This window comes from Dryobates pubescens, chromosome 1, assembly GCF_014839835.1.
Source record: "Dryobates pubescens isolate bDryPub1 chromosome 1, bDryPub1.pri, whole genome shotgun sequence".
NCBI classification, from domain to species: Eukaryota; Metazoa; Chordata; class Aves; order Piciformes; family Picidae; genus Dryobates; species Dryobates pubescens.
In genome coordinates this window covers 36411436-36539217 of record NC_071612.1, presented here as the reverse complement: position 1 = coordinate 36539217, position 127782 = coordinate 36411436, and the positions used below count along the sequence as shown (strand labels likewise).

Sequence of the window (127782 nt, the reverse complement as noted above, 5' to 3'; positions counted from 1 at the left end):
TGGCCCCATCTTTCTGAGCGAGCTGTTGGGGATGATGGGCACTGATTGCCAGAGCAGCAATCACAGCTCTCTGCTTCAGTGTTAAGCGGGCACCCAGCAAAGCTGCGCCTCCCTGGTTTGCTTTATGGTGGGGAACAAAACCCCTGCTCTCTCTCCCAGCTCCTCAGGGAACAAAGCAGCTTTGCTCAAAAGGTAGAGAAATGCCCTCTCCCGTTGCCAAAAGCCTTCCTTTTCCCTACAAGTGCCAAGAGCCCTGACTGCATCCCACCCCCACTCTCCAAACTCGCAGCTTCCGCCCGTTGCAAGCTGTGTGACAAGCTGGAATATTTGGGAGACAAAGCTTAGGGACAGATCCTTGTGGAAAGATGGGGCACCTGGTGTTGGTCACTCTTCCGTTTCCAGACTCTTCCTGTTTCTTTTTGTACAGAGTCCATGGGGCCTTGACTATAATTGGTTCAGCAGTATTTATCCGAGCAATTCGGTACTAACACTGTAGGAATGTCTTGGTTTTTTTTCTGTTAATTACCATTGTATTTAACTATTTTCCAAGTAAATTAGTATTGTAACACTGACATAAGGAATACAGGATCTTTTTTTTTTTGGTCTTTCCCCACCCCGGTTGTCTGAAAGGAGGAATTAAATAGCCAGAAAGAAGCTTACCTTGTAAGGCCAAACCTGCGTGACATGGTGTGGGTAACAAACTCAAACTATGCAAATGGAAGCTGAGGAGCTGTGAATCAGAGCATGTGGGTGGCTTACTGGATTGGGGGGAGCTGGGGGGGCAGCAATCAAAACACAGTTCCAAGCAGGAGTTCTTGTTTACTACATTTGGTCATACACTGTGAAGGTGAAGTGTTCCATTCCCAGTGCAGGGGGAAACCTAACTGCACGCCTGTCCCCTCCTGAATGCCAACCTTAGACTTGCAGGCTTGCCCAAGGGGGACAGGTGAAATAATGTAACAGTGAAAGCTGCTTTGACAGAATGTCAGCTGATGAGCACACAGGGAGCAGATGAGGTGTCCTCTCCTGATATGTTTTATTGGTACAGCTGGTGAGGAGCATGGCAGTAGCCTCAACAATAGATGGAAGCACTTCTCATTGTACTGTCTGTTGCATCAGACATAAGGCTGCCTGAAGTGTTTCCTGGGAAGACCATAGAGATGGTCTTTTTCAACATCCCCATCCTTGGAGGTGTTGAAAAGCCACAGAGATGGGGTGCTGAGGGTCATGGTTTAGTTCCAGGATTGACAGAGAATGGTTTGATTCAAAGATCTTTTCCAACCTAAAATGGTTCTGTGATGCTACTATGGCAGGCACAGCTTGCTCCTAGGGCCAGGCAAAAGGGCCTGCCCCTTTCTTGTTAGTGTGCAGCTCTACTCCCAGCCCATGAGTAGCTTGTGGCGCTTGCTCTTCCCATGTAGGCATGGTGCCATCAGGTGATCCATCACTAGACTCACACCACCAGCCATGGCTAAGGCCTTTTGCTCCTTGCTCTGTAGGCAGCCACTCCAGATTGGTTGCTGGACAAGCAAACCCTTGCAAGCCATTTGCACTGTGCTGTGATGTTCCTTCTCTGCTGTTACCTGTATCGTAGGCATCAAAATAGCTAAGCTGGTGGCTTCTGGTGCTGAGCCATTTGTCACTGATGGGAGCTGAGATCCATGACTCAAGCCATGAGGAAATGTACTGTGAAAACGCTGCACTAGTCCAGTTCGGCCCTTTGCAGCAACTGCTGGTGCTCTGTTGTGGTGGCTGAAGGAGGCTGCTGTCATCATGCTGGTGCCAACTGCTGGAGGGCCCTGCCTTGCCATCCTCAAGCCTGACTTTTCTAATCAAATATATTCACCAATTAAAGAAAAAATAATATATATAAAATACTGCAGGAGGTTGGTTCCTGAGCATCAAAGTTCATGTGCAGGAGGCATGGGTGGGCTGAAGTGCAGTGGCAAGGGGGTGGGGAGGGGTTTGGGTTTGATTTATATTTTTTTTTAATTATTTTCCTTCCTTTTTTTTTTTTTTCCTTCCTTTTTTTTTTTTTTCCCCCCCTTGAAAATAAAACCTCCACAAACACTTTTTGTACACAAATGATTTTTTTAAATAAACACCTTTGAAAAGATGTTGATTTTCACTGGGAATGCTTACCGAATAAATGCATGTTTCCCTGAAAGAACAGCTTTTCATCTTCTTTCTGGTGCTGGGGAGTTGTGCTGAGCTTAGAAGGGGTCAGTGATGAGAGAGAGAGAGAGAGAGAGAAAGGGCTGAGAGTGCTTGTGGTGTGCAGCAGGAGTCTGTGAAGAAGGAAAGGGTGGAAGTTGGAGCTGTGTAATGGAAGCAACCTGATATAAGTGTGGGTGAGTCCAGCTAGACCTTGCTGCCTCTGGCAGCCTGAGAGCTCCCAGTCTGTAGGCACTGCATCTTGTGCTACTTTCAGGGGCTGTGGCTGAAGAAACAAAGGTTAGTAACCCCCAGAGAAAGCTATTTTGCTTTGGATTCTGCAGCATGGCTCTTGTTCAGCTCATCTTCTGTCCTTTTTAAACAACAGCTCTTACCTGGGGAGGTTGGCAGCCTGCTGGGTGCTAATGATGCTCTGCTGCTCAGCTGTAGAACCACCTAGTAGAACAGCTGTGGAGTTGTCACCAGGACTTGCTGTTCATTTCTCTGGCATTTGTTGATCTCTGTTCAATGGAGCAGTTTGGAAGAGTCTGACCAGCTGGAGCTGTGCTGTGAAGTTGTGATCTTGGTTCAGCTCTAGATACCATCTGCAAGTCTGTGTTGGTCCCTGTGCAGGTTTTGCAGGTTTTCAAACAGGATCTCCCAGCTGCCACGGTGCTGCATGGCCCTAGTGTTAAAACTGTGGTGTAAGGGTGCTACAGCTGCCTAGAGAGGTTGTGGTGTCTCCTCCTCTGGAGCCTTTCAAGCCATATCTGGATGTGTTCCTGTGCAGCCTGCCCTAGGTGCTCCTGCTTGGTCTTCAGAGGTGCCTTCTCACCTCTAATCTTTTATGATACTATGATAAAAGGGAGTGTGGTGGTGTTTGATTTGCTACCAGTGGGAGCTGTGCTTTATCCTGGTACCTTGGTCATGGAGAGGGGAGAGGGAGAAGGCGCACTCCAGCCCCTCTGCTGCAGGTGGAAGTGTCTTCTTTTTTCCTGCTCATGACTTGAGACATTAAACCCCCAAAACCATATTCTCTTGTTCTTGTAGTCAGACACTGCTGTGACAAGGAACTGGGAGCTGCTCTATACTGAAAGACTTGCAAAACTGCCCAATAGCCTTATAATTTCTTCTAGCACCCCAAAATTTGGAACAGGTTCTCAGCTGAAACAGACTCTGGGTGCTCACAAGCTCACTTCCTCCTGTAGTTTTATTTTCTGTTCAGCAGTTGCACTGCTGCCAGGCTCAGCTCTCGGGCAGGTAACTCTGGTACTGCCCAGACAGCAAAGCCAGGACGGTTAATTGTTTTTAAGGTCAAGTCTGGGTCTGGAGCACCCCTGTCTGGTGTGACATCAAATAAATTACCTTGCTTCACTTGGTAGCTGCTTTGTGCTGAACTATGTGAAGTCCTGAGGGAGGTTTGTGACAGCCTGGAGTAAAACAAAGGGTGATGGGCTGGGAGGGAGAGGAACAAATGAGGCTGATACTGCTTGGGGGGAACGAGGAAGAGAAGCTGTTTTGTGCTGGTAGTATTGGAGCCACCAAGCCCTTTACCAATCCAGTTTATGGTGTACAGCTGCCTTTGCTTACAAGGGTGCTGCAGGGCATGGGCTTGTGGCTCCCTGCCCTGCTCTCTTCCATGCTTCTGTCCCCAAGCTGCTCTTCTCACAGCTGGCCATGTGAGACCATGATAGGTGGTGAGTAGTCAGGGCTCCTGCTGATCCTGTTGGAGAGGTTCTGGTTGTTCCTGCAGCTGAGCCACGTTACTGCAGTGTGGGAGCAGTCAGTACCTGTTGCAGGGCAAAACCACCTGTCCCCATTTTAAATATCTCCCCCCTACCTGGGTGCAGTCAGGTACCAGGGTGGCTCCCTTGCAGCAGAAGCATTTCATACGTCACAGCACACAAAAAAAGGTGCAGGTTACACTCCAAGGTGGATTCAGATTCAAAAGGCAGATCTAGAACTAGCTGGCCCCAGGTCCTGCTGCAGTCAGGGGTAACCTGGCAGAGCAGTGTGGGTGGCTTTTTTATCAAAGAGCAAGCACTGGAAGATGTCATCACAGTGGGTTTAAGCTTTCCTGAATACAAGGCTGAAGAACAAACACCAGAACATGGATCCAGGGTGTTCCTGCACATCTTCACCTCACTGTGAGAAGCTGTATTGGCCATGAGTGGTTCATCTGCAGCCAAGTTGCTCAAAGGACCCAAAGCTGGCAGGTCAGATGGAATGAAACTCCCTCATATTTATGGCTTTTACTGTTCAAGAAGGAACTGAGGAATGAATCCTGTGTGTGAACTTCCCTGAGGACAATGACCCGCTGGGCTGGAGCAAGGGGGAGGGACGCTCTCTCTTTTGCTGGGCATGCACATACCTCATTGCAGCATCTTCCACATGCAAGTGCTACAATGGGCTGAACCACATCAAAAATTCCAGCTGTAAGCTGTTTTCTGGCTTCTCACCACTTGAGCTCTTGAGCTCTGAACAAGGTGGCAAGTCTGGCTTACTAAAGTCAAGAAGGCGACCCCTAGTCCTGAGAGCTTAGCTCTGGGGGTGGAGGTGCCAGGGGGGACACAGGTGCCCTCAAAATGCCCAAAGAGTATCTAATACCTGATGGTTACATGGGAAGGAAAGGGTGGTGCTGTTCAGACACAATATCCTGGGAGGAAGCATAGGAGATGGAGCAAGGTGATGGGGACAAAGTGGCCTCACAGCATTGGTGCTGCTTGTCCTCTTCTGCACAGGCTCATGAAAAACCTCAGGGAGAGGCAGCCTGGGAGGATGGTGACTTTGAGAAGGCACAGACAGGGGCACTGGCCCTCTGCTCCCCTGGAAGGGGCACCTCATTTCTGCTGCAGGGTGGGGGGGTCAGGCCTGTGGCCTCGGCAGCAGGTGGAGGTTCAGGACTGGGGTCTCCAAAGATGCCTGGCTGAGCTTGTGCTAAGAGGATCTGTGGCTTAGGGAATAAGACTTGCTGAGGTGCTACTAGCACACAGGTAGGTGTGGAGCTTCTCTGCCCCAAATCACATCTGAAGGTGGCTCTGGGCCAGTCCTCTGTGCAAGGTGACAAACTGGTCCCAGGCAAGCCCCTGGCAGCTCAGATGCAAGCCAAATGCCTGCCAGGAGGCAGCTGCACAAAGGCTGAGATGTGCTCTACATCCACAGCACCGTCCCGCCGCCTGGTCTGCTACTCCAAAAGCTTCTGCTTGGTGTGCAACCACTTGAACACGAAGAAAACTGCTGCCAGCCTGAGCTCTACTAAAGCAAAGAGATGATTTTTTTTGTTCAGGAGGCCAAGCTTCCTCCATTATCTGCATAGGATTTTGGTAACAGCTGCTGCAGCAGAGCTCTGGGAAGTTCCAGGCTAGTCACAACTGACACATTGAACTCGGTGTTGGAATCACAGCCATGGAAGGGAGGAAAAAAAAAAGATTGGGAGAAGGGGAAGAATGAGAGGGCAAAGCTCCTACTGCAAGGTGAAGCTCCTGACACAACTTTTTATCTAGAAGGCCAGGCTCCAGCACTGCTCAATGGAAAACAAGTCCTGTGCTTGGTGGGAGAAGCAGAGCCTGCTCACCTGTGAATGCACCCCACTGGAAGCACCAGAAATATCACAGCTCCAAGTCCTCTTTCTCCCCAGATACTTTTATGCTAGAAGCTAAGCTCAGGGAGAGGACAAGAAGAAGGTAATGTTGAAAATGCAATATGCAGGTGTGGATGGATATGGCATGGAGAGCCTTGAACAGCTGGGAAGCAATCTACTGCAGCTGGAAGGTTGAGAAAAGGGGGTGGGAAATTTATGCATCAGGGTCAACATGGAATCACAGAGTAGTTTTGGTTGGAAAAGACTTTAAAGATCAAGCTCATCCACTAGCTCTACCAAGTCTGGTGCTAAACCATGGCCCTCAGCACCACATCTCTGTGGCTTTTAAACACCACCAGGGATGGGGATTCCACCACCTCTCTGGGGAGCCTGTTTCAATGTTTGAGAACCCTTTCAGTGAAGTTTCTTCTGAGAGCCAACCTAAACTTCCCCTGGTATAACTCAAGGTCTTTTCTCTTGTCCTGTCCCTTGTTACTAGGGATAAGAGACCAATGCCCACAAATAAAAATGCAAAGTTGAAATAAGAAATTTTGGAACTTCAGCATGGGCTCAAATACAAACCTACCCACCTCCCTCCAACCTCCTTTCAGGCACTTAGAGAGCAAGAAGGTCTCCCCTCAGCTGCCTTTTCTCCAAACAACCCCAGGTCCCTCAGCTGCTCAGCACCAGCCCCGTTCTTCAGACCCTTCACCTGCTCTGTTGCCCTTCTCTGGACCTGGTCCAGCACCTCAGTGTCCTTCTTGTGGTGAGGGGCCCCAAAACTGACCCCAGTATTCAAGGTGTGGCCTCACCAGTGTTGAGTACAGGGGAGCAATCACTTCCCTGCTCCTGCCGGTCACCAATCTCCACTTCCAGGGCAATGACATGAGAATTTAATACCTGAACTTGAAGAGCAGACTGAGTCTGTCTTGTTCTGGAGCAGACCCTCCTCGAGGTGCTCTGAGCACACATCTGAGCTCTGGTGGCTGTTGAAGTGACAACCTTCTGGTGGGAGGGTTGGCAAAGTTCTGTGGTCATGCTCCTTGCCTCAGCTGAGACAGGCAGCTGAGACTACACTGCTGCCAGCACAGCTTCAGCACCTTACAGATCAGCTGGCACCCCAGTGTGCCTCCTGTGGGCTCTGCCCCCTCACCAAGTACCACAGGACTCAACTGTGCTGCCTATGGCTGTCTCAGCTCTGCTGACTGTGGACCTGGTGATGAATCCAACAGGTTCAAGCTTGAAGGGCTTCTTGGATTCACAGAACCACTTCTTGCCAATGCTAAAGGGGTCACTATGAGTCCTAACTCTTCCTCCTGGGGGCTCACACCACGTAGCTGATGCACAGGCAGACACCTCTCTGACAGCAGGCAGGCCGAGCTGGGGGTCACAAAGATCTTTCCATTAGCTTAATAGGAGGACTTGTTCCAGGGCAATGGTAGGATGTTGTAAGCAGTAATTCCAGGCAATCTTCATGTGTAGCTTGTGTCAAACACCTGAGTTACACCAAGGCTTTGAGGAACACTCACATCATCTTCAGGCAGGAATGATGCCAGCTGACTTCAAGTGCAAGGCTGCTTCTGCCAGCTCCTGGAGTTAGCACAGCTGCTCCTTGAGCTTCCACGGCCAGAGTGAGGGGGAAGATATCTGAACCAAACAAGCCTGAGCTGACCTTTTGCTGTGGTCCCACTCAGCTGTAGACAAGCAGCTGCAAATGCCCCAGAGTAGCTCATTTCTGTTCAGACTGCAGGAAGCAAGGCTGGGAACCTGCCTGGAGTGAGAGGCATTTCTATTCTGGAGTTACTCTGCTGAGTCAGATTTGTGAGTAGTCATCCTGTGGGCCACCCCGGGGACGTGGTGCTAAGGAATAATCTCTGATGGGAGCCTTGGGACTGGCCAGTCCAGACCTCCAATTCAGAACAGAACAGAGTGTGGGACTGAAGGAAGAAAACTGGGTTGCTCACCTCCTTTGGTCTCTCATGTGGTAAAACCAGAGGAGGAAGGCATTTTGGATCCATTCTCCTGACCACACAAGGGAGAGAGGCTGTCAGCTACTGCCTATGCTCCTGCACCAGGACTTCCAAGTTCTGCTCCTGAGGAAGTCTGGTCTTGTTTGCTGCCTTCTAGCAACCAAGGAAAATGGATCCAGGGACTGGAAGCTGCTGTTGGCCTCTGAAGTTTAGCAGCATTTTATCTTACAATTTGAGTCCTGGGGTACTTACTCACTGGCAGGATGATTCCCTTCTAGTCAGGAATGTAAGGAGAGGAAGGCTCCAAGGGAGGTAGCAACTGCTGCTGTACAGAAGGGCATTGTTAATTGCTGTTTAACACCTTGCTAGTCCCTGGGCAAACCTGTTCCTGCACAGTTCCATGGGCTGAGACCAGCCTTGCTGTGACTAATGCTTGGCTATCAGCCAGGCTGCCAAGTGGACTTCATAGTCCAGTTTACTGCGTTTGGGCTGTTCCTCCGGGCACTGATTTGGGACTTATTTCCATGCAGAAACCCAACCTATTCCTGCTGGTCACCACAACAGTGGAGCACACCAGCAAGTGAACCAGGAGCCACACTTAAAGTAGCACATTTCATGTGCACTGCGTATGTTTGGCAACCCCAGATCTTTACAGGAGATCATTCAGCTGTGATAGCCCCACTCCAGAGCCAGTCTGGTGTTGAACTTGGTCCAGCAGTGTGTGCTAAGTATCTAGTGGCTGAAAGTGCATTTTAGATAAGGATTTGTTATCTACCAGACATAAAACTTAAATGCTTGTCAGCATGTCCAGATCTAGAAAATATTCTTGTTTAAACCAACTCTTCAGGTTTAATTCTGCTGAGTGGTTGAGGTTTAATTTAGGATGCTAGAAAGCCTTCCTGCCTCACTGCTCTGGAAGCTGTGCAAGTCCAGGCATCAGAGGACACAAAGAAACAGAAATAAATGTGTGTCTGCTAAGAAATAAAGCCACACTTGTATGAAGATGGGAACTTGCAGTTAATGAGAACTTAGCTCCAGCTATATAACTGAAGGTGAAACCTCAGCACCTTTAAACCCTGCACTGGCTAAAAGCCATAAAGAAGGCAGTTTCTTAGGCTTCCTTTGATTCTTTATCACACAAGTGAAAAACCTCTGAGCATCAGTTTTCTTTTCACAAGGAGAGAATCCCCATTTTTATGTAAAATATTCAAAACCCTCCTATGTGGCCCCAAGTGCAAAACCCCCACCCCTCTGTCTTTGCAATAATTTGCCTTCAATTGTACAGTTTCATACTAATTACTCTCGAACAGATTTCAGTTTTAAAGCATCAGAAGAAGTAACAGCAATGTGCAAGTTGGGGATGCATAAAAACTGAGCCTCTGCTTCCCTGCATCTGTGATACAGGCTGATGGTTCCTACTCCTTGCTTTGTTCCCTGGCCTTTGAGGACACTGTCCTTAGAAAGATGTCTGAAGATCACTGAAGCAACTCTGAGCCATGCCACAGGTGCTCTCTGGACTTTGGCAAGCAAGTAGCAGGGGGCAAGCAGAGAAATTCTCTGTGTAGCCTTGTCTGGGGCAAATTCTGGGAAGAAACCAGTGGACCACCAATAGACCTTTGTATGGTTTGTGTGGCTGCCATTTCTGCTCAGCCAGTGATGCCCAGCACAAACTGCTGCATGAATGTACTGAGTGTCTTGGACTGTACTAATAACCAGCATGGAGAAGAAACTCAAATATTCCCTTTAAAAAAATCCTCAATAACTGTTAGCAGAAAGACAACTGAAACCCCTGCCCTGAGCATGGCACTGAACCTCCAGAAACTCCTTCTAACCTAATTTATTCTGTGATGATTCCTTGAGTAACTTGATGTTTGAAGTGATTAAAAACTGACCAAAACAAGTATAAACAAACTAACAAACCAACCCTCAACAATTATCCACTACACACAAAGGAAAAAAAAATAATCAAAGCTTTTGGGAACAGTTTGAGTATTTGCAAGATTTTTCCAGTCCAGGTTTCAAACCATTGCCAGAGGCTCAGGCTGGGGACCAGAGGGTTTCTTGTACAGGTAGGATCTAAAAGCTTCTAACAAGAACATTTTCAAATCACTTGAAACCAAAAGACATAGAAAACCAAAAGACAGCTTTTGCATGAGGGATGTTATTTGACCAGAGCACTAGAAAGAAACTGCCTCATGATCAGTAAATCCATCTTGGGAAACTATCTCAGTCTGAGAAACAGGCCCCCTGATGGCTGTGTAATTACATGCTTATACAACTCTCCCAGTCTCCCTCTGGCAAGTGCGTTTCAAACCCTTCAAGCCAAAGCATGGTGGATTGCTTTAGCACAAGAGCTGCATGTGCTGTTTCATGAGGAGAGCCTGATCTTCCCTCTTACAGAGAAAAAACAAGTGTAGCACCAATTAAACACCAGCTAAGAGAGACTTAAGTCATTGTTTAACAGCACACAACAAATAATTCTTGACTAATGCCCACAGCATCCAGCTCTTCTACAATGAATCAAGGGCTTTTAAGACAATTTGCAACCTCCACACACCAATCCCCTTCCTTCTTCCCTGGCAATGTTACAAGATAAAGCACTGTAACTTCACCTCAAAACCACACAATGCTCTGGGTTGGAAGGGATCTCCAAAGGTCATCCAGTCCAACCCCCTCTGCAGTCAGCAGAATACAGAATTAACCAGGTTGGAAAAGACCCTGGAGATCATTGAGTCCAACCTATCACCCAACACACCATCTAATCAACTAACGCATGGCACCAAGTGCCTCATCCAGGCTCTTTTTAAACACTTCCAATGATGGTGACTCCACCACCTCCCAGGCAGCCCATTTCAATGGCCAGTCCCTCTTTCTGTGCCTAAACCTCCCCTGGCACAGCTTGAGACTGTCCCCTCTTGTTCTGTCAGAGGTTGCCTGGGAGAAGAGACCAACCCCCACCTGTCTACCTTTCAGGTAGCTGTACACAGCAATAAGGTCTCCCCTGAGCCTCCTCTTCTCTAGGCTAAACAACCCCAGCTCCCTCAGCCAGGATGGGACATCCTCAACTACATCAGGTTGCCCAGAGCCCTGTCAAGCCTCACCTTGAATACCTCCAGGGATGGGGCCTCAACCATCTCCCTAAGCAGCCTGTTCCAGTGTTCCACTACCCTCATGGTAAAAAAAAGCCCTCTTTGCCCCTACCATCCAACCGTACCTTTTAAACCACCTCTCTGCATTCCGACTTCTCCACTCAATACAAGATCCATGGCCAGGCAGCAGCACAGATAAGAGCAAGCAGTTTTCTGTGAACTAAAATTCAAATGAAACCAAAAGAAAAAAAAAAAAAAAAAGGGGAGGGGTGGGAAAGGGGGAGGGGGGAAAAAAAAAAAAGGACTGCCAAGGTGACACCTAGAAGCGTTTATTTTATGCAACAAACTTAAATATGATCGCGTGTACATAAAAGTGTACACTGTTATCTATGCTGAACAATGCCAGGAAACAGAATATTGATGCAACAATCATTCTAAAATAAACATTTAAAAAATAAAATAAAATTAAAAAAAAAAAATTAAAATTATGAGCCTGGACAGGGAAGACAAAAATGCAGAACAGACTTACTTCCAATCAGCACGATGCTTAAAATTGAGAGCGACCCTAAAACATTTCCAACTTTCCTTACAAAGCTGCCAAAGTCCAACTATTGTTTAAAAATTGATTAAAACTTCTTTTTTGTGTGGTTTTGCTTTTTTTTTCCTTTTTTTTTTTTCTTTTTTTTCCTCTTTTTTTTTTTCTCCTCTCTTTACATCGATAATAAAAATCTGGTGACAAACATTATAAAATCGAAACGCTGGACTGTCTTTACTCCTTCCACATTTTAGGCTATTCCAACAGAACCGTTAGTTAAGGAGTAAAAAACAAAAACAAAAACAACACTTAAAAGTGATAGATGGGTTTTGTGTTTTGGTTGGGGTTTTTTTTCCTTTTCTTTTTTTTTTTTATATATAAAACAAACATCAATATGTACATTTATTGCAAATTATATTAAACTAAAATGGAGGGGGAAATTAAGGAAAAAAAAGAAGGAAAGAAAAAAAAAAGAAAAAAGAGAATAATGACAGAAAAAGGGAAAAAAGAAAGGAAAAAAATAAAAACAACAAAGGGAAAAAACAACAAAACCCAACAATAAGAGGGGAAAAAAAAAGAAAAAACAATAATTTTAAAAAAACAAAGGAAAAAAAGGAAGAAAAAAACAAAGGTAAAAAGAAAAATGTAAGAAAAACCTAGAGAAAAGTAAAAGAAGAAAAAACCCGAAGAAAAAACCCAAAGAAAAGTAAAAAGAAGAAAAAACCCAAAGAAAAGTAAAAAGAAGAAAAAACCCAAAGAAAAGTAAAAAGAAGAAAAAGAAAAGGAAAAAACAAAGTAAAAAAAGAAAAAAAAACACAAGATAAAAAGAAAAAATATGAAAGAAAACAAAGACAAAAGAAAGAAGAAAAAAACCAAAGCAAAAAAGAAAAAAGAAGATCAAAACAAAGGAAAAAAGAAAAATATAGGAAAAAAACCAAAGAAAAAAAGAAAAAAGAAGGAAAAAAATAAAGAAGAAAAAACAAAGAAAAAGAGAAAAGAAAAATAAAAAGAAAGGGGGGGAAAAAAGGAAAAAAGAAGGAAAAAAGGAAGGAACAAACAACACCACTCCCCTCCCCCCACCCACCCCCCCCCCCAAAAAAAAACCACCAAAGAAAGAACAAACAAAACCCAAATGAAATGTCTACTTGCAAATCCATAATAATTTTTAAGTGATTTACTTTCCCACTCTGATAAAAATCAGAAAGCAACATTTATAAAATTGCCACCACATGACTTTTCATAGCAGGGAACTGGAATCTGTACATCTTATCTTTGCAGAAAAGTAGGCAGGCAGAAAGAATTATACATAAAACAGTCTCCCAAAAGGAAAGCAAAAAAAAAAAAAAAAAACAAAACCCAAAAAACCAAAAAGAAACCCAAACCTTTTTTTTTTTTTTTTGTGATTTTGTTGCTTTTGTCTTTTTTTTTTGGTCTTTTTCTTTTTTTTTTCTTTTTTTTAAAACCTCTAGTCTCGTTTAAAATTCATTCAGTAGACTTCTACTTTTTCATTATTTTTTTTCTCCTGTGAAACATGGGAATTCACCTGGCTCTAGGATCATGGATTTTCAGTGTCAGTGTAAGGACCTCCTCTGGCTTTTCTTTAAAACAAAACGAAAACGAAACGAAACACAAAAACAACAAAACAAACCCAAAACAACTAAAAATGCAGCATGAAAATTAATGGTGTAAATACACTTTTAAACTCCAGAATGCAGGAACTGGAACCAAGTGTTAAGCAATTTGCTTAATTATTGACTTTTCATAAAAAAAGTCTCTGGGGAAAATAAGTACAGATGCTTTTAGCCTCTTTCTCAAGAGTTTCTGCTTTACATTTCCATTGAGAAGGATTAATTTCACGTGAAAGGGAAGCGTTAAGTTTTCCTTCTGGTTTCAGAGCTGAAAGCTGTGTGTTTTGAAGTAATTTCAGTTCCTGTACAGGAAATTTCTGAATCCTAGTTTTTGCAGAAGCTTGGAGCATGCCTTTATTTTGGCCTTCATTTCCTCCCTTTTCGAGCAAGTTTTCTTTTTACCTTGTTTTGGAAAGGGAAAAAACAAAACAAAACAAAGGAAATAGAAGTTAATTGTAAGGACATGGAAATGACCATTGATTCTCAATCAAAATCCTACCTACATCAGTTACATTTTAGCTGTTAAACTCTATTTAGACTGATTCTGCCCAGGCCAGCTTGCACCTTCTCAACAGCTACATAATTAAATGGCATATAACTCAGTTTCCTTACTGTTCAGCACAATGTCCTGATAAACTTCGAAATACAGAAGTTCAATAGTAATGAAGTAATTAAAAATAGGTATCACTATAATAGCAGCAATAGGGGCAGCTGGCGGCAGCAGCAGGGGCAGCTGGCGGCAGCGGCAGCAGCAATAAAGGGGGCAGCAGCAATAGGGGCAACTAGCAGCAGCGACAGCAATAGGGGCAACTGGCGGCAGGGGCAACTGGCGGCAGCAGCAGGGGCAATAAAGGGGGCAGCAGCAGCGGCAATAAAGGGGGCAGCAGCAATAAAGGGGGCAGCAGCAATAGGGGCAACTAGCGGCAGCGGCAGCAATAGGGGCAACTGGTGGCAGCGGCAGCAGCAGGGGCAACTGGCGGCAGTGGCAGCAGCAATAAAGGGGGCAGCAGCAATAGGGGCAACTAGCAGCAGCAGCAGCAATAGGGGCAACTGGCGGCAGTGGCAGCAATAGGGGCAACTAGCAGCAGCAGCAGCAATAGGGGCAACTGGCGGCAGTGGCAGCAATAGGGGCAACTAGCAGCAGCAGCAGCAATAGGGGCAACTGGCGGCAGTGGCAGCAATAGGGGCAACTAGCAGCAGCAGCAGCAATAGGGGCAACTGGTGGCAGTGGCAGCAGCAGGGGCAACTGGCGGCAGTGGCAGCAGCAATAAAGGGGGCAGCAGCAATAGGGGCAACTAGCAGCAGCAGCAGCAATAGGGGCAACTGGTGGCAGCGGCAGCAATAGGGGCAACTGGCGGCAGCGGCAGCAATAGGGGCAACTGGCGGCAGCAATAGGGGCAACTGGCGGCAGCGGCAGCAATAGGGGCAACTGGCGGCAGCAATAGGGGCAACTGGCGGCAGCGGCAGCAGCAGGGGCACTGGCGACAGCGGCAGTAGCAATAAAGGGGGCAGCAGCAATAGCGGCAACTAGCAGCAGCAGCAGCAATAGGGGCAACTGGCGGCAGCGGCAGCAGCAGGGGCACTGGCGGCAGCGGCAGTAGCAATAAAGGGGGCAGCAGCAATAGCGGCAACTAGCAGCAGCAGCAGCAATAGGGGCAACTGGCGGCAGCGGCAGCAGCAGGGGCACTGGCGGCAGCGGCAGTAGCAATAAAGGGGGCAGCAGCAATAGCGGCAACTAGCAGCAGCAGCAGCAATAGGGGCAACTGGCGGCAGCGGCAGCAGCAGGGGCACTGGCGGCAGCGGCAGTAGCAATAAAGGGGGCAGCAGCAATAGCGGCAACTAGCAGCAGCAGCAGCAATAGGGGCAACTGGCGGCAGCGGCAGCAGCAGGGGCACTGGCGGCAGCGGCAGTAGCAATAAAGGGGGCAGCAGCAATAGCGGCAACTAGCAGCAGCAGCAGCAATAGGGGCAACTGGCGGCAGCGGCAGCAGCAGGGGCACTGGCGGCAGCGGCAGTAGCAATAAAGGGGGCAGCAGCAATAGCGGCAACTAGCAGCAGCAGCAGCAATAGGGGCAACTGGCGGCAGCGGCAGCAGCAATAAAGGGGGCAGCAGCAATAGGGGCAACTAGCAGCAGCAGCAATAGGGGCAACTGGCGGCAGCAGCAATAAAGGGGGCAGCAGCAATAGGGGCAACTAGCAGCAGCAGCAGCAATAGGGGCACTAAAATACTCGAAAATAAAGATTATAATAACATTACTAGTATTAATCGCAAGAGTAGTAATAAAATAATTAACACTAAATATTATCATCATAATATTATTACTAATAATAGCACTACTACTACTACTACTAATTCCATAACTGAGTGTTTTTAACTTCAGCAGAATTTTCAATATGCACTAGAAACAGGTCCTGTAAGGATGGTAACTTGCTGTACATAACTGCACTGAGTTACCCAGTGCCTGCTTTTCTGAAGGACAAGCACTACTAGAAAAGTTTGCCAAGTATTTACAGTAATTTGTACAATGCTGACTTAAAACCAAAGAAAAACTCAAACAAACCTATCAGACACAGCTATTTTTACATTTTTCTAGCAGACAGACAAATTATTTCATTCCTTACTGTATAAGCTACAATAAATAGCACAGAATTGTCCTACATAAGATGCCTGCTACACCTTAAGGAAGCCTCCCTCTGCTATCTCTGTATCCTCAGCATCTTCCTGGCTGCTCCCACAGGCCTTAAAAAGATCCATTGCATTTTGGGAGTATTCTGGACTCGAGTCTATCTCCAACAGTGAATCTCCATCACTTCCAAGCACCTGGCTTCTGAAAAATGTTAACAATGTTTTGGTATTTTTTTTTTCCAGCACTGAAGTGTTACACATTTTAAAGCTATCTGACAGAGGTGGCTTATTGAAGGCTGTGGATAGTGCACTTGGTTACGAAGGCTTCAAGAAATATGATGTATAAAACAAGCACCACAAGGCAGCACACAAATATTAACTCTCTTGAAAGACTGAACAATTTACCAGTGTCTGAACCCTGCTGAGAGAGGCAAAGGTAATGCTTTCTGAGCAAGGTTCTCTGCAAGATATTCAACTTACAAAATCTCTAAAGAGAAACCATTCCACTGATTCTTTCTTCCTTCCTATCCATTTGTGATTTCTTCCAGCACATTGTTTTGCTCTCCTTATCTTACTGCTCTACAGCTTTGGACACTTTTGCATTAAAATTATTATTGTATCAGATGTAGCTGAACAAATTTCTCTGGGTGGATGGTTGTGCATTTGTGGTTTGTTTATGCTGGAAGTCAAAATGAACACACTTAAATAGCGGAGTGTAGAACAATTAATTCTCATCCAAGAATTGTTTTGTTGTTTACACAGTTCTGAATTCTGCTGCTGATTAACTGAATACATCCAGAATAGAGTCATAGAATAGTTTGGGTTGGAAAAGACCTTAAAGGTCTTCAAGTCCAACCATTCTCTAACTCTGCCAAGTCTGGTGCTAAACCATGGCCCCAAGCAGCTCTGCAAACACCTCCAGGGACTGCGATTCAACCACCTCCCTGGGGAGCCTGCTGCAGTGTTTGAGAGCCTTTACAGTGAGGAATTTTCTTCTGATATCCAACCTAAACCTCCCGTGGCACAAGCTGAGGCCATTTCATCTTGTCTTGTTACTAGGACAAGTTTATTATTGTTAATTATTGTTAATATTAAACGAGCACTGCCCCAAACTATCAGAAAACAATGACAGTGAGAATCCCAGTTTGTTCTGTTCATTAAAGAGGGTCAGTTTGCAAGCTTTTGTTACCAGTAAAGCAGAGCACCTGAATTCCCATGTACTGTAATTACCCTCAGCCCTTAGTTCTTTCACAAGGGGAACCAAGATGCAACAGGCAAAAAAAGCGTAATTTGGTAAGAACAGGTTAGGTTGTCCTGTTCTGACCAAATAAATTCATTCCTCTAATTCCAGTTACCCTGGAAAAATAGGACATGGCACAATACACGTTTGACCATGGTGTGAATAAATCGTTGTGGTTACGCTGTGCCCTTTAACTATGCTAGATGTGTTACAAACGCAAATTCAGGGTCTCTCCTGAGACAGGAAGGGCCCTCCCCACCCAGGTTATCTTATTAGGTTTTGATTTTTACCTTTGTAGATCGATTTGTCTCTGTGCTGCTGCTGGCTTTTTTGCTGTGTCTTGCTGTTTTGGTGCTTTGGCATTACCTGCCTCTAAACTCCCTGGACTTTCTTGACTGACTGCTGCCCTTTTTCTTCCCCTGACAGGTGGTTTGTTTGTTTCCTCATTTTTTGCAGTGGTACCCTGAGGTTCAGGTTTGGCTGGACGTCCTCTCCTGGTTTTTGCTGCGAGTGATGGTCCTGTTTCGTCTACACTTTTTTCTTCTGTTTTTTGATGAATATTTTCTGTTCCAGATGCTGTTGCTGTTCTTTTTTTCCCACGTTCAGTGCTGTTTCCTTGTGTAGCCTGATCAGAATTTATCTCCTAGAAAATAATAATGAAAATAAAATCATGAATATGAAGGAATAAACCAAACCAACCAACCCCAACAGATTCCCAAAGGCAAACTCAAAACTCAACTCCCTCCAACTGAAATGGTGAGTTTACCAAACACTAAGTGTTCTTGGAAATACCCATCACAAGCTCTTGAACCATTTTACTAAAAGGCATTTTGGGCATTAACCTTGCAAAAGAATTTTTTTGTCCTGTGTATAATGTTAATATTTGCACCCAGTGTATCTTTTAGTTGCTTGAAAGTGAGATTACAGTAAGTTCTCAGCTCCTCCCATGATGGTTCTTCTGGACCATGTCCTCTTTGCCAACTGACAGGAGAGCACTGGGGAGCAAGAGGAAATGCTATGGACTTCAATACATGCACATTTTGAGACCAACCTTCATCAGAGTCCTAAATGCCAGCAGAAGGGGAAAATAAAAACCCCAAGGCTTGCAAGAAATTAGGGGGGTAAGCTCTAGTTACCAATGAAACTTGCTTTCTGTTAATTCGTTGTTGTATCTGAACAGGTATGGCCTACATGCAGGTCCTTCTCAATACTGAACACAGTAATTAAGGTCAATAAATTGAATGTTTCATTTTCATGATTAAATTTCATTTTTTACTCTGTGAAACAGCAAGAGCAGTGGCAATATAGGTCTCTACACATAAAAGCACTCATATAGAAACAAAGAGGAAGCAGCTGGATCCTAGACCTTCATTTCAACACTGGCTTCTGAAACTATTAGGAGGAAAAGGCAGAGAAAAGGATCCTGAAGAAGTATGGCTGGGATGACTTGGCAATTTCCAACAAACCAATCAAGGCTACTCACTGAAGTGCTGTGTCTGAACCAAGGACTTCTGTTGTTAAATATTCTGCTATTAGTTCTTAAATGTTTAAATAAGTCAGGCAGTCTCTGCAATCTTTATTACTGTTCTAACAGCTTCATAGCACACTTCTTTTTTTCCCCCACCTTCTTTGCCTCAAATTTTAATAGCAGGACAGATTGTTTTCCAGACAACTGGCCTCCTGAGCTGGCAGATGGAGGCAGGGAGCAATATAGTTCCCCTGTAAACCAGGAGGAAGTGGTTAGAGATCTCCTTAGCCACTTGGATCCCCACAAGTCCATGGGACCGGATGGGATCCATCCTAGGGTGCTGAGAGAGCTGGCAGATGAGCTGCCAAGCTTCTCTCCATCATTTTTCAGCAGTCCTGGCTCACTGGAGAGGTCCCAGATGACTGGAAGCTGGCCAACGTGGTGGTGCCCACCCACAAGAAGGGCCAGTTGGATGAGCCAGGGAATTACAGACCTGTCAGCCTGACCTCAGTGCCAGGCAAGATTATGGAACAGGTCATCCTGAGTGCAATCACACAGCACTTACAGGATGGCCAAGGGATCAGGCCCAGCCAGCATGGATTCAGGAAGGGCAGGTCCTGCCTGACCAACCTGATCTCCTTCTATGATCAGATGACTGCCTGGTGGATGTGGGGAAGGCTGTGGATGTCAGCAAGGCCTTTGACACGGTCACCCACAGCAAACTCCTGGCCAAGCTGTCAGCCCATGGCTTGGACAGCAGCACTCTGTGTTGGGTTAGGAACTGGCTGGAGGGCCAAGCCCAGAGAGTGGTGGTGAATGGTGCCACATCCAGCTGGCAGCCAGTCACCAGTGGTGTGCCCCAGGGATCAGTGCTGGGCCCTGTGCTCTTTAATATCTTTATTGATGATCTGGATGAAGGCATTGAGTCCATCATCAGTAAATGTGCAGATGACACTAAGCTGGGGGCAACTGTTGATCTGTTAGAGGACCGGAGAGCTCTGCAGAGGGACCTTGCCAGGCTGGACAGGTAGGCAGAGTCCAAGGACATGAAATTTAACACATCCAAGTGCCGGGTTCTACACATTGGCCACAACAACCCCATGCAGTGCTACAGGCTGGGGTCAGAGTGGCTGGAGAGCAGCCAAGCAGAAAGGGACCTGAGGGTACTGGTTGATAGTAGGCTGAACATGAGCCAGCATTGTGCCCAGGTGGTCAAGAAGGTCAATGGCATTCTGGCCTGTATCAGGAACAGCGCGGCCAGCAGGAGCAGGTTGGTCATTGTGCCCTGTACTCAAGCACTGGTTAGGCCACACCTTGAGTCCTGTGTCCAGTTCTGGGCTCCTCAGTTCAGGAAAGATGTTGAGTTGCTGGAAGGTGTCCAGAGAAGGGCAACAAAGCTGGGGAGGGGTTTGGAGCACAGCCCTATTGAGTATCATAATATCAGTCAGGGCTGGAAGGGACTACAAGGATCATCTAGTTCCAACCGCCCTGTCCTTGGGCAGGGACACCGGAGGGGCTGCTTAGCCTGGAGAAGAGGAGGCTCAGAGGAGACCTTATTGCTGTCTACAACTACCTGAAGGGGGTTTGTAGCCAGGAGGGGGTTGGTCTCTTCTCCCAGGCAACCAGCACCAAAACAGTCTCAAGGTGCACCAGGGGAGGTTTAGGCTGGATGTTAAGAAGAAGTTCTTTATAGAAAGAGTTATTGGCCATTGGAATGTGCTGCCCAGGGAGGTGGTGGAGTCACCATCCCTGGAGGTGTTTAGGAAAAGACTGGATGGAATGCTTGGTGCCATGGTTTTGTTGATTAGATAGTGTTGGATGATAGGTTGGACTCGATCTCAGAAAGGTCTCTTCCAACCTGGTTAGTTCTGTTCTATTCTATTCTATTTCCAACTGCTGTTCATAAGAACTTTACTAAAGCCAGGTTTGAAGAGATTAGAAAGCATTTTTGCAGGTTTATTTCATAAATGCTTTGCCCAATTTCTTAAGCTTTTCAGAAGAACCTATTTGGGGAGAAAAGAGGGGAAAAAAAGAACCACATGTTGCATGTTCCTCATTAACTCACTTTTGTGAGTGTCATATGGATGTCATCTTAAAAAAAAAAAATAAGAAGAAAAAATCAACTTCTCTCTGTGATGCTACAAATCCAGAACACCTGCTTGTTACCCTGATTTCATCTAATCAAAAAGAGACTGAGCAGGTAAGTAACTTCTTTAAATGTGTGCAGCATGAACTACCCATGCATCCCTACATTATCCCAGAAACCTGTTTTGATTTTAGAGTCACAGAATTAGCTAGACTGGAAGTGACCTGTGGACATCATCTGGTCAAACTTTCTGTTGAAAGCCAAGTTGTGAGCCCTGACATGCCACCACTTTTCTGGACAACCTATTTTAGCGTTTAATCTTCCTCACAAAGTAAATTTCCTTGTTTTGTTTTTCCTTTTTTCTTCTTGCATCCAGATGGAATATCCCCTGAAGCAACCTCTGCCTGTAGCCCTTTGTCCTGTCACCATACAGCCTTGAGAAGAGAGTACTTCAATCTTCTCTCCATAAATACCTTTTAGGTATTGAAAGATATTAGATCCACCCCACCCACCCCGAGGTGAACAAACTCAACCTTCCTTCATATGACAACTTCTCCAAGCCTTTAATCATCTTAGTATGCAAAACTCTCTCCAGTCTTTCAACATTTGTGTTGAACTGAGGAGAGCCTAGGTGTGGCCTAAGGAATGTCAAATAGGGTGGAATAATCACATCCCTCAATCTGCTGATGAAGCCCAGGACACAGCTTGCCCTCACTGCTACCAAGGCATGCTGATGACCCATGCTCCTTTGATTGTCTGCTGCCACAGTCCCCTAGGATCTTCTTAAACAGCTTACAACCCATCCAGGGAGATCCCAGTGTACTGTATCACTACTTGAGTTTAATCCATCCCAGTTGCAGAGCTTCACATTTACCTTTATTAAACTTCCTGTTTTGTAAGTTAAATCTGCGTTAGGCAAGATCACCTCCCTCGAATGGAAGGAGGGCAAGCAATAAAAATCCTCAAAGTGTCTGTAATATTTTACTTGTGACACAAAAGTTAGATATGTTTATTTCATGCCCAAAGACCACTTGAAATTTTCCTGCCAGTATCTTCAGTTGCAGCTCTAGGTGCAAACCTTCACTCTGAAGCACAGCCTCGATGGAAAACACAGGAAAAAAGGTGGGAATCTTAGAATTTTAAGACAAAGGAGGAAATGTCTCCCCATCTGCCTTTGCTATTTTTGAGAATATGAGTTCTATTAATCACTCTGCATAAAAACAAATAGGATTTTTAAAACTAAGAGGTCTTCCATTGGGCTAGGAAAGTAGATGTAACTACATGAAATGAAATCAGACATCACCAGTTCCTCAGAGACCACCTGCAGTAATGTGCACTGACTAACCCCCCCAATGCCTGGCTCATTACAGAGATCCAGTCCATCCCCAGACATACCTTGTTTTTCACAGGTTCTGTCTTTGCTGGTGTGACTGAAATAATCCTCACAGGATTTTCATCATTTTCACTGACCCCAGTTTCTGATATATCCGAACTTTGTTCCCTGGTAGCATAATTGAAGACAAAATGAACCCAAAATATACAGAACAAAAGAAGGAAAATGTTTGCAGTTACTTCAAAAAAGACCCAAAAAAATTAAAATGACTGCAGACAGGCTACATTAGTTTTAAAAGAGCTGAATTTGCCTGAGTTCACCACATAGATTTTCTTTCCCAGAACTGAAAGCGACTGGCTGGCCACTGAGCCAAATCCCTTATCACAGACACAATGCCAATTTAATTATTTTTGCAAACTTCAGATCAATGCTCTACACCTGGACATTTTCTTTTTCCAGATAGAAAAAGCTGATACTGGCAAATGTAGTGTGGGGGGAAAAAAAGGCCAATCATGCTCTAACTTCAGGTTCATTTACACAAACAGAAAGCAGCTTTAGAAAACAAAACATTTAACAGAATAATCAAGATTAATACAGCATACATCATGCACACTTACAGAACAAATTCTGCAAGTGAGGCCCTTTGGCCTTATGAAATGTAGCACCCAGAGCGGACTTTTTCTGCCTTCTTTAACTCTGCTCATCAATTCCAGAACAAATAAATCTTAAAACTCCAAAGTGTCAGTTGTTCCTCCAGATTTATGGCAAATTAAAAAAACAACCCTGTAGATCAACTTAAAAATACCCTTACTAGAAGAAAGAGTGCATCTTGCAATCATATCTTGCATCTTTCCACAGAGATCCTGGTCCTTTTCAGCAAGATCCTTTTAAAATGTTCTTCATTTTAAATATGCCAGAATATTTAATCCACACCAAGAATGTTGTTTTTTGCTCTTGTTAGCAACCAGAATTAATGCTCATTTAAACATCCAAAATGTGTGAGTTGCAAAATCTTTTTAGGGTTCATTATGGCTGGTGTCTTCTATGTGCTGAATGTTAATCACCGAAATTTCAGACAGTGCAGGGTCTCTCCTGCTGTTTTGTTTGTAATTACAGGCAGGCCACCCCTAAACTGACTTTTTGTATACTAGCAAAACTCCAAAACAAAAAGCAAAGATGGAAACTTTGCTTATACAGAATTATTACATTGTTTTAAACTGGACAAGATAAAGACTTCCTTCAAAGACACAGACACACAGCACCCATCATCATCTCCTGTCCTAAAACATGCAAGCACACTGGAAGAACATGAAGAACTGATGAACGAAATGTCAAACTCCTGTACCTTGATCTGTTTCCTGCAGAAGAGCTCAGCTCAGAGTTCACACTGATGTTGCTTCCAGTCTCTGATCCTGTAGTTCTAATATACGGTCTCCTTCCAGTTGCAGACAGTGGTTTGTTTACTGTACCTAATACACCAGTTGGTTTGGGCTACAAGAAAATGTTTGAATCTTAATAACAAATGGGAACTTCAGATACACATTCAATAGTTAAAGCATTTCCTTGAGGGTTTGAAAGAACTGACTCTGGATTAACAGCCTCAATCATCATGCCATCAGTTTAGAGCTACAGATCTCATCATTACTTAAAACCCATGAGCTAGCCTACTTTTATTTATCCTAATTCACCAACACTTCATCAATTGCTTTGCTCTCTCTCATGCTTTTAAGGGATAGAAGCTGGAGAAGTCTCAGTGAAAGCCAGAATATTAGGTGATACTAGAGGACTGAAAGGATGTGTCCGGATGTGTTTAAAGGTTGTTTAGATGCGGTGCTTGGGGACATGGTTTAGAGGTGAACTTTGTAGAACAGGATTATCAGTTGGACTTGATGATCCTGAGGGTCTTTTCCAACATGAATGTTTCTGTGATCCCATGATTCAACACAGTTAAGAGCCTCAGAGTAAGGATAAAGGAAAAAAAACCAAGTGGTGGGAGACTACTACTGACCACCCAGCCCTCATCACTCTTACAGAGAATTAAGCGAGATCTCTAGACCAACTGTCCTTGATCTTACTGGTGATTTTAAATTCCCAGGCTAGCAACAGGACATGAGGAAATGGTAAGAAGCTGCATCAGGGCAAGTTCAGATTGAACATTAGGAAAAGGTTCTTCATCTGAAAGGGCTGTCACTCACTGGAATGGGCTCCCCAGGGAAGTGGCTGTGACAAAAGTCCTAAGAGTATCTGGATAACACTCTTAGAAGTATGGTTTAGTTTTAGGTAGTCCTGTGAGGAGCGGCAAGGTGGACTTCATGACTCTTATGAGTCCCTTCCAACTTGAGACATTCTATGAGGATTCTAATATCTCATATTTGCAAAGCAAAGCACCTCAGCAAAAGGCTTTCCAAAACATAATGCTGACATAGGTTCATCACACGAGTAGGACATGTGCACACTTTTACAGTACAGAAAGCAGGTACGGAAGTATTCAAAAGTATTCAACACTGGGGTTCCCTGATGCAGTGCTGGTATTTTAGATCTTGCTGCTGTCTGTTGACCAGGCTGGGTAGGCAGCAGGAAGTTTATTATTTTGTCTCTGGAGAAGAAGCCTAACTGGTAAAATTACATGGAGAATGTGGCATACATTTCCTGAGAGACAAAGTTAATAAACTAAGACATTCCCATAAGAAAATAATAATAATAATTCCTGTGGTGTGTAAATTTTGAGGAAGCAGGCAAGAGAAAGATGCCACAGATACTGGAAAACATTTGGTTAGCCAAAAAAGCAACAATCTCTGTAAGAATGGCCTGTTACTGAGCACATTTTCAGTAGCTGCAGTATCCTAGCACTAACACTGCACACCATTTACTTGAACGCGTTTTTCTTGCAATGTTTTATTTGCTCAGTTTACTGAGCATTTTATAAAAAGTAGAAGGCATCTGGCACAGCTAATAGGAGACAGAAAAAAGTTTAAGACAGATAAAGTGTTTCTGCACAGCATTGATTCCTCTGGCAAAAGAGACAAAAAGGAACTGAGGCAGTGGAGGATCCTTAAACATCTGTGTTTTCCAGAATGGAAGCAGAGAGGAGAAGCAGCACATGTTACAGCAGAGGAAAATTGTTTGTTTTCCCAGAGCACCCAAAATCACCTAAAATAATACTGTGGGACATCCCTCCTCCCAGCCCCAAATCTCTGTTTTAATAGAATGCAGGACAGAAGCCTGTCCTCTGCCAGTAGGGATTCTTTTAGTGAAGACACAACTTTAGTCTGCACTGCTGACTGCCTTACAAAAGGGAAATGTACTAAGTTTACACAGCCAACAAAACTTGCTTCAAATGCTTCATGCATTGCATTTCAGTGTTGTCAAAGGTGAAACAATTACAGCAGCAGACAGATACTTTCTTCTGAGGCTATTTAAAGCACCAGTCTGATATTGGTTGCCGCTAAAGAAGGTTGTCATCTGTCTGCCTCCACTCTTCCTAACACAACTCCAACTCAGCTCACTGAGTAGCATCCAGGCTTGTGTCACAGGGTGAACAGGAAGCAAGTGAGAGGCAGGATTCTGCTAGCTGAGCAAACCTCAGCCAAATGAAGTGGTCTGACAGAGGAAACTTTTTGTTCAAATGCAAAGTCACTGAGAGAAGCAGCAATTTCAAATGATAGAGCTATTTACAGAGTGATCATTTGTCTCTACTCCTTCAATGAACAATTATCACAAAGTCCTGCTCTAACTGAAGGCTTTAGAAACTAATGCAGTAACAGTTCATAGAACACAGAACATGAAAATTAATACATTCACATTACATTTATATTAAACCCACGATTTATACTGTTCTCAAGAGTTTTATATTTTACAGGTCACTGTTCTTTCACTAAGCTCAAGAAAGAGAAGCCATTTTTTTCTGAGCTAAAGAGCATTCCAATATAATTTAACCAGAATCTAGGAAAGGTAGTTTTAGAATCCCAAGAAAGGACAGCTTATGGTGAAAAGTATAAAAATATTTTCTTTTGTTTCTTTATGACCCATTTTTCCTTTGTTTTGTGCCTCCCTTGAAACACTCAGTATTACAGGAGTCCCAAATAATTGCACACAAACTCTTAAATAATTTTTTTAAGCTACAGCAGTTCAGGATATGTTAGAAAAAAAATAAAAATAGTAACATTTGAAGAATAACAACTTGTCAAAATACCTTTCCTGTCAAAAGAACAACCCTTGTCTCTTCTGAAATGTAATTCCTGTCATTGCAGAAATCCTGCATAAAAAAATAAAACAAAAATCAGTTTGTGTTTGAGCTCTTACTCTTGCAGTTACATTTTTTTATATCCAAGACTGCCTTCTCATATTAGACACTGCTATGAAGTGCTACAGATATTTCACACCACGCAGCCTGCTGACAAATGAATCCATCTAATAAAGAGAAGACAGACTAGCATTTTGGAGGAGAATTTGTAGAGAGCCTTACTGAAGGCATTCATACTGAGTCATACCTGAAGTTGCGATTAACATTTTTTCTTCTTGAATGACATGAATCATTTCAAATGACATAAACCTGCCCTGCCTATTTCTTCACTTGCATCTTTTTTCATGGGAAGTCCAAAGTTCATGAGAAGTAGTGCTGTTTTCTCTAACAGTTTGAAAGCTGTTCCATTTGTCACCCTGAGTATGGTTTACACAGACCAAAACTCTGACTCTGGATGCAGGTAGCTCTCACAGACACCAAGTCCCTGTTACTCTGCCACATGCCATTTCACAATTAAATAAGCAAACTATGTTTTGCTTAAACAGGCTGTGGACAGGCTGTTACTTGACAGTTTCTGACACTGAAAAATGTATTCTTTAGTACAACCAGAACATCAGGTCTAGTCCAGAAAATTACTTTGATTCCACTTCTGAGGAGTATGCCTCTTAAAGAGCAGCAGTGCTATTGCTGACAGCAGAGCTGTGCTCATCGAGACTATTTCTAAGCAAGAAGAGGAACAACTTGCACAGCAAGCAAAATAGCCAAATGGCTACTGACAGATACAAACACACAAGGGTTATCATAAAAACACTCCCTTTTTTCCTCTGCTTTGCATTCCAATTCAGATACACAGTCAGTACATATATCCTATCTATTCAGATACACTCACAACACACTAATGAAATGATTCAGTATATGTGCTAACATCTCAAGGTTTATTCTAATTAGCTCTCCCCTGGTTACAAACATCTCTGGCACACATTCATAACACAGATAACACAGCATGCAGCTTAGGTTAAAAAATAATTACTTGCTGAGGATAAAATACATGCTTTTTCCCACCCATATTATTATGTTCTGGAGATAAACCAGTTCTCAATCATAAAAGTCAAAAGGATGTCTCTCTATTACTTTGGAAAGGAAATGAACAAATTTACCTTTTCGGGTTGTGTAAAAAACTTGGTTGGCAATACAGGGTCCTTGGGTGAATCCGCATTGCACAAAGCACTTTTGCTGTTGATGACACATAGCGCTACATCACATACTGTGTAAAGTTTCTGAATGAAAGAAGAAAAGTGTGGGTTTACAGTGTACAGAGAATGCAGTCTTCCTCAAAGTTTAATCTGTGTGTTAAAATAACCACCACCAAAGATATGTTTTGTAGTTACATCATTAACCATGCTGTTGGCTCTTTGAAGACACACAGAAGTCTTTATTTATCGCATGATGCTATTTAATAAAAAAGCCTAGCAATACTTTACATGTCTGTGCTGCACAATAGAAGCTCTTGCTCAATCAAACCACCATAAATCACTCTGCTAGAAAGTAATAGGTTTCACAGCAGCCATGTAACATGATATTTCCTCCCCCCACAGTAGATTGTATTTATGTTGGGAAACCAGGTAGCGAGAATTAAAATAAGGCAGGCAGGCAGGAACAGGAATATTTAATAAATTCTCTTTATTAACTTCATTAGGCATTGTACGCTGTGTAAGGTCAGCAAAGTTCTGAAAGAATGAGATTGGCAGCACGCAGACAATGTTCACAATTAACACTCCCTCTGAAAGACCATAAAAATGTCTGACCCTTTCAGATTTCCTGCAAATCCTGTTCATCAGCTGCTTGTGAAACCCTCAGCCCATCACTTAACACTTAGCTGAATTGCATTTCTTACTTCATTGGCCTTTGGCTCATCAGGAGACTGTGCATCTCGGGTGAGCTTGATGTTTTCTGCCATCTTTTTCATGAAGGCATGGCTATTATTCTCATTCTTTGTCATTAAAACTTCAAGCATGAACCACAGGCACCTAAAAATCCATAAACCCACAAGCAATTACATTCCAGCTTTTATACTGCAGCTCCCACACACAGCAATGTCTTAAAATTTTTTTATCAGCTCTACTAGCTTTTTCTTAAGAAACCACAATCCATTTGAGGATATCATAAACAAGTAACAGCATCCAAAAGTGTAAACAGCATCTAGACCTTTAGCACAGTCCTCACTGTACTCTCTGGAATAACCTGCCAAATTAGTGCGGTGCTATTATTATATCTGCAAACACTGCCCAACAAAGTTTTTCCTCACCCAGATAAGATTAGAAGCAAGAATTCGGGTGCTGCAATCATCTAGATGAAATTCTGTACTTACTACCCTGGGCTATATCTGTGTTCCTATCAACAATGCACCATGACACACTCAAAATAGGCTTATACAAATCACACTGCTGATAGACAGTTACCTACACTACATGATTCAATACTGGAATACAACAGGAGAGGACACCCAAAAATGAGGTGGTCAGATTCTTGCTAATGCTCCATTGGGGAGGAAAAGAAATCCTTGCAGACAGACATCATGGAAATAACTTTCCCAGTTTTCTTCCTTGAATCTACTTTATTTATGGGGAGATTCCATTATATTTTGACTAGAAGTTTGGTTTAAGAATTTTCCACTTATGATATACAGCACAACTGGTTTATCCATGCCATAATTCACTGTCAAGTTTCACAGGTGTGTGTGGCTAGAGGGTCACCAACAGTCCTAATATGGTAAAATAATATTTAATTGGGAAAGACAAATGGGTGGGTCTGAGAAATGCAGACTTGGCCACTAATTTACTAATTACTGGCAAACTAATTTAATTCTGAAGCTCTGCAGGAGAGATTACCTTATAGAAAGAGACTAATAAAAAAAACTAGAAAAACAGGATGACTAAATGTTAGGATTTCCTGTGCACAAAAGCCCCAGTCTTCCTAATTGATACAAATTAAAGACTGTAACACAAGAGATGAATGAACAATTCTCTCCCAAAACAAAAAAAAAGGGTTGTGCTCCACCAAAACAAAGTTATCTGATAATCCAACAAAATGCATCCAAAAGCCATAAAGGCATAGTAAATCAGTCTGTTAGGTATCTTTACATCCATCTATTCACTCTTCTCAAGAATTTACATGAGATGAATACAGGACCAGTTACATACCACACTGACCCAGCTTGTCCAAAACCCTGTGTCAGCCAAAGATTACTACTGAGGACAAATTTCATTGTGGTAATTGCAGTTAACATGTCAACTTCAACAGCTTGATTTCCTTAGTAAGTCAACAAATCAAATCAAACAGCACCAACCCCGAACAAGACCTTTGCAGAACAAATGGGAATTTATGCAGAAGAAATCTGCACCTAGAGGGACCCAGTCACATAAAGTAAGTTCGTTCCTTCTGTATATCTATTTCAGTATGTCAGGAATGTCTTAACATAAAAACCAAACCCAAACATACCTCTGTAGGACAAGCTTTAAAAACTTTGTTAAGAATAAATATTACAGATTATGAGTAAGGAACTTGCTAAGCATGTATTTCTTCACATGACTATATTCAGGCCATGCCAAACCAAGAGAGACAACTACAAAACACACTGCCAAGCTGCTTTTCCAACTTTGCAAGCTTCTATGTTAACATTTTAGAGTGAACACTACCACTCTCAGAGCTCCTGAAAAGAACACTGTATTACATTATATGAGAAAAATGTTTTGCATTTATCTCAGAAGACTCTTCAGTGATGTATTCCTGCCAAAATTCCTGTACAGAGCATTTCTTTGTTTGGAGCAGCTCTCTCTGGCTTGTTTGGCCAGCCTGTGACAAACATGAGAGAGGAAATTTGACAACAAAGGAAAGCTGTACAAGGGGTGTCCAAAAAAGCTCTACGCACCAGACAGCACTTCTCAGAGAACGTATTAGCACAATAACTTTGGATTGGAACTTTTCCCATGCATTTTGGATAAAGTACATGCTGGAGGACCCTTTCAGATGTTGCCAGGAACAGGGAGTCCTGGGATGAAATGTTGACTTGATGACTAGGCAAGAAGTCTTCACTGACTTCAGGTTCTGACCAGGTATGAGTCAAGTAACTCAGAACAAATGATTTTTTTCATTTAAAGAAAGAATCAGACTTGAACTCTCACAAGTGAAGGTACAACAAAAAGAATTAAGATGTAAACTGTCCTATTAGTGCCAAGAACAAATTGCTTTTCTGATTATGTGTGCTGTAGTATGCAGTTATACATGCCCTTAACAGAGCTCACAGTTCCAAACATAAATGCAAACCCCCAAATGCTAAAATCTAAGCATGGGGAAGACACTTCAGTTTTTAAAACTGTTAAAATTTATCCTTTTTTAAAATGCATTACAAGACACAAAGAAATATGAAAATTATACTTAGGATATAAAAGATGGAGGGATACAAGAAGGTCTCAAACTGGAAACAGTATAAAATACGCTTCTGTATGGCAGGCTTGTGGGCAACAGTCTTTGCTGAATACTTGAAGAAGCACTAAGCCTGCAGCTGTACAGTGCAAATGAGAAGTCAGCAGCAAACTCAGAGTGAATTCTAGTAAGTTTCCAATGGAAAACTCAAAAGTTTCCAATGGAAAACTGAAAAATCTCCAATGGAACTGGACTTTGACACAGTATCAAGGGCACTGTGCTTTTAAGCCTTGGAGAACATCTTTATTTTACAAGTTCAATGGTATGTGAACTGAGACTACTTGGCACCTCTTATGTGTGCTGGTAAATTCTACATGTATTCCTAGGCCCAAATACAAGAACCTAAAATCATTACCCCACTTTAAAAGAAGCCTAAACAACTCACTAATCTGGTATACTACAGTGTGGTCTACCCTTTGGGCTTTCAGAATACACTGCTCAGCATTTCCTGATGCCTTTCTTCCTTTGGTTTAAATATTACACACTCCCAAGATTACTGTTTTGCAAAACACTGTTGATAAAACAAAGAGTTCCTCTTCCCGATTATTTTCTTTTCCCAAGCACAGAATAATTCTAGACTCAACTAACACTTACTCTTTGACATCACGAAGCTGGTCAACATCCTGAGGTTTTGTGAAATCTGGATCATGTGCCAGTAGGTGAATCATGTATGGTACCACATATTCAGGCAGCAAGGATAGCAATTTTTCTACAGTAACCAAAATAAATCAGAAATAATCTCTGTATTACACATACACATGCATCACACTTTTTCCAAGGATTCATTTTGCAAATATGAAATGCAACATGTCAACTTGCATTTTCTTCCTACACATTTTCTTTCTAATGAATCATTAAAAACAAAGGAACAGGTTTAACTACTACATTAAATACTTGGTCTTACTTCTGAAAGGTCATAAAGCATAAAGTGTCAGAAAACAGCTTTTTTTTTTGAGCAAAACTACCACCACACTAACAGCATTGGATTTTACATGCATGTACCAAGAAGCATTTTATGGATGAAGATAAATCAAGTAAATTTAGATTTGAATGTGTCTAATATAAAGACGAGGAAACATCTTTATATTAGATGTTTGTGTTATATTAGATGTTTGTATTATAAAGATGAGGAAACAAACATATCCAATGCTTCTTTACAAAAGCCATTTGTTTAACTTTTAATGATTACTTCTTTCAGTTTAGTATTTGACCGTTGTGTTCTTCACTTTACTAAAATACTAACCATTAGCCATAGGATTCTGCTTAATATATTCTCTTCGTATACTGATGTTTTTGAGCAAGCACTGCCTGGCATGTGCTCTTCTCTCTTTCACAGGGTCTTTGGCACACAAAGCAAAGATTGCCATATATTCCAAAGGGAGAAGTAATTTCACAAGTGCCTTATGCAGTTTCTGGGCAAATATCTGCCTCACTTGGTAGCACTCATCCTAGAGCAACAAAAAAAGTAAGAATGCAACTTGGTCTTAAAAAACCCCAAAGAAACAAATGAAAAAAACCACCTCTTCCCTCCCCCCCCAACCCCCAAAACAACAAAGCAAACAAACAAAGGGCAAAAACCAAACCCAAAACCAAAGAAACACAACATCAAAAAAACCAACCCCACATGAAACCAAAAACCAACCCAAAGTGGAATTACGAGGAGGCATTTTAAATATATCAACAGGTGCAGCACAATAGATATCTGAAATGTCAAGAACTCTTGACAGCTGCTGAGGAACAGAAAATACTCAGTGTAGCAGCAGCAAAAGCTCAGATGTAAGGACTCTGAACTCAGTTAATTAAGAGTCTCTTCAATTCAAACGCAGTTACTTACATTAATGACAAGTGCACAGAGCTGGAACTGTTCTGGGGTAATTATTTCATGGTAACAGGGTTCCTGTGCAAGCTTCATTATTGCACTACCAGCAGCTAACCGAAGTCGAGACATATCCGATTTACTGTGTAAACAGAAGAGAAAAAACCCAACAAAACACAACTCAGCACAAGTATCCTTAAATTATTTGCATGTCACAATTTCTTATTTTCACAAGATCAATGAGCAGTTAAGGTTTTGCCCTCTCAGATCAGATCTCGTTTCAATAACTTCAGATCGAGACAAATTATCCCAACAAAATCTGTGAAAATTACGTGCTCTGCTTCCCCACAAACACTGAACTCCAGTAAAAGAGTGAACAGCCAAGTATCTTGTTTTCATATCACTGCCTGAATGAAAGCAACTCTTCTGACACAGATTTTGTTTTCCTTTCCTTCATCCTCAGAATAAAGATGAGGTGCAAAGTTATCTCTCTGAATGAAGAAACTCCACCAATCATCACCCAAGTCTCATTTTAGCACTTAACTCCTGCAGGTCTTCTACTTGCAAGAATGTCTTTTACTTATCAAGACACCTACAGAGTTCTAAGTTAGATTATTAGAAAATTACAAGGAGGAGGGAACATTAAGAATATTTTTATACTGTCATTCCACTTCCAATATTAACACTCCAGTCAGATCATAGACTTGTTTTGGTTGGAAAAGACCTTTACGATCATGAAGCCCATCCATTATCTAACTCTACCAAGTACACTACTAAACCATGTCACTCAGCACCACATATCTGTGGCTTTTAAACACCTGTAAGGATGGGGATTCAAGCTCCTCCTTGGGGACCTGCTTCCTATGTTTGAGAACCTTTTCAGTCAAGTAGTTTCTTCTAATATCCAACCTAAACCTCCCCTGGTGCAACTGGAGGCCATTTCCTCTCATCTATCACTTGTAACTAGCTGGAAGAGTCAAACACCCACCTCACACTAACCTCCTTTCAGCGAGTTGTAGAAAGCATTAAGGTCACCCCTCAGCCTCCTCTTCTCCAGGCTAAACAGTCCCAGTTCCCTCAGCTGTTCCTCACAAGACCTGTTCTACAGACTCTACATTGGCTTTGTCACCCTGCTCTGGACCCCATTCAGCACCTCAAAGTCCTCCTTGAAAGGAGGGCCCCATTCACCATCCCATTACCCAACACAAGGCTTACCTTAAAATTCTTAAAAAGCACTAAAAGAATTAAGAAATATCCTTTGAAATTCTAAATCAAAACCAATAGAGGCCTGAAAGGAACAACACCTGACCTGATTCGCTTCTGTTCTGTCAAGTCTCCTTCACTGACCAGCATAGCCGACAATAACCGGAGTGTGGAGTTGGCAGATTTCGACTGGTTGTTCTTCATACCCAACAGCCAGCGTACCAAAAGTTTAATGGCTTGCACCTATCAAGCATCAACAAATCCACAGTGAACTTCCTTCCTAAAGCTGGTACAGCACTTAACCCTGCTGCTGCCAAACTAAAATTGCTACAGCCTCCTAGTTATTAGAGCAGATACATTTGGAAAGGAACAGAACAAAGCAGTAAATATTTACAGAGTGAAGAAGGAAGAAACAGTCTGTGGACATCAGGACATTTCAACTACAGTTCAGTGTCTTCTCACAAGTGCATCTAGAGGATGTAGGATACTTGCTACATGGTTGAAAATAAAAGCAACTAGATCAAACATTTCTAGAAATAGTCATAGTTAGATTCACAGTAAATAGCCTATAAAGATTAATCAAATTCCTCAGGGTCTCAGTTTATTTCCAATCTGCTTACAGTCAGGAAATTCAAATTACCTTTGCTTGTAAGGAAAACTAAAACCTTTGAGTCTCTTTATTTGCTCAGTATTCAGCATAATTAATATTAGTAAGTGAAGACACCATCTTGAACAGCATCTACCAGTTCAGTAACAGTGTGGATACTCCACAAAAAACTCCAGAATGCTGCATATTCTGAGGATACTCATGCAAAAGTATGCAAAGGAATTAATTTGTTCTAATCCTCTCCATTGCACAACTTGGAAAAGGGTAAATCATAAAACTCAAATATGCACATTATTACTCAACTATATGCACATTATTCACCTTTGCTAGTACTTCTGGAGAAACTTCTTCATCTGGAGACCACAATTTTCCATTTTTCTCACCTGTTGACTACAGACATTCATGTAAGTTTAAGAACTGGTTCAAGCCATACAGAAAATACAGAAGTAAAGGTATGGATTACGGTCCCTCTTACGCAAAGATCTTTACAGTGCAATTGTCAATGTCCCAGCCATTTACAGAATGCCCCTTTATTGACTTGTTTAAACAAAGTTTTATTCCCTACAGAGCTCTTAAGAGGCAAACACAATAGCAAGGACTTCGGATAAAAGTAAACCTTACCCTGTCATTCATTAGGAGATCTTTCACAATGAAATTTGCAACAACAGATTTCATTGGAGAAGCAAATTGGTCTGGAGCCAACATGGAAATATGACCCAATGAGACTAATGGAGTTATAAGTTGTTCTGGTACATCAGCATTCAAACTTCTACTAAGAGGCTGAGGAAGAAGAAGAGAAAGAAAAAAAAAACCCAACAGTTAAAAATTCAACTCAAGCTAAGTAAGCCAGCATGCCTAAAAGTCATAGATTTTACTGCTGGATTGCTGATGGGTTTCACAGTTTTTCCATTAAAATTAATAAGGTTAGCAAATTGAAATGAAGAAAGAGTAACCAAAAGCCTCAGAAGAGGTAAGGACAAAACATTATCTATTCTCTTCCTCTTTTAACAGTGGAATACATTCAAACCTGGGAGACATGAGAAAAACTGACTCTGTTCTATCCAGGAGTTGTGAAAATCCAAATGGCAGAAAATAACAGCAGGTCAAAAGAAAGAAAAAAAATCCTTGGAAACCACCAAGGATATTTCTGTTAGCAATCAGCATCTCCCTTCTAGAGAACAGTCACCAGGACAATTCCGTGCTGCTGTATCACCCAGCACCCTGGCATCTTATTTTGGCATTAAGAGAGGGAACATACACTCCCACAGAAGTCTAAGCAAAGATCAAACTCTGAAGCTTAATTCTAAGCTTTTCACACTTCTGAATTATGCATAGGTTCAACGACAGCCAAGATGAAGAACCTAAGGTATTTTACAAGTGCAGATTAATAATGTTATTATTTAAGTGACTGCAGTGAAAAGTAATAACCTCTCTGCTCTGCATGAAGTGACTCTTTGGCTTTACAACTCATCTAAGCAAGCAGTAAGTGAGCAGTAAGCTAATATCTGAGCTGATAGTCAGGTAGTCATTCTGCACTACCTTCCTCAGTGAGAAAAGTGCTGCATGTGCTAAGACCTTAAAGCATGGTAATTGAATATAGCTTCAAAGCAGAGGATGCTATCTCTCCCTTAGTATCTGCTAAATGTGTCCTCGTGGGATTTTGATGTGCAACATTCCAGCCTATTTAGCTTATTTTCCCCTAACTTTTCCCATGTTGACAAAAATTGAGTATCTTATCTATCAGACATCAGAATATTACTAAGCTGTGACTAAGACACAAACATTAATGCCTTACTACTGTAAAATTAATGACTTATCTTGACCACCACCCTGACCTATAAATTTTTATCTCTATTTTAATAAACAGCATGCATTAAATAATGTTAATTACTATTATCAATGAAGAAACACAGAAACAAACCTTAGAAACAAAAAAAAAACCCATGACATACCTCAAAGATCTGTGCAAGTTGCACTTCTTTATTTGAAAATATGGCATGTATACAGTGAACAGCTTGCTTTGCCTGATGAGGAGTGCCTCTTTTTGCTTTCTGATGCAAAATTGGAATTAGTGTTCTGTGAACATTAAAGAAAATGCCTTAAAAAAAAGCAATTTGCAATCTACCAAAAATAAAGCTCTTCACCTACACAAATCTACCTCACGGTCTTATAAATCAAGTATTCCTTTGAAGTCTGTTCAGGAAAGATCATAATCATAAGGTGAAAAGCAGGATGGAATTGCATTTAGTAGTACTTGTTGAGCATCTGACTGTACACATTTAAACAGAATGAAAGCCCACAGGGAAAATTCTAACATGAAAGAAAATAATGATCGAAACAAGGCCATTTAGGAAGTCAAATATAAGGTGGGGGGAACCTGACAGGTTCAGCTAGGGTAAAGCCTAGGGCTTGTTACCCAAGCTTGGAAGTGACAGGGCTGAAGAAAATTTATGAAAGCTAAGAATAACCATTAAATATCAGTGTGTCTACAGGACTTCACTGCTTCAGCTTTGGCCTTTAATCACAAGTACTCAAGTGAACAACTACTTTGTTCTGAGCTTTCGCATTTGGATTCCCTGAACACAAGGCCTTGAAGGAAGCACCAGGGCAGAAGCCACTCCAGAGACCAGGTAGAGGTTGGTCAGACTTTTGAGTTCTATTCCTGAGAGAGCATTGGAAAGGCAGGCCTGTCTTCTAAGAGGTCATCATCTGACACACTAAGTCATGAGATTTACCACGCAACTCACCCAGCAACTGACAGAGAGAACAAAATTGCCTAGAAAGCATCTGACATAAAAACACCTAAAAAAAAAAAAATTCCTTGCTTTCTTGAAAGGCTCAGTAACAATGCATCATTCAGCACATAGATTATTTATCACCCAGTCTTCACTGACACATTCTACAGCATCAAAATTGGCAACAAGAGGTGGAAGAGCAGCTTGCAGAGCAGAAAGAAATCTCAAAGCATTCTCCTCAAAAAAAAAACCTCAAATCTCAAAACTAAAGACACCTAGAATAATGTTACAAGCATCCTGAAGTACAGTAACTCCTCGAACCAGCTAAGATTCTGCAAGTTGGATTAAATAAGAACAGCAGAGAATCCAGTAAAACCTATAACTGATAAGCTTCAGTGCCTGAGCTACAGTTCCCTAGTGTTAAGTATATGCACAAGCACATGCCAAGCATCCAAGTATTGACTACAAATCACACCTCATCACACTCCAACTGACATGTCTGCAAAAGGTGAAACCTGACATGTTTACCTGCACTTTTAAATGTTTACACCCCATCCACAGGCTCACTTTGAGCATGGCCAACCTTTCCATCAGCAGGCCATGAATTAGTGCCTAAACCTATTCATTTTGCATATGAGGAAGAACTTGGGCTGCTGGTGGTGAACACTACTTCAAAGGACAGCAAGCAGCATGCTCACAGGTTACCTGAAACAAATCATCTTGCTAATTATGATAAAGACTTATGAATATACGAGATCTGGAACATCTACTTGTTCTCAGACTTCTTTTTCTTTGTGGCAGAGTAAACACTGACCTGGTTTTGGCTTTCAAAACATTAACCTGACTTGCTTGCAAAACCATGTCAAAGGTGAGGCATCCATTTTGAATAGTTATATTTTTAAGTTGCTTAGGACTGCTGAGGCACGTGGCTGAGGCACGAAGCCAGAAGAAATGTCAGCAAGGCCATCTTCTTTGACAGAAAATTACATAGCCCAGCAATGCAGAGTCTGGACTAAACTCTAGTAGGGGACTATAGACAATTTGGACTATATTGGGACTGACAATGGAGATTACTGGGCTGTTCCTTTTCTTCACCCCTATAAATGTCTTTAAAGTGTCTTATATATGAGTTTGCACCATTTTTCTTTTGAAGCACTGAGAACTAAGGGGTACATTGCCATGCATTTAGCACAGTGGTTGAGATGCTATTTCAATACAGGAGAACTTGAAACCTGTCCTTTATAACCTAGATTAGTTAGTTACTAAAAGGCTTTAGATGCTACCCACATGGTCTGTGAATACTTCATAGAATATGCAGCTTTAATCAGCAGTTAAAGCATGAATTGCATTATGATGACTTATAGACAGCCAATTACTGTTAGAAATTCATGCCTGCTTTTGGATCTTGCTTCCCAACTTGTTTCATAACAAACAGAGCTGTTAACCATCAGAGATTGTATTTCTGTTCCTTACCAAGATAGAAAAATTGTGTGAAGGACAGATATGAGCAGGAACGATGCCAAGGAATTACATCTTCACAGTGTTACTGCTGTTGTTTATTTTGTAACCTGGGAAACACTCTATGTGCTGGTTCTAATGTATCTAAGAAGATTTTTAGGAAGTAACTAACATCTTCAATAAATACACAAAAATCAGGAGAACAATGAACTTAAAAAACATAGAATGGCTTAGGTTGGAAGGGACCTTAGAAATCATCTAAGCCAACCTCCCTGCCATTGGCAGGGACACCTCTCAACTGCTCAAGGCCTCATCCGACCTGGCTTTAAACACCCACAGGAAGGATGCATCCACAGCCTCCTTGGGCAGTCTATTCCAGTGCCCCACCACCCTCATACTGAAGAGCAACTTCTTAAGATCCAGTCTAAACCTACTGTCCCTCAGCTTAAAAAAACCCATTCCCTCTTGTCCTATTGCTAGACACCCTTATGAAAAGTCCCTCTGCAGCCTTCCTGTAGGATCCCTGAAGGTACTGGAAGCCAGCTATAATGCCTGCCTGGAGTCCTATCTTCTCCAGGCTGAACAACCCTAGCTCTCTCAGCCTGTCTTCATAGCAGAGGTTCCTCAGCTCTTGGAACATCTCTGGGGCCCTCCTCTGGACTCACTCCAGCAGCTCTGTGTCTTTCTTATGCTGAGGACACCAGAACTGGACGCAGTATTAGACATAGCAAAAATGAAGAGGCAAAACCAGAAAGGCAGTGAAGGAATACAAAATAATGGTAGGGAAGCTCTTCATATTCCAGAGACTGTCATTTCAGGGGCACCATACTGAATAAATCTCAGACAGGCAGAATTCCAGGTATAGAAGGCAGCATGTAAAGAAATGCACTCACGATCTTATCTGTGGCAAGTCTGTTTCTATTTTGTGACCCGTGTTTCTGAAAATCTGTATGGCTGCCTCAGCTACCTTATCATCTTCCATCCTGAGGCACTGCAGCAGAGACTCATAGGTCTCTGCAGAGTGGAACGAGGTAGGATGTGTAAAGGACAGAACCTGCAGATAAGAGATGAAAACAAAGGTGTACTTATTCACTGCAAAGGAATCATCAGAAAAAACAAAATTATAGCTGTTTATGAGCATTACCATCAACATAAATAGCTATTACATGCTCATAGGAGATTATTACATTCAGTAACTACATTTGAGAATGATATAGATGTTTTCAAATAAATTAACCTATGCTTTGTTCTTCAGGTCCTCCAAGTATTTTATAAGTTGCTGCATTATTTGGATATGTAAGTATACTATTTAAACACACACATATTTGAGAGCATTCATTTATACTCCAGACTACTTAAGAATGCTTTATTTCCACTTAAGTTAGCTGAACTGAAATCTTCATTTCTCCAGAATCTGTAGTCCCTGAGCAGAAAAGAAACCAAGTTCAAGATATCTATTGTCCTATTATTATTGTCCTTTTAATCTAAAGCAAATTAAATATAAATATTAAAATAAATATAAAATATAAATTCTGTTTAATAGAAGAAGCATCAAATAAGTAACTAAGCATACAGACAATCGAGGCAGGTCAAGGGAAAACAAAAGCCTATCCCAAAGCAAAACCACATTAAGAATAGCAAAGTTCAGATAACATAAGGTAGAGAGAACAATGAAAAGTTGCACATTATTTTGTGTATTCCTTGGATTTATCTTATCTTGGGTTCTCTGATCAGTTTTTTACTTGCTGAATATCCATGTGTGAAATGACATTCTCAAAGATACCCACATCAGAGCAATGTCTTCACCCTAGGCAGGCTTCTTTTTTTGAACTACATCAGCAAACAGACATTATTTCCTTGCATACTTGTGTTTCCAGAACTATTTCCAGCATGGCTGCCAGTACCAAATTTGGTGTAGTATGTCCCCATAAACCCTACCTCAGTCATTCCCACTTCTGAAAAGTCTCACTTTAATTATATGACTCTCCCCTTCATTCTCTCCAATATTATACACTGGCCTTTGTAATATATTGAAAATAAAGCCTCATTAGTGAGCTGCTAAATCCATCACAGATGTTTTCCAGATACTTCAAATCCTCCACTTCTCATCCCCATTAACAACACAAGTTCCCCCATCCTCTTTTATTTTTCCTCTGCATAACTTGGCTTTCAAGTTTATTGCTTGCTCTCCTTTCCAGTGTCATACTGTAGGCCCCAAAGAACACGCCTGTTCCATTTTCCCTATTTCTGATCCTCTCCCTTTACCTCTACACCTTCCTCTCCATGACTTCTGTTGCAGAAATCTATTTCTGCTTTCATGTTCGTATTTCAATTCTTGGCACCCTTTTCAAAACATACTTCTTCCAAAAAACCCATCTTTTTTACTCATTCCTTTCTCAGGCACTAATAACTGAGCACTTTAATACAATAAAAATATAACTATCCAAACAACATTAGAACCCTCCTAACATGAATTCAGTCACACCACTTTTGTCCCTTCCAGTACAAACTAGAGCTGCAATACTGTAGGTTACCTTGAGAAGTTCGAGTCCTGCACGAATAGCAGTATCAGGACTTACACCCTCCTCTTCATCATCAGCTGTCCCCTCTATGGATTTATTCATTAGTTTAACTAGTGCACTGAAATAAAAGATACAAAAAGAAAAAACATTGCATGAATGTGACAATGTACAATACTAAATGCATGAGATTAATTGGCTTGGACATTAAGTAAAAGGAAGGCCATAGTTCACTGAGGGGAGGTAGGTGCTGTGGTGTTTTGGTTTTTTGGTTGTAGATTTTGTGCTTTTGCTTGCCCCTTTTTTTTTTTGAAAATCAAGCTATTCTATTATTCCTTTCCCTTCTGACTTCGCTTTCTGCAAAATTAATTCTTCAGGAAAAAAAGCCCAAACAACATCCCCCCCCCCCCCCCCCCCCCCCCCCCCCCCCCCCCCCCGCCACGTTGGCAGCATTCAGATCAACACATAGTTGCACGAATTTTAGAATATAATTAGGTTGCCAGACAAGTCTCAAAAGAAATCCAAATGTTCTCTTACACAATCCCACGGTAGCTAATTAATTCAACTGCTATACAGAAGATTGTGTTGCAGTTAGCTATGTGAAAATTACGATCATCATCTTCACCTTAGGCCCCACAAAGAGCAGTTTTACTCAGAACAGCTACTGTATTTTATCTTTTGCAGGCAGCACAGAACAAAGCATAAAAATAAATAAATAAGGTAAAATGGCATTCTCTAGGCTGCTAGAAATGAAAACAGCTACATTATTTTTTTAAAAGCATATCTACAACTAGTGTCAAGTAATCTAAATCCCAAGAAATTCTGGGGGTTTATTTCTGCCATTCAAATCAACTTCAGAATCATTCATGAGTTAGTATGATATTTCAAGCTTACCTAATGGCTTCTGAGTCAATATGTACAGGGGCAATTCTTTCCAGAAGAAATTTGACCATTTCCAGAAAAGGATTTGTTGGCTGCTTAGGATTTGCAAGTTTCCGGGCTATCTCTCTCTACAAGAATGTTAGATACAAACAAGGATCATAGTCATTCTCCTTACTTCTTGAGCGTGTTGAACAGCTAAACATAGCCACTTCTTTTAACTACAAGGATTGTCTACATAATCAGTGAAACATATTTTAAGGGAAGTGGTTGATACCTCCACATCTTTCTCTATCACATATATTGAAAGCAGACATGCTTTAATAAAATGTTTAAATGTAGGTTTCTAGTGGAAGTTCTTCAGAGTTTCTTAAGGAACTGCAGACCAGATTGAAGACAAAATCAAGGGAAAGCAATGTAGAAAGAATTCAAGTATCTATGCTGACAAGAGTAACCAATAGATCTGTAGGTAATTCTGTTTGTATGTGTGAGATTCCACAAGCAACAATGAAAAAAACTGTTCTGACAGCTGTGCTACTGCAGATGTGCAGAAGCGCTACACTTACGTGGGCTACAACAGATGTTCAGACCCTAGGTACTTGCCTATGAACCTTTTGGATCCAACAATCTCATTTTCCTCTTTGAATGCCCCAAATGGAAAAAGCATTAAATTCACCTGCAAATCCAGCAGGAGGTGGATAAGAAGGTATTTTTTGTTTTGAACTTAAGTCTGAAAATCTCTGAAGAAATGACTTCTTGAACTTCCTTCTCCTATAGTGCTGGATGCTGCAGACTCTACAAACTAGGAAATTTCCTATTATGCTAAATTAGTTTCAGGAAGAAACCTTCCTCTTGAAATTGCATCACTATATTCTCCAAGTGCAAAATTTCCTAGAGTAGGAGGAAACATACTCTCTACATCAAGTAGTCAGGACATAATTCTGGAAGTGATTCTGTTCCCTTCCCTGGATAATTTCAAGGCCATTAATCAAAATCCAAGAAGGTTGTTTGTTGATGCTCTCTGTTGTGATTTCTGATAATGAAATTGTTTACTTGATTTTGAGATCATAATGTAAAAAAAAAGTGATTTAGGACACAAGCTGTAATCTTTGTGAAGTCTGATTTAATATTAGGGTGTGTTTTCATTACAGAGGTTAAATAGATGAGAGGGGAGAGAGAAGACTGATCTAGAAAATAAGGTTCAATGAGGAAAAATACATTAATAATATGCAGGTGGCATAATATTTGGCTTGCTGGTACTCAGAACAGGCTTCATCATTGTCACCTTTTAGGAACCATATGATAAAAGAGCAACTTGAAATGTGTTTAAAAAATATATTGGTTTTTTAGACTTCATGCTTGATGGTCATAATCCCAAGAAATAGTAAAGCTAAAGTTTTCTTGGGAAGCAAGATGATCATAAACTGTATTTTCCATAATCTCTACAGTTAACCAAAAAGGAATTTTATGAAAATCATAAATGCATAAAGATCATTGTAAAGGTATCGAGAAGCCATTAACTCTAACTGTTTTGAACACAAATATTTAAGGTACAAAAGTTTGCTTTTTCATTTCCTTACCACACAGACATCTGCCTGTTTACAAGAGCATGTAGGGCTAATTAATAGTTCAAGCTGGGATCGAAGCTTCTCATCATCACCTAGAACCTGATTGAATTTCTTCACAAAATCTTGTGCTTTTCCAGGATCTGGAAGGTTTTCTGCATGATCAAACAAAATTTAGCATAAGATAAATATGCCAACTTCAGTATGCCAAGACTCCTGAAATAAAGTTTCCAGGAATGCTGTAATAACAATTTATAGAACTTATTAACACTTACTTGCTATGGTCATCAGCTTTCCAAACATGGCAGCACTGTTTGCTTCTGACTGAGAACAACAGCAAAGAAACAAACAAAATCAGTGATAACTCCCGTAAAATAATGTACCTTTTACTGATCTGTTCATTCTTCTGCAGCACTACCTGCTGTTCTGCACTCTTATATTTTATGTTTTTAGGAATAAACTAAAATATGATAACAGTATGATTAGCAGCTGCTACATGCAGGAAAAAAGGGAGGGAAAAAAGTCTTCTTGGAATATCAAGAACTGCAAAACCTAACTAATTCACATAACAGATCACAATTAATTGTTGGAAAAAGATCTTAAAACCCCCTCAAATAATCCCAAACAAACAACTCCCCCAAGCCTACCCCACCCCAAACCCCTCAAAGCAATGCTTTTCTATTTAAACCTTCTGCTAGTTTGAAGATATGCTTGTAAGTAAAATTCCAGTGTTATTGCTTAAAAAACTTGTATTCAAACAAATCTTTGCTTTTTGTTACCACATATTCCATTCTCAAAATACATTCTAAAATGGGAACCAGAAAAAATAGTGGGTTTGGTCAACAAACAAACAAAAAAAGGTCAAAAGCAAACAAAAAACTTGGCATTGTTAATCTTTTTCCAACATTATTGACCAGCAATATAAAATAATGGTAAACATAGGGAGGCATTTAAGCATCACTGAAAGTAGCTTTATTTAATGAGAATGGAACATTGTCTACATATGGAAAAAATAGAATAATAAAGTTCACACTGGACAAATAATATTGGATTAAAAAAAAACAACCCAGTAAATCAGTCTAACAGGTCCACTGGATAAGGTATTAGTATTTCCAAAACCGTACAGTGGGCTGCTTATGCAAGTCTAGTAATTCTCGTACGTGACTCCTTAGCATGTTCTGGCACTTCCACATCTCGTTCAGTGCTCTGCAAAAGTGCAAAACCAGAAAAATACATTTTACCAGTGACAAGAACATGCTGGATGTGTTAGCAAACAAGATTAATTATTTATCTTACAGGTGCAACATCTGCTAAGTACAATCAAAATCTACCATCTATTAAAAACCACCATTCAAACAAGGTGGACTGATTTGGTCTTGTTACAGAGCATCACCTCCTTGTTTTTCTACTAGGAACGATTTCACATAAGCAGGGCAATCACAATATCACAGAAACACAGAACATCAGGGGTTGGAAGGGTCTTCAGAAGATCATCCAGTCCAACCCCCCAATGCCAGGCAGGATCACCCGGAGCAGGACACACAGGAACATGTCCAGGTGGGTTTTGAATGTCTCCAGAGAAGCAGACTTCACCTCCTCTCTGGACAGCCTGTTTCAGTGTTTTATTGTCCAGATGATCTTGAAAATAACACTTTAAAATATAAATTTAGAAAATAATATTAGAATAGACATTAGGAAGAAATTCTTCCTCATGAGAGTGGTGAGGCACTGAACAAGTTGCCCAGAGATGGTGGGAAGGCTCTAAGCCTGGAAGTGTTCAAAGCCAGGTTGGGATGGGGCCTTGAGCAAGCTGGCCAAATAGGAGGTGTCCCGGCCCATGGCAGGGGAATTGGAACTAGATGATATTGAAGGTCCCTTCCAACCCAAACCATTCTACGAGTCTATGAAATACTGTTAGTTTGGCCTTTCTATATTGAAATCCTTTAGTATTTTGTTATCCTAGTTTTAATCTATGATTCTATGACTTTTAACATAAAAACCAGGTCACTCTCAAGCATAATTGAGTTATAGCTATCTTCAACATGGACTCTTAATACAGACCAAACCTGGAAGGCATTACTTGTGCATTTTTAGCTCCATGTTGCTCTCACTGGATGAAACTATTCTCAAATATCAACTTGTCTGTTTCTAATTGATGTGCAGAGTTGGTTATAAAAAGGAAATGTTTTTAAGTACTACTTGCAAATAACACTAATAAGGTTAAGCATCAATTACTTATCTATGTCATTTTACTTGCATTATCAGAATTCAAAATCTGATGGAAAAGTCTGTGAAAGCATTTGCCCTATACTCACTTGACAGCATTTGGATCCAAGCTAGCATACAAATAGTACAAGCACTTCATCCTCTCTTCCGTTTCCAAATTGTGTGGAACAAGATACTGAGCAAAGATTTTCTCTACCAGTAACCTGCAGGAAGAGATAAAAACTGTACATTTCCAAAAGTGGTGGATACCCTCAGATAAGGGAAAAGAAGAACTACTATTAAAAAAAAAAAAAAATCATTAAAAACACCCTTAAACAGAGAAGAAAAACAGAACAACCCCCAAAAGCAGTGCTGTTTATTCTCATCTGTAAAGACCTCCCCCATTGTTGACAGAAAGATTGGTAAGAACTGCTTCATGAGAACTTTTGCATGTTCTTTCATCTTCACCTCTAAGAGGGAGTAATTACTTTATTTGTCACCACCCAAATTCTTTTTTTCTTTAGCTCTGAGAATTTCCTTTTGTTCACCCTTGTGCATAAGAGAATGGGATACGGGCAGTAAATATAAAGGAGACAGTACATGAATATGACTTGAGGAAAAGCAAAAACCTGAAGTATCCTTGAGGGAAAGGTTAAGATAAAACATTAGTATTTGAGGGGAAAAAGCAAAACTACTCATTATGCTAATGCAGAAGTTAAAAATTAGCATTAAAAAGGTGGAAACAAGGGAACAACAAAACATACACAACAAAAGGAGCAGAAGGAAAAGTGAGAGCAAACCAACCCAGCAAAAACATTCTCCAATTATATCTCTTTACGTATATTTTTTTTTAAAGAAGGTTTTCATAAAAGGCAAAACTTGAAACTACAAAGCACAACTGTACAGTTCATCCAGCTATAACCCCCTTTAATGAAAGAACATTCAGACTTTAATTTAATCCACAGCAATGAGAGCTGTGCACAATGTTCAGCTGCACAATTTTATATTTATGGATAAATATTTCATGTGTTTCCATTTACAAGCTTTTTCACTATGATTCCTAGTAAGTACTCATGGAATGCCTTGTAAAAGACCACAGAAGCAGCACAGGACAAGCACCATATTTCTGCTCAAAGAAAATTCCAAGAAACTTGATGGCAAGGCAGAGGAGTAAAAGGATGAAGATGAATACAACTACCTCAAGGCAACCTGTCAGTATTAAAGAAAACTTGGCTTCCTTTAACTTGGCTTCATTTTACTATGATAACTCCAAGCAGTAAATTGATTGGGGAACAGGGTCTTCAGACCTCAGGAGACTCCATCTCTTTTTAACATAGTAGGATACTAGAGACATCAGTTATCTTTAGGAGCACTGCTCTAGCATGTGTCTACAGACACAGATTTTAGAATAGCTGTCAGTCTCAATGGTGAGACTCCATCATGCCTTCCCTAGTCACCATCAGTTAGGGTAAAGATTTACAAACGGGGTAATACCTCTGGGAGATACTTCTCTCCTGTGAGGAATGTCTCTGGCACAGCGCAGGTCAGTGTTTTTAAGATGTGGTTATTTAACTGTATTACCTATGCACTTGCTGTAAAATTAAAAGAAGCTTAGAACAGACAAGCTCTAAGCAGTTCTTACAGTTGCAAGTTCTCAATCTTGAGTAGACATGCACATCAACAGTCCAGTAACATCAAAAAACATTGTCAAGTGATTGAGTAAAGGACATGTGAAGAAAATGGGTTCTATTCCACTGTGATATCATGCTGTTATCTTTTGAAAGAACCACTGTTATCCCAAGCACTCAATGGAAAATGCTTCAAGGCTCAGGCTAATACTTTTTACATTTTTTCCAGTGTTGCTTTTCATCCTCATCTCTCATTATGGAATCGGAACAGCCCAGAGTCGGCTAATTTTGACGTACGCTTCTGCATTTAAAGGACTGGATGGGCTCTGTCTTAAGAACTCAAAGCATTTCTACAGCTCTCTAGGAGTTACAAGTAGTAACTCTCTAATTCTGACAATGCTAACATTGAAATGCATTTACCACTTCACTCCTGAGTTGGGGGAACCAGCCCAATCCAATGGTGTGACTAAGCAAGAATTTCATCGTGAGCCTTCAGCATGGATACACAGAAAACAAACAGCATACAATCTACATCTGCTTGCGAGCATACCAGTTTCAATGGCTTACTTTGACTTCCAGAACAAGTCACATCAGAGAAAAACTCAGCTTTGACGACAACAGTTTTTCCTTAAAACTCCTTGTCTCACTTCACTGACACCGTCCTGCAGCTCCTATGAGCAGGAACATTGAAACCATCTACCATCACCATTTAGCCTTTGGAATGTGCTGCCCAGGGAGGTGGTGGAGTCACCGTCCCTGGAGGTGTTCAAGAGGGGATTGGATGCGGCACTCGGTGCCATGGTTTAGTAGTCATGAGGTGTTGGGTGACAGGTTGGATTCGATGATCTTTGAGGTCTTTTCCAACCTTATTGGTTCTATGATTCTATGAGCTGCTGCATTGCTGTGGAACTTTGATTCATTCTGTGTTGACTATCAAACCTGTGCACTGACTGTGAGATAAGAACATGCTAGAAAAACAACAGAAATTAACCTCTAAATGCATATTAAAGCATATTTGATGCACATACATCTGCAGAAAGCAGCTTTGAATAACCTGAATATTGATGATTTCCTAATTTTTCACTATTTGGTACTTCTGCCTCAGCAGACATTCAGAGTAATTTCTGTGTGTGCTATCTCCTAAAAAAAAAACACTAAAAAGGAATCAACTATTCAAATATCTAACTCTGGCCCACTTATGAACAGCCTTAGATAATCAAAGTGAACCTTCATGACTGCAGCAATAAGAACTCACTATCATGACTGAAAACTGAAGGACCAGGCACGAAGATCACAAACACAGTGAGGCAGCAGACTGGTAGATTACACAGACATTTCTGAGTCTGCTGTATTAAAAATCTAGGCTGAAATTCTATCTTTGTCTGATCTCATAGTTTGGCTCTCCTTGTGAAAGACAAAGAATTAGCAGCGAGAGTTGAAAACTGTCTCCCAAACCCTCGGCCAAAATACTTTTCCCTAAGCCAAAATGGTATTTCAAAAATTAAAGGGACTGAGTGACAAAACAGGGAAGATTAGACAACAGTAGAAGCACCCCTGGTATTTCTTCAGCTTGTGTTCTACCTAAAAAGGAGTAGAAAAAAGGGGTCCATTTTTACACAGCATACCAAAAGATGATGTCTGTGCATAAATGCACTATGCTCACATTATAACATGCCAGCATCTGGAAAGCAATAAGGCAAACAAGAACTGGTCTAGTAAATGCATTATTTGACTTTTTCTTTCTTTTTCTATACAGTAGTTTGTTAATGACCATCTACTATCTTCATAAATCTAGTTCCATCAGTAAATCAAGACAAATACATGAACAGATTATGCAAGCATGGTACCTTAATTATTACATATATCATTCTTAAAGCTACAAAATGTTATGACAGCTTTCTTAGCATAAGCACTACACAATTAAAATTAGGAAGGCTTAGGTTGACTCACTTGTCATCAATGCTATTTTGATAATATATGTGCAAAAGTTTATCCTTTATCCAGCTCACTTTCTCTGCAGCATCTTTTCCAGCCTCGGCGTGAAGACAATACTTCTTGTATAGCTGGGCAAGACCCATCATAGCTTCTTTTCTTACTCGCCACTTGAGGGGGAAGAAACAAAAGAGGCAGGAAGTGGTTTTGGTAAATAAATATCAAGCACATACAAAAATACAGTAAGGATGTATTTGTGTGAAAAGCAGAATGGCCACATTCTGACCTATATTTAGACACTTTAAAAGCTGAAAACTCAGAGCCTCTAAATGAGAATTTGTAAGGTCTACATAAGAAGTTTCTTCCTTGTACTAAGCAGATTAAGTATTGTCTGTGCAGAGGAAACCAGGACTCCTCTCTGCTAAGCAAACTTAAACTGGATGCCACTCAGCATGAAAACATGAAGTACAGCTTAACATGTATGCCTGAGTAAGGGCCTTCCTGAGCCAGGATTTGGAAGACTTACCTATTCAAGACAGGCAACAGTCAGAGATAGCAACCTTCTTTCTCCCCATAGCCTTATGCTGTCCTAAAGCACACCTGTCTAGATACGGGAGGTTTGGAAGCTAGGCCCAGGCAAACCTGTAAGGCCTGAACTCTTAGACCACTTCTAGGAAAGGCCTCATTTCTTGAAGCCTTCAAGTAATCTCTGTAAGACTCCAAGGATCCCAGAAAAAGCCAAACTACAACATGTACAGATGGAGTTCCTGGGTTCTGATCCTTGCCTTTGGTGGTCACTACTTTACCCTTCATGTAAACAGGAAACATCCCATTATTAAACACTTTAACAGACATGACCTGTAAGCTCTCCTACGCTGACTTGTGGAAATAATCACACCAGAATAGACTGAGGACTAATTTAGAGAGAGAAGTGTCTCCCACTGAATGATTTACACAGAAAACCTCAGAAGAAACCCTCACTATTTGCATTAAATTCAAATAGAACCAGAGAAACTTCTTTCAGAACACTCTCAATACCAATTTTGGCCTTGAACTCCAAGGACTAGCAATGCTAAAATCATTTCACTCTATCAAGCATAAATGCAGATACTATTATTCACACTGCATAACTTCTTCAATCTTGTTAAACTGAGGGCTTGTTTTAATAACACTAAGTGAGATATTGCACATTTAATTTCTTAATAGTTTTACTGACTGACTTCCTTTTCTTGAAGGGCAAAGAAAGGAAATGTTTTGACGATAATATGGCTTATGTCAGCAAGACAGCCTTACACACCACTAGCTGCTGAAATAAATTCAATCAAGACAACAGAAAAAATGAAGTTGTACTTCAGTACCTATTTCTTAAATACTAAAACCACAAGTAAAAGTCAAGAGAGTAGTAACTCTGTATATAGTATAACTATTTTCAAAAGAGAGAAGAATTTTGGGTATAAAGAGACGATATTGTTTAATTTCTCTGGAGGTATTTGTTCACACCCAGTGCAATCTGAAGTGCATTTTAAACAAAATAAAGGTCTGAAAAAGAAACCTTTTCAGAAAAGCATTAGTATTTTCCTGGAGTCATAGAATCACAGAATGCACCAGGCTGGAAGGGACCCTTGAAGGGCACCTGGTCCACCACCCTGCTTTGAATATCTTTAACTAAATCAGGTTGCACAGGGCCCCATCATGTTTCACCTTCAGTGTCTTCAAGGATGGAGCCTCCACCACTCCTTTGGTCAGTCTCTTCCAGTATTTCACTACTCTCATTATCAAGAACTTCCTTCTAATTCAGATATACTACTCCCACACAAATGACAGCTTCATCAGACCTCCTATATGAGACAGGAAGGATGGCAAAACTATTGCCAGAAGACAGAAAAGTATTGCAAAGTGATGTTTCTACATAATTGAAGCCTAAAATGAAAGCAGAGCACTTAATGAGGAGTTATAAGGAAAGGAGGTTTGGATTGCAAACAGATTTCTGATCACTGAAACTGCTGTAGAGAGCACAAGTCAGAGCACATGGTAGGGCATCTTCAGGCAGAAGATGGGAGGTACTTGACAGAACCCCTCAGAGAATTCTTTGAGACTCCATGGAAGCAAGTCACTGAACAGGAGATATAGGTAGGGAAGAAAACAAAAACAAAAACACCCAAAAAGAGCAAGTTGCTACCAAGAATTAAAGCTCAAACAGCATATAGTAGGGTAAAAAGTGAATGCAAATGAAAATAAAGGGGAATGTAACAATCAAAAGGAGGGAATTAATAAACACAGCTAACAGAAATACTACCCTGATTTCATTTACGGAACAATTTTCAGTCTTCCTTAGTCAACCAACAGAATTAAACTCCTTCACTGAAGGCTGATCAGCTAAGCTAATCCAAACAACAAACAATTACTGACAGTTCAAGACAATCCCTCACCTGTTGGAATAGTTAACCTAATCTTTTCATACAATTGAGAATATGAACCTCTTTAAAATCTTTCTCCTTGAACTGGAAAAAGCCACAATGTTTTTTAGTATGCCCCGAGAAGGACGAGATAAAACCAACACATGCAGAAAAATGCATAGAGAAACTGAAAAGGAGAGCCTGTTCCTACGGCTCCTCATTCTCTGGCTTTTGACTTCAAGCTGATAATGTGAAAGTCTGTTCTCATGAAGGGATTAAGTCTGTGGACCACAAAGGCTGTTGAGAAAAAAGGGAACAGAAGTCAGCTGTCAAAAACCTCTCCTCTATCTCTTCAGGCTTTTAAGGTAACTCCAGTCTAAAGGAAAAATTCTGGAACCATTTTTAGGAGGTTACTTTTAAAAAGTTGTTTTGTTTTAATGTCTCCTGAAACTTACTGTTTTGAAAAGTAAAGGCAATGGAAAGACCCCAGAGACAGTGCTCCAATGGAAAACTCCTCAGAAAAATTCTTATCAGGGACTGGATTCCAGATTTTGGGAAGCATCTCTTCCCAGAGTTACTTTTCCAACTGGACCAGCGAAAATGGATTTGAAAACTGTAGGTGGTAGGGTTTGTTTGGGGATTCTTGTGTTATTTTTTTAATAGCTGTAATGACTGTGCAAATGTAATTGCAGGCTGAGTTACCTAAGTATGGTATTTTAAAAAAAACTAGCTACTGTCTTTTAGCCAAAAACTTTTACCCTAAAAAAAGCCATTAAAGCATCTTTACCAATACTGTGTCAACAAGACTACAGTCAGGAGAAAAAACACAGCTCATATAAATAACATAGCAGTTATAATGATTTAAATTTTCAAACTGTTTTATGAAGGAAAAAAAAGGTAGAAGTGAAATGACAGATAATGTGTTTGAGCAATCAGCATTTTACTTCAGCCTTGTGGACAAGTGTTCTTTTTACAGTCCTGTCTATACTAATTTGACAGATGATTGCAGGCCTAAAAAGAATTAGATGAAGTCGAATTGATGAATGATCGCTTAGGAGCTTGCAGTAGATTTGTCCAACAGAAACCTGGCTACAAGGGGTAAATGAATGCAGTCAGCAGAAGGTAACTGAGTTCTTTAAAGCAAAAGAATAATTGAAGTGGGTATAATGTACTAGGTCTGGAACCAAAAAAAAAAAAAATCCTTCACAGCAAATATGAAGACAGTAATATGGACATATCAATAGCCCTCTCTAACTGAAGAAAAATGATAAATAAAAAAAATTATGAACATTTCCAAGTTTCTGATATTCACTTTATAACACTAATTATATTTACAAAGACATGCTATATTGTTATCTTCAAAAGCCAAGTGTTTGTTGTAGTCATTTCTAGTCAATCCCCAATTCTCATTTCTCCTCAGGATGTATTTTCATTAAAGCTCTCTCCAGAGATTTTTACAAAAGAAACATCATCTGGAGGAGAAGCTATTCTTCATTGATGACTGCCTGGAAAGGCATCTAACCTTGAAATGTATCATCAAACCTATGACCAGTGTGAAATCACTGAGTCAAACGTATTAGGAGCATTAAGAAGTCCCACGCTGGGGGTTAAGGCTATCTGAACTGAAAATCCCCAGTTCCCTAGAAATGAGTATTACAGCTGTACAACTGACTGCCTCTTACTGCTGGCAGCATGATAAAGGAGACACTATGCAGAAGGCACAGAAACAATCATCTCATTTTGACCAGGTGCAAGTCCCGGTGGGATGTAGTAGCTACACTAAAAAGTTTTTAGATGTCATAAATGACTTTTTGGACATGTTTGTTTAATGGCTGACAAAAAGAAGCAAGGTAATCGCTCATGAAAAATGTGCAAAGTCAAGCTGCACATAAAAGGAATTGAAAAGCTGCTTTTTTAACAGTGAACATACTCAACATTGGGATTTCCCTTTTCATGCAACTAGAACATCCTCTTCTCAAAATTCATTACAGTAAGTCTCAGTTAAAAAAGGGAAAATAAGAAAGAGAACATTTTTAAAGAAGAATTAAAGTAACTAGCCAGAATGATACAGCTTACAGAAAGGATATCCTCTATCAGAAAGGTAAAACAACAAAAATCAACATGGTTGCACAGGACAATGAAGCCTGCTATTAAAGCATCACCCTCCAACCCTCCAAGTCCTATCTGAAAGAGTGTATACAGGCGAGAGTATAAGCTCTGGCAAGTTGAAGGTAAAATCTTGATGGAGCATGGCAAAAGTTACAGAACCAAATCATAACAACATACTATTTAAGCATCTTTACCAAATCCCCCACAAGAAGAAACCTTCCAGACCGTTTTGTAAGGCTCAAAACAAGATTTGTTCCAACAGAGAGGTGTGAAGAGATTTATTAAAGTGCCATTAGAACCCCTTTCAAAACACCTAAACACCTTAATCTAACGAGTACTCACAAAACCATTATGACCAAGTGATATCCCATTTGCAACTTCCGTAAGAATTGAGAAGTTATACACTAAATACTAACTGTTCTGTTATTGCAATTTGTCAATGGACATTGAAAACAGCAAATGAGAACGCCAAAGGATACCAAGAGGCAGAGTGCCACTCACCAGAATATCTGATTTTGAATGGGCAAACAGGCTGAACCAAAACAGTGACAACAACAACAAAGAGTAGACACCACTGGAAAATGAAGTTACAGCAATGATTCCTTACACTTTACACAATGAGAAGTTCTGTCTATGAAAAAAAATTTAGCAGACCCACAAGTATATGGAGTAAAATGCACGAAGATCCCAAAAAAACCCCTTCCAACAAAGTCTCGCACCACAGGATCTTAAAATAAAACTCCTGTTGTGAATTAATTATTAACTAAAACATAGGGGACAATGGCTGGAAATAGATGAGTGGTTTTCACAATGAAAGAACCAAAAGGAAGCTATTGATGGAGTCAGAAGGGAATTTGTGACACTTAACATATGAAACATTATTAGAAAATGAATGGAACCATGTGTATAAATTTCACTGAGGTAGTCAGATCTAATATTGTAATGCAGAATTGCCTAAAAGTTTCATGCTACTGAATCACTGCAGTGTGAAATGAAAGAAATTCAGATTAAGGCCAAGTTCTCCCAGCTGCAGTAACTCTGTATGTATAGTATTAGGTAATGTACCATCTAAAATTATTCAGGAAAAACACTGAAGTCAACAGGGATGTTTGCCAAAATTGTCACCTCAGTGCTCAGAAGCAGCATAAAAGACAGAATGTTAAAAGAATAAGAAAAAACTATCATAGATAAAGTACACAACACAGTGCACACCTTGAATGCCACAGGCAAGGCTGGTCACACTGGTTCCAACAGGATAGAAAACAACCAGACAAGAATTATCAGAACTATGCAATAACCAATTTGTGGGGAAGTTAATTATGTGATTCTTTAGTTTGAAGAGCAAAGGAATGGGAAAGATACACCATACATATTTATGATTCATAAGTGGGTCAAAGAATATTTATTCTTTGACATAAGTGGAATTATCAGACAAGCTTAAATGAAGTAACTTCATTCCACACATGCATTGAACTCCAATTTACTGATGCAGATGTCACAGATGACTATAAATACAAGAAAGAACTTGAGAAGTTCACGGAATGAAAGTTCCACTGAAAGCGGTGACAAACATGATCAAGCAGATTTAAGAAATCTTTAAATCACAAATCACTGGAAACCAAAACTGAACACTATGAGAATTACACTGAGCTACAGGGAGCTTTTGGCCTAAACATGTGGCAATTTTTCTGTTCTTACAAAATTAATATGCTCCTCACATCAATGATCTTATTTGCTTGACAACACTTGATTGAAGCCACCATAATATACAAGCTACATGTAGATGTTCTGGTAGAAGAACTGCTTTTCCCTCCCACAGCTTTTTGATTAATAATCAGCTCTTAAGATTCTCTGTTTCTGTGGCTTTGGGTTGTTTTTTGCTTGTTTGTTTTAATTTCACCAAATTATATTAAAACCAGTTATTCCTGAAAATAAAATATGAACACTTACCCGTTTGTCTAGTGTTCTTTCCCTGACAAAGCCAAGCAGCTGGTCATTGACTAAAGAAAGATCTCTCTTGCCAGCAGTAATAATTGTAACAATAACATCATGTCGAATGGCTTCCTCTGGGTCGTGTGATCTAACCTTCAAATATTCTGTTACGATCAGAAATAATGACAAAAATGGCTTTTATTAATGCAGCTAATGGCACACTCCAATTTATTAGTAATGTATGGAAGAATCAAATGCCAGTCACATATCACAACCATCATCTATTTAACATATAACTGCCTACAGGAGATGTTTGTTCCAGCATTTTCTACTTTAAATATCAGGCAACTACATAACTGTAACTATCAGAAGATAAAAGTGAATGGCTTTTACAATAACCTCATTTGCAACAAGCAATGAAGTGAAATAAAATTGATTAGAATACTCTGAAAATAAGGAGGAGGAGGAAAAAAGGAAGAAAAAAAAAAAATAAGAGCAGTGGCTCTCATTCCCAAAGAGCTAAGAAGGTAAACAATAAACTAAAAAGACTTGATTATTGCTGTAGGATAATTTGCATCATAAAAGAAGCACTTTCAGTTAAATCTGAAAATATGCTCATAATCAGAATGATGCTGAAGTGAAGGAAAAAAAACTTCACAGTTTAGATCAGCACAATGGCATTTTTTAAAAACTCAATGGAAGAGAGCAGTAGGAAACATGCTGGGTTTGAACATAAATCAAGATGTCGCAGCAATATTTGCTTTGACTTGCCAAGTTTCATTAGAATCTGCAATGACTTTAAAACTCATTCTGCAGTGGGCAGCTTCTTAAAAACTGCCTCTGATGAAGTCCACACAATGTCACACATTCCTCTCTTTCTAATAACCAGAGCTTGCCTTCAGCAGAAAGCAATTACTCAGTAGTTAGCTCTTCCATCCAGCATCAAGCACTGGATTTGATACATTTTAGAACCACAGTGCTATGTAGAGAAATAATTATGTTCTTCCTTGCTCATCTCTTAAATTATTCTAAACCCCTGTATAAGCATCTCACCAGTGAGGTCTTTTGCTAAGTCTGGATGGTTCATTAAACAATGACTGGCGAATTTCACGCTCTCTAATCTCACAGGGACATGGATATCATTGAACCTAGAGGGATAGAAGATGATGAATGTTAATTTTTAATTAGCCTTGCAAATCAAGATTATTCTCTATGTAGTAACATGTGTTGATAGTATGTTCCATTAACTATTAGAATACTCTATACATAGCAAAAGAGTACAAAAGAAATGTTTTTTAATTTGTCTCCAGAACGTACCTCAAATAAATTTTTATGGTGTTTCTTGGGAAATTAAGTCAGGACTAAAATTAAGGAATGAGTAGCCTACATATCCATGGACTTTTGAACATTAATTATCCATACACTGCAAATCACATGTGTATATGTGTATACACCATCCCTGGAGGGGTTCAAGAGGGGATTGGACGTGGCACTTGGTGCCATGGTCTAGTCATGAGGTCTGTGGTGACAGGTTGGACTTGATGATCTTTGAGGTCTCTTCCAACCTTGGTGATACTGTGATATATATACAGATACACACAAATCAAGTTACTAAAACATAGAATCTCCATGTAACATGGACCATTTGAAAACACTTTAACAGTGATACATTTCTGTATTTAAAGGAAGTATCTTTTCACTCAAAAAGGTAAATGCCAAATTAATGATGCTGTAGCAGATATAGCTGAATAGTATGAAACTTCAACAATGCTGACACATGTACTGTGTGATTTCTGCTATGCATGGATTGTGCTATTGATCTAACATATATCTATAGCTGACAGCAATGCAGCAGTAGTCCTTCAGGCTTCTTCATTCTAAAATGAAACTGTATGCAGTTCCCGCTTTGAAGTTTTAACAAAACAAGGAACTGGGGTTGTTGAACCTGGAGAAAAGAAGGCAGAGGAGAGACTTTCTTGCTCTCTACAACCAACTGAAATGAGCAACAAGATGGCTGTTAGTCTCTTCTCCCTAGTAACAAGTGATAGGACAAGAAGAAATGGCCTCTAGTTGCACCAGGAGAGGTTTAAACTAGATATCAGAAGAAACTTCTTGACTGAAAAGGTTCTCCAAGACTGAAACAGGCTCCCCAAGGAGGTTGTTGAATCCACATCCCTGAAGGTGTATAAAAGCCACAGAAATATGGTGCTAAGTGACATACAAAGTTTAGCACCAGACTCGGTAGAGTTAGGTAACAGTTGGACTTGATCATAAAAGGTCTATTCCAACCAAAACCGTTCTACGATTCTAAAAGACTTTGATCAAATACAGTTACATCCTCTAGAAACACAATTAGAAATGTAATAATATCTGAAAATTCTGATCAAAAAGAATAGAAATACAGAATTCTGTTTCTCTTACCGCCCAAGAAAGCACTGCCAAAGAGGACGATTCTGTGTGGCCAAATCGGAATCTTTGGAGCCAAAGAGTTTAGCCAGAAGTCGAACAACAGCCAAACGTTCTTCTCCATCATTGCTCTATATATGAAAACATGAAAGGAGAACTTGTAATATCTTTATTAGTGATTGCTGGCTTCCTTTGCCTTTTGTTTTCACAAGTTCCATTAAAAAAGTGAATTTAAAATAATCACTTATAATCCTCAATCTCCCTAAACAGATTAGATGAATATGAGTAAAAATATAGAAATACATAATAATATTAGTAATTATCTGTACTGGGTCCACCTCAAATACTGTGCCCAGTTTTGGTGTCTCCATCCTAAGAAGGACACAGAGCTGCTGGAGTGAGTCCAGAGGGCTACAAAGATGATGCAAGGGCTGGGGAACCTCTGCTGCGAGGATAGGCTGAGGGAGCTGAGGGTGTTCAACCTGGAGAAGACTCCGGCAGAGCTGCCTTCCAATACCTGAAGGGATCCTACAGGAAGGCTGCAGAGGGACTTTTCATAAAGGTGTCTAGCAATAGGACAAGGGGGAATGGATTGAAGCTCAGGGAGAGCAGGTTTAGACTGGATCTTCGGAAGAAGTTCTTCAGTCCAAAGGTAGTGAGACTCTGGAATAGGCTGCCAAGGGAGGCTGTAGATACCTGTTGGTGGGTGTTCAAGGTCAGGGTGGATGAGACCTTTAGCAGCCAAGCCTAGTTGGAGAGGCCTCCATGCCATGTTGGAGTAGATAATCTCTAAGGTCCCTTCCAGCCTAAGCCATTCTATGATTTTGTGTGTGTGTAAAACTCTGTCTCTTTCAGGAATGAAAATTCACGCACAATAGTCTGAATAATATATATCCCTGAATTTCAACAATGAATGATCTTATTTGTGCCTCAAAGCATTTTTAAGACTATTTTTGTACGTGTCTGAAAGGTGCCAATTAAGATGCTATAAACAGATGTACACTAATAAAATGCTGTTTCACCCAATACTTAATTCTTGATTATTTTTGTTGCCACCATACCCTATATGTAGATATCGAAAGTATTTATCTTGTTCCATTCCAATCTTAAGATGAAAAACTTTTTAATTAAAAAAAAACCCCAAACTTCCAAATCAGGATAAATGAATTATTTCCAAGGATTCTAAAGAAGCCAGCTGACTTACTAGCTGATTCTGACCAATCTGAGAAAATATTTTGGAGTATTTCCTCTGTGATTCAAGTATTATTTCTCTACAGAAAATTCTGCAAATCAATACTGCAGCTAACTTCTGTATTTCTTGCATATACTTGCATTTCATGACCTAAGCCAACCACAGCCTAATTAAATTCCAGCTGAAATTCAAAGATTAAGCAGTTATAACTTTTGCATTAGATTGTATCAATTTATCATTACTAGATATTTTCTGTGCATAATACACATTTGCAAGCACAACTGTATACAACTTGCCAGTGTACTTCCTGTAATATTACATTTATCTTTACAGTAAGGTGATAAATACATTTTTATCCCTCCAGCAGAACAGTTATTAAATCTACAGCTCTGCACTCTTACTATGTACACAAATTTTATTGCTTGTAACCTACCTTCAGCTTGAATTCAAGCTGTGGCATGACAGACAGCAGTAAGTGAGGATCTATGGCAAAAAGCTCTTGTATCAAATCAAACACATGTTCTGACAAATCACTTACTGAAGACTTTCCCAGTACCAGAACCTGGTTAAAAAACTAGAATACCAAAAAAAAAAAAAAAAGTTATTTACCAGACTTTCCTTCAATAATGCAAACATTATTTTAAAAAATTATTATAAGGTAGCACCATAAATACTTCTAATAATTCTAATGGAAGGTACTCTGCACATTTTTTTCATTACATCAAAGCATTTCAACCTTACAGTTTTGGATCAAGTAAATTACAAACACCCTTCAGAGTTCAGTTCTGCTACACAGAATCACCAAATTATTTCAGTTGAAAAAGACCTGTAATTAGCATTACCAAGTCCAACTGTTTTATCAGGATCAGTTCACGGTAATTTGGTAATTTAAAATCTTGCACTTGGGTCACAACAACCTCATGCAACACTACAGGCTTAGAGCAGAGTGGTTGGAAACTGTCCAGTGGAGAAAGACCTGGGGGGTGTTGATTAACAGCCACTTGAACGTGAGCCAGTGTGTGCCCAGGTGGCAAAGAAGGCATCTTGACCTGGGTCAGGAATAGCGTCACCAGCAGGACCAGGGAAGGGATTGTTCTCCTGTACTCAGCACTGATGATGATGAGGCCACATATTGAGTACAGCATTCACTTTTGGGGCCCTCACTTCAATGGGAGGCAGAAGGGAGACCTTGTTGCTTTCTCCAACCACCTGAAAGGAGACTGGACTGAGACGTCTGTCAGTCTTTTCCACCTAGTAACAAGTGATTAGGACAAGAGGAAATGGCCTCAAGTTGCACCAGAGGAGCTTTAGACTGGACAGTAGAAAAACCTTCTTGACTAAAAAGGATTCTCAAAGACTAGAACAGGCTCCTCAGGGAGGTGGCTGAATCCCCATCCCAGTGGGTGTTTAAAAGACACAAACATAGCACTGAGGGACATGATTCAGTACCAGACTTGGCAAAGTGAGACAATGGTTGGATTCAATAATCTTAAAGGTCTTTTCCAACCAAAACAATTCTATTATTCCATTCTACAATAATTTAAAATATCAATAAATGACCAGTAACAAAAGAATTGTTAAATTCAACTGCATAGTCATCTGGTTGAAGCACCTTCTATTTTTTTTATCATTTAAGACCAATCCAAGTTGAAGATCAGCAAATGCTGAAAAAGAAGCTTCCCTCCTTTAAATCCATTTTCAAGAACATCAGATGACTTTATGGTATGTTGTGTGATACCTGATGATAATTTATCAAAGCTGTTAGTGATCTAACAGAAAAAAAAATAAACTAGCTTTGAGTGATTTCTTTTGGATTTGTTAAATGCTTGATATATTTCCTATTAGATACTGTGGGTTAATATTAGTATTATTTGAGCAGTACAAATGCTACAAAGCTATTACACACTTGAATAAGAAAGCAAGAAGAATAATATTAAATCAACTCAAAGGTCACTCTATCCACTATCCTGTTTCCAGCTATGAATAATTAGAAAAGGCTAAAGAAATAGGGGAATTGGGATATGGTACTTGTTAGTGAGATTCCTTCAGCTTTTAAATACTTACTGATTCATCTTTTATGAATCTGCCTAATTCCCTTTTTAAATTACTTACTTTTAAGAATTCTGTTGGCTTTGGGAGCAAGAAAAGGCCAGAGAATGGACCAGACTACATCCCACCCAGACTTTAGTAGAACATACAACATTGACATTCAGTAAAAAGAATTATAATAGAAGGATGCCTTGTACAAAATCAAATCTTTAGTCTTTATGACTGAAACAAGTTCAGGATGAAGAAAAAAACACCCAGTGAAGAGCAGGTAGTTTGACATGATTCATCCTAAAGCTTGCTAATAAATGAGGTTGTCTGGTTGCTGGACATAAAAAGTACTATTGCTGCAAATTTCTTTTGTTGCAATAGAATTTCTTTGGTAATAATCTACTTTCATAGCCTAGATTTAGGCTTAACTTTAGTAGAGGAGTAAACATTTATTTCTTCTTTGCTTAGTTGAACTATCAACAACCAAGCCAATAATCCTGTTTGGAAAATGGTTCTTTTGTAGCTACATTACAAAAAGTGATTTTTAGAAAGAGTATTTTACAATAAACAAACATATCCCCAATAAATCAAGACAATAAGAAGAACACATTACTTGTGGGTAACATGGATTAACTGATTTACATACATTGGCAATACACGGTTCAATGGTCTGGACGGTCCTTTTCAACAGGACTTTTGCAAGATCAAATGCTTGTTTATTAAGGTTCTGAAATAAAGCAAAAACAACAATAACATTTTAAAGATATATTTTCTCTCTCCCAGTCTTTGAAGACCATGACTTCAGAAAGGTGTTTTACCACCCATCGCTTTGTTTTTCAAAGCTATCTAAGTTCAGTTATGTTAATTCTGTAACACACAATTAAAAGAAGTCTGATCCAAACCCAACACTTCCTGCATATTATTCAAAGACTTTTTCACTCCAGATGTTACCTTCAGCATTGCATTCATAGCCATGAACTTCTCACATGCCATCCCACTCAACATTTTGAAGAAACATTACCACACCTCCATACTTTGGCAAATAAAGTACACCAAAATTAACTAAACTTACTATTTAAATATGGGTTTGTTTCTCCCTCACATACTCAGACAAAGGTATACCCTGTTGCAATGTGCAGCCTCATCAAGAGGGTAAAACTTTGCAGTGATTTCTCTACAGACTTCACTGTATGCTGTGAAGGTGTATGATTTACAGGTGCTCCACAGACCGCACTGTATGCTTCGTAGGTGCACAGAAAGCACCTACACTCAGGCAGAGAGTTAGCTGCAAGCTTTCCAAGTAAACACTGGCTTGCAATGTAACAAATCTGAACACTGCTTTTATTACTCTTGAGCAAGATAAGGAATGTAACGTCACATCTGAAAAATGTGACTGTCCAAATCTGCACAAAATCCACTATCATCTTATCCCAAGATTAATGCCGCTTGGAGCCAGAGGGAAGAAGGTGATGGCCCTGGAAATTAGAAATGATTGCAGACAAATACAGGCAAAGCCTAAAGATGACTGATTCTTGGAAAGGCAGTGCCTGGCAAGGCTACATTGAGACTCCCTCATGTTCTTCTAGCTAATGAGATGACAAACCAAAAGACAGTGCATCAAGTGACACTAAAGAGAAACAAATGACCAAAGGTTCAAACAATTATCTCTTCAGTGACCATAACACTGAACTGAAGACAAACAGGTATGTATAAATTCTTCTCAAATTCAAAACAAACCAGTTTTTCTCCAAATCACACCATGATTAAAATCTTGTCGGCAGGCATATCAGTATTAAACTAAAAAACTGCCAACATTATACAGACAAAGTATTTTATTTGGATCTTCAGCTTCAAAGATGTCTTGCAATGAAATTGTGGTGGGTTTTTTGGGGTGGTTGTTTTTATTTTAACCCTAGACAGGCCCACAGGAGCGAAAAACAAAGCAAACCAAAAGAAACCCATTCCCCAACCCCCCACCCAACCCAAAAAACCCTAAACAAAGCAAAAACCCCAAACAACAACACCCCCCCCAAAATATCTCCCACACCACCAAAAACCAAAACAAAACTAACACAACACACAAAAAACCCCCCACAAAATCAAAACAACCCCAACAATGCAAATATAACAATCCCCAAGAACCGAACAGCAAAGCCGCCTACAGGGAAAAAATGCATACTAATAAAACAATTATTAATAAATAACCAAGCTGTAAGGAGGGGGAAAAAATCCTGACCATCTGGGTTGGCCATGAAGTAAAGGATGCAGAAGAAAATACTGAATTTTAAACACATAAAATGTATGCTTTTAAGGAATAACCTTGGCAGTAAGACTGTGAAGAAACACATTCATTAAATAGCACTGGTTTTAAAGTTAAAATAACTACAGTTTGATGCCATAGGTGGTCTGAGCAAAATCTCACATACCATAATGCTATAAAAACCTGGGTTTGCTAGAGGAGGGCCACATTAGCACAGACACAGAGAACAACATGCAGAAAAGCCACTATACTGATACTGGAAATACAAATTAATAGAATTCAATTGCTAAGGAAGCCTCTACTTCTTGTCTAGGTTCTTCTTTTTTTTTTTTTTTTTTAACTGCAGTTTGTCTTACACAGTGTAAGAGAGGTAAAAAAAAAAAAAATCCCACCCAAAATCTCCAAAAGGAGGAGAATACATTACCCAAAACACACATTTCAGCTTCTTTACAAAGATGAAATTCCATTAACCGCCTAGCCACACTGCTAAGTTTATTCTATCATATCAGAGAGTGATTAGTACTCACTTGGCTTTGTGTAGACATAAAAGTATTGCTATTATACATTCTGTACCAGAAAATAAACTCTGTTTTTCAAGCTATGGTGCTTCTGATTTACATACCTAAGGACAAGCAATTAATAGAATCACAATTTTTCTAACAGATCTGTTCAAGAAAGGAGAATTTACTTATTGTAGTCAAACCATCCTAGGCAGAGCAGCCGAAATAACTTTTTGTTGTTTAGTTGTAATTTTTTTAACTACTGTGATAAAGCAGTAGTTGAAGTTCTGTTGTTACAGGAAACAGATAAAACAGGCCAAAATACTGACCAAAATATGATACTGAGCACTGATTACAGTGCAATATTTGCTCAGTCATGATGGCCAAAAGCCACGAAAGGACTGATTACCAGCCCTTTAAGAGATATTTAATATGTAGTACAATTCAGTATTTGCACCAAGCTTGTCCCCCCCGCCTTATCAGAGCCTTAGTTGAGAATTTATTAGGCAAAATTACACGATTAAGCTAAAAATGTTAATGCTAAAGGATTATACTCACTTGCACTTTGCCTACACCATATAGTCACAAGGCACTGTTCAGTTGAACAGGGGTCACCAGGACTTTGATGAGCATTGCTCTGAGAATGCACTGTGCACAGCATCACCCTGCACCTGACACACACTGCTGTTTCTACTCCTGACCTCTACTGCTTATAATTGATTAGAAACAACTTAGAAAGAACAGCATATTTCGAACATGTTATCAACAAGAGGCCTCCCTTCCTGTTAGCACTTTTACCAAGACATCATTTCCTTGCTGCCAATAAAAATGAGCTGAGAGAATGGTATTTTCATCTCATGGTTATGACAGAAGGAATGCAAACTGACCTTAGATAATAGATACTTTTAGCTATCTGTTGTTGAGATTCTACAATTTCACTCATTTTGACAATGGCCATGGCTTAGTCACTCCTGGGCTATACACTTCCATGATTTCTCCCTCTTTAACCAACCAAAGGAATAATCCTTGCTTTTAACTTGAGTTATGTAGTCAAGGAAGGAACAGGCTTAATTTTGTCATTGTTTTAAATTAATAAATGAACAAAGAGAAACATGTACTTGGTAATCAGAGTACAGATCATTTATAGCAGCTTGTCATTGAGGCCTACTGTTCTCCATACAATTTTCAGTAGGAAACACAAGTATTTTAGGGAAGGAACTTTCTTGGTCAGTGCAAGGCAACACCAGCCTGCATCTCACTTTCTCTGATTTCCACAGCAGGGAAGTTGTGTTTATTCTTCTTTTAACTTTATTTAGCCATTATGTTGAATGTACTTCAAAAGCTCACCTGCAGACCCAGTGATCATAAACTAAAATGCTCAATGAAACCAGAACAGCATCAGTGACAGTTCATAGAGCTGAATGGAAAGGGAAGACTGAAAAAACTTGTTGGAAGTAGCTGTGTTGATGAGCTAAGACAGCACCTGCATGACAGCAGAAGTCTGCTAGAAGGGGCTTGTGTAAGACTCCTCTAGGAAAAGGGGGGTGGTGTGTCACTTTAATGTGAGTAAAAGGGATGCTGAACTTTGCAATAAGCAGGAAGATTAAGAATAGAGAGCAATAAACTAAATCAACTAACAGAAAAAAAAAGGGGGGGTGGGGGGGAAGTAGGGGGTAAATTTTAAATTAAAAATATAATAATCAATCACAAAACCCACCACAAAACTTAACCAAACCAGAAACAAGTACTACACTTCAAGCAATGATGAAGTTTTAATAAAAGACAAGTTTAAAGGGGAAAGACACAGGGTAGAGTGGAATCACTGGCCTGATGCAAGCAGAAAGTCACCAGACAAGACTTGGGAAGTCTTTCCCCCCTGCTCCTTTTCCTTTTCATTTATTTTAAATAGATAAATCTTTCACATCTTTTTAAATAAAAAGACCCCAACAAACCCCCAAACAAAAACCAACCTACAACCCTGAAGATGTTATGTATTCCTAGCATATATTACATTTGCTTGAAAACACTTTATTTCTGGTTCTGGACAGAGTTCTTGAGGTGGTAAGTGGGCAGGAATCTCTGAATAATTTAGATGTAGCTAATGAACAGCACCAAACAATTCCCCATAGGAAATTTTCAATCCACTGTTACAAGGCAATGATTATGGCTAAAGTGTGTGGAGAGATAAACAACAAAAGGCAATGAAAACTATTTTTATAATGGTATTCTACTCTAATGTTTTACTTTGCAGACCTTGTGTGCAGGAATGAGGTTAATCAAAATCGAGTCCAGCAGCTCCTGAGTTACTCCATCGCCTTCCATGATGATAGAACTCATCAAATCCAGCATATGCATTTGTACCTTCTGGTTGTGGCTATTACTAAGATGATAAAGAGTATTATCAATAATGATAAAGAATATTATCAATACTACATTTTCAGACCACAACAAATATTAAGAGCACTGTTAAGAAATAATGTCTAATACTGTCCAGCTTGCTCTCCCTCCCATTCTCCACATCTCAAACCTTGAAAGTGTTTTGTGTCTTTCCCGTGTTACAGGAAGCTTCAAAAACTTTGAACATCTTAGTTTTGCTTTAAGTGAAACAAACTTTTAAAAAAAGAAAGTAGCACCCATGGAGATACAAAGGAGATAAATGAGTCAGAATTAAGTACACTGTTGTAACATGGACAGGAAACATTAAAACATGTCTACCTTTAGACACAGTTCCTCCATATTGTTAGTAATTTGCACTCCCTTTCTTTCCCTGTATCTCCTCATTTGAAGGAATAAAGACTTGCTCTCTTCAGACATATTTATTTGTAGACAACACAAAGATTCAGTCCACCCCCAAAACCTGATGGCCTTTTGACAGTTTGATATAACTGAAGCGATTTGACTTACTTGATAACTGAAAAAAGAGTCCTAAAAAGCTGAATAAAAATTTCATTGCAATCTTCCAACTCAAAGCAGATGTTGTAAGATTTAACCCAAGCTAAATTCTGAAAGAAAAATAGGACATTCGGGATATTGCAACTTCATATAAAGTCACATAAATGTAATCATGTTAGTTACTTTTTCCCCCGTTCTCTTTCAGGAAAAATATTATGCAATACATTGTAAACCTTTTGGAGAAGGAGACTGCGTATTTGCTTTGCATGTAAAGAGTTCTTAACATAAAGGGGATTTGAAATGCACATCCAGAAAAGTAACTAAATATAGACTAATCTGATTTCTTTTGCAGAAAAGCAGTCTGACAGAAGACGTTAATAGAATAAATCCACATTTCTATACTTTTTTTCTTCACGCTATGAAACAATACCATTTTAAATATCAATAGAAGGTTTACAAACAAGATACTGTTTCTAAGGGGACAATGAACACCACCCCCCAAACATCTTGTCAAGAGTAGGTTTTTCCCAATTTTAAATCAACATCTTGCATTCCTTCTCCCAACATCAATATTAAATGATTTGCATTTTTGCTTGAATTCAGTTGCACCTTAAGGATGACACAAAACCGAAGCATAGAATTGTAAAGACAAACACTAAATGTTAATAAATACCAACTGTTTTAAGTCCTCAGCCACAGGCTGCATGGACTTACTAAATGCAAAAGGAATTATAGCTACTAAAAGAAGCAATTCATTGAACTTCAGTAAGTCTGATGTGATTTACAGAATAAACACAATTTCCCAGGCATACTGGCATGTCTGGAGAAAGACTGATGACATCTCTTAGGCTTATAGGGCTAATACCATCTACGGAAATTTATAATTATCGTCTTACCTCTAACAAGTAAAAGTATCTGTTAAATTGAGGGCTCTTTGTGTCCTCCAAGCCTTTTAATTGTCTTGTAATAAACAAGAATATGTCCTGTCAAAAAATGATAAAACATTTCCAAGCTTGCTTCAGCAGAGATTAAAAAAATACCACCTTTTAGTAGTGACATATACACAAATTTATAAACCACAGAACACTAGGTGGTCCTTTCAGGAACTGACAGAAAGCCATCACCAACACAGAGGTTGGGTAGCTAGTACTCCTTTACACATCTCTGATCCTCAGAGTACCACACTGATTCACAAGACTAAAGCAACGTCTCTTTAATAATCTGAACATCAGTATACATGCAAGGAAACAAAATTTCAGATGGATTTGGTTCTTTTTGAGGGTGGGGGTGTTTGTTTTTTTCCCTCAGTATGAAGTACAAGAGGACAGAGTCTCAAGCTGCTCCAGGGGAGGTTTAGGCTGGATGTTAGGAAGAAGTTCTTCACAGAAAGGGGGACTGGCCATTGGAATGGGCTGCCCAGGGAGGTGGTGGAGTCACTGTCACTGGAGGTGTTTAGGAGGAGACTGGATGAGGCACCTGGTGCCATGGTTTAGTTGATTAGATGGTGTTGGGTGATAGGCTGGACTTGATCTCAAAGGTCTTTCCCAAACTGGTTAATTCTATTCTATTCTGAAGAAGAAGCAGGAGGAGCTTGTTTAGTCTGGAGAAGAGACCTCATTGCTCTCTATAACTACTTGAAAGGAGGTGGTAGTGAGATGGGGGTTAGTCTCTCCTCTCTAGTATCAGATGATAGGATGAAAAGAAATGGCCTGAAATTGTGCCAGAGGGAGGTTTAGGTTACATATTAGGAAAAATTTCTTCATGGAAAGATTGGTCAGGCATTGGAGCAGGATGCTCAAGTAGATGGTGTACTCCCCATCCCTAGAGGGAATTTGATTAATTTCTTGATTTCATTCAAGAAACATGTGGACATGGCACTGTGGGACGTGGTTTAACGGGCATGGTGGTGTTAGGTCAATGGTTGGACTCCATGATCTTAGAGGCCTTTCCCAACTAAACAATTCTGTGATTCCTAAGTATTTTTACCTTAAGTTTGTCATGGGACGTATATGGAGCTTCAGGAGCGTAGATACGAAAGATATCAGCCAAGCAACATGCTACAAGGAGGCGTACATCTTTATTGGGATTCCTGAGGAAGAATTCAGATGCAAGGTGCAAGGCCAATGGGAGATACTGCTGCTTCTCGTCCTCCGAGTCCTGGTCCATATCCATGAAAGTTTTTACCACCATCTGAAAAACACAGAGAAAAAAAATTACAAAACAAACCCCACATTTGAATGCTTTCTCATTTTATTCCTAACTGCTAAGCAACACTTTCTATCCATGTGTTTCCCTGCATAACCACAGTACTACAACTTTTTTTGTTATGACAAACATCAGTAAAAGCAAAGTGTTCATCTGACACTGAAGTTGCTATTTTAAATTATGAGACTGAAAAATGCTTTTGCAGCTCTGCTTATTTTTGCCACCTGAGGTGAAGTACAGAATCTGCTGTACTGCCCAGGAGGTCAGAGCGTGCAGCATCTCTTCATCAAAGTCATCCCAGAACACTCCCAAGCAAGGACTTGCCTCAGTATAGACAGTACAAGATGCTGCAAGCCATCTGGTCTACAGTATAGGTCACAGTACAATGCAGCTGTTTTAAGAGGTATGCCAAGGCTTTAGAGGAGCCTAAGAAGCTAGTCTAATGTTCTGTCCATATCCAGGCACTGAGCTCAGAAGCTACTTCACATACACACTTTTTCTGTGGTTTAAACAAACTAGACACCAGGTAAAAATTTAGCCTCTCATGCAAAGTCTGTCCAAAGCTGCAGATCTATTCTTTCTGTATACTCAAAACTGCATCTACACCCTTATCTTTAAAAAAAAAAAAACAAACCAAACATCAACTATATGGTATCTTTGTTTCTTCTGGTGTAGCTAAGAACTAATTCCTGTGAAATGTCACCAAAATTGTTTACTCATTGTATGACTCAGTTACTCAAAACAGCTACCTAATGACTTGACAAAACCTAAATTGAAATTTTGGTTTGAAGAAATAAAAAGCTGCAGGTTTAACTTCTGAAATAGGGTTTGTAAATAGGGTTTGTTACAAGATCCACTGGATCTTATAATTTAAAATAAAGCATTTGGCAGCCACCTTTCTTTCAGTATGTCACTTAGAACTCTTCTTCAATTTCTATAAACGCACAAATACATTCCTTTGTGGAGTAACTTACAGCAAAACCAAAAAAATCACGAAATAGGAAAAAAGCAAACCTCACAAACAGAATAAAAAGGAAACATTAGAGCTACAGCTCATAAAAATCCAAATTCCACCTGCAATGGCTTGTTGCTATAAAAAGCTGTATTTGAAGCATCAGGTTAAAGGATAAAACCATCTTCCTACTACAGGTGTGTCTGCTGCAGTGTCACACATCACAGGTGCTTCCCAGATACCAGAAATAAAAAACCAAAACAACATAAAGAGTTTTCAAGACCTACCAGATTCTTTCAAATGAGGAAGGTTTAAAAAACAAAACCCAAAGAAAACAGAATACCTACACCTAACCCAACAGTGATGCTAAACCTATAAAACCACATACTCTCAGCCAGGGGCAGGACAAGCAATAAGGAACTTGCAGCATGAGATTCAGGTAACTACTACTGAAGGCTTTACGAACAGGGTTGAAAGGACTAAAAGATCTGTAGATCCCACCCTGCAGACTCATGATAAGCTGCATCTGTACCATATAAACTTGTTCCACTGAAGTTCCTTCCAGTTGTTTCACTAATTTTATAGTTAACCTATAGAAGTCATCTTCTTCTCTTTCCCCTTTCTCTCCTGTGGGTAATCATAACCAGAACACCCTCCTAGGCTCAGATCTGTCTTTGGGTTCTTGTATTCATATGACAACATACATAAATCTTGCACATATCCCTTCTCTGATATTTCAAAACCAGACAAGGTAAGGCAGCAAGCTGCTGTGAAAACACTGGAAACCATCCCACTGGGTAACACAATATTAGGGTATTCTGGGATTAAAATTAGTCTTTGGCATTGCCTTGACTGTTTGAAAACACACCAACCTTCGGGCTTTTCCTATTTTGCTTTTGCATTCAGAAGGAACTGCCAGCAGATATCCATAAAACTTCATTTTATTTCCCTACAAAACACTGCTTGATATTTCTTTTCTATTACAAAACAACACTTGGGCAGTAATTGGGCCACTGGAAAGCTGCAACAGCTATTTAATATACACATCTAGGTCTCCTCCATTCTTTCTTTATAGTCTCAGATCTGCTTGTATTTGTGTGTTATCTTTTGTTTTATAATCAGGTCTAGGGTGTGTGGTGCTCTGTTTACAGCATTCACACAAAATGAACAAGATACTACCTCGGTCTTTATCTAGGATCCCGCATACCAGGGGAACACAAATATATTGTATTATGCAAATAATGAAAGTAATATGTAAGCAAACTACATAGGGCCATGCTGTGGTTAAAAGCATGATGTAAGTTTTTGCTAGTAACAGGACACAAGTAAGATTTGGGAAAAGAGAAATAAAGACTTGCATTGAAGAATAATTCATACATTTGTTGAGCACTGTCATCATAACTCAACAAAATAATTTCTTGAATATAAGCAATTAACTCTATTTAAACTCCCACAGCCTGGGAGTTGTCCCTAGAGCCAAGCAACTACTGGCACTTATTAAGGTATTACACAACAGAATTATTTCCAAATGTCTGTTAATCTACATATGAGATTAATTGTTAAAACAGTAGAAGGGGAGGGAAAAAAAGTCCAGATATTAAATACACTATAAGCTTGACTCTTCACACTTGCTACAAAGCCAAGCATTTCCTCAAAATTTCAGTATTTACAGGTACTATAGTACTTGCCCTCTAGCACAACTGAAAAATTACTTATCAAGCAACAGCCAGGAGAGCAAATTAAGTCTTCAGAAGCAAAGGATACTCTGATGAAATCAGTTAGTTGTGGTGGAACCGCTCACTGTTGATCCATGACTTCCTAGGGCACTCCTGCCTCTCCCTCTGCAGCCATCTGTTGTCTTGTTTCTTCTGTGACAGAAACTAACTTCCCTTCATGGTCTAGTGGGAGGTGTCCCTGCTGGGTTGGAACCAGATGATCTTTAAGGTCTCCTCCAACTCAAAGCTATTCTATGATTCTTTCCCCCATGTTTGTACCATGTTTAATGGTAAAGTCTTGGGCTAGGACTGGAATTCACTAATACTTCCATAATACAAAGAAACAAAATTACAACACCCTGCAAGTTAATTTTCTGTGTTAAGGTGTGACAGCCAATTCTAATCACCTGGAATTGGTATTATTTGGGATACAGAATCAAAATTAATATGCGAAGTTAAGCACGCTGATCCAGCCCTTCCCAAAAATCTTTCTTAAAGGGTATTGTAGCCATGGTTACCATTCTTTGTACATTTCCTATATCTCCATTGCATTTCCTGTTAAAAATTATGGGCTTTTTCAGAGAAGAGATGCAGTATGCAGAAGTTGGGCAATACTTAATACACATTGATAGTATCTTATGAATCATAGAATCAACAAGGTTGGAAAAGACCTCAAAGATCATCAAGTCCAGCCTGTCACCCAAGACCTTATGACTACATCCATGTCCAATCGCCTCTTGAACACCTCCAGGGACGGTGACTCTACCACCTCCCTGGACAGCCCATTCCAAAGGCTAACAACTCTCTCTGTGAAGAACTTTCTCCTCACCTCCAGCCTAAACTTCCTGTGGTGCAGCTTGAGACTGTGTCCTCTTGTTCTGGTGCTGGTTGCCTGGGAGAAGAGACCAACTCCCACCCAGCTACAACCTCCCTTCCGGTAGCTGTAGACAGCAATAAGGCCTCCCATGAGCCTCCTCTTCTCCAGGCTATGAAGAATTGCTCACAACTAGCTCAGAAAGATTTTAATAGTTAACATCCTCTAGCCATACCACTGCAGTACAAGTATTAATTGCAACAGCTAGAAAGTATATGTTTAAAAGAAACTACTAATGAAACCGAACACATGAAATAAACTGTACACATACAAAAAGACTAAAGGTCTAAATAATTTAAGGTTTGAAATTCCCTTGAAACTCAAAGTGGAAAACACTCATGTAGCTAGTGATATATGCAAGTGCAACAATGAGGGTATATGACAAAGCAAGTAAAGCCAGGGGGGGAAAAAAAATTCAAGGCTGTGGTTAATATTTCATTGAACCAGAGGGAAGAAAACATGCAACTGCAGAGAGGAAACACAAATCAGTACTCCCAGACAGATTTTAGTACAATTGGTTTTCCCCTCCAAGAATTTGCACATTCAGAAAACCTTCTCTACTGAAGTTATTCATATTATGGGTACTCCATTAAAGCAAATTACATTCAAGGTGTCATCTGATCTATGCTAATTACCCTTGTTCTAACTGAAAAAAGCCCAAACAAACAGAAAACCCCAAAACACTCCAATGAAACAAGCAAAAACACAAAACAAAAACAAAACCCAAAACCAACCAAACAAACAAAAACAAAACAAAAACAAAAACCAACCCAAATCTCACCTCAGTTCCTCTTTGTATTAAGTGTTTTATTTTAGGTCTAAAAGGAGTTTCCATTTCCCAAAGTTTTGATTCAATTATTACATAAATATTTCTCTGGCAGAATGAAGCAGTTATTTTAGACTCCAGTATTATTTATTATCATACTAAGCCAGTGTTTTTTATTCCAGGAAAAAGTGATCAAGTCATGACAGGAACTCACTACTTTTTCAAATTACAACTATTATTGTCAAACTAAGTCTTGCTGTACAGTCCCAACAACCCTAGCTAAAGCATTAACACTCATTTGTATAAAACCCTACAGACTTTGGAGCTTCCAACACAGAAAACTGACACTGTCCTCTCTGCAAAAAGCAGGAGAGAACAGTATCATTTTCACACATTAATATAACATCATTCTTTCCAAACAATTAAGCATTCAATTTAAACACTAGTTGCTAGCACTTGTAAACAAAACACAGCTAGTCAGATTAACAATTAAATTAATTCTGCATTGCTTCTGATTTAGTGCATCTCCATTAAGTTATCACACATTGGTACTTTAGTTGCCTTGCGAAAATAAAAATGTAAACCCCATTCTAGACATTCTCATTATTGTCATTTTTACCATAGTACCCTGAAATTCTAATTACCAGACCAATACTTTACTCTCTCAGGCTCTACAAAATACGCAAAGGAAATGCTGTGGCTGTAACACTGGAGATGATACAGAAATGCAAGCAACTTCACTCAAATTAGCAAGAACACCAGTTAAACTAAGACTGCAAAGTCACTCTTAGCACATTATGAATACACAGAAGATGGAAGAATTTAAGCTCTCAGGAGATGTATGAAAACAGGCACTGTACAAGCTAGCAACTCCAGGCTACCCTTTCACCCAGTGGAGAGAGAGGCACAGACCATGACTGAATTTAAGCACAGATGTCTATGATGACATCTACAGATGTCAGCTCAGTTTTGCCCTAGAATTCTCTGTACTGACCATGAAAGCAGCTCAGTGTGCCTAGATGCCTAAAACAAGGCAGTATAAACTCTACCTGCAGCTTGTTCTGAGACCCTCACCCTTACAGTTGCATTGAAACACACACCAGAGATGGCCAAAGCGTTGCTCATGGTCTGCCCACACCTCATATGCAGTTTACATGCAGCCTGTGTTCAAAGACAGTAAATCAGCACGGCGGCTTGCCCTCACTGACTCAGCTGCATGTAGCTCTTGTGCAAGAACTATGCCTCAGACAGGAAAACTAACTTTCGCTGCTCAGATCTTGGTTTGTGTTTAATGACCACATAGGTGCATGGTTTGTTGGGTCAGGAAGCTCAGCTAGTGCTGAAACACACTGATGGCTGAAGTATTACAGGGAGGAGAGCTATATAAACACAGAGAGAAGACTGAGTAATCAGTGTGCACAGAAGAAGGACTCAAAACAGTGCTTGCAGAGAGGATGAAGCAGGCAGATTTAATAAAGCCTTGCTACTGCTAGCAGGACAAACACAAACCTTCAAGCTAGTCACAGCATGTGCAAGGTGTTTGCAGGTTCCATTTGGTTGACTTTTCTTTCAACAACTTATTCATGGTATTCCAAAGAAGTCACATTTAACAACCCTGGCTTTAAAAAAAAAAAGGCTAGGGAAAGATAAGTTTTTCAGCAGAAATTTAACAATTGAGAGAATTTTAAATATTTTTTTTATTATGGGAAGAGTATTAGAACTTAACTTCAGTATTAAGATTAAATACAACATAAATTTGGAAGCAAAACTTCCCCAAACTGATGTGAGCCCAGCTCTTCAAGAGGTTAGACAGCTCAGGGAAAGAAGGCTGAAATCAAAGTACACCCAAATGCTGCAATTTTCAACTCTGCCATCAGAGCACTTTTCCTTTTTCCCCCCCCTCATTCGGTTTAAGCCGGATGATGGGTGACCCTTGCCATTAGCTATTAACAATAAATTATGTTCTTTCACTAAGACTTAATTGTGAAACACAGCAAAATCTGCAGACATGCATATCTGGAAAATAATACTCCACATGGCACAGATTTAGGAGTCTTGGTCTCCTTCAGATACAGTCCTATGTATCAGCCAGAACCACCAAACACACACATAAAAATGGAAATTACTGTGTGGTTAAAAACAAAAATAGAATATAAAAATATTCGAATCAGGAGGAGTAGAAGATTGTTATCTTGGAATCTTAAAACACCTGACAAACTAAATCACAAACTTCACAAACAAAGGTTTTGTTTGCTTTCCTTAGGGGGAAAGAAAACCAAAACCAACAAAACAACAACAAAAAACCCCACCCCAAAACAAAAGCTCCCAAAACCCAAATAAAAAACCCCAAACAAACCATCAACAGAAAGGCCCACACAAACTAACAGCCAAACAAACAAAAGTTAACCTAATAATCAAGAAAGGTGATCCTGTCAACACATCCAACAGCCTGACAGCAACAGAATTTTGTAATTCAAACCTAGTGGAAATGTTAAACACAGAAGTTAAGAATAACAGTGTAATGCTTAAAAGGGAACCACTTTGCTAACCTGATAAACTTCCCTTGATAAGATTATCAACTCTCTAGACAGGGAAGAACATGACAGGGAATTTGTCTGAGTGTCAAAAACAGCACCACACTGAGTCACATGGAAATTGAGGACACTGGAAGAGATGAAGCTTCACCCAACACTCTCTTTAGCCCCTTCCTGAAGTGTTAAACTGAAAGGACCTTTTGGACCTATGGATTTAGGGGTGGAAAATGGTGGTGTAATTACCTATCTGCTATTTCTATAAACAAATGCGGCACAAGATGTAGGAATGAAGCATAATGACAACAGGGACTGGCAGCAGAGGCCAAGATATTATATGAGAACACAAATACCAAAAATTAATCATTGGTAAATGGTCATATGCTTAGTGCTTAAAATCAAGAACTTATGCTATTAAGAGCTTATCAGCTGGAAACAATGGGGGGAGGAGAAAGATGGACATTTATTAAGCAATTGTAAAGAGCTTATGAGCCAACAACAGGCTATGTGCATGAGAACAATGAAAATGCAACTGCAGGATATGACAGAAGTAGTACTTCCAGTCAAGGAAAGGAAAAAACAGCAACACAACTCATGAAATGCTAAAAATACTAAGTGTTGATTTGAAACACATCACTTGGGTCTGACTACCCTTACTAATATTAAAAAAAGGCATATAAAATGAGAAAAATATACAGGAGGTGGTTACCAAAGCAGTCTTCTTGTAAGGAGATGTTTCAGAGACTGTGGTTTGCTTTATCTACCCAAATAACAGCCAAAGGACTCTCTTTTAATATGCCTTCAAGACAGGAGTGCCATTTATGCACAGGAAAAAGGCTGCACGTACAAGTGGGTAGAAATGGGCCAGCTGCATCTCCAGCTTAAGAACTGGGGCTGTTTTCTGACTGCGGAAACATACGCTCCGGAGCAGTGTCCTCTTGCAGGGTTTCTTTAGGGCAAACAATTCCTTTTCAGGGCCCACATTTATCAGAGCTGTAGCTAGACAGAAGTAAATGCACAAATTAAGCAAGGGGTGTATGTGAATCAGAGAAACAATGAACTGGAAAGCAGCCGATGTCTTTCTGTGAAGTTTTGCTGTTGTCAGTAAAACAAAATGCAGCACTCCCTTCCTGGTACTGTGAGCAGCCCCTGAAAATGACATTTCATCACCCCATTTCCATTACAAATTGCATCTTTAGTCTATACTCTCTGACAAGACACTTAACTGAGTCTGAATAATTCAGAAAAAAAACCCAAACACCTAAGCTGAACAAGAGATTAGACAAATCATACTGTGCACTCTTTGAGGCAAAGCCCATTTGCTTCCTTCTTTATACCCTGCTCACCAAGTGAAGCCAGGGATCAGGGATTCTAGATGTGACAGCAGATAGATCATAAGAGACAAAGCTCATGCAGGATTGGCAGTGTGTAGCAATACCCCTCTGAGTAAGCAAACAGTTTAACTGGCTATCCTTTTCCTGGGGACTAACCTACACTGGGCTTTTCTCTGGAGGTTTGGCTGATTGCCAGATCACAAGCAAAGAAGTCACAGACTTGCAATTTACCACTATCTTGCAGCATTTTACTTGCATTGAGTAATTGAGACGGTTTTCCAGGAGCCCAGATGTTAAATTAATTTGACATCTGAAAAAGCAGAAAGCCTAACTACTACTTGTAATAAAGAGAGTCTGCAAAGTTAATGAATGATTTAACTTTCTCAATACACATGTTTGTAACTAACCACAAAATAAACAGATCATACACATACAGCATCATAATCAAAAGAGGACTGTTAACAAAAGAGTACTGTTAACAATTTGGGAGAGAGGTTGTAATAATGAACACAAAGCAGAATTCCATTTCTGATCTAAATCAAGAATAGTACAACAAATGCAACAAATGGGGGGGGAGAGAGGGTGTGTAGAGAGTTAAATAAAATGAGAAAAAATTGTTCATAGAATGGTTCAGGTTGGAAGGAGTCTTAAGGATCATCCACTTCCAAACCCTCTGCCATGGGCAGGGACATCTTCAACTAGATCAGGTTACTCAAGGCCCCATCCAACCTGGCCTTGAACACTTTCAGGAAGGGGGAATCCACAACCTTTCTGGGCAACCTGTTCCAGTGTCTCACCACCCTCACTGTAAAGAATTTCTTCCTAATATCTAGTCCATACCTAAAGTTGCCTCAATCCAAAGATGTCTTTCAGAGCACAAATCAGAATATGTGATTTAAATGGTAGCAGAATATTTTGCCCTGCAAAAATCAGTCACGTAACACTGACATGTTGACTACAGGAACTTGTATGGATTGCTGCAAGGAAAGGCTGCAAAAAAGCCCCCCAAAACAAACCAAAAAATAAAAGAGAAACCCAAACAAATGAAAAACCCAAACATGCTTGTCAAGATTACAACAGCACAAAAGGAAGTCAAACAGTGTCCCCCTTGCCCAGAGGAAGATAATTCCATTACTGTTATCGCTGCCTCTGCTAAATTTTGTAGTCTTTGGCCAAGAACCAGCCCATGAGGAAAAAAACAAAATCAGATTCATGATGTGTAAAGAAAATAGTCCATGTTCTTCCTTATCACAACAACTTTGACAAAATACACCACTTTGCTTAGAACAAAGTATTTTAGATGGTATCATTGATCATTTCTTATTGAAGTAAGACTTGCAGGATTCAAAACCATTTTCATACACTCTCAGTTCCTTCACTATTATTTGTAATAGTGAGATGCTTTTTCCTCCAAGCAAAATGATACCTTCTTTTCTCTTTAAGCAGAAAGTTCATTAATACCCACTGCTGTCATGATAGGAGATCTTTTTCATCTCTCCTGTCTTATGAAATGGGAACTATTTTAAGCTGTTAAAATAAATAAAAACCCCTCTCTCCATTAAAACAGGCTGTGCTTTTGTTTGTTCTGAAGATATTAAAATGTGTCATTAAGGAGAAAGTAGATTATAAACAACTTTAATGGCCTGGAATGTAACAGAACTTCCCTTGTAACTGTCTGGCTGCAGCACTATCTTTCTTACAGCTCTGTACACACTGACAGGGTAAAAAATAGAAAAGGAAGATGTAGCACAGACAGAAATTCAGACCTGTTTGCCAGCCAAAAGTCACAGCAGCACATAGTTCAAACCCCTCTCCCAGTAGCTATGGGTTTGGTTCCGCGTGACAAGGAGATTCAGTTTAACCACTTGCTGCCACCACCTTCTTCTCCCCTTCCCATTACTCACCCTGCCCTGCTTCTGGCCATGCAGAGCCACCACATGTGTTACACTGCACCCAACACCTGTTGAGTAACTCCATGAGTCATTTTAACTTACTGATGACCTGGCTGAAAACCTCAGAAAAAAAATCCCAGCTAGTTTTTTGACAGGCATAGTGAGAGATCACTGTCGGATCTGATACGTTCCAGAGTCAGTGGAAGGGAAGGTAGATAGAATTCAATGGCCAAGACCAGAAAAGGAAGAAACACTGAATGGTTTGGGTTGGAAGGGCCTTCTGGTACCCAAATTTGCAACAATCAACCTAATAGTGACACAAATTCTTAACCTTAATAATAACAAGCAGATGAAACCAGGAATGGGCAGCTATATCCAAATCCTAGTAGTTTCCCCCCAAAACTAACTTTACCTCTAAACTGGCATAGTAAGTGATCAACCATTCATTCTATGAAATCCTCCCTGGCTGTGATTAACTAAATAAACTTTCCTAATCATATTTCCTGTTTTTCAAACACCTAAAAGGTTTCCAAGTGTGCAGAGTACTAGGTCACTGTATGGTTTGTCACCAACAAAAATTAATTCCTTAAATCTATTTTTGGTTTACAGTCAACTTTTGATGCATGACAATATCTGGCCATGCAACCCAATACCCTTTAAAGTAACTTTAATGTAAAAAAACATTAAGAAATGTGTGACCAGCAGGTCAAGGGAGGGGATTCTCCCCCTCTCCTCTGCTCTGGTAAGATCGCTGCACCTGCAGTACTGTGTCCAGCTCTTAAGTATTAAACACAAGGACATGGAATCGTTGGAATGGGTCCAACAGAGGGCCATGAAGATGATCACAGGGCTGGAGCATGTTTCCTGTGAAGACAGGCTGAGGTGAGTTTGGGTTTCTCACCCTGCAGAAGAAAAGGCTCTGGGCAGACCTAGCAGCCTTTCCAGTATTTGAAGGGGGCCTCAGGAGAGCTGGAGGGCAACTTTAGACACAGGCATGTAGTGACAGGATGTGGGGTAATGGCTTCAAACTGGAAGAAGCTTGATTGAGATGAGACATGAAGAAATTCTTCCTCATGGGGGTGGCAAGGTGCCCAGAGAATACATAGAATAAACCAGGTTGGAAGAGACCTTCAAGATCATCGCGTCCAACCCATCAACCAATCCAACACCACCCAAACAACTAACCCATGGCACCAAGCACCCCATCAAGTCTCCTCCTGAAAACCTCCAGTGATGGCGACTCCACCACCTCCCCAGGCAGCCCATTCCAATGTGCAATCACTCTTTCTGTATAGAACTTTTTCCTAACATCTAGCCTGAACCTCCCCTGGCGCAGCCTGAGACTATGTCCTCTTGTCCTGGTACTGGCTGCCTGGGAGAAGAGACCAACATCCGTCTGTCTACAACCTCCCTTCAGGTAGTTGTAGAGAGTAATAAGGTCACCCCTGAGTCTCCTCTTCTCCAGGCTAAGCAACCCCAGCTCCCTCAGCCTCTCCTTGTAGGGCTTGTGTTCCAAACCCCTCACCAACTTTGCTGCCCTTCTCTGGACTCGTTCCAGCAAGTCAACATCCTTCCTAAACTGAGGGGCCCAGAACTGGACACAGTACTCGAGGTGCAGCCTAACCAGTGCAGTGTACAGGGGCAGAATGACCTCCCTGCTCTTGCTGGCCACACTGTTCCTGATGCAGGCCAGGATGCCATTGGCCCTCTTAGCTGCCTGGGCACACTGCAGGCTCATGTTCAGTCTACCGTCGACCAGCACCCCCAGGTCCCTCTCTGCCTGACTGCTCTCCAGCCACTCTGACCCCAGCCTGTAGCACTGCATGGGGTTGTTGTGGCCAATGTGCAGAACCCAGCACTTGGATGTGTTAAATCTCATGCCGTTGGACTCTGCCCATCTGTCCAGCCTATTGAGGTCCCTCTGCAGAGCCTCTCTACCCTCCAGCAGATAAACTCCTGCCCCTGGCTTGGTGTCGTCAGCAAATTTACTGATGATGGACTCAATGCCCTCATCCAGATCATCAATAAAGATGTTAAAGAGCATGGGGCCCAGCCCTGATCCTTGGGGCACACCACTGGTGACTGGCTGCCAGCTGGATGTGGCACCATTCACCACCACTCTCTGGGCTCGGCCCTCCAGCCAGTTCCTAACCAATCGCAGTGTGCTCCCATCCAGCTGTGGAGGCTCCAAGGCTGGAAGTGTTCAAAGCCAGGCTGGATGGGGACTTGGAGCAAGCTAGTCTGGTAAAAGGTGTCCCTGGGAGAGGGGTTGGAACTAAATGGTATTAAAGGTCCCCTCCAGCCCAAACCATTCTAGGACTCTAAAATACTGTTAACTTTGGCCTTACTATATTGAAATGCTTTAAACATTTTGTTGTCCTGGATTTAACTTGTTTCATGTGATTTTTCCATGACACAATGTGGATCAAATCACATTCTAACAGTGCATGTGTATTTCTTCTCAAATAATAGCAAGTGTGCACATATTTATCAGCAAATTGTCTCTCCATACTCATGCTTCCCACCATCTCTCTCATACATCCATGGTTTTGAATGTGGTTTCACAGCACAAATTTTTATTTTTAAGCAGTTCAGCCTACAACAGTATCTAGTCTATTAGGGGAAAAATTTGCAATGGGATTCTTTCCAATTTTCCTGCCAAAGTCTAACAATTGTTGAAGTACTCTAAAGAAGGTTCATAAATTAGAACACTCCAAGCCTTCGGAGTTCTCAGAAACTCTGCTTCCACGTACATAGATACATAACAAAAGAGTATTTGCAGAGGGACTAAAAAGAGCCTATTCTTTAAACATTCTAATGATAATTCAAGATAGCATCAGTTAGAAGCATTTCATTAAATAGTCCTTTCCCCCTAGGTAAACTAGCAAGTGTTATATATGACTGGGGCAAAACAAAACAAAAAAATTCTTAAAAGCCTATTCCCCACAGTGAAGAGCTTTCTATTTCCATATGAAGTTTCTCAAGTACTTTAATAATAGCCTCCAGATGTGAGAGAGGGGATTCTTTACAACCAGCTCACTCTCGTGTGATAGTTCATTTCCTCTTCCAAAGAGAAGGTGGTGCTAGACAGGGAACAACAATGGCATTTTCATTTCTGCTGTGAACTGTACACATTCATTTTGAAGTGAACATTTAAGCTCAGTTCCCACAACAAAATCACGTATAAACATCTCGCATTCAGACACAACCAGAAGGCCATGTTTCCAACAAGAATGATGTTTTAAAGACTATATCCACACCATTGTGCAGGTTGTGTCCCCTGGTATACCACACAGCATTCCCGACTCAGTCATCCAGAAGCAAGGGGTGCATAAAGCACATCATGCTCTCTCTCCTGTTTGTGTTGCAACATAAGCAATAAATGAGACCAGAAAAAGTTGTTTTTTTTTCCTGAGAAAGTACAATTTTTCTGTTTCTTGTGAGTTGTGCTAAGCTGAAAATTTGCTATAGCTACTGAAGCAGAAAATTATGCAAAATATTTGTAGCTGTGCAATCACAGCTAAAGATCCAATCTGCAAGAGTAAGAGAAAAAAGAAATTATAATTTCTTTAATAGAACTTGTTCAATGACTAGCAATTATACATAATAACATCATTCTCAGTGGCACAAGAAGGTACCAAGGTGAAAAAGAAAACACTCCTCAGCCATGGCATTAATTTCCTGGCTTCTTTTGGAGCTAGATTCCACTGAGCCTTAGGATTGAACATTAGGAAATGAATTATGTGAAATCATAGCATGAACTCATATCTAGTGATAAAACTGCACTGTCTTAAGCGCCCTGACATCAACTGGGTCTTTAACTCAGGACCGGCATATTAGTATTGATTATCCAGAGTGCAGAAGATAGGTCTTTCCATTCCCGTCTGAAATAACAACTGTAAAACTGCAAAAAGTTTTAGTATTTCACAATCAAAACCACCAACTAGCACCAACAGAAAACCTCTAAGCAAGGGCACATCAAACCAGAATCTGCTCCCCAGAAGGTACTAGCTAAGATGGACATTCATGTTCATCTCACAGTAGCAAACTGGTGTACCAGATACTGCATCTATCAAACCTGATACCCTTCTGCAAAGAATTTCTAGTCAGACAAATGAGCATTCTCCAGTGAAGCACTACTTTAACAGAAAAGTCTGCTATCACACACAAAAAAAGTCTTCTGTCAGCTTAGCAAGCTCAAAAACTAGAGCGCTCCAAAATGGACTGAAGGCAAAACACAGAAGTTTGCTCACTCTGTATGTGGCTGGTGGATTCATTTTATTTTTAAGCAGCCCCACTAAAAACAAAATTTCTAGAAATTCTTAAAGCATGGGATAAGATTGGTGAAAGAAAAATTGGAACCTGAAAGATATTTGATTTTCTGACTAGAAGTAATTTAGTAAAGAGGAAGAAAATTACCATATAATCACATAATGGTTTGGGCTGGAAGGGACTTTAAAGATCATCTACTGTATATTTTTAAAATTATTTATAATGAGTGTATTGGAAGTATTGTAGTAGAGTTCAATCAGTATGTTTAAATTATTTTAGAATGAATAATGACAAGTATTCCTAGCAATAAAGACTGATTTCTGATACATGTTAAAGGAATAACAAGGGTTTTTTTAAGTATATTTTCAGCTTTAAAATACTTCTTTACAATGGGGGGGAAGGCTAAAGATAAAAAGCACCAATATTGCTGTCAAATCCACAGTGCTCAACAACAGGATGATGCTAAAGACATAATTATTACATGTAGGATATTCAATTTCCGAGAAATAAGCCTGGAAAATGAATATGACAAGCCTGTGTATTTTATTATAATGTAGGTAGCAAAGGATAATATGGAAAGTTTTCAATAAATTTGACTTGTAGTATTACCATAATTAGAATCATAGAATGGTTTGGGTTGGAAGGTACCTTCAAGATCATCTAGTTCCACCCCCACTGACATTGGCAGGGACACCTCTGGTAGACCAGCTTGCTTAAGGCCCCATCCAACTTGGCTTTGAACATTTCCAGTCTTGCTTGGACCCTCCACAGCCTCTCTGGGCAACCTTTTCCAGTGCCTCACTACCCTCATGGGGAAGAATTTTTCCTTAATACCTAATCTCAATAGAGCTTCTTCCAATTTGAAGCCATTATCCCTCATCCTGTCACTCCATGCCTTTGCCAAAAGTTCCTCTCCAACTCTCCTGCAGCCCCTTTCAAATACTGAAAGGCTCCTAGGTCTCCCTGGAGCCATCTCTTTCCCAGGCTGAACAACTCCAAGGCATTTTTAATTAAAGCAAGCAAGCCATGTGACTGCTTTTACAGAGCTCTACTACAGCTTTCTGGATGAGCAATGCTATTTTAGAGGGTAACATCAGCTCCTAAAGTTGTGGTGGCTTTGTTGATTTCCTGCAGTTATTTTAATTTTGGGTTAATAAAGTCTTGCCTGGGAATTCTTCTCCAATATTTTGAGATGTTTAAGTAACTCTTGATTTCTTCCACCAAAGTTCTGCAACTACTTTCCCTATCAGATCTATCAAATTCTTGCTTTGTGGATAGCTAGAATATGCCTGTAACAGCTGTACCTGTCCCTCAACATTCCTTGTATGTAATCACACAGTTTTATAGCTACTGAGTTTGTGAAGATAAGAAGCAGGCAATATATCAGATAGAAAGTGTTCATGCAAGGCTTTTTTGTGTTTAATTGGCTTGAGAATGTTTACAAAATGTGGCAAATTTTTTAGAAGCTCCAATAAGGAGTCTTCTTCTAACAAAACTTCCTTAGTGAAATATGTAAAGATCATCAACATCCCAAAGATTGTAAAGAGCACTGCAGTTCACTTTCTTTGCTAGACACAGACTTGAGATGTAGGTTTCATCATATTCCCATTCTCACTACAGCCATCAGCTACCCGCTTTTCAATTCCACAGACCATTCGTGGTAAGCCTACTTACAGAGAATCATAGAATGGTTTGGGTTGGAAGTGAGCTCCAAAGGTATTCTAGTCCAACTGCCCTGCAGCGAGCAGCGACATCTGCAACTAGGTCAGGTTGCTCAGAGCCTTGTCAAGCTTGACCTTGAATATCTCCACGGTTGGGGCCCCAACTACCTCCCTGGGCAACCTTTTCCAGTGTTCTGCCACCCTCACAGTGCAGAACTTGTTCCGAACATCCAATCTAAATCTGTTCTTCTCTGATTTCAAATCACTGCTCCTTGTCCTAGCACCACAGGCCGTAGTAAACAGTCCCTCTCCAGCCTTCCTGTATGCCCCCTTCAGGTACTGGAAGGCTGCTATTAGGTCTCCCCAGAGCCTTCTCCAGCCTTAACAACCCCATCTCCTTCAAGCAGTCCTCACAGAAAAGGTTCCAGCCCCCCAAAATCATCTTCTACATCACCTGTGCTGTGCATGTTTTTGCATTTTCACCTCTACATTCTATTCTGCTTTCTTTTGAAGCTCTCCAGTTAGTACAAAAATTTTAAGGGAAAAAATAGAATAGAATCATATATTCACAGGATTTTCCGGAAAGGGGGGGAAAAATAAAGTCATATAATTATGCAAGGAAGAACTCAACAATGACAGCTGGCGGAGTATGAACCAACAGTGTGCTGAAGTGGCCAAGAGGGCCAACATCTGGATCAGGAACAGTATGGCCAGGAAGAGCAAGGAAGTGATTGTCCCCCTGTACTCAGTACTGCTGTGGCCACACCTTGCATACTAGATTCAGTTTTGAGGCCTTCACTACAAGGACACAGGTGCTAGAGCATGCCAAGAGAAGGGCAACAAAGCTGGTGGCAGGTCTGGAGAAGAGGTCTGGTGAGGAACACCTCAGGGAACTGGAGTTGTTTAGACTGGAAAACAGGAGGGTAAGGGGAGACCTCCCAGTTTACTCTAACTCACTGAAAAGAGGCTGGAGACAGGTGGGTGTTGGTCTCTTCTCCCTAGTAACAAGTGATAGAAAGGAAGAGAGAATATGGCCTCAAGTTGCACCAGGAGAGATTTAGATTAAAAATCAAAACATTCCACAATACATCTTCATAGCAAGAAAGGAAAAATTCTGAAGTGCAGTTTGGTCTACAGACTGTGGAGGTCAGCCACAGACTTCAATAGCTGCAGGAGTTAATTAAACATCCTAAAAATATTGTTGGCTAAGACTTATAATCAGGAAACACAACCTGTCAATCTTTAGTGCCTAAAACTCAGGCATTAAGCTGAAGCCATGTCATACCTTAAAGAAAAGGGCTATGAATTTCATGGGAAGTTAACAAGAAGTTGCTGCCTAAGTAATTAGAAGATTTTGAATCAAGACTCACTTAAGGGCTCCAAAATTTATTTACAAACAAAAAGACAGAACCCCGGGACTCTAAATATACTACTGACTGGTGAATATATGCAAAGCATATCCACACATTCATTTCTTCAGCATTACTTTGAAGCTTTCTGAATTGAAAATTACAAATAAAGGTTTACTTTAATAATAACACAAAATGAAATAACTAAAACCAGCAAGCCACAAACCCACTCAATAATATGAGATGAAATCTAATTATTTCCAACTGAGAATTTGTATCATCAAAATGATCCATACAACTTCATGCAACAGCTTCTGGCAATGTCCCTATACAGCCATTTCCACAGAAGTTTCCACATACAAACCAATCACTACTGGATTAACAGGTGAAATTCCGTTTTAAGGTTGGCTGAAATTTGGCACCTGCAGAATTTCAATGCATATGCCATCACAGAAGCATAAGCTCCTTGACAACACAGTCTCTGCAAAGAATAAATAAAAGTATGTTCAAACATTTTTCCACAGCAGCTGGATTTTTAGCCTGTCAAGGAGTCCTTTGTCTATTCTGCACAGCTTTCAGACCCTGAAGTGTAAGTGTTTGATTCTGGGTATTACAGTATAAAAAAAGACACCGAGGTCCTAGAGGGAGTCCAGAAAAGAGCAATGAGGCTGGTGAGGTATTTGGAAGGCATGTCATATGAGGAACAGCTAAGAGAACTGGGGTTGTTTAATGTGGAGAAGAGGAGGCTGAGGAGAGACATCATTGCTCTCCACAGCTGCCTGAAAGGAGGTTGGTGTGAGGCTGGCTTCTCCCAAGCAACTAGTGATAGGACAAGAGGAAATGGCCTTATGCTGTACCACAGGAGATTTAGGTTGGATCTTAGGAAAAACGCCTTAAAGAGTGGTTAGGCATTGGAACAGGCTGCCCAGGGAGTTGGTGGAGTCACTGTCCCTGGGGATATTCAAGAAGTGCATGGACACGATTTAGTGGTCGGGGTAGCTGAGTTACAGTTGGATTCAGTGATCTTAAACATCTTTTCCAACCTTAATGATTCTATGAAATACCAGTTAAATGAGTAACACTTACAGAAGGGTTTTTACTTTGTATGAGTAATTCTGGAAGAGCTTCACCTGCACCAGTAAACTCACAGTCTGTTCCTGCTCTGAGCTCTGTGGAGTGTTAATAATGCTGGCTTGGGATGACACAAAGAGATTCTACTACTTACATTTTATCCATTCATGCTTGGGGCAGGGAGAAAGCTATTTATGGCTATCATGCACTATTCAGCTATCTGCTGGGTAGTACAAATTTTTTTGAACGTGTGATTATCTGGAAATAAGATTAATTCTGTGTATGTGTGCATATGCACACACATATTTCCCCCTACACACAGATCTACATCCTGTAAGTTACTGTCTTTGTTTAAAGAATAATCAACTACAGCAGGTATTAAGGGGGGGCAGGAGGAGGGACCATGAAAGCTGGCATGAAGACAAATCTGTCTGCAAGCACTGGCCCATACCGCCTACTCCAGTTCAAGTCACAGCACAAGACTCAGTAGTTTGGACTGCAGAACAGGAAAAGACCAGTTGTAACATCGTAGAACACATCTCCTAATCATAATACTCATACAGAACTGGAAGCCATCAGGCTTATAGAGGCCTGAAAATCACTGAAACCTCAAATACTGTCTTTCACGTTTGTACCACAGAAAGAAATAGGGGAAAAAAGAGGAAACCAAGCATTTCTAGAGACAGGAGAAGTGTATGTAAATGCCTCTCATTGGACTACCACAGCAATTCTGAAGTCCAGTATAGCATCAATTTATTTTGAAAGCCATCCCATATTAGGATGAATAGCATCCTCTATTACAGCAGCCAGTCAGCTAAAACATCAGAACATTAACTGTTGATTTGACAACATTCACATTACTTCAAGATTACCAGCACAATCCACACACTTGCCTACCAACACAGCACTGATTGAAATAATTTCTAAACAGAGAACACTCTCCTCTGTGTCTTAGTACTTTGTCAGACATGGAAAGGTACTGCTTCATACACTGCTCTTACATTTGCAACTCTCTGAAACAAGGGACAGACTTCATTTTACGTACAGATGCTGTCTGACCAAATCAAAGAGGTGAGGGATGCCTGTAGAATTTTTTAGGATGACACTACTGGGGTGGTGGGGGGAATGGGAATCTCTTGTCCTGGCCAAGCTACTTTTCAGACAGATCTGCTTCTTGAAGCAGCTCACTATGGCTGTAAAAATGCACAGGGGCAGGTGGGGCTGCTTTCAGTCTGATCTTAGGATGCAAGTTTAATGAATCTTTAAGTTGACTTAGGAAGGTCAAACCCAATGTACACAGTATTCCAAATTAAGTTGTCACTACAACAAACAGTCTTGCTACCCCAAGACTGTTACACAGCTTCTGCCAATGCAGGGAGGGGGTAGCAGGTCATATTGATACAAATTAAAACTAACTGGGATAAAGTGGTTTTAAGTAAGATCAGTTCTGCAGTCCAGTATCTTGCAGGCCACAGACACACCTGGGCTGGTGCAGAAAAGGATGGCCCACAAGCAAGCAAGAGTATGTCCATCCTTACCAGCTATACCACTCTCCATCTCTTTGCCTACAGTCACTATGCACTTCTGTTTTTCCACTTTTCTCCTCTTACTCCTTACAAACTTGATTTATTTCTATGACTTTAAGAGAGCTGCTGACTCAAATAAAGCAAAAGACTGTGAGTTGCTATTCTTCCTGAACAGCAAGGGCAGCAGCAGCGTGGGTGAGTAACATTTCCTTCAGCAGCAGCTTAAGAGCACTCAGACTAGTCAGGTACAGAAGCTCCCAGAACACAGCTCTGGCACTCTGTAATGAGGACTTGCATTTTTTGATTTAAGATAAATCAATATGACTTTAACTCAGTTAAAACACTCACTACACAGGTCAGCTCACACTACTAAGCTGACTGCAGAACTAACCTGTCTTTATTTAGCCCTCCCTCCACATTTTCACCTTCCCAATGAAATTATTTTTACCCATAGTTTTGTTTTCAATTGACAAAGATGATTAAAAGCAGTGGGAAAACTCCCAACAAACCTTCTCAAAATGCTGGCAATTAATATTTTCTTAATTTCTAAAATTTTGAGGCTAGTTTCAAAGTTAATTTTATGGGGCTGCTGCACGATACTAGGCTTTTAACCAAAGTGTTGACAGGTGTTAAATCAGATAGTGTACAGAAGCTTAAACTCATCACAGCCCACGTACAGATTGAAGTCAGAATGACTCTGAAGAGTCTTCAGTGTCAATTAGGGCACAGCTCCACGGTATTTCTCAGGAGGCACAGCCCCTAAGAGTCCCTGAAGATGTCTCTCAAACCAGCTTCATTGCCAGATAAAATGCAGTGGAGAACTCCATCCTCACAGATAGATAATCAGAAACCAATTTTAGCATCAGAAACAGATAGCTCACAGAGCTGCAGCTCTAGGATGAGTTTGCTTTCATCTGCGTAACAAATCCAACTCAAACCAGAATGCCCCAATTCGCTCAAGAACCTAAACTAAGAACAGCAGGCAAAGATGTCAAAATGAAACTAAATAGAACAACATCCTTTTTACTCTGTAATCTGACCGAAGGTGTTTTAACCTTTAAAGTGGAACAAAGCCAGGACTGAAAGAGCGTAACTTTGGAAAACACGACAGGCCACTACCCCCATTTTCCCAGCTGAGGTTTAGAAACATACCCCTCACACCTTAATTTTTACTCACAATTTGAAGAAATTTTTTTTTTTTTTTACCAACTTATTAGGTTTTCAACTGACCTACTTCCAGCTGTACCAATTCATATGTATTCGACAAAGAAAGTTTTTGCACTTGGTCTCCCATTTCCTAAAGCAAAATTCTCATGGCTTCACAGCAGTCTAGACTACCAGTTCCAACTGGAACAAAGCTGAAATCTCATTTCCACATTTCCCAGTTTCCCTTAGGCTGCAGAGTTCTGCCTACTTTCATATTCTACATAAATTTTCTAAGAAAAAATGCCACTAACAGCTCACCAATGCAACTCCCAGATCTTCATTTACTGACTTGACACAAGCAAAAATAGTACTTTCTTTTCTTGCCACTGGAATTTTACTGGCAATAGCAGAAGTGGGAGCTTTAGAGAAGAGCTGGATTAGAAGTTTTTCAGAAATAGTGACACACGCCAACTACATTTACAATGGGTGACTGAATAAGGTATTTAAATAAACACGTATTTTCAGCAAAAAGCTTTAAAGTTGCCTTGCATTTCTTTGTTTTGCTTTGTAAGTGAATGAATGTTAACTCTGCAGCAATTCAGTGCTGAGAAAATGCCACTTGTCAAAATCCAAACAGACAGGGTAACCTTTTCCACATACCCCCAGAATGCTGAATTGTTTCTACCACCAAAAGTAAGGATCCAGCTTACTCCATTTCACTCTTATTACTGCAGCAGCTGAAGAATTAAACCTCCTTCACTTACTTTACAACGTATTGTGCCACTGCTCGAACAAAGGGACGTATTTTCTGGGTGATTCCTCTCCACTGTTTCATGTAAACAAAGGTTTTAAAGACAAATTATATCCTTTCTGACTGACTAGTAAATCAGGACTAAAGCCCAGACAAAGGGAACAGATATCAGGTTTTACTCTTTTAAATCACAAGAAAAGACTAATTTGTATATTTCTCAAATTTTAATATCAAGTAATTCCCTACTAAATTGTGAATACTGCTTGACTAAATGTCAATAATCAGTTTATCATGTAAATTATTGAAAATAAATTCATATACTTAATTATCCAAACAGTCAGAGAAGAAGAATACAGACCACAAAGTAATAGCAACATAACAGGATTTACCTCCACTTCAACTACTCTATCTGAAGGTAGCATAAAATTGTTAAGGAGAACTATCCCACTGTATTTTCCTTTTATTGAATTGGTAATACAAAGTAAAGCTGTTTGCGTTGGGGGTTTTGTTTGTTTGTTTATTTTAACAAACTTCTTTTCACTTCCACATTATGACATCATCATACAGCACAAAATGCAGACTGTCTTTATGTTAAGCACCTCCTAAGTTCAACTACTTTCATTGCATACTCTTTGCTTCGGCATTTGTACCATCATCATGAGTCTAGGCAGACAAATTAAACAGGAGAAAATAATAGAAGAAAAATATAACAAAAAAACTGAAGAACATAAGCGTTCATCTTCTGAGATTTTTAGGTACTTCTGACTGGTTTGTCTTGGTAGTTTTGGGTTTTCTGGTTGGTTTTTTTTTGTTTTGTTTTTCATTTTTAGTTTACCCTCTCAATACTAGCATATTGCATAAGCAATTTTCATCATGAAACACAGGTATCATTAAAACTCCACCACTCTCAGTTTAAAAATGACTAATACTGTCAAAGACTATACACAGCCCTCTACAAGTCTGTGAGTTAGAGTATTAAGAAGTTTTTGTGCTTTATTTTAGCTGCTTATCTCCTTTACTGCTGCTGTATAAAGGGAGTTTTATCAAAAGCAGCAAAATTAACAATGGCTGGTTTCCAACAGATCTGTTCCCCTTCACTCTCCTCCAAGAGAGCTGCCAACTCATTCCCTCCTGCATCACTCACACTCATCCTCCTGCATTACTTGCCCACTTCCCTTTTGGTGCTGTGCTTGGAGAGTTGGGAAGGGGGTAGCACATCCTCCTACAACATCTGAAACACCCATGTGGGAATTAATTGAATTTATTCCAGAGAGCACATGGGATGCTCTCTTTAGAGATGTTTAACAGTGCTGGTATAAACAGACTTCAGATGTCTCTATTCTGCTCAGTTCCAATTAGACATCTTGGATCTCTGAAACTTCTGCCTAACTGCCAGCAAGTTTTGAACGAAGGGAACTCCAGGAAAGACCAGTAACAGAGAAATTACACTGGCTGATCAGATAAACAAAAAAACCGAAAAAAATTAGAAAAGCAAGCTAAAAGCATTTGTCCAGACTAAGCATTATCACATATACAACGCAAAGTGAAAAACACGAAGGTTTTCTTTCCATTTTTGAGACACCAATTCTCAGGCACTTAAAAGTACAGTAAAACATTTGCACAGTACCCACAAGCTTGGAAGTTGGCTTTTTGATTGTCTCTCGTGTAAGATAAAGTGGAAAAAAATAGTTTAAAGATCAGCAAGTTACACAATTTTTAAAAAAAAACAACACCAAAAAAACCCCTGCAGATCTCAAGCTATTCCATGATGGTCTATCAGGTTATTTCTGGAAAAAGCCATAAGAAAGAGTCTACAATTGCAGAGGACAGGGAATTCTTTAATGGCTGCAAGAAATGCTAATACTACTAAACACTAATCCAGCTACCCTTTTTAACTGTAAGCATCTTTCAGGTGCTGCAGCCGGCAAAGAGGAGAGTGGGGAATGACTCCATAAATATTTGATTTCTCCAAACTCATCTTAAAATGTTCTTCCCCCTTCTCTTTCATCTTCAGTGTCTGTATCAGCCAAAAAAAAAAATTGTAAATGGAAAAGACGTGTCTCATTAATGCTTATGATTGTATTTTGCCAGTACAAAACTTTTCGTGTGCATTAGCAGTTTGCTTCAACTTTGATAAGTCTCCTGGACACAGACCACCTAATTTCTCCCATGAGGTATGAAAGTACAAGGGGGAAAAAAAAAATGTAAGGTCTAAAATTGCTAACAACTGGCAGGGTGTTTCAGCAAAAGGTGACAGGCTCTGTTCACAGAAGACAACAGAGAAGCATTAAGATTAGGAAATACAACTGGACAACTAGAAATAAATGGAAACTTACTTGAGAGTAAGCAAGACATTAAAAAGCCTAAGCAACCTTCATAGTAAATTTAAATAGATTTTCCCACCACCATGGCTGCAGAACTGATCCTAACACTGCAGCTGTGACATCTCCATCAGATAAGTATGTCTCATCTGTCTCACATAAATAAAACAGATGTTTAGGGTATCCCATGCCATTTAGGTACTACGAAGTTTTCAGCCTTCATTTCTAAGCAGGAACATGCATTATACTCACTTTATCTTTGTTTACCTTTAAGAATACTTCATCATGCTTTAGACATCTTTGCAACAGCCAAATTCTGATGTCAGCACAGCAGTGGGAATACAGTTCATTAGTTTACTGCAGCTGCAGAGCCAGCGAATGCACGTTGCTTTGAGTGACACCAGTAACAAGCATGTGGTTTAGATTTCTAGGTAACAATGGTGATTAAGATGATAGTGCAGTCTAGAAAAAATTCACATATGCAGAAAGTTTAACGCAGATTTGGAACCAGACAAGAGCTTGGTTTCTTTAACTACCAAAATGGCTGTAATACATACTGTGAACGAATGATCAGCTCATTATTTTGTCAGTGTTTTTTCTTTTTTGTAGCAAAACATGCACATAGGCATTAAGAGGACAAATAATATGAACTGATTCAAATAGACAAGGATGAAAAGTAACCTCAGATGATGTCTGACTTCCTATCAATCATCTCCATATTACTGTCTGCAAACTAAGGGATAATTTTTCTTTCACTTCATAGAGCTGTTGTGGGATTAACACTTTGTTTATGAGGCTTTGAGCAGAGCTAAACAAAACAGCTCCTGCTGGTTTGCACTTACACGTACAAACTCCTCCTAAGAATGCAGTGATATGTCAAGGACTTTACATCCAAACTTTATTTAAAATAGCTGAATACAGACCACCTAAAGTAAGTGACTATATTATAGATTAAAGCATGTCATCACTTGTACTAAAAGACAACGTCAGTTCAGGTCTGCTCTGCCACAATCTTCCACTATGAGCCTAAAAAGTACTTAGTGCCTTCAACAGTTTCTTCAGTTTCAATTAATGCTCTTTAATGGTTGGACTTAATGGTCTTAAAGGTCTTTTGCAACCAAAACAATTTTATGATTCTTCCTTCAACAGTGGAACAAAAATCAGAAATTCCTCATTTACTCTCTGTCATTTTGCATGCTTTTAATGACTCTTACTCATCTTTTACAAGGTAGACAATCCTATACTTCTCTAATATCTACTCAGGCTCCTCAATCCTAATGTTAACACAGTATTTAGTAAGCGATTATCTACCTTCCTTGGTTTTTTTCACCCTTTTCAAAAACAAAACCAAACAAGCAAAACCCCAAACCCACAAACCACCAAAAGCAAACAACCAAAAAGAGCAATTCCTTAGTTCAGTCCAGAGAAAGGACTTGCTCTGGAGTTAATCAAAGCTGTTTGGTAGAGAAGCATATTGCTCAAAGGCCATCTTTCTTATTTATTGAAGCTGGGAGACTATAACTGAAGAAAAATGTTGCAGGAAATCAATATTCTAAGCCACGTATTTTAACAAGTAAGCCTGAAGACTTGCAGGTTAGCTTCCCACCTATCAAGAAGTTTCTATGCCACACTTGTTCAGAATTTACACAGAAAACATTTGTCATCTTCTGGGTTCTTAAGCAGAGAGAATGAGGCCTGGTTTACAGATGTGCCAGGCATCAAAAATGTAACCAAAACCATAGCACTTCTGACTGGAACACATGAAGTGCAAAAGATTGCACAGTCACCTCAGAAGTCACGTTTTAGAAATGCCAAATCAGGCATATGAAGCCAGCTTGTCTTTCTGGTGTTTGTTTTTTTCCCTTTCAGTATCTCTTTTCAACTGTGATTAGCATCACATCCTCACCTCACAAAAACCCCCATAAAGAATAAAATTAATTGTTGTTTCAGGTTTGTAAAATAAATGAGAACATGAAGACTTCTGAACTACTGCCCATTTTGGTGGCCAGTCATCACAAGGTATCATTCAGCAACCTGATTTTCCTCCTTTCAAACTGAGGTTTGTTTTTATTTTGTGCCCCCAACATTACTTATCTTATTGTTGATGGGGAACCATTTGAATAATATCATACGTGTGAAATTAATTACTGATGTACCTGTGACAAAAGAAAATGATCAGATACAAAACCTAAGGGTCTCTTGCAATGTGAAGTTCAGCAACATCTGGGTAAACTTGGTTGAGCCTACATGGTCTATTTCTCTAAGGACTGATAAAATCGGGACATTTACAAAACAAACAGCTAATAATACATAGGCAAAAAACCCCACCTGAACAAGAATTCTTCTTCTCTGACTAGTGGCCTGTCCTAGTTAATGAAAAACTTGATTGTTACAAGAGTCAAACTAATTAAAAAAGATTAAACTATGAGCAAAACCAAATTAGAAATTTGGCTTTAGGCTTATGTGGCCAGCAACAGCTCAAGAACATTGCCAACTGCAGTCAAATGCAATTAATGGAAGTTTTAAAACTGTTAGAGTAATTGACTGTGGATCATTTCTGCAACCTGGCTATATGACCTCTACAAAACTACTTAAAATTCTTAAATACAAGCACATAAGTAGATGCAAGTCAGATGTGTAAACCATGAAAATACCCATGTCATGTAAGGCTTAACAACCTGACAACAAAATGCTTATTAACAAATCCAACTTATTTAATATGCAAACCTTTCCTTTCAAACATACCAAATTCTAGTGTATGACACATTAGAAAGCATTTTTTCCCAGATGATGCTCTCATTTGTATCAGTCATAGGCAACTAAACTAAAAAACTAAGCATAGCCAAGTCAAATCAAAGGTCCATCTAACTACAGTCTCAGAAAGTGGCCATTAACTTACGCAGAAATATCAGGGTGAGTAAAGAGCAGCATTTTTCCCCCCTCTCACATACCTCCAGCCTCCTCCAAAACATTTAAATAGCAAAAAAAAAAAATCAACCTTGCTACACTTTACCATTGGGTAACAGATGCCTAAAAAAATAACAGTGCATGATATGAAAAATTATTAGCATTAACTGATTCTAGTGATATAAAGATAATCTTCCAAAGATAAGGACACAGCAGACCCAACTACAAAGAGAAACATGCAGAAACACAATGGGAAGGAGAGGGAGTGCTTATTTCACTCTGGCACAAATACCTATCAGATAACTAAGAAATGCCATGGGACAAGATAAGGAAGACTTCAAGGCACATTAGGAGTGCTAACTTCTCTAGATGATCACAAGCTAGGCCTTGGGGTGGGATAGCAGGAGGATAATTGAGGAGAGAGTGGAAGGGTCAGGGAAAGAAACTGTCACCCACCATGGGAAAAGCAACAGGACTGATTGAAAAACAAAAAAGGAAAAGTCACTCCCTAAAACACCATCATCAACAACCAAAAAACCCAACCAGAAAACAGAAGCCTAACCCCAGCTATATTAAACTACAGTGTCTTCAATAAATTCTAAGGTACCAACCTCTTAATTTCACAAAAATAGGTTTTTACACCACCTTAAACCTTTGTTAAAAAACTCTATGCATAAACTAACATCACTCTTTTTACTGTGGAACGTTTCAGAAACTTTTGTACCTTTAGAACCTGATTAAATATGTTTTTTACAGATATTATGGATTAGTGCCGTTTACATTGATATCTATAGGTCAAGGAAAGAGCTGCACTAAAGATGTTTTCTTTTATGCCTACAGATTTCTTATACACTTTACCAAACTGCACAGAGCTGTATGTGAACTCATCATCATGTAGCATTTCTTTTACTTAACAAATCTGGAAGCCTTTTGCATAAGGAACACAGAAGTCTTCATCTTGTTCTCATAATATAACAAAGTTCCCCATTTAAATCAGCCCTGCAGTTCCTGGGGGAACTTCAGAGCTGCCAAAGGAAGTAGTTGCTTTTCCCCCTACACCGGTACAAATATTTGTGAGATCTCACAGTCAATCAGGCAAAGAAATGATCCAGGCTAAAATTAACACAGGTTTGGGATTGTTCTGTTTTGTTTTTACTCTCCTAAGTTTTAACCCAGATTTGTTCATCCATCCATCTGGCACGTAGTAAAACAAAGTGCTTGTTGATAGAGTACAGAACAGAGGTTGGGACACACAGCAGAGAGAGCCTCTTCTTTCAGTGGCAGTTATGGTTCTGCCTACAAAAGTGCAGCTTCAGTCAGTGTCTGCATTTTGGATTAACGGGGCTATTTTTAGAATACCTGATAATTAAGCACACACAATTTTACTAATAATGACCGCAAGGTTTTACATAAATTACACTGAAATCTTCTTGGGACCAAGTTACAGGTGAAATTTAATAGTTCACTTGCAACAACAGAAAAGTCTGGAGTTCAACAATGCAGTAAAAAACAGTCAGTTCTACCAAAGAAAAAGTCAACTATCTTTCAGGAATCAATACAATACTAGTAGTACAATTGTTCTCAACTTGTATTTAGTCACTGGCTCAATTTTGGAACTGAAAGAGGACTACTTGGGTGCCTCAAAATTGCTTGTTGTTTTTCCACTTCTATCACTTAAACAGAAGCTACCGCTTCTCCCAGCAAGCCTTATTAAACTGACAAGCATCTGACTTACAGCCCTGAAACCAATGACACTGTAACTTGAACATATGCACTGTAAAGAGCAATATTAAGAGAATTACTTTTTTATTTGTAGGCTATCAAAGTACAGTAACATTCAACTCTCTGCTACATGCTAGCTGTCTAGTTTGGTAAGCTTAACTGGACACTTGTCCTCAGCCACAGCATGCCACAGTTCAAGTCACTTCTTCAATTGCTGAAATTACACATCACGTACTGCCCCACTCTAAGAAGGCACTGACCCATCAATGTAATCTAACACACCAGAAACCACCCTCTGACTCCATTAAGCACCTGAACTAGTGTTTTATTCATCATACATACACAATCCAGAGGCTCTTCCTTCCTACACCACTCAGAAGGTACGTGTTGATTTTAAAACTCTTAATACTTCCATTTTCAGGACAGTGCTAATGTTATCATACAGATACATCAAAACACTGTAGAAGAATGTGCCCTACATTTTATTACCCACAACCCCAAGCAGGAGGAGGGAAAGGATAGAAAAACATTCTTTTTAAAAGTCCTTGGCACAAAAGCTGCTGCTCAGGCACTCTGGGACAGGTGCCCAGAACGTCTCAAGTTCTAATAATAAGAAAAGCCTTCATTACAAGAAGCATTCTGGACGCAAAAACACAGATGTGGTATCAGAAAAGTTGCTAATAAGGACACAAATTTGTAACCAATTAATTTGGCCATGACTCCAATAAGCTAGAACAGAAATGTGCAGGCGCTGACACAAAGCTTGGTGGCTAGAACATCAAGTTGCATCTTCTCAGCAACACAGACAAGCATCTTTAGATCATGCACAGCCAAAAAGGTGGCAAAGGTCCTACAGTTTCAAGGACTGATTCATGCCTGAATTTGTACACTCTGCTAAATCATAGAATCAATAAGGTTGGAAAAGACCTCAAAGATCATCAAAGTCCAACCTGTCACCCAAGACCTCATGACTACTAAACCATGGCTTCAAGTGCCACATCCAGTCTCCTCTTGAACACCTCCAGGGATGGTGACTCAACCACCTCCCTGGGCAGCCCATTCCAACGGCTAACAACTTTCTCTGTAAAGAACTTTCTCCTCACCTCAAGCCTAAACTTCCCCTGGCGCAAAGCTGGCTATTGCCATTAAGTCATACTTAAAGTTGTGGAAAGTTATCTTTTAGCTGAACAGACCTTTTTCAAGTGTTTCCATCCCAAGCACTGTCATCATTATAATATTCCACACGGCAGAATGGATTTGTTTTTTATAAATCCAGTTGACATAAGGAAGCATTAATTTCATCAGTAAGAATTTAGACATGCCTATACAAAAACCTGAAGACAAAATAGTAGTTGGTTGAGTTCTAAAGTGTATAGCACTTCTGATTTTCTTAACACCTCCATAAAATGAATATCTGATCAAAACCAATTTACAAGCCCAGATTCAGCAGCATCACTAAGATAAAAATATATATATATATCTCTATCTTCCTCTGTTGCTTCAGTGATAGTAGGTCTACTAGCAATGTGTTTGTTCCCATCAGTCTTGAGGTCATCTGAATTCCTTTACAGTAGTGCATTAAAAAATTACAGAAAAAAAACCTTGCTTTAAGCCCGAAAATTATGTGCAACACAGAAGTGAATGCAACAGAACATGCATGCATTACTTTGAAATTCTACTATTCCAGTTATCTAGGAACTGCACAGCTCACCACTGCAAGTTCTCCAACTGCGACCAAATAAAACACCCATTTCAACATCAAACTGCACTCCTCCCCACTCCACACAAACTTTGATTCAATATTGCTGCCCAAACAATCAAATCTCTAGGATCTTCTCTTGTAACTACAGATGTTCCACTGGAATTTTTGGAAGTACTAGGCTGGACTTGTCCACTCACTGATTATCAAGACTGTCATTGGGCAATAAGGTTTGTCTTCAGAGAAACAACTGGCACATGCCTTGCTGCTTTGAAAGCAAAGCACAAAGCCTACATTTTCTCCACATCTACATAGGCAAGAGATTTTTCAATGTGCTAACTGACTAGGCAAGATCATGACTTCTGTTTTTCAATCTTTGTGGGGTCACTGTTATGATGGGCAACAGATCATCAGATGAGAGAATATTTTTAATCTCTAAAAAGATTATTACTACATCTCCACCCTGGGCACAAAACCAAATCCTAGGTTATGACAACTTTCTGGTCCAAAGACCATGGAGCTAACAAGCGAGTTGTGCCAATATTTGATCAATGCTCAACTTCATTATTTTCAGCACAGAGTTAAGAAATAATACTCCTGTATCACAGTAGTATTTCATGTTTCCAATGGAAAAAGGAATTAAAAAAAAATAGAAACAGAGATAAGCCTCACAGTCCCCCAAGATGCTGTCAAGGAAGCAGAGAAGATTTTTTTTTTTGGTAACACTCCCTTTTATTTATGAAAATTTAGCAACTCTGCCAAGCACCATTTATACTAACTAAGAAACTGCGTGTATTATATCTAACTGCAAAGTCTGAGGCAGGTTTTACATATGAAACACTTTCAAAATTCCATCTAGAAACTCAAAAAATTCATCTTCACTGTTTGCAAATATCTTCTCAGTCAAGGATAACTTTAACTAGGTTTACTTGTCTACCCTGCTCAGCTATGCTTGCTTGACATGCTGGAACTCACTGAAACCTTCTAACTCACCAACAAAAAATTTCAGTAGCATCTCCTGCTATTATTAATTATGATTCTACTTCAGACCTCTTCCCCAAACTGTGGATGTATTTCACACACGAATAAGCAGTTTAAAGTATCAACTCTGGCTTCATGAGAATGCACCAGAATATAGTCATAAATTACAGAAATAACTCCTCCCCTTTCAAGGAGAAGCAAGGAAGTAGTATTCCCACAAAGGTCTGCAGGCGAGCAGGAGACATTTCGGCTATGACAAGGAAACTCTGGCAGTTCTTTCCAGTGATGAAATGTTTATGTTAAGAAGCAAAGTTGCAAGGAAGGGGGTGGTGATCAGGATCGCTCACCTTTAACCGTTTAACCACTTCATCGTTGGTAATTTTGTCCGTAATCTCCTTCACTCCGGGAGGATAGTAGATGATTTTACCATCGGCAGCAGGTTTTGGTTGGGCAGCAGGGAAGTCCATCCTGGTGCCGCTGGTTATAAACTTTCCTTCTCCACAATCCTCTACCGGCCTCTATCGGTCAGAAAACAAAAGTTCAGCAGAATGGAAACGACTTTCTAACCCTCTTTTTCCATTTCTCACCCTCAATTCGCAGAAGGCCCCGGTTATCACCCCGCCGGCTGCGCCCCTCGCCGCTGCCCCCGCAGCATCCCCCCGCCCCGGGCAGCGCTGGAGCAAGGCCTGGCCCGCCACCGCCGCCGCTCCCCACAACTCCGGCCCCTCCATTCCCCTCCGGCGCTTCCTTTCATTGCGGGGCTGCTCCAGCCCAACACTGTTAGTTCGGAGCCAACGATTTTACAATGAAATTTCGGGCTCGATCGAAGCATGTCTCAGGGCCGAGGGCTCGTTAGGACCCGAGGGGAGAAATTCCCGGCCCTAAGGTGGGGGTTCGGAGCCGGCACACCGGCCCCAGAGCCGGGAGACGAGGCCTAAACAGTTAGGCCTCAAAACTATCAGGAGGCAGAGAAACCAACAGGAGAGGGGGAGGGAGAGAGGGAGAGAGGCGTCGGCGATCACAAACAAAACACCCCCGTCGGCCCCCCCGCCAGGCACCGAGCCCTCCGCCTGTTCCCCTCACGGTGGCGGAAGCCCTCCTGGGGAGGGGACCAGGCCACTCTCCACTTTCCATTTGTTCCCGCAACTTCATGCCCCCTCAGCCCCTCTCCCCGCAGCTCCTCCTCGCCCTATCGCCCCGCACCCGGCCTGGCCCACAAAGAGCCCCCCCCCCACCACTGGGCTCCGCGAACACACCCCCGCCGACCGCGGGAGACGGGGAGGAGGCTGGGGGGAGGGGGGGGCGAAGCAGGGACGGAGGGAAGCGGGACCCGGAGCCGCCTTTACCTCATGCAGCTCCGGAAGGTGCAGCATTGAGTAGCCTCCGTGCCGGGTGGTCCTCACCGCTCCGCCGCCACCCCTGCCGGCCGCTGCCCTGGTTGCTCCCGCTGCCTCCCTGCTCCGCGGTGCGGCGGCGGCGGCTGCTCCTGCTCGGGGAGGGGTGGGGGGAGGGGGAAGCTGCTCGGTGGCGGCAGCAGCAGCGGCGGCGCCGGCTGGGGAGAGGGGGAGGCTCCAGCGGAGCGTGCGCCGCGGGGATACAGTGCCGCTCTCCGTCCGGCCGGGGAAGAACAGCCCGGGAGGAGGCTTCGCGCCTCCCCCCTCCCCCTGCCCGCCCGCCCGCCCTCGGGCCTGGGGCCTGGCCCGCAGCGCCGCCCAGCCAGGATCCCCCCAGCCCCAAGGCAAGGGGGAGGCCGGCCAGTAAGTCTCGTAGCTCGCCGAGCCCCGCGGAGGGCGGTGGCGCCGGGCAGTACCGGGTACGGCCGCCGCAGCGCAGGCTCTAGCTTGGCGCCAAAACCCACGGAGCGGACCGGCCGGGCCGCGACCTGAGAGCCGGACTCGGCCCCGCGGGGTTCTCCTCGGCCGTGGCGGGAGGACGAGGGCCGGCTCCGAGGCCGAAGTCTGGGCGGCAGGGGATCAGCTGCCGTGATTGCTGGGCATGGCGGCAGGGCCGTGTGCGGGAGGGGAAGGAGAGGCATGGTTGTGTTTCTTCACCGGGTCGGGCTGCTCATAGCTGCGTGGTCCCGTCTGGCTGGTCCCTCAAGCACCTGGTAACCTGGTACGGGTGACGAGGCCTGGTGGGCGCGACAAGAAAGAAAATGAGGGGAGACAGTGAGGTGACACAGGAGGTGAGGCAGGAGTAATAGCCCTTCTTCAGGCAGATGGGGGCGGGGGGGGGGAGAAGAGCAGCATCCACATATCGACGTCTATTATTTTTCTTCCTCGTTGTTGGCATATGAGTATTTCAAACATTAATTTAGTTATAAATCTTCAGGAGAAACTTGAATATGCAGACTGAAAGAGTCCTTGCCAGGCAACTCAGGAAATCTTTCCCTGCAAAATGTCTTTGCAATTTAATATTCTTTCATACTTCCAAGAGATGGGGCATGTCTGGAAAGTCAGTAGTGAAGCAGGATATGATACAGCTGTGTGTTGTGAAGCTACATTATGCGCCCTGCATGCCTGAAGTAAGTATAGGTGGCTATAAAGTGCTTTCCAGATGCCTTGCTTAGAGCAGACCTTTACTCTGGAGGAGCCTGAGGGGAAACCTTGCTTTCTACAACTCTGAAAGGAGGTTGTAGTCAGGTAGGTGGTGGTCTCTTCTCCCTGGTAGCAAGTGATGGAAGGAGAGGAAATGGTCTAGGTTTAGATTGTATATAAGGAAAAATTTCTGTACTGAAAGAGTGGTCAGGCATTGGAACAGGCCGCCCAGGGAAGTGATGGAGTCACTGTCCCTGAAGGTGTTCAAAAACCAGGCAGACATGGCATTTTGAGACGTGGTTTAGTGTGCGTCATGGTGTTGGATTGATGGTTGGACTTGAGTGATCTTAGAGGTCTTTTCCAATCTTAATGAGTCTGTGATTATATGTGCATGACTACTGAAAGGTGACTATTAACTGATCAAAATTAATTTAGGGTCTTCAGATGACTATGCTTGCTTGCTCAAACCAGCTAAAAGTATCATCTCAGCTTTTAAAATCTCTAATGAATTTTCTACTGAGCAAATTAAAGGTTGGAGGCTAGGATCAGCCTGCATGGAGGGATGGATTTTTCCATGGGAGCTGCAGATATGTGATAGGGGCCTTGTTGGGCACAGCAGAAGATGAGGGGATGGAAAAGGGCTGAGTAAGATGATGGTAAAGTATGTCAAGTTCCAGATTTACAAGGTGTGGGAGGAATAAATGGAAAGACTGGGGGGCTTCCAAGTACTTCTAGTGTAATAGCATGTGGGAAATTGTTCTCCTACACCTGTGTTCCTTGTCTACCAGCAGAGTTATCTTAGAGGAGTTCAAGTCTTGAATGTCCATTGGAACTAGCTCAGGTGGATTACAGTGACAATAACTGAGAGTTGCAGGGAACACTTATGAGACCTCAGACGCTGATAGAAATCTAGAAGGATGCTATCAGACAAGGTGTTTAAATCTGGCTATGAGTCCAGGTTTAAACAAAATGATTCTCTCCAGAGAGAGGATTGATGGATTGAGGCACTCACAATGGACAGGTGACCATAAGGGTGCGATACATGATTCCATTTCAACAAGGTTGCGCTGATTTAATAAATAAACCAAACACCAAGCATTTAATCTTTCTCCTAACCCAGACTTCAGAGGCCATTTAGATTTGCCTTGGAGCTGAAGTACTCAAGACTAGCTATCAACTCTCATTTGTTGTCAATAAAATAATATGTACTGTCAAAACTATTACACCTCTAATAATTTTGGGGAGTTTTTTTCCCTACATACTAGGTTATTAGCTTTCCAAATCAAATCGCTAATACAAACAATTCATTTGGTGTCAATTCTTTATTTTTAATACACTTGTATTAAAAATAGATCAGAAACAAATCCTGGAAGATTGTTCTATACCTATTATTAAAAAAAAAAGGGATGTATGAAAAACTTATATTAGCTCCCTTCAATTGAAATAAAGCGATTGTAAGATAGTAAAAATGATTCAGGAAATACATTTAAAGCAAACTTTGCTTAAGTTTTTTATGACCCAAGCATACAACTAGGAAGACATTAGGCAGGCTTCTCTTTCAGCAGAATTGAAGTATTATGGATGTGATACTCTGGAAATTTCACCTAAGTCTCAGAACTTGCCCTTTTTTTTATTGTTTTCAATGTTTATTTTCAAGTATTGTTACTGAAAAGCAGTATTTGCTGTATCATTAATGTGACCCACAGTGGCATAGTGTTTTCTTCTTGTTACAAGCTTTTCACAAAGTGATACCATCTTTACCTGGAAATTTTTATACAACAGGTCATGAAGTAGGAGTAAGAATGAAAATGTAGAGGGCTGCTCTCCCACATCTGGTTTTCAGCCTAAGTTAAAGACATTCTAAGGCATACTTACACTGAAAACAGCATGTAGTTAGATGTGGTAGTTCAGAGATTTCACTTGAAAGTGCCAGAGAAAGTCTGGTCATTTAATTAAAATTTTATCTTGAGCAAGTTGATTGTGAGGCCCTACACAGGACTGAGTACTCTTAGTTGTGGACCAGGATCTATCTTCTTGCAGACTTCAAATAGGTAGTGAAATTAGCAATTACTACAAAGTAGTGTTTGAAGATTTTTGTAATTTTCAGAATTTCTTATCTGTAGTATAACACAGAAAAAGTTCTGAAATGCATCAGTAGAAAGTTGGATATCTAGGAGATGTTCAGTGAAAACTGACCATTCTTCAGCATCACTGTTGTTGGAGTCCTTAGCCATTAAATGTAGGTGCAGTTTCTACTCGTGGACTGATCCATTTCTGGTACCATCTGCAGTCTGGCTGTAGGTTCAGATAGCAAGGTTGTGTTGATAACATGCCTTGCATCTATACCCAGGAGTATTTTGTCAGCATCCTAGTGTAAAAGTCTCAGTGCTCTTAGGATAGCCATTAGTTAAGAAGCTGTTAGTCAGATATGTGGTGTCTTGAATGAGTCATAGACAGATGATGATCAGCAAAGTGGTTGAGAGAGGAGTAGGTGCAAATTCTGTAATCATGGGATGATTAGGCAATGGTCCATCTTAGAAGAGAAGCAGCTGGATTCCTACTTTTGCACCATTTGAAATTCTAAAGGGCTAAAACAAAACGTGAGGTTCTGATACCACCCCCAATTAAGGGAGGTATGAATAAACACTTAACTGCCAATTAGCTTGAATATATGCATGGCATTTTCAGAATGTGCAAACATAAAAGCTTCAGATAATATGACCTGTCCTAAGATTAATCTGAAGAGTGGAGAAATCAGCTTACAGATATGATTACAGCTGCTAGTGTCTGGTTTGTTGCCTTTGCTTGTTTGACCTTCACCCTTCTAATTTCAGCCAGAGATCTGACTTGGACTCTGCTTCTTGTACAGCTGTAGCCAGGTTCACATGATCCTTTTGGTTTTAATGGATGGCTCTGTCTAATAATAATCATAGAATTATTAGGCTTGGAAGGGACCTCAAGGGTCATCTAGTTCCAACCCCCCTACCATGGGCAGAGACACCTCGCACTACATCAGGTTGCTCAGAGCCACATCCAGCCTGGCCTTAACAACCTCCTGGGATGGGGCTTCCACCACCTGGGCAACCTGTTCCAGTGTGTTACCAGCCTCCTGGTGAAGAACTTCTTCCTAGTATCCAATCTGAATCTACCCATTTATTTTTTTATTTTTTTTCCATTCCTCCCAGTGTCCTATCACTATCTGGCACCCTAAAAAGTCCTTCCCCAGCTTTCTTGTAGGCCCCCTTAGGATAGTAAGACCCAGTCCTTTAATTTTACCTAGGCTTTACTGAGTCCCTACCTGAACAGATTTGTGTTTGGATCAGTTGACATTTACTGCCATTATTTTTATTGGAATAGTTTTATTCCAATCTGTTTGTTTGTTTAGTTTAATATATTTTAGACTACCACTGCGACTGTCATTTAAAAGCAGACTGAAATAAAAGGATGCTAGACAGACTTGTGGAGTCCCTTCTCTGGAGTGGTTAGAGGAAGGTACCAAGAAAAGGACAATATGATGGTTTTTACTGGTAGGGGAAATAACACAGTACAGGGTTTTCAGAACAAAACTTTCTGGTGAAACAGAATAGAGCATAGAGTGATTACTTTAAGCACAGAAAATCCTTTAATTCATGTTGATTAAATTAAGCTATGCACACATGTTTCCAGGAACAGCTTAATGGTTGTCCTCAGGTCTTTGTTAGTACAGTAAGCATGGAGAGCAATAATGATCAAGAAGCAAATAGTCCTATCAAGACACAACAGTGTGTCATGAACGGCAGAAGAAGGCATATCTGTCAGTCAACTGGGCAGACAAGTAAGAAATCCTATCTGGTGGGTTAGGAAAGCACTTGTCTTCCTAATAATAGCTGTGCTCTTGAAAGCTCCTGCCTTGCAGAACCAGGTGGTGGAGTGTGGTCCTTCACTGTAACACTTTTTATGTCACAGTCAAATATGTCAAGGTAGGGAACTTAATTACTTGTTTTCAGCTGTTAACATTTAGCCAGTTTTTGCCATCCAGCAGGCTGCTTCCTAATCATGAATGGATTTTTCCCTCCTTGTGAAGGCCTATTTACTTTTAAAATTATACACGTTGTTTCCTGCAAAGCACCAGTTCCTCTGAACTCAGTAAAAATCAAACCCCAGAAAACATTTTTTTTCCTCACTTTTGCACAGAAGCATTCTTTTATTCCCTTGTCCTTGTTCCCAGTCATCTTTCCTCTTTGTCCACCTGTTGATTCTCTCTCAGAAGCAGTTGCAAGCAGCTCCTCCAGGTCAAACTATAGCCTCTAAGATTGCTGCACTGGACTTTCAGAGATATCTCCAAGGTCTCTAATTAAACTTTGTGGTTTAACTTAGCTTTGATAACAGCACCTAGTTGTTTTAGCAACCTGTTATCATAAATTGAGAGCAGTGGTTACATTCACCTGAGTCACAGTATCACACAGTATTGCCAAGGTTGGAAGAGACCCCGAGGATCACCAAGTCCAACCCGTCACCACAAACCTCACGACTAGACCATGGCACCAAGTACCGCATCCAATCTCCTCTTGAAGACCTCGAGGGATGGTGACTCCACCACCTCCCTGGGCAGCACATTCCAATGACGAACGACTCTCTCAGTGAAGAACTTTCTCCTCACCTCCAGCTTAAACTTCCCCTGGCACAGCTTGAGACTGTGTCCCCTTGTTCTGGTGCTGGTTGCCTGGCAGAAGAGACCAACCCCTTCCTGGCTACAACCACCTTTCAAGTAGTTGTAGAGGGCAATGAGGTCACCCCTGAGCCTCCTCTTCTCCAGGCTAAACAATCCCAGCTCCCTCAGCCTCTCCTCATAAGGCCTGTGCTCAAAGCCTCTCACCAGCCTTGTTGCCCTTCTCTGGACACGTTCAAGTGTCTCAATGTCCTTCTTAAACTGAGGGGCCCAGAACTGGACACAATACTCAACATGCGGCCTAAGCAATGCAGAGTACAGGGGCACAATGACTTCCCTGCTCCTGCTGGCCACACTATTCCTAATGCAGGCCAGAATGCCATTGGCCCTCTTGGCCACCTGGGCACACTGCTGGCTCATGTTTAGGCGGCTGTCAATCAGCACCCCCAGGTCCCTCTCCATTTGGCAGTTCTCCAGCCACTCTGACCCCAGCCTGTAGCTCTGCATGGGGTTGCCGTGGCCAAAGTGCAGCACTTGGACTTGTTAAATGCCATCCCGTTGGACTCTGCCCATTTGTCCAGTCAGTCGAGGTCCCTCTGCAGAGCCTTTCTACCCTCTAACTGACTAACATCTGATCCTAACTTGGTGTCATCTGCAAACTTGCCGATGACTGACTCAACCCCCTCATCCAGATCATCAATGAAGATGTTAAAGAGGATGGGGCCCAGCACTGATCCCTGGGGGACGCCACTGGTGACTGGCCGCCAGCTGGATGTGGCACCATTCACCACCACTCTCTGGGCTCAGCCCTCCAGCCAGTTCCTAACCCAGCAGAGAGAGCTGGTGTCCAAGCCACGAGCTGACAGCTTAGCCAGCAGTTTACTGTGGGGGACAGTGTCAAAGGCCTTGCTGAAGTCCAGGTAGACTACATCCACAGGCTTCCCCATGTCCACCAGACGGGTCACCTGATCATAGAAGGAGATCAGGTTGGAGAGGCAGGACCTGCCCTTCCTAAACCCATGTTGGCTGGACCTGAGCCCTTGGTCATCCTTCAGGTGTGCAGTTATTGCCACCAGGATAATCTGTTCCATCATTTTCCCTGGCACTGAGGTCAGGCTGACTGGCCTGGAGTTTCCAGGTTAAATGTAAGTTTCAAATTTTCTAAGTCAAAAGAGTCAAATGTAAGTTTCTTCATGATTTGGTTTGCATTAGTGAAACAACTCCAAAAGGCATCACATTGCAGAGGGTATTTGGAGTGAAATTACTACTAGATGAGTTACTACTCATCTAGTAACAGGCCAAGAGGTGTGTTTTGTCCTGAAAACAGGGACTTAGCGTTACTCTGCTCTGGTTTTGGCAAGAAGGACTTTCTCCTGTGCTGTGTGAAAATGTGCTTATTCTGAGTTCTATTTTCCACAAGACCTTTGTAGTATCAAAGCCTGTTCAGAAATGGCAAAGATTATCATTGTCAGTATATTTAAGCCATTGTGAAAAAGTGTATAGTTGCAAATACAGAAAATTTACAAAATGCTGCATTGACAGAACAATTGCACTTGTTTCCTTAGCTTGCAAGTGAAGTAAAATCAATGTATTGGCACTTGCATGTTGATAATTTCATAGGAGAATTTTTAGAAGCCTCTGTGATCTGCTGCTGGTTTTGAGCATTCAGAAACTGAAGTCACAGCAGCCTACTGTGTGCCATCTATCCACCTCCTTTCTAACTGTTCTCTATTATGATGACTTGTCACCATTCACACTCCATAATTACATTCTCAAGGTTATTTCCATCTCTACTTCTGATGTGTCCCAAGCACATACACTTTCACCTATTCATTTCTGACAACCAGGTCTACTTTTCTCCAATAATGTATTTAATATTATGAGCATTTATCATCTTTTCTGCCCAGGAGATATGCAAGGGTCTTTGCTTGCTACACATCTTAAAAGCTTCAATTTTCTTCCTGTCACTATCAATAATTTCTCAGAATTCATATTCATAAGTTGCTACTACAAAAAATTAAGCATTTCACCAGTCAGATCTTTCCACTTTTTGAGGTGAAATGTGCTCCCCCCGCCAGGCTTCTACAAAGGAAGCCATGGATGGATCAACTCTTCTACCATTTTTACCAGTTTCTATCAGACAGGTTCTGATTGCATAATTTTGACCCCAGGTAGCTGAATTTATGAACAGCCTCTGTAGCTAGACCATTAAGCATGAAGTTAGCTTATATTCAATTTTTATTAATTATTTTATTTATGGCACATTCAAGAATAGCCTGTGTTTTTCATTAGCCTTTTATTGGCTATCTAATCCTTGCTGCACACCAGAAGTGGTTGTGACAGCCTGTTAATGTCATCTACCTAAGGTCACTTAGAATGAGTCCATTTTCTAAGTTTCTCAGCTTTTCTGTTCTGCAAAGTCTTTCCCAGAATTTTTTTTTTCCCATCCAGGCTGCAAGGAAATCCACAGTTACCTGCAGCTATAATAGGAGAATCACAGAATATTAGGGGTTGGAAGAGACTTCCAGAGATCATTGAACCCAATCCCTCTGCCAAATCAGGATCACCTAGGGCAGGTGGCACTGGAACACACCAAGGCGGGTTTTGAAAGTCTCCAGAGGAGACTCCACAGCCTCTCTGGGCAGCCTGTACCAGTGTTCTGGCACCCTCACCATAAAGAAGTGTCTCCTCATGTTGAGGTGAAACCTACTGTGTTCTAGCTTGTACCTGTTACTCCTTGTCCTATCATTGGGCATCACCAAAAAGAGCCTGGCGCCTTCATCTTGACACCCTCCCCTCAGATATTTATTGATGTTGATAAGATCCCCTCTCAGCCTTCTCAAGACTAAACAGCTCCAGGTCTCTCATTGTTTCTTCATAGGAGAGATGTTCAAGTCTCCCAGTCATCCTCGTAGCTCTCTCTTGGACTCTCTCCAGCAGATCCCTGTCTCTTAAAATTGGACACAGTATTCCAGGTGTGGTGTTGCCAGGGCAGAGTGTAAGGGGTGGAGAACCTCTACCTGCTGGGTGGTTCTTTGTGTTCAAATGACAAGGCAGATTCGGAGCATTTCTCTGTGTGTGGGACTGCTCAGAGGAAATGGAAAGTTTGGTAACCTGTTTAGCCCATGGTGGCTGCCCCCTGGAGGGAAGGCAGTATGAACAAAGTCTCTCCCTCTGCCCCCTCCCTGAATGTGTTCAGGGCCAGGCTGGACTGGGTCTTGTGCAACAGGGTGTAGTGGAAGGTGTCCCTGCCCATGGATCATTAAGATCCCTTCCAACCCAAACCATGCTACTATGATCTGTTAAAAAATGAGAACCTGTGTGGTACTAACATTCTGATTGAGGCTCCTCCATGAAAAGTATCAATTGTGCTGCTGCTGTTCCTGATTTTCATACAAAATCTGCTGCTCACAGTTAAGAAAAAAGAATTATATGAAACTTTACAAATTAATCTGAACTTGGAATTTACCATTCTGGTCAAAGAAAGATGTTTGATGAATAGATGTGCAGCCTCAGAGCTGTGCTGTAATGATGGGGGTCATTTCAGGATGATGGATAGGTATGTGGTGTGCTATTCAGGGCTTCAAAAGGGGTTCCATTTATCAAGCTCGGGGAGACACCAAGTGTTTGGGTATAACTCTGAGCAATTGAATCATTACAGTTTGCCTTTGAACAAAGTCAGGAAGTATATTGATCATATAGGTTTACACTGCTCGGAAAGCAGCTAATGATGATTCAATCAATGTGTTCTGTGAATGGCTTGAGGCGATAATCATTAAAAACCACTGCACCATTTGGGACCTGGAATATGAGAGTTGGCATTTCACATCCTTGTAGAGAACAATTTACATCTGAGTTTACAAAATAAAATTACTTCTTTGGATTGTGCAGCTTTGGCCATTTCATTCTTCTCATTCTAACTTTGATTAAGACACTGGATGTTTGCATCCTTGCAGGTCACCCGCCAACAGGTCAGCACACTGACAACATGGTGGTCCAGCAGCAGAGAATACTGAGTATCAGTGGAAGAAGATTTTCCTAAATTCAGCGTATGTAGCAGCAGGGAAAGTAACTAAGATTATTTGAGCTGATACTTAAATGGGTATTTAACAAAGCAGACAGACAACTACTTGGTGTCTAAAGAAACGACACAATATCAGGTCTTGAGTAGACAAAGCCAGAACTCGGCTAGACAAGTCAAGAGCAAATACAGAAATGACAAAAGTTTAGTCTTGACAGTCATGAATGCTTGGTAATACAAAAGCTGTAGCCAGGTTTGTAAACAAATATTCTCTATAATGGAATATAAGTAAGTCCATAATAGTAGAGTACTGAAGGTGATATTAAATGCCAGCAGAGGGATTACTGTTTACAAAGCAGACTTATACCTATCCAATTAAAATTTCACCAACATCTAATACCACTATTTATATCCTAACTGAATTTGGCAAGGCAGCTCATGTGTACTCTGTGTAATATACTATAACTACACTGTATAGAGCACATTAAACACTTGCTTTCTTAAGCATGTCTCAATTTTTATCTTCCAGACACTGCACCCTTACACTTTATCATTTATATCTTCAAGGAAGTAGATGCTGAAATTGTAAACTTCTTTTATCAGAGACCATTAAAAAGGCACACAAAGACCTTTAGCCAGCATGTGAACATCTTTAAGTCAGTAGATGTACTTGGGTTTTGCTTATGCAATGCCATTGATCAATATTTAATCAATATTTTTAACATTTTCTTCAAGATCTGCTCAGCAGCCACCTCTAATCCTGAATATGGGAAAGAAAATGACCCATTTTTTGCATCCATTTGCTTGACGCTGCCTAAATACAGTCTGTTGGGTTGGTATCCTTGCTTCATAACAGTTATGTTCTCTCACACAGCTTTGTAGTAAAAACAATTTATAAGAAAAAAATATATTGACAAGTCTGTCAGATTCTGAATATAGTAGGAGAGAACAGAACAATGATACTTACATGGGAGAAAAACTTTTATCTAGCATTAAATCCTTAAATCCCCTAAGGAAACAAGGCTCTGGCCAGCCTGATCTAGAGTGGTGTGTACACAAATGCTGACATAATCCATTAATAATAATAAACAGAAGAGCTTTATAGTTTCCTGGATTTCAGCTAATTTGCTGTAATATTTAGCCTGTCTTACCAACTCTTTATTTTGCTGTTTGTCTCTGTGGTCCTTTCTAAAAGGTTTTTCCCTTGTCCTGTTCCCAGGTATGAGAAATAGGAACAGAAGAGGTATGAATGAGCAGGAGAAATGGGAGGAGCTTTCTCCATGTGGTGGAGAATCTGCAGCTGGCTGAGCTTTAGGGAGTTTCATGTGAGCAAACTAAAAATGCAGAGATAGAAAGGGAAATAAATAGCACTGTGTGAATGGCAAGGACATTTAAAATACAGTTATTTGCAATCAGTAAGTACAATTTTGTCAAATTCAGGCTGAAATGGAGAAGCCTAATTCTAAGAACAGTATGGTTAAATGTTCTGTTATATGCCTTAAAATTAGTTACACCTACAGTTCCTATTTGTTTAATATGAAAGCTTTTGAATGAGGTTTTGGCTTTGCATATTTGGAAGCTGCAAAAATAATCTTTCATGAAGGTAGCTGAGCAAACCTGCAGAAACTGAGGAATTACATGGAAAATACAAACTCATATTCCAATGGTCTTGTAAATTCCAGATTTTGGGGTATGTAAACAGAAGAATAATTGAAAAGAGTTCAGTGTTTGGTCACCTACTTACAGAAAGCTTAAACATGTTTTTATGCTGGTTGTATCTGCTGTTTTATTTTGGTTTATTTTTAATAAGTTGTCTAATGCAGCTGGGCCCAGATCCAAGTGACACCACTTCTCCATCCTGAATTGTGTATGTGAGTTATATCTGGTTACAGATACCAATCTCAGTATCATTACCAATCTGAGTATCATCAACTAGAGCAGGGTGGAGTGGAGCTTGCCTTAAGACCTTACTCCCTCATTGTCTGGACTTGGAACTGGCATGAATTTGGCATGTCTAATCCCTCATATAATCCCTCATATAAATTGGAAGCTGTAGACCATCCTGTCACAAGGAGTGAGTGTTATTTTATGTCTCTGAAACTATAAGGTGGACCTTAGCTGCCAGCAGCTTTCTAAATTTGAGTTTCTTTTGTTGCTGTGGCTATTCACTGGGAAAGAATGCGGCCCCAGTTCCACTGACAGAGGGTGTGAAATGTTAAAAAGTAGAAGGGATAGGTAGATTTTAAAGGGATGAAAAAAAGGGGGGGGAAACAACAACAAAAAAAGAATTTACAGGAAAGCAAAAGACAGCCTTGCTTCATATTCAGCAATGACCAAATAGCCATGGAGTTGGTTTTCTATCTAAATAATTTAGTTTCATCATGAGACAGTTACAAATAAGGACATACTGAACAAAGGATTTTCTTAAAAACCAAAAAGTAGTCTATATAGCTGTTTTTAAATGCACATCACTCCCTGCTGCTTTCCCCCATCTCTTCAGCTTCTTGTTTCAGCATAAGACATGCAACATACAAATTATTCAAATTTAGAAACTAGTTAATGAATTTTAATTCATAAATGAGTGCTACTGGGTTTATACCAGAACAAGTTTCCCAATTTATTTTTATAAGCAGTTGGAGTAACTTAAAGATGTTTAGGACAGGTCAAGCACAAGGCTAGCTGGAGCTTGCCAGCTTCTGTATAGCAAATGGTGAGAAAGGAAAATCAACACTACAGAGGATATCTGCAAGATACTTGTAGAATTTTGAAGCCTTTGAGTTGTAGTGTCAGAAAATTTTGTACAACACACAGGCCTGAGTAGGAAACAAGGCCTCTGTGAAACTTGGAGGAAAGAAATAAAATGGATTTTTATATTTTTAGTGTCTTACATTAATTGAAAGTCAGTCACTGTGAGGTAAACTTATGATTGGCAAGCTCTTAGCTTCTGGTAAATTAATTGTACAGACAGTGGAGTAGAGTCTTTCTTGACAGGTAAAAGCATTTGTTTATTCAAGTGACATTCATATTGAAACTTGCCTAAAATTCAGTCATGTACTCAACCTGAGATCTACCAAGAAATTCCATTCTGCAGCAAGGTCCAATAGTTTAACTGCTAAAAATTTCTGAATTGGAGCAAACAATAGACATTAAAAAAAAAAATCCAGTAAAATGAAAATCCTGGGGTTTATTTAGAACCACTGAAAGGTTTTAATGATTTTTTTTCCCCAGTGTTTTAGTGAGGTGAATTGGACTGATAACCTTTAACATCACAAACCCCATAAAATATGAAAATATATAAACTGAAAGAAGTCAACTTTTAGATTATGGCAGGCTGAGAGAGTTAGGATTGTTCAGCTGGAGAAGAGGAGAGACCTTATAGCAGCCTTCCAGTATTTGAAGGAGGTCCTCCAGGGGAGCTGGAGAGGGACTTTTGACAAAGGCATGGAGTGACAGGGTCAGGAATAATAGCTTCAAATTAGAAGCAGCTTGATTTAGATTAGACGCTAGGAAGAAACTCTTCCCCCATAAGGGTGGTGAGGCAGTGGAACAGGTTGCCAGGAGAAGTTGTGGAATCTCCCTGACTGGAAAGATTGAAAGCCAGGTTGTCTGGTGCCTTGAGCAACCTGGTCTAGTAGGAAGTGGAACTTTCAATCTAAACCAGTCCAAAGGTTCCTTTCAGTCCATATAGCTAAAGAAAACAACAACTGATAGCTTTGAAATATTTTCTTTATAATGTTAAATTGATTTTTTTCAATAAATGATTTAGTTTCATTTGTTTAATTTTGGACCTCAGCATGACTTTGTCCCATTAGATAAACCTAGGAATTGATATATTTGAGGAAATACATCTGTTTTACTCTAAGGGAAAGAGTTACTTTCAATGATACAGGATACCTCTATGTGATTAAATTAAGGTTTGTAGTTCTTCTATGCTGTTGTGATTAAGGTAAACAGGTCGGGACATAAGATGATTTAAATCCTCTAATACATTTAATATGACACTTTTCCAACTAAAATAAACCAACTTCTTTCCTTTCCTGTCTCTGCCCCATCTTTGCCTTAGTGAAGACACAGTCCAGCACAGGATGATTCAGATTTGGTAGCCATCACTTAGGAGTCTGGTTACGTCTTAAGCACTTGACTTTCTGGTCAAGATAGTCCAGAAGCCCAAGAAAATAAAGTGCTGAAGTCTTACTGTAAATTATCAAATTATATTAGTTCTGTCTTAACCTAGAAAATTGTAGCCCGTTCCAAATCAGTGTAATTTCTTCTGCAGCTGTGGCTGTCCTCTTAACAGCTGCCTGAAGAGAGTTACCTTGCAGATTGGAAACCTGGAGATTTTTCTCTCCTGAGGCAGTTTTGTTCTTACAGCTATGGCTTTACCAGTGAATGGAGGTCATTAATGACAGCGTTTCTTGGAAACGTTCTCCATACAATTGTTTTGTAAAAACCATTAAGTAAACTTCCACATCCTGGTCAAATTCCAGTTCAGATAAGAGCACCCTGCTTGCAGAGTTCCTACAATTCCAGCTGAGCAGTACATTGATGTCTGGTAACCTGCTCTGTGGTATTGCATGGGATAGTTAAACAGTGGTTGCATTTTGTTGGAGAAGTGTTCTCAGCTGAGGGATGTATGAAGTAGATGCCCCATAGCTGGTTTGGCTTTTTCTTTCCCCCAAGAGATTTTGGGGATGGTTAAACAGTTACAGAAGTGTCCAATATTACTCTTGTGTGTTTGGTTTGGTTTTTTGTTTTTTTTTTTTTTTTTCTTGATAAGCTTGGTCTAATAACTGCAGTGACATAAATGAAATCTGACTTTCAAAATAATACAAATAACACAGTTTACCACTAACCTTGTTCTTAAACCAACTCTTAAATCATTAAACCATCTTACTTAAACCACATCTCTTGAACCACCACTGATCTCTAAGCTCTCTGATACTAAATCTCCTAAGGGATAGGATCAAAGCAGTTTTTAAAAATAAAGGCAGTGATACTCCACAGATGAAAGCAGGACAGTTACAATGAAAGTCAGCATATTATATTTTCTCAGGTGCCAAGGAGGGATATTAAGCATCGTTTGTTTTTCCTTTCTGCAGCTTAAAAGGATCAGGATGGATTTTTGATATCCATGAAATTTGACACATCAGACTGATAACAACAGCATGGCAGAGAACAGCCATAACAGGAATTGGATTCACCACAAATCACAACTGAAGAGTGAGCTTATTCCAAATTCAGAAGGCCCTTGTAGCACTGAGGCTTCTGTCAGCTATATGAGCGTGACCTCGTTCTTTGCCTGCAGAGAAGATACATTTCAGTGCAATTCTTTACTTCTTGGGATTGCAGCATTTATTGTTACCGTCTCTCTGCATCTGCTCTCCCCAACCCTAAGCAATCTTTGTAGTACATCTATTCTGGCACTGTTTAGTGTTTCTGTTCTGCAGTATACCAGGAGTGTCTCATTAAGTGGAGGTACTTTAAATGAAGAGTAGTATTGTACTGCTTTAGAATGCCTTTAAATCAGTGACAAAATTTACAACTATTAATGTTCAGCAGTAACCTTATAAACTGATGGTTTACTGATGGGTAGGTCAATCAAAGTACTTATTTGTTAAGTAACTTCTCAGCTCATTAGTGTTAATCCTGGAATTAATTAGTGTGACCTGCTCACCTAGAAATATGATCCTATTGAAACCAACAGAATTTTTGTTGTTCTCTTCAGTGGGGCAAAAATTGCCCCATGATGTAGATTTTTTTCAGCTTCTCAATACTATTTTCCCCCCATTTGAAATAATGCCGAAGTAGAATGCCGTATAAAGAGAATGAGGACATTATTTTAATATAATAGTGCAATTTTGGTGTGCTAATTTTAACAGATGTACTAAAAACTATTTTGAATGGAAAAAAGTATATGTGAATTAACTCACATTACTGCAGAGATACTGACCTCTTTCTACAGTTAATCATGGAATCAATAGATATATGGAAAAGAAAATCAATATACTCCCAAGTATAGAAACCAGATGTGGAATTCCTTTATGGAGATAAAACACCACAATTCACTATGCATTTGATTTAAGTCTGGAGAGGGTGGGAGGAAAAGAGACAGTTAAGTGATTTATTCTGCAAATATTTATTTTCATATGGCTTCTATCTTTCCCCTCCTTTCTTTTTGTTTCTTTTTTACTTAAGGAATTAAATTTCTATTTTGGAAATCAAATTCTGGCTGAGGAAGGAGTTATCTTTTGTAGGAATACAAACTCCAAGATCATGGACAAAGTAATTTTAACTGGAGACACAGACTTTCCAAGAAGCCAAGTTAAACATCTTAAATCAGCATTAAGGTAAATCCACTGAAAAAAAGAAAAAGGCAGGGTGGGGGGAAGGATGGGAGTGGGTGGGAAGCTAACATTTTTTATTTCCCCCAATGGTAAATGAAACCTAAGGTTGGGAACAGAATGTGGAAGGCTCCTTAGGAAAAGTTATACCACGGAGAGACTGAATCAACTTTTATGAAAATGTTTTCTGCAGGAACTACTTGGGGGCTCTTTTAATTTCTCCTCTCAGAAGTATGGAAAAACCCATGATAATTTGGGGCTTGACTCTATGTATTAATGGTCTGAACTAAAACTCAGAATAATGATAAAAGCTATACCTTAAGTTCCTGGAAAGAGAAGTTATTTCAGATTTACTGCAGGCAGGCATGAAGTTTTAAAGCACCTTAACTTCTCAGGTGCTTTCCCACAGTATTTATTATTCCACGTTCAACATGTTACTGTAAATACAAATAAAACATTTAAACTGACAGGGTTAAAAATGTCTGTCTTGCTTCACCTGAAAGGTCATCAAACCAAAAATTTAGTGCAAATGGTTCTTGCCAATCCAAGTCTAATCTTATGTAATCTAATCTAATCTTTTTTAACTATAGACCCTGAAAGATGAAGGGATAGAGTGTACCCTCATTAAGTCTGATGATGATTCCAAAGTGGGAGGATAAGCTGGCATACCAGAAGGCTGTCCTGCCATTCAGAGACATCTGGACAAACTGTAGAGTTCGGCAGAGAGGAACCCAATGAAATTCAACAAGGACACTTACACACACCAGTACTATTTAGGGCTTGACCTGCTGGACAGCAGCTCCACAAAGAGCCTTGGAGTCCTGGTGGACAGTAAGTTGACCATGAGAGAGCAATGTGTCCTTGTAGCCAAGAGGGACAATGATATCCGGGGGCACATTAAGAATGCGACTAGAGGGTGAAGTTATCCTGCCCCTCTACTCTTCCCTAGTGAGGCCTCATATGGAGTACTGTGTCCATTCTGGGCTCCCCAGTTCAAGACAGACAGGGAACTACTGAAGAGAGTCCAATAGAGGGCTAAGAGGATGATGAGGGAACTGGACCATCTCTCTTATGAGAAAAGGCTGAGAGACCTGGGGCTGTTTAGTATGGAAAAGAGAGGGCTGAGAGGGGATCTGATCAGTGTTTACAAATCCTTTAAAGGTGCACATTAAGAAGTTGGGGCCCAGTGACAGGGTGAGGGGCAACAGGGACAAACTGGAACACAGGAAGTTCCACCTCAAAATGAGGAAATACTTCTTTACAGCGAGGGTGTACTGGAACAGGCTGCCCTGAGAGGTTGTGGAGTCTGTTTCTCTGTAGACTTTCAAAACCCACCTAGATGCATTCCTATGTGACCTGCCCTAGATGATCCTGCTTTGGCAGGCACGTTGGACTACATGAGCTCCCGAAGTCCCTTCCAACCCCTATCATTCTACGATTCTGTGAAAGACAATTTGAGCATAGAAGAAAGGAAAGAGCAATTTGCTGAGAAGACTTAAGCTGTGTATAATAAGAAACATTGAAAGAAATGGACATTTTATTGGGTTTATGGCCCAGCTCTGGTAATAATACAGTTTTAATATTGAGTTATAAGCAGGAACACAGTAAAGCATTTTTACTTTGAGAATGCAGCATTGTAGAAACTGAAATGGAAAATATCTTGTTACAGCATTCAGTGAAGGGCAGACTAAACACTTGAGCCAAACAGCACAGATTACATGCTGTATGTTCAACACACTCCAAGTAAAAACAAGACAGCTGTAGACATAGGAAGAGACAAAGGAATGAAAATAAACCCCAACACAATAGCAGATATTAGGTGATTGTTGTGTTTTGGTTGAGAAAGTTGTGAGAAAAAAAGAAAAGAGAAAAAAAAATACATGAAAGCACCATTATTACAGGGATTCTAATTATCTAGATACCCAGATCCCTCCTGTTTAAAGTGTTAACTCTGGTAGTGACAGATCTGCCAGTACCCAAATTAGTCTGGCATTTTCATGGTGTCAAATACTGGAATATGTAGAACTGGCAAAGAATAACATAGTTTCATGCATTGAGAGCCAGGAGCAACACCCCACTAGCAATGCAGCTTAATGGAGTCTATCAGACTTCATGTACTGGAAATCTCTCTCTTCCTCTTTTTTGGCAACCTTAGAAGTATGAAGACAGAGTCATTAGACTGGAATTTGTATGACCTATTTTTCCAAACGTATGATTAAGACACTACCAGAATCACACCCTTAAAGAAAAACTATTTTCTTTCTGACACTTTTCCAGACACTGAACACACGAAGTAAGAGAACAGTTCCTGCCTGGCACATGCGTGGAACCGTCGCTTGACACCACATGCACGCACAAATTCTGATCAAGGCTTTTCCCTCAGAATTTTGGACACATAGAGCAAGACCCATCTGGATGCACTCCTGTGCAACTTGTACTAGATTCTATAGTCCTGCTCTGGTGGGGCATCGGACTAGATGATCTCTGGAGGTCCCTTCCAACCCCTAACATCCTGTGATCCTGTGAATAATTATTTCTTTTCCTTTTATGAGCCCTGGCAAAAAAAACCCAGCTTTATTGTTGTTGGTGGTTTTCACTTACCAGCACATCCTGTGGATGAGTATGTATATGCAGTGTGCATATTCTTTACCTACTGCATTAGAAATGTAAATGTTTGTCTGTGTTTATTTAAAGATTGCACACCGTATGAGGACAAGATAAGCACTCGAATAGCAAAAGTGACAGGCCAACTAGCAAATGCCTATATCAGTTTAATTCCTAAAACATTAAAGGCTTTGAATATGGATTTCTAAATGTCTTTTTTTATTTCCTCCCCGCCCCCCATTGTGAAATATATACAATCCTTTATATAAAACCTACGTGCCTTTCTGTTGCTGTGCTACCAAATATGCCACACTCTGGGGCTGAGCTCCCTGCAAGCTCTTGAAAAATTGTTCTGAACATCCTTTTGCTGCTGTTTTCACAACTACAGTGACCTAGGCATGCACAATTAGTTCACCTTCAAACCAGCTATTACTTTGGCACTTCCTTAGTCTTTATTGGCACTAACCACAAAGTTACATCTCGTATGCAAACAGGTTAGTCCTGGTGGTGGTACATGAGTCTCCCAGCCCCAGAAGGCAGCAGCAGTGGGAGTAACTGAGCAGTGAGAATGACTGAAACACTACGGTGGCAGTGGTCTTTCTTGCAAAGCACCTAAGATTAGGGGCTAAATAAGCAGGCCACTTCTTGTTTGCCTCTTTTGAAAAGGAACGAGAAATGAGGCTTAAGGGTGCCACCTCGGCCTTGAATGAAGTGAATCACAATGTGAGAAACTTTGGGGCTGGGAGACCTTTTTGCCCTTAGAGGAGGAATTTTTCTTGCCTTTCACCAGCTTCTGTTCCCTAGAAAGATCACAGTGGGACACCTCCAGCCAAAGTCCTCCTGAGGCATTGTGCCCTGATGGGATGCAGTTGAATACAGATGGCAGGGAGGTATCTCAAGACAATGGAGCACGGGAAAGCACCCATCTCCCTCTAGCAATCAGATAAACATGCCGGAAGAAGGGGAGACTGCCTGTTATCTTGCTTGGGCAGGCAAGGAGACAAGACTTCACAAGGATGCCTACTGCTCTGTAATTAGGTCCCGTTCTTAGAAATAAACTTCAGCAGCAACTTTCCAGTTGTATCATAACGCTCGTTTTTGATTGTGAAATTTCTCAAGTCAACAAACGTCTATAAAAATCATAGAAAAGTTTCTTAGTATAACCTCACATTGAGTGTTGGTTTTGGTGTGGGGTTTTTTTGTTTATTTTTTGCTCATTTGTAGAGGTTTTCATTGTTTGACTGGGTTTCGTTTGGTTTGAGAGGGCATTTATTTTAAGAGCTTTGCCCTTTGTGTTGCTAAAATTCAAAACTCTTGTTCAGGTTCCCTTCACGGTGGAATCACAGCAGGTCTAATCGGAGCTGCTTATCATCGTCTCAGTCTCTCAAGAAGAGTATCTCTCTTCCTTTTCATCTTTCCAGAATCCTCCATTGTCCATCTCCATCAAACGGTTGTTAACTTGTTGCAGATAACGAAGCTCTCTCCTGATCAACCGCTTCTCTGTTCCCCTTGTTGCTGTTTATAACCTCCACTGCAATCACTGATGCCAGGTCCCACTGGACTCGCTTGAGATTCCTCGGAAAACTTCCAACGCTTCATCTCCTACCTGCTGCTTACATGCCATTTCTCCTCCAGCAGCAGCCCGCAGATCCTCTGCGTCATTCGGGATTGTAGCTTTCTCTTCTGCTGCGACCTTAGAAATTGCTCAGTAAAGCAGGGCAGCGGCACCAGAAAGAACGCGTTGTTTGGTTTTGTTGGTTTTTTTTCCCCCAAAAAAATGTCAGACATGCCACTACACGGCAAATAGACTCCTCTCGACCTCTGTGCTCTCGTCATGCATCCAGCAACTAGCCCTCTGCAGGCAAGGTCTATCTTTTCACACTGGCATTCCCACACCGGTAGAGCACAGATACTCTTACCGAAGGTGAACACGTGAAGCTGTTATCGACGGCCAAATGGAATCGGTAACCACTGGAGAGGGTGGCGAGGGCCGCCGCCCCCTCTGGGGGGAGAGCTACCCTCAGCCGCCCCATAGCCCCAGCTGGCAGGAGACAGCACCCCACAAACTTCCCAGTTTATTCTCCTTTTCTTTCTGTAATAAGCACTGCCCGCCTTCCTTAGCCTCCCGGAGCACTTGAGGCCGGGAGTGGCTGCTGCCTCCGCCCACCGTAGGCCCGGCCTCCGAGGAGGCCCCTCAGGAGGCGGCGGCGACTGTGGCCGGAGGTCGGGGCAGTACTGGGGTGCCCGGGCGGACAGCGGTAGGAGGGAGGCGCAGGAGAGCCTCCTCCCGGGCTGTTTTTCCTCGGCCGGACGGAGAGCGGCACTGTGTCCCCACGGCGCACGCTCCGCCGGAGCCGCCCCCTCTCCCCGGCCGCCGCTGAGCAGCTCCCCCAGTCCCTGCGTCCGCCGCCGGCGGTAAGCGAACGAGCGAGCCGAGCGGCGGGAGGTAAAGGCCGGCGGGGTCTAGCGTGAAGCGGCGGGACTAGGGAGGAGCCTCGCCCTCCCCCTGCTCCCGATAGGGTGCGGGGCCTGTGTTGTTTGCCATTTCAGGGGCGGAGAGGCGGACGGCTCCCGTCGGCGGGCAGGCGTGCGAGGGCCCCCCCGCCTCGCCGCGTGCCTCCGGGCCCGGTGGCACTGGAGAGGAGCTGCCTGCGGGTGGGAGGGGAGGCAGTGGGGCGGGCGCTGCGCGGCAGGTCCGCCCGCCGGGGGCTCGACTATGGGCCGCAATCCCTGCTAGCAGCTGCCGTGTGCTGGAAGGAGCTGGGGAAGCGTTGTCGGTAGCAGCGGGCGGGCCGGCCGGCCCCTCCGGCGCCTCCGTCGCCCGGCTGAGGCCGCTGCTTGGGCCTGCCCTGTGCCGTCCCAGGCGCCTTCTTGGGGACCTCCTGGCTGGAGCTGCGGCAGGGTCGCCGCTACCCGTCGTTTTGGCAAGCGGTACGGTCACTCCTTAGCGTGGGGTGCCGGCTGCCTGGCCTCCCGTGCTTCTTTGCCAGTCACCGTGTAAACGCTCTCGGCGGCCGGCAGGGTGCCCGGCCTTCCTCTCAAAAACACTGACTCCTGCCCTGGCAGCCTCGGGAAGGGCCCCGGCCTGCCTTATTTTGCCGGCTGCTGTGGCCTGTGTGGCGGCTGCGGCCGCTGGGAGCGTCCAGGGCTGGCCAGTCGGTGGAAACGCTTCATCCATTTGTCACGACCAAGCCATATACAGTACCCCTGAACTTCAAAACCATCCCGCAAAAGAGCACAGCCCTGCAAGATAAATTCACCCCGTACGAAAGAAAATAAAGAAGATTTTTTTAGTGCTTCCAGGAGTTGGTTGTTTTGAACAGTCAAGAACCACTGGGGCGTGTTTAACGTGGTTGTGTTCCTCCTGGCGTAGTATTCCCATGTGCTTTGGAGATGGTCTGCACTTTGAGGCTTTGGAGGAGCCTGGCTTCAAATGCTTGTTTGTTTTTCGTAAATGGCTAAGAACAGTTTGAGTCATAAAGACTTATACAGAGTTGACAAAATTTAGTAAGCATCTCAAGTCTTTCAGTAGGACTTCGAAGGGAAAATAGAATAATAATTCATAGAGAACTTAAAAAAAAAAAGCCTCCAAAAGTATTTTTGATACTTCGGGTAAAGCAGAAAAACAAGATAATGAGGTTGCTCTTCATCCGTTTCACCCTCACTGGAATAAAGGCTTTAGTTAAGTGTGTCATGGGATGGGATTGGAGAGCCAAAGGTTGAGATGAAAATCTGGAGCACGTTTGTAATCTGGTGTACATTTGTAATGATGAGAGATTTCGCACTGATTCATTCAAGTACAGTCACCAAGACTAGGGCAGGGCTTGCTTGTGTCATGTGTTTGTAGCACTTTGAAGTTACAGTAGTTTGTGTTCCTGTGGATTGTGAAGTGCTTTGGAAGGAAATACAACAGCATCAAAAAGCACATCTTCAAAAATCCTTTCATTTCTTCTTTATAGGCTTTTTTCCTGCTGTGTTTTGGTTTTGTTTTTAACTCTGGAGTTGCCCTATACATTTTGTAGTCTGTTTTTTGTTGTTTGTTTGTTTGTTTTTTAAGAACTCTCCCTCTGTTGTGTTAAAAAAATTTCAGATGGAAGCAAGGTTTTTAGCATCACCAGTGTGAATGTACAGTAGTACCAAACACAGATGTTAGTTAGGAGTCTTCTGTGATACACTGGGAGCTGTTTCACTTCATGGTGTATGCCGTGACCTTGTCCTTTTTCCAAAAGTGAGTTTTGTTGCCTGAAATGAATGCACAAATATGCTGTAATAAGGATTTGGGAGAGTGTAGCTCTGAGGTGTTGCATGGTCTCTTAGATTGCACTCCCACCTGTGTACTGATCTGTAATCTATGCTAAATGGACTATTCTAATAGTCTATGCTAAACAGGCAGATGTAGTCTAATTATTATTGTGCATTGAGTTCTGCATGTGAATGTACTTCCTGAATTTAGTTCCCGAATTAGTAATCTTTGAGTTTTAGGAAGTGGCTGCCTTTGGTTTTTCTTACAGAGGCTCTCCCATTTCAAAATTGTCAGTGGGACATTAATTAGCTGTCAGTCCCCCTGTCTCTCAGGATTAACAAATGCTGTGTATTGATACTTTCTTTTTAGTCCAGCTGTGGTTATAGAAGAGGTTAAGTTTTCCATCTGTTTCTTCTCAAGGCTGCACAGGGGATTTTTTGATCTGCTGGTGGGTTGGCTTATGTAACTGATGTGTGTTCCATCTCAAAAATTGTCTGTTAGCTCAAACCACCGTTTAAAACTATTTAAATGGACCTGGCTGACATTTTTCAGAGTCAGGTTGGATTCAATGATCTTTGAGGTCTCTTCCAACCTTGGTGATAGTGTGATACTGTGATAACTCCTGTGAACTGCTTTCTGAAGGTAAATGACAAGTTTAAGTCTCTGTCAAGTAAGTAATGACAGCCATTGGTGTTGACTGTACTGAGATCAGGATGATGTCATCTACCTGTAGTTTATATTAACCTGAAAATATTTCTTAATCTTATTAATAGCTGTGTAATGTGTGTGTGTGCTTTGTCCAGTTGACTTAGGAACTTCAGCAGTGTAAGAGCATTTGAATATATGGGGTAGATATAATTGCTCTGATAGGTCTGTGTAACGTAGTTTCCAGCCTAGAACCTTATATATGGGTTTCTAGTTGGCTTTTTTTTTTTTTTTTTGTTACCAAGAAAATATTCAGAATATTTACATGAATAAGCTATTCTCATTCCTCTTCCTTCCTTTCTGTGATTTTGTTTCTTGTTTTCTTTTTCATGTTGTAATTGTACGATGCAGCTTGAATTGGTGTGAGTTGCTCAAGTCTATTATGTGTCACTATACTGTGAATGATCCTGTTTGTGAAATTCTGGAGTGGTTCTCATATTGCTGTTGTGTGTGGACTACCACCTAAGTTCACAAACTGCTTTTTGTCTCTTTGCAACCAGCTTGCTGATGTGGCTGCTACTGTTCTGAGGTCACTAGATTACTTGAAAAGTCTGGCTTATGTTCTAGCACACCTTGTACTCTGATGCTCCAGCAGTCATAATCTTCCCACTATTCTCCTGCAAGTGCTTTCTGGAAACCTGAATCTTCATTTTGTTTTTGTGTTTGGGCCCATGCTGAAGTTCCAGAATTTCATGTGCTTCAACTTTGTGTTCTTCTTGGTCTCTTCTCCCTACTAAACAAGTGATAGGACAAGAGGAAATGGCCTCAAGTTGCCCCAGGGAAGGTTCATATTGGATATAAGAAGAAACTTCACTGAAAGGGTTCTCAAACACTACTGGCTATCCAGGGAGATGGTTGAATTCCCATCCCTGGAGGTGTTTCAAAGCTACAGTGATGTAGTGCTGAGGGACAGGGTTCAGCAGCAGACTGGGGAGAGTTAGGTAATGGTTGGGCTCAATACTAAATATCTTTTCCAACCAGAAACATTCTGTGATTCTATGAAACTGTGTGATGGTGAGTTTGACAGCTTCTGTCACCTGTCAAACACCAGTTTACCACCACCTGCCACTGCATGTTGATTTCTTCTCTTGACATGACATGTGGAGAAGTCTTTTTGCATCCTTCATAGTGAACAGGACTCTTCCTGAGAACTGTGTTTACTTTCTGAGCATCTACTTGGGATGAGTTTTTGCTGTTTCGTGCTTTTGAACACGTTGTGTAGCTGGTGAGCAAAGAATTTGTTTGAGACTCAGAACAGGATGTATTTTTTGCAGCTGCCTCAAAGGAATCTGTCTCTGGTCCAGGCCATGCACAAGGCTTGAAAAATGACAAAAGTGGAACCCCCACCCCTGCAGAGCAGATTTCATAAAGCAAGTGTATTGAAGAACTGTATGTTTTGCACTTTGACAGAATTTGACGTGAAAAAGAGGATCTTTGTTAAAATTGTTGAAATAGCCAAAGCCCTTGGAGCAACCAGTGGGAATAACACTGAGTGGGAGAAGGAAAAGAGCCGAAAAGATGCTGGAAGTGTTTTTTAAAACCACTTGTCACTAGCTGGGTATAGATTTTCACATTAAATAACAAAGTGCTTAGCTAGCCTCCTCTGTTGCTGAATGCTGGCAGAAATGGAAGAATGCAAAAGGCTCCTAAACTGCCTCCTTTGCTACTACTGTGCTTATTGACAAAAATCTGCTGGAAGCCATTTCTCTTTTTTTCTTCCCTTTTTTACCTTCTGATTTTTTAGAGAGGGAACCTGAACATTGTCCAAAAAGAAAAGCCTCAAGTGTTATAAATTCAACTAGAGAGTACAATAATTGAGCCTTAATTTTATCCAACTGGAAGCTTTTTTTTCTCATGTGTTTATATTTAAATTCTTAATTGTTTTGCTTCATTTATGAGACTTCAAAAATGCAAGTGAATAGACGAGGGAATAGCCTTTCTATTTTACTGCATGTGTTAATAGAGCCTGATTCAGAAACCTGAAATCTGAGTAGTGGAAATAATGTAGCATTACAGTGTTATCAGGTACCCTTCAGCCTTTTCCTTCTGTTGCAGGCTGACTTTATATTCAAAGATGAAATGCTCTGTAAAATTACTGAATGGCTTTTCAGCCTTTCCTGGTATGGTTTTTATGAAGTGGGATGAACAGACACGAACAAACAGTCTCTGCCTGCAACCTGTCCTTGACTTTCTAAATTTGGATTCTCATCATCAAGTTAATCATTATCTTACATGAAGTGCTCTGTATGGTTTTTTTAAATGCTCTGAAGCAGTGGAATGGGGTTAGATGCAAAATGGGAGACA

At 40.8% G+C, this 127782-nt stretch overlaps 1 protein-coding gene and 1 long non-coding RNA gene across 5 annotated transcripts; one reads left to right on the top strand and one right to left on the bottom strand.

Annotated features, from left to right (window-relative positions):
* Positions 1-17107: 17107 nt before the first annotated feature.
* Positions 17108-101889, bottom strand: PDS5A (PDS5 cohesin associated factor A). Its single transcript, XM_054163914.1, has 32 exons — positions 101726-101889; positions 100727-100897; positions 68691-68894; positions 67601-67687; positions 66717-66814; positions 66066-66192; positions 61699-61779; positions 59449-59589; positions 57839-57954; positions 56471-56565; positions 55436-55581; positions 48999-49150; positions 45531-45644; positions 44340-44421; positions 43491-43539; positions 43231-43370; positions 41666-41781; positions 40787-40892; positions 39146-39306; positions 36012-36135; positions 34681-34839; positions 34381-34449; positions 33559-33695; positions 32268-32391; positions 31677-31881; positions 31028-31142; positions 27846-27978; positions 27109-27228; positions 25901-25963; positions 23054-23199; positions 21771-21876; positions 17108-17464 (listed from the first exon to the last, which is right to left on the bottom strand). Exons 1-32 carry the CDS (start codon positions 101750-101752, stop codon positions 17108-17110), a joined length of 4071 nt encoding a protein of 1356 aa, XP_054019889.1. The 5' UTR covers positions 101753-101889.
* A 10921-nt stretch (positions 101890-112810) lies between these two features.
* On the top strand, positions 112811-122039 carry LOC128897389 (uncharacterized). 4 transcript variants are annotated; one of them, XR_008462365.1, is made up of 5 exons: positions 112811-112910; positions 116685-116805; positions 117781-117932; positions 118517-118757; positions 121335-121546. It is a non-coding gene; the product is annotated as an uncharacterized LOC128897389 (long non-coding RNA). The 4 variants fall into 4 exon arrangements; XR_008462364.1 differs by lacking the exons at positions 112811-112910; positions 121335-121546 and adding an exon at positions 121952-122039 and having other exon boundaries at positions 116372-116805; XR_008462363.1 differs by lacking the exon at positions 112811-112910 and having other exon boundaries at positions 116372-116805.
* Positions 122040-127782: the final 5743 nt, after the last annotated feature.

What these genes read in the sequence shown, in the direction of transcription:
- PDS5A (XM_054163914.1), bottom strand. Translation starts at nt 101,752, where the DNA reads ATGCTGCACCTTCCGGAGCTGCATGAG. An exon ending in TGGCAGTGCTTTCTTGGGCG is followed by an intron (nt 56,566 to 57,838) that starts GTAAGAGAAACA and finishes CTATCCCTCTAG; the next exon opens with GTTCAATGATATCCATGTCC. An exon ending in TCTGCAGGAAACAGATCAAG is followed by an intron (nt 21,877 to 23,053) that starts GTACAGGAGTTT and finishes TTATGCTACCAG; the next exon opens with GGAACAAAGTTCGGATATAT.